This window comes from Anastrepha ludens, chromosome 6 (assembly GCF_028408465.1).
Source record: "Anastrepha ludens isolate Willacy chromosome 6, idAnaLude1.1, whole genome shotgun sequence".
NCBI lineage: Eukaryota > Metazoa > Arthropoda > Insecta > Diptera > Tephritidae > Anastrepha > Anastrepha ludens.
The window spans coordinates 29,005,795-29,149,973 of NC_071502.1; the positions used below are offsets into that span (position 1 = coordinate 29,005,795).

At 37.6% G+C, this 144,179-nt stretch overlaps 4 protein-coding genes and 1 long non-coding RNA gene across 16 annotated transcripts; 3 read left to right on the forward strand and 2 right to left on the reverse strand.

The window, feature by feature from the left end:
* Nucleotides 1–5,691: 5,691 nt before the first annotated feature.
* LOC128867548 (facilitated trehalose transporter Tret1-2 homolog) lies at nt 5,692–54,283 on the forward strand. Of its 9 annotated transcripts, none has more exons than XM_054108883.1 (8): nt 5,692–5,836; nt 32,162–32,672; nt 45,860–46,099; nt 46,219–46,354; nt 50,048–50,242; nt 52,658–52,806; nt 52,940–53,099; nt 53,184–54,283. In XM_054108883.1, the coding sequence occupies exons 3-8, from the start codon at nt 45,971–45,973 to the stop codon at nt 54,071–54,073; spliced, it is 1,659 nt and encodes a 552-aa protein (XP_053964858.1). In that variant the 5' UTR covers nt 5,692–5,836; nt 32,162–32,672; nt 45,860–45,970; the 3' UTR covers nt 54,074–54,283. The 9 variants fall into 9 exon arrangements, with proteins under 9 accessions (XP_053964858.1, XP_053964860.1, XP_053964861.1 ...); XM_054108885.1 differs by having other exon boundaries at nt 32,172–32,672; XM_054108886.1 differs by having other exon boundaries at nt 32,220–32,672.
* On the reverse strand, nt 23,714–90,529 carry LOC128867552 (uncharacterized). Its single transcript, XR_008454993.1, has 3 exons — nt 90,356–90,529; nt 23,973–24,045; nt 23,714–23,867 (listed from the first exon to the last, which is right to left on the reverse strand). It is a non-coding gene; the product is annotated as an uncharacterized LOC128867552 (long non-coding RNA).
* LOC128867550 (galactose mutarotase-like) lies at nt 77,534–86,831 on the forward strand. Of its 3 annotated transcripts, none has more exons than XM_054108897.1 (7): nt 77,534–78,109; nt 78,169–78,262; nt 78,337–78,710; nt 78,780–79,018; nt 86,289–86,382; nt 86,520–86,639; nt 86,710–86,831. In XM_054108897.1, exons 1-7 carry the CDS (start codon nt 77,999–78,001, stop codon nt 86,800–86,802), a joined length of 1,125 nt encoding a protein of 374 aa, XP_053964872.1. In that variant the 5' UTR covers nt 77,534–77,998; the 3' UTR covers nt 86,803–86,831. The 3 variants fall into 3 exon arrangements, with proteins under 3 accessions (XP_053964872.1, XP_053964873.1, XP_053964874.1); XM_054108898.1 differs by having other exon boundaries at nt 86,529–86,639; XM_054108899.1 differs by having other exon boundaries at nt 77,536–78,109; nt 86,538–86,639.
* Nucleotides 90,530–93,532: 3,003 nt separating the features above from the next.
* LOC128867551 (galactose mutarotase-like) lies at nt 93,533–98,478 on the forward strand. 2 transcript variants are annotated; one of them, XM_054108900.1, is made up of 7 exons: nt 93,533–94,057; nt 94,117–94,210; nt 94,285–94,658; nt 94,736–94,974; nt 97,818–97,911; nt 98,049–98,168; nt 98,239–98,478. In XM_054108900.1, the coding sequence occupies exons 1-7, from the start codon at nt 93,947–93,949 to the stop codon at nt 98,329–98,331; spliced, it is 1,125 nt and encodes a 374-aa protein (XP_053964875.1). In that variant the 5' UTR covers nt 93,533–93,946; the 3' UTR covers nt 98,332–98,478. The 2 variants fall into 2 exon arrangements, with proteins under 2 accessions (XP_053964875.1, XP_053964876.1); XM_054108901.1 differs by having other exon boundaries at nt 93,536–94,057; nt 98,067–98,168.
* Nucleotides 98,479–112,596: 14,118 nt separating this feature from the next.
* Nucleotides 112,597–113,920, reverse strand: LOC128867652 (uncharacterized). The gene has a single exon (XM_054109074.1). It carries the CDS (start codon nt 113,826–113,828, stop codon nt 112,686–112,688), a length of 1,143 nt encoding a protein of 380 aa, XP_053965049.1. The 5' UTR covers nt 113,829–113,920; the 3' UTR covers nt 112,597–112,685.
* Nucleotides 113,921–144,179: the final 30,259 nt, after the last annotated feature.

A 144,179-nucleotide genomic window follows, 5' to 3' on the forward strand; every position in this document is an offset into this window, starting at 1 on the left:
GTTTTAGAACTTTTATTCAAATGAGGCATATATCATACTGAAGGTAACTCTCGAAGAATACAGTTTGGTGTTTTTATTTTAAAAAATGTTATTGTTTATAGCTGATATCGCCCCTCCCTCGAAACGCCGTTTTTTAGAAGGGGCTTGCGGTGATCACGGTAGCGCATGAGCAGCTCAACTTTAATCAAAAAAATTAAATGATTATTGTAATATAATAGGACTATGAATAAGTTCGTTACGGTTTTACAACAGATGGCGTAACTTGATTATTATTCCATCGATCCACATTTCCAAACATTCATTGGAGAGCTACTGTCGTAAGGCACAAACGTCAGTATAAGTTTTTTATTTGAAGCGTAAACAACAATATTTTTACCACACTTGAAAATGTCGAATTTCGTGCCAAATAATGTGTTTTTGCGGGGAATTCTTCTTCATTATTTTAATATGAAGAAAAAAGCAGCCGAAAGTCATCGTATCTTGGTGGAAGTTTATGGTGAGCATGCTCTATCTGAGCGAACGTGCCAGAAGTGGTTTGCACGCTTTAAAAGTGGTGATTTTGGCTTGGAAGACGAAGAACGCGAGGGTGCGCCGCCAAAGTTCATGGATACCGAATTGGAGGAATTGCTCGATCAAGATCCGGCTCAAACGCAAGAAGAGGTTGCAAAAACTTTGGGAGTTGATCAATCAACCATTTCCAAACGTTTAAAAGCCATGGGAATGACCCGAAAGGTAGGCCATTGGGTGCCGTATGAATTGAAGCCAAGAGACGTTGAACGCCGTTTTATGGCATGCGAACAACTGCTTCAACGGCACAAAAGAAAGGGTTTTTTGCATCGAATTGTGACTGGCGATGAAAAGTGGGTCCATTACGACAATCCAAAACGTCGGGCAACGTATGGATACCCTGGCCATGCTTCAACATCGACGTCGGCGCAGAATATTCATGGCCTGAAGGTTATGTTGTGTATCTGGTGGGACCAGCTGGGTGTTGTGTATTATGAGCTACTGAAACCGAATGAAACGATTACGGGGGATGTCTACCGACGACAATTGATGCGTTTGAGCCGAGCACTGCGAGAAAAACGGCCGCAATACGCCGATAGACACGACAAAGTTATTTTGCAACATGACAATGCTCGGCCACATGTTGCACAAGTGGTCAAAACATACTTAGAAACGCTCAAATGGGATGTCCTACCCCACCCGCCGTATAGTCCAGACCTTGCGCCATCCGATTACTATCTCTTCCGATCGATGCAACATGGCCTGGCTGACCAGCACTTCCGTAATTACGATGAAGTCAAAAAATGGATCGATTCGTGGATTGCGGCAAAACCGACCGAATTTTTCACAAAGGGAATCCGTGAATTGCCAGAAAGATGGGAAAAAGTAGTAGTAAGCGATGGACAATATTTTGAATATTAAATTTGTAACCATTTTACGTCAATAAAGTTTCAAATTTCGAAAAAAAACCGCACGAACTTATTCATAGTCCTATTAGAAAAATATTTTTTAGTGAATCTGAACGGTTTATTTACCCAAAAAAAATTTTTCTCAATATGAAAACCGCTTTACACCAAAAAAACGATTTTTGAGAGATTGAAAGATTAATAAAAAAATTAATTCCAGCAAACTATGCAAATATTTATAAAAAGTGAACCACTCAGATTCACGAGGTTGTAACTCGGAATAATTAAAAAAAAAAGTTTATGCAATTCGGTCGAATAGTTTTTGATAAATAATGATCCCCGCGACGGTAATTTTCAAAAAACAAGACTTCGGGATAATCGCGTCTAAAGTTTTGCGTGCACTTCATTTCCAAGAAGGGTCGCGCGCTTCCACGGTCTGTAACTTTCGTTCTAGTGCTTCGATCTTTATGATGTTTTGAATTTATATTTTTAAGATGATGTACCTTTAGAATATGTCATACAAAATTTTTCGATTTTTTCGTCCAACACAAGGTATATAACCCCTTAATGGAAGACGATTCGAAAATGTCGTTATCTGACGCCGCGGCGATATTAATAGCCACCAAGATCATCAGGTTGAGCTGCCAATACAGCAAAATATCATTGGAAATTTCTTTCGTTTTTCAAATTTATCTAACAGTCGGTTTTAATGGAACCCTTTAATCAACAAAAAATCTCTTTCGTGATTCAAAAATAAGTCTTTTACGAATCAAGAGATCCGCGAATAAAAAAGGCTAATTTCTCGTACCAGAAAAATTGCTATTTTAACCTTAGTTCAGATATAAGAAACCAAGAGCCAGAAAGTGCAAAAGCACGAACGCAATTTGGTTGCACAGTTTAACTAATTAATACCTAACAAAAACGGAAAAATAACACCCCCTTCAGCCAACAACAGAAAAAGCAATCATACAAAATGTATGGATGTAGTTTAGACCAAGCTACAGTGGCAGCAAACTTAAGAAAACAAAGGAAACCAAATAAAAAAAACACCTAAAAACCAAACGACAAGAAAGCAAAAGTCTACCTGACGCCTGCCACCGGCGGGGATGCAGTTGTGGTAGGGTGAAATTGGAGGTGAAGGTGGTTTTGTGTTGTGTTTAAAAATAAAATTACAGCGCAATCGTGTTTGCGCGAAAACGGCACGACTCGCTGCACAGGGGGTGATTTGGAGTTTTTGTTTGACAGAAATGAAATTAGGTAACGACTATGCAACGTTTTTGAAATAGATTTTTTTTAGAGCGTCTTTTTCAATCGAACAATAGAAAACAAATTAGGAAGCTAAAGAGCGCTAATGGGGAAGTTAATTTGGAATAAAATAAAAATCAATAAAATAAAATTAAATCTAATTCAGTTAAATTAAATCTAACCCAGTCAAATTAAAGTAAATTAAATTCACATAAAAAAATAAAATAAAATTAAATTAAATTAAATATAATTCAGTGAAACAAAAGCAAATTGAATAAACATAAAATAAAGTAAGATAAAATAAATTTAAATTAAATCTCATTCAGTTAAATTAGATAAAACAAATTAAAGAAAATTAAATTAACATTAAAAATAAGGTAAAGTTTAATTAAATTTAATTAGTTTCCTTTATAACATATTAATGGAAAAGATGAACCTATAAAACTAAAAAAAGTATAAAATTAATTGTAAAATAAGCCTTTGAAAAAAGTCAGAATTTAGGGCTGTTTAATTGACATTTTTAACCTCCAAAAAGTAATTTATCAATGCGAAATACCTAAAATTTCAGGTTTATCCTTCCGATAGTAATGTACAGAAAGGCCTCACCAAACTTCAAACAAATCGGTCGATAACTTTTTGAGTTACAAAACGAGCAGTTTAAAAAAAAATGTTTCGAGATAATTGAGTTTAAAGTTTGAGGTACAGGTACCTAGTTAGTGGGCTGTGGAAGCTATAATATTGAGAATTTCGGCATGAAAATTTCATAGTATATTCTTAAGATACTATATTTTCAGATTATCAAAAAAAAAAAAAATTAAGAATTCTTCACAGTTAGTGAGTACAAGTGGAGTGCGAGATAGAATTGGTTTAATCGGATTTAAATGTGTTTTCTGTGTTTTTTTTCTTTTTTTTTTTTGATAAAATAAATAAATTTTGCGTATGGACCTAAAGACCCGCAGATTGCTCGCGAGTTGTGTTGCCACTACTTTATACATTTTATTTAGCAATCAAGTGATCGAACTCAGAGGTATTTTTGTGAGACAATTTAGTTGGGTAAAAACGTAACAATATAAAACATGCCTTCTGGGGCTAAATCGATATCTGCTGTTTCAGAGTACTTGGCAAAATAACATAACTTGGGAAAATCCCCGCTCCTGGACCATCAATTTTTATCTTCAACTGGACTGATAATATTTATATAATAATTATGAAAGCCCTTACAATTACATCTTTGACCGGTACCTAGGCAGCTTTCTTGCTGCATTAAAAATAATGGGCGAATGATGTCATTACTGTGTAATCCACATCCCACTGTCACTATTTGCGTATGAATTGGCTTCTCTAGAATTACGCGCGGGGTGTTCAATTCTCTCATGCGATTTGTTGATGTACAAAGCTACTAGGAGAAAAGTACGTTCTTTGGGATCATTTTTTTTTCTTTTCGGCACAGTAGTTGCTCGATTTTTTATATGGAAGCAGAAGCCTAGCATGGTCATAAAAAAAAAAAACAAAAATTGTCACTTGAAAATTGCACTTTGTTACACTAAAACGAATAGACTAAAAAACTGCATACACATAAATAATCTTAAAATTCGGTGCATTGTCTTGATAAAACAGAACTTTTTTTTTGCAAATTGGGTATTTTTCTACGTATTTTTTCCTTCCAAGGTTACAGTTATATTCTGAATTTATTATTTCACCATTTTGCAAGTAATCCACACACGAAATTCCTTTCGCATCTCAAAAAATTGATGCTAACCCCATCTTGGCCGATTTCTGGACATAATCTTGTTTCGGAGCAGAAGAACCAGGTTGACACCACTCTTTAGCCTCTTGATTTATGAACCTGGTTATGTACCCAAGTCTGCTCCAGAATGATGAATCGATGCACAAAATTCACTTTATCCTTTGGAAACTACCCAATAAGATGCTTAGGGCTTCCACAAAATCTCTTTCAGGTCACTCGACGATTTTCCAATACGATGCCCTCTATTTTTTGTATGATTTTTGATGTTGGTGCAGTTTTTGGATTTTTGGACGTCGTTTAACTGGATCGTCCTCAAGGTTTGCACGACCACGTTTAAAGTCCGCATAAATTTTCTTTGCTTTTAAACCTCCCAAAAATAAAAATTAAATCACTGTACGAGACTTAGTTTTTTCCATTGTAGAAAATGCTGTTGAATGTCCTCGATACTACCATAAATGGCTTGGAAACAAAGAATGAATTGACAGATCGAAATGAAACTTCACATACCTTTACATGAAATGGCACCCTTAGCAAAAAAAAAAAAAACAAAAATGGCTAGTAGCAACACCCTCTCTTATCGAATCGCAAAGCTTATTGTACCATTTTATAATGTAATTAACGGCTTGAAACATCAGAAAAATCATTTCCACCATTGTCCGCAATATGCTCAAGTAAGTTTCGAGTCAAATTCGCCGTTCAGTTCTAATTGCTCTAAGGACCTACTTGAGAATACATAGATATTCTATTGGCTCTTATAAATGGATTTCCGATGCGTTATCTCACTAGTGCAGAAAAATTCAATAGTGAATATGCGAAATCGCATTTATAGACTACAGTAGGCGCAGTCTGCGTGGTGAAACGATGGTCACAACTCAGAAATTCGGTAGTAATATAAATTTCAACAAATTTAAAATTTTTTACATTTAAATCTTCAATGAGGATTTGCGATCACGAGATCCATAAGAAAAATAGGAGACTGTAATTAAATAGATATAAAAATTTGTCCGTCACTATTGAAAAAGACGTTACTTGCCTAAGTAGGTAAATGTGCAGAAAGTGATTCTTGGGATTGTATTCTCACTATTTACATCTATTTGGATATGCAGCAGAGAATTTGAAAAACAAAAAAAAAATATCCTCCATAGTTATTTTTTACTACAATAAGCTGCAAATAAGCCCATCGTTTTTCGGTAAACACCAGCCAGAGGGAGACTTCGTACGTACGTACATTTGTTGCTGCCAATGTCAAGTTCACTTGGCGAGCGAATAAACGACAGCAAACAGGCGAATAGAGCGGCGAAGCGTATGTGGAGACGATACGCGGGAACTTGTTGTGTCAGTGGTGTTTGGCGTTCCTGTTTTGCAATGTCCGTGACAAATTATACTGCCGTGTTTGCTGTTTGCTATTTGCCGTTTGCTATTTGCTGCTAATGTAAGCAATAACTGTTTGTAAAATTTGTGTGTGGAAATCAGTGGAAGTTGCATATGTTCCGTACACGAACTGCACGGACTGCTTGGCAAAATCATTAATTTGCTATTTTTCATATTACACATTTCGACATATTCACTAAGTGTGTTGCTCAACAAAAAGGGAGCATGAGACTGACGCAATTTTCCAGCAATTGAGAATGCAGCGCAGCGCAGTGTAGTGAGCCGTCGTGTTGCTTATTGCCCGCATTAAGTGAGTAAAAGATTGTTCAAGCTGTTAGCCATAAAATTGCACAAATTACCAAGTTGCAATTTATGTATTAGATGAACAATCAAATACACCAACAAAGCGAATGGCTCGTCTTCTCGATGCATAGCCTCGCGCATAAGTGTGTGTGTGTATGTATACTCTCTTGTGCATTTGTAGACACACAGCTGTGTTCACAATAATAGCAGCGCGACATGCTAGAAATTTTTGGCTATTTATTTATTTTCATATAATTTTTTTATTATTATTTATTAATTTTTTTTTTTTATAAATTTTTTTTATTATTTTTTTATAAAAATACAATTCGTTCTTCAACAAAACCTTATAATTATAGATATGAACTGAGTGAATTATTGAACTAATTTTTAAAAAATGTATGTTTAATTTTATGCAAACTTTTATTTTATTTTATATTATAAAATGTCAGGAAGAAGGAACTAAAATTCCGCGGTTAGAGAACAAAAAAATGTTAAATCAAATTACGAAAATGGTAATCTGGTCACATTGATCACCAACTGGACTAGTCAGTTAGAAAACAAACAAATGTTAAATCAAGTTACGAAAATGATAATCTGGTCACATTGGTCACCAACTGGGCTAGTGTGACGTCTCAAAAATCAGCTGAAATTCGCTGAGAGCAAAGTAACGGCACCACTACAGAAAAATAACGGTACCACCTCATTATTTTCTTCATCGCAGCTTATACAATGCAATTCAAAGTTCCAAAGTTCGAACAAAATTAAAGAAATTTCATAAATTTACATTATAATTACGAACTTTTTCTTCAGAATTATCAGCAAAATTCTGGGTACGTAGTTTTGTAATCCTTTTGATTTTGGCATAATAAAGAGTGAGTTCAAAGTGGCGCAAAATTTCAGTTAATTTTTGCTTTTTTTGTTTTTTTGTTTTTTTTTGCTTTCTTGCATTTTCTTCGAAACTTCTTTTATATGCAGGAAATACACAAAGCGGAGAGTAAACAAAATTTTAGCCCATTCAAGCTTACACTTTGCTAACTAAACATCAAAGGGCTGCACACTAGAAATTTTTCCAAAATATATAATTGAAAATAATGAAATTTAAATGAAAAGTTTCGGAATTAGTTAAAATTTTGTACAAAGCTTGAAACTTTAAGTTATGTGGCTCTTGTTGTGACTCATTTATTTTTCGCTGGCGGTCTTGTCGGCAAGTTGTCTTCCTCTTAAAAAAAAAAAAAATTAATAAAAGGAAATCCATAATATCATAAACAGGAAAGAAAATTATCAGAAATCAATGCAGACTTTTAGCCACTTTGAACTGGCATTTTTTTCCAAAATTGGAGCTCGACTGAAAACGCAGCTCAACTGAAATTAAAAAAATTAAATGATTATTGTAGAAAAATGTTTTTTAGTGAATCTGAACGGTTTATTTACCCAAAAAAAGTTTTTCTCGATATGAAAAGCGCTTTGCACCAAAAAAACGATTTTTGAGGGACTGAAAAATTAAAAGCAAAAATTAATTCCAGCGAACTATGCAAATATTTATAAAAAGTGAACGGTTCAGATTCACGAGGTTGTAACTCGGAATAATTAAGAAAAAGTTTATGCAAATCGGTCGAATAGATCCCCGCGACGGTAATTTTCAAAAAACACTCAGTTTCAGTTTCACTCAGTTCTATTTAGCTTTACGTTTTTTATCATCTGGGCACATTTTCGTCGATTGCGATTTTTTGGTGCTGGTGAGTTTTCATGTGTTATTTGTACGTGTGTTAAGAGTGTGGCGAAATGAGTTTCAACTGATTGTCTCGATTTGTATCCGTCTTTGGCCTGCTTTATTTTTGTCTGACATTTGTTCGCTTTATTTACATTTTTTTCTCCTCTTCGAGCAATCAAATCAGAGAATGTTAATGGAGAATGTCCAATGGAGAATGTTCATTAATATTCTCTGATCAAATCTCTAGCTCACAACTGCATTGTTGTCTAGTTTTTGAAATAAAAAAATCACTCAATCAATCAAAATGTCCATTGAAAGAAAAAAAACCTAATTTTTTTGAATTACTTAAAGAACTTTGTATGCGTGACAAATTCCCTTTACTGTGTGGGTTTTTTAAAATAAATTTGTTATGGTTGTGTAAAATAGACTGTGTGGGAAAGCAGGGTTTTCAAAATCCATCCTTGTATTTAAGACTTATATATATATTAGACCGGGCCGATTTGTGGGGAGGCAAAAAAATCTCCCATTGCTCTGTGGAAATCATATTCTAGGGATCAAAATAAGAAACTCTGCCGAAGGAACCATACCTCTAAAACGAATTCTGATGTCCCCCAATTTGGGTCGAACTATTTAGTTTCTTTTCTTATGTAAAGGCCAAAAATGGTGATATTTTGAAATGATTGTATGGGGAGAAGATGAAGAAATTTTTCATGGCACAAATACACTCGGGGGTTTGCCATTGCCTGCCGAGGGGCGACCGCTATCAGAAAAAAACTTTTTCTTCATTTTGGTGTTTCACCGAGATTCGAACCTACGTTTTCTCTGTGAATTCCGAATGGTAGTCACTCACTAACCCATTCGGCTACGGCGGAGCCGTACTTAAGACTTATGTTAAGAAAATCACTTTAAAAGAGGGCCGAAAAACACTTGTATACTATATTTGAGGTTATGGAACAACATAGGGTCTTCTTTTTCAAAAACGTGATTATGTTTTTTTCAGTATTATATACTACTTTTCTGTTTATTTTTGTATAATTACACCTCTATGGATTTAATTCGTATCAAGTAAATAGAAAGACTTTTTGGAAGTTGAGTTGGAAGAAGAGTTGCGAGAAGTAGATCCAATATTCTTGCATAACCTTAAAAGTAGCAAAAAAAGGGATTTCCGCTTTCAAAAAATCCAATTGTAAAAGAATCAACACATTTTTAATTGCGGTAAAATCTTCTTAGACTGGTCTTTCTTAGCCTTTTTTATTTTAATTGTACAAATTGGTTTTTTGAGCCCACAATTTTGGTAGCTTCAAATTAAAAAAAGAAGCTAACATCAAACTAAAAAACTTTCATATTTTGGGTATAAAAAGGCGCTAAATTTATTGCGAAGAGCAAAGGGTTGCCAACACTACACAACTAGACTAGTATGGCGCCATGCACTCTCTTGTTTCTGCCATTCTCGGGCATAATCTACACATTTATAAGCAAATAAAAAATATTTATATAAATTAGTGAAAACCTATCGCTATGTCATGTTGCTATTATTGTGCGCACAAGTGTACAAATATTGATATGCGCGCATAATGGAAGTTAATGGTGAAGTGACTTGAAATGCGACAATTGATCGGTCAGCTGAACGCCGATAGCGTCGCGTGTGACCGGCTAATAAGAACTCACACTATTTGTCCTCTGCCATTTGTTTCATTCTTCATCGTTCAATTGTTCGAATTGAATTTTTCTACCGATATTGGCTGGCAATTCGATATGCACTCGGGCACTTGGGCTGTGGCGGTTCATCGACGTCTTGCCATTGTTCGAAAACGGCTCGAAGTACGCGGACGCTTTGCAGCAAATTTACGTAAGTCAAGACAACGCGCATATAACTGACGGTTTCTTTTAAGAACGTTTGAAGCGTGAGTCCTTAAATTTTGCTCATGTCGGTTAAAAAAATGTGCCTCAAATGAAATGAGAAACTTTGAAGAGTATTAATATCCTGCTACAAGACAAGTGTCGCGACTCAAGAACTTTGTGGCCTGCTGCCTGCATCGATAAAGTGTGGTTATATATGTCCATATGTATGTTTATGGTTGTCTATGTAGGTACATATATACATTTATGCATAGTACTGCACGAGTATGCTGGGAAATGTGAAAAGTGAAAATCATACAAAATTTCAAATATTAAAATTTGTAGAAAAAATGTGCTAAGTTTTGCGGTTGGCAACGTAGTAACCAGTTTCGGCAGTAGCAAAGTATGCAATTACCTTCTCCAGCAAACCATAAGTGGCAGGCATTAGTATTTTATATCAAGTGTGTATTGAAAAAAAAAATGTCAAAGTAATGCCAAAGGATCTATTGGCATGCAATCGCCAAAGCGGAACTCTCTGAGTTTTTCAAAAAGGTTTAATTTTAAATTTACGCACCACTAATTTCATGTTTTTGTATGATTGAAAAGCTAAAGGGGTCAGGGGTAGTCAGAGGCATGAAAAAATGATGATTTTCAATAATTTTTTTTTGCTAGTCAGTTGCTTTATTTTACAAAAATAAAAACATAGCATTAATTCATCATGTCTTGACTTGACTTAAGCAAAATTTCAAAAACAAAAAAAAAATTAATTATTGTAAAAGTTATCGCTGTTTGTGTGGAGCCCGTTTCTCCAGAAGTCCCTTGCGGTGATCATCACAAGTCCTTGGAGATTCATCTAAAAGCAATCGGGCAAAAGAAATTAGTTTTATTAATAGATAATCTTTTGCCTGATCGAAACTTTTTTTTTTAAATTAACAAAATGGCGGCCTCAGGAAATATTTTTCAGATTTTCGAAAAAAACCGACAATTAATTGTTAAAAAAAATCGAGATTTTTGAAAAAAAAAAAAATCCTTCGATCAGGTACGAGTTTTTTATGTTTTTCAAAAGCAGCATACATTTTATTGATATCTACTAAGCGGTTTTTAAGTTACAGTGATCAGCAGTTCAAAAAAGGTAGTTTTGAGAAAAACGCATTTAAAGTTTTGCTATCGATTGATGTAGAGTTATACGAATTATTTAATTACTTACACTGTATCATCTATTCCTGGACCATATAAAAGTTCTTCAGCCGTCATAGCTCTGATAGCGTTCTTATCTGCCACTTTCATATGTGCAACATCCAGTTACTTGCTCTCTAACGCTCCGGAGCGCCCGAGCGGCCTTTGTTATTTGTTGAATAACTCGAAAAGTATTTGTCGGAATCACTTTAAATTTTCACGAAATATTTTTATGATATTCTACTTTAAGAAGATGGAAAAAATACAATTTTTGCAATTTCTGATTACCCCTAGCCCCTTAAGTATAAATCGCAAGTAACCTAATTTTTGGAATTAAGTTTAATGTAATTTTTATTATTTATTTATTTATTTATAAGTCAATGGATTATTATATCCTCACAGACTTAGCTGACTATTCAGATAGATTAATATTAATAGAAATTCGCAATACTTTTTGCTTATAGGGTTTAGGTTCATTTATGTACCATAGAAAGGCATTGGGGATACACAGCGTAAGGAAGTTAAAGCAAACCGTACAAATAATTTTTTTTTTAAACATTTTATTGGCTTTTGTACAAAAATTGTGGGTGGGTAGGTGAAATGGTGAAGTACCAGTTTGGCACTCCCCAAATAGCATTAACCCCTTGTCGTGCTTTAACGAGTCTGACTCGTGATGGAAATTTTGGTCCAAACATGAATATGACGAGCCAGGCTCGTGAATATATCGTCGGGCCAAATATGAATATGACGAGCCAGACCCGTGCATAGATCGTCGGGCCAAACGTAAGCATCACGTGCCTGGGTCGTGATTGAATGATACTTTCTATCGTCTTTCTGGCGTACAACCAGAGTTAGTCACGAGTCTCATAATTGCTGTTACAAAGTAGTTTGCATTATTCTGATCTGTTTCCTACGCGTTCACGCGTAACACTTGGACTCGAGTTTCGTCGAGCTAAATGGAACGGTAAGGGGTTAAAGCGCCGTTTTAATACCATTTTGTGACTTCCAAAAGGCAGATATCTGCAGCCATACAGAGCTGTTGATGTAACAGAGAAGGTTAATGGAATTTATGTTAGAGCGCTGCCTGGCGGCTCTCGAAGAATGGAGCTCCAAGCTGCCAAACCCGGATATTTACAGAGAAAGTGGTCAATAGTATCCTTCTCTAAAAGGTCCACACAACTTCTGCAATGTCTATTAAATGGTAAACCCGCACAGCTACGAGTTTGGAAATTTAGGAGTCCAAAGGATTTTCTGAGTCCTCCATATATTATATTGGGGCCAAAGGCCTGTTTTTAAAATAACACATGAAGAATTGGAGCTGCATCTATTCTGCGCTTTCCTGAGAAATAAGTTTCGCAGTTCCACTTTAACAACAGTCAGGAGGATGTCAATGATCTGGGGGAGACCAATTCAGCCGACCTCTTCCTGGCAAGTTCATCAACAATTTCATTTCTCTATATGTTCCTATGCCCTGTCAAAAAATGTTATCTGCCAAAGCAATTTCAGCTCCTCCATACAGCAGTTGACCAGTTTGGATCTGACCACTTGCATCATCTAAAGGCTCTTCGCAGCTTGACTTTCGAAAAAAATGGTGGGAGATACTAACTCCCTTCGCTTCCGCGTTCCATAAGCATTTTGCATGCCTTGAGCCTCGCAAAGATGCCTGAAAAATACTAGCAGTATTCGGCAGTTTTAAGGAAATAGAATTTTTGGCTGATTAAGAGAAAACCAATGCTCCGACTCCCGATTGCATCTTGGAGCCTTCAGTGAAGACAGCGGCGCCAGTATCGGTACAGATTTTCTCCTCGTTTCTATCCTGCCGGCTTATAAAGATTACCCTTGTATGACCCTCAACCTCCAGTTTGTGGGTAGAGAGATATGTACGAAGTTCAGAGAAATACGGTATTAACTGCCTAAAAATGCTACCATGTCCCTTGAGAGATTTCCTCCAGAGGCCAGCCTCCTTATAAAAATAGTTGCATTAAAAAAAAAACAGTCAAAATTGATCAAAATATTAATTTAATAATTGGCGCATAAAAATTTGTGTCAAAATATATTTCCATATCACCTGATTAATAATTTTTCAACTATGGGACGAGGCAAGCACTGCACCGCTGAACAGCGCAGCCTTAGATTAGATCAGATTAGATGTGTGTGGGGGGTTGGACAAGTCCAAGCACTCAGTCAGGAGACCATTGTACTACACCCGGATAGATTTCAATAGAAATAATAGATATACACCCCTTTGGGTGTTTGACCGAGCTCATTCTCCTATTTGTGGCGTGCGTCTTGCTGTCGTTCCACAAATGGAGGGACCTTACAGTTCTAAGTCGACTCCGAGGTTTGACATCGCCTGCCGAGGGCGACTGTTATTAGAAAAAACTTTTCCTATGATTTGCTGTTTCACGCACGGAGATTCGAACCTACGCACTCCTGCAAGGTAAGCACGTACTAACCAAAACGGCTGCGGCGGTCGCCTGAAATATTGATGGCCTACAATTTTGTCGCGGGATGTATGGGGACAAATTACTGATGGAGACTTATGCGTGATTGACCAACCGAATAAAAAAAAAGGATGGCGGGGCTACTGTTGCTCAAACGTGGCTCGTTTGCGCCGTGGAATGTATAGCCTTTTGTAATGAACTGAAATCAACGAGACCAAAATTTTTCATTTATGTAAATAAGTTATTCCACTTTGCTCTTAACAAAAAAAAAAAAAATGAAAATTTGAAGTGACAAAGAAAAAATTACACTGTTTTCTAAACAAATTGATCAAAATAGTATTTTTAATGATAATTAATATAAAATTTGTGGTGCATGCAAAGGCCAATATATTAAAGAATACATTTTTAATTGATATCTTAATTATATTTCGAAAATGTTTTTCGAATTATATTCGACAACGAAAAAAAACGTATTTCTAAAAAAACGCTATTAAAGTTTTCGTTCCTATTCATCTTTCGTTCGACGCTCATCACTTAACTGATTTTATGGGGAAAGTCCCTAGACTTTCTATTAAGCTTAAAACATTGAAAAGGTATTCTTTGGATTGTAAATGAATTTCTAAAGCAAAACAGAAAAAAGGGGAAAATTTGAAAGCCCCTGGAAAGGGATTTGCTTTGTGCATACGGAGAAAGTAAGGCTATTAAGAAACTCGTTATTTCCTTTAGTTTCTAAATAAGAGCTGATCCAAAACAAAATTGGTTTCGTATTACCATAATAGACACATTTTTTGTATAACTGTGTAATATAAAAATTGTGGATTTCTCATTTTTGCTACTTTTTGTTGCTCTCGAGAAAATGGAATTAAATAATTTGTCTCGCTATCGACATTAAAAACAAAGCTCTCTAAAACAGATATACTAAAGTAGGTAAATGTTGAGGGTACTTAGTTAACAGATGTTCGTTGTAGTTGAGTGCTTCTAATGCGACGACTGATATGCGAGATTATATCGCCTAAAGTTGTTATGTTGGATGGTTCTGAACAATTATGTCTGAATGAGGTTGTTAAAAGGGACACTAATTGTACTTAAAAACATTTCCGATAGGGGTTTAAACTGCAAACGTATAAGAAAAGTATTGGGTTGTTCGGAAAGTAATTTCGTTTTTTCCCGACAGAGGATTTAATTGCATTTTTTCACAGCTAACTTTACACTTAAGTCGGATTGTCATTATATGTTTTGGCAGCTGTTATAGCAAGACTTGTGTGTGAATAAGTTCAATTGATTTTACGCAGTAGTTTTTGGTGGCCTTTGAAATATGAAGAGCAATAAGCAACAATTTTGTCATATTTTACGTCTTTACTATGGAAAAGGTAAAAATGCTGTTCAAGCCAGAAAGAAATTAACCGATGTTTATGCAGAAGATGTGCTGAAAATATGCCATGCGTGCCAGAACTGAATTGCAAAATTTCGATCCGTCAATTTTGTTGTTGAAGATGCACGACGTTCTGGAAGGCCGGTTGAAGCTATTAAAGACGCGATAAACGTATTATTTGATGCAAACCGGCGAATAACAATACGTGAGATCGGTGAGAGGTTAAATTTAGCGAATTCACCTGTTTATGACCACCTGAAAGGCCTGGGTTTAACCTCGTATCTTGATATATGGGCTCCTCATGGAGAGAAATTTGTGTCGTCGCGTTGACGTTTGTGCTTCACTCCTCAAGCGTCATCAAAGTGATCTATTTTTTAAGCGCATCATTACTGGAGAAGAAAAATGGATTGTATACCTATACGGATGTCAAACGCAAGATATCATGGGGCAGAAAAGATGAACCGGCTCAAAGCATTTCAAAAGCCGATATCCATCAAAAAAAGCTGATGTTGCCTGTTTGGTGGAACTTTAAAGGATTCACTTTTTTTGAGATTTTACCAGATAACACAACAAGCTTTTACAGCTTGGATGGGATGTACTGACACACCCACCATATTCTCCAGACCTGGCCCCTTCGGATTATTATTTGTTCCGGTTACTGCAAAATTTTTTGGACGGTAAAACCTTTACCTCAAATGAACACGTCAAAAATCTCCTGAATCAGTTTTTTCCCAGCAAAGTCAAAAAATTGTATGAGCGTGGAGTCATGCTACTACCAGAAAGATGGCAAAATTGTTGGATTAGAATGACCAATATATGATTTAATTAAATATTTATTCATTTTACGAAGATCGTCTTTCATTTTCCCCACAAAAAAACGAAATTACTTTCCGAACAACCCAATACTAAGGCTTAGGGTAGGTAGGCCATTTAACACGCAGAGGCGACTAGTGGAAGCAGAAGCGCATTAAGGAGGTCTTAGCTTTGAATAAATCTAACTTTAAACTGTTTATTGAGGTCTTTTGTTCCGCCTAGGAACTAGGGGAAAATTTTAAACATATCGATATACTAAGGCTTACGAGAGTTAGAAGAAGCCCGCAAGGTGCACGACAAAACCTTTCAGAAATCGTTTAACCAGATGTTGTCTAATCAATTCAATTGAGCTCAACTCACTTCATCACAACGGTCACTTCAAATTTTATAGACTAACGCATGGGTGAAAAGCGTCTTGGCATTGCAATTTTAGTGCGATTTTCAATAGACTCACAAGTTACTACTCTAGAAACTTATCGATAAGGGTTATCAACGATGGCTATTCACTAAGTTTATTGCAATATCTACTTACATAGTCCTGCCTTAAGTTCTATTACATGTTAAGTCCCTTATAGATATGAAACTATTATGTTGTAGTTGTTGAAGTGGTTGAATATTTCCACTTAAGGGATGAGCCTGCTTTAGAAGCTTCAAAAATCGACTTTTTCGTGGATTTTTTTGGGAAGGAAAGAAATATTCGATTGAAACGAAACTTTCAGGTTTTATTGTTATATGTTTCAGCAGTCTTCTCAGATTTTTTCATTAAAATATATGCCATATTATGCCTGGCACAAGCATTTTGCCGAGGCGCCTAGAGTGTGCATGTGTCGTGCGGCGGAAAAGATGCAGGTCGCAATTTTCATCAGAAACCAAAAACTAAAAAAAAATATATTTTAGTATAGTATAGCTTCTAGTAAAACCAAGAAAATTAAACAAAAAGTGAAAATTCAACAATTTTTCGCTAATTGTGGGAGGTTGAATTAGTTTTAAAGGTTTTTTTCGAAGATTTGGGGCTTTATTGTGAAAAAACGGTACAAAATATTTTATTCGAAGTATTGGCCATCGCTAGCTACACCTTTCGCCCACCTTTCGGGCAATTTCCGGATGCCGTTTCTCCAAAATTCTGGCCGCTGCTTGGCTATCCATGACTCAACCCATATTTTGGTAGCCTCGTACGAGGAGAACCGCTGGTCCGCCAAATCGAGACTCATATGCCGGAACAAATGATAATCGGAGGGAGCTATGTCTGGACTATACGGCGGGTGGGGTAACACTTCCCAGCCAAGCGTTCCAAGGTATTTTTTGACAGGTTGAGCAACATGCGGCCGAGCGTTTTCATGTTGCAAAATAACCTTGTCGTGCCTTTTTACCGTTTCCGGCCGTTTTTCTTTCAATGCCCGGCTTAAACGCATCAATTGCAGTCGGTAACGATCCCCCGTGATTGTTTCGCCCGGTTGGAGCAGCTCAAAATATACAACGCCGACCTGATCCCACGCCGACGTGAATATTCTGCTTGGCCGTCGACGTTGATGCATGGCCGGGCAAACCCCATGATTTTTTGCGTTTTGGGTTATCGTAGTGGATCCATTTTTCGTCGCCAGTCACCACCCGATGCAAAAAACCCTTCCGATTTTGTCGCTCGATCAGCAATTCGCACGTAAAAAATCGCCGTTCGACGTCGCGCAGCTTTAATTCGTACGGGACCCAATGCCCTTTCTTTTGGATCATTCCCATCGCTTTTAGACGCTTGCAAACGGTTGATTTATCAACGCCCAATGATTCAGCAAGCTCTTCTTGGGTTTGGCATGAGTCCTCGTTTACCAATTCCGCGTCCTCGAACTTTTTGGGCTGGCCAAGACGCTCCTTGTCTTCGGTGTGAAAATCACCACTTTTGAATCGTCGAAACCAGTACTCACATGTTGAAATCGACGGAGTATGGTCCGGGTAGGCCTCCTGCAGCAATTCACGGGCTTGGGCTGTATTTTTTTTCAAATTGAAGCAGAAAAGCAAAGCTTCCCGCAAATTGCATTTCGACGGCACGAAAGTTGACATACTCGGAGCACGAAAACACTGCGTTGTTTATACTTCAGCGAAATGACAGATACTGATAAACAAAGCCTAGGGATGAGGCTTTGTCATGAATATATATTCAGTATTGCCAACGCGATAAAGTGATAAATAGCGCCATCTGTGTGTCACCTTTAAAACTAATTCAACCTCCCAATAAAAAAAAAAATCATTTACTTCATTCACAAATTTACTTTAGATTGTTTAAAAAGTGGGGTAATCCTAACTTTCTTTCTTTTTTAGGTTCAACTAGAAGAGAATTTAATTCTGAGTACAATCAGTATCTTTCCCGCCAATTAGGAAAAATCGTAAAAATAAAAAACCGAGAAATCGCACTTCGAGCGATCCGGCCGCTCGTATACCTGCTCGACGCTTGCTCACAATTTCTTCTGTAACTCCGAAAATATTTTGAATTTGCTTCTAAAAATTTGAGGACACATTCTTCGATAGTTTGGGAAGACATTTATGCAAAAAAAGATCGATATTTTGAAGCCTCTAAAGCAGGCTCCCCCCTTAAATAATCCTAATTAGCGACCAGCACCGTTTTACTACCACTGTTCTCGTGTGATGATGTCTTGTGGTTTTTTTTTTATTTTTTATGTCAGATCCATTTTGTGAGATCCAAATATAGCAGCAAATTCTTTATCTCGATGTCTAAGATCTCATTAATTTGCTGTAAGAAAGGCTTACCGAAAGAGCGAAGTCTTGCCCTAGCTAGCCCTGGACATTCAGATAAGTAGTGGAAAAGACCTTCTTTCACCCCTTCCGCTTGACGCTTCTGCAGATGGGATTGAAAGGAAGGTTGAGTCTGGTTGCATGATCCCCTATCTTCCAATGACCTGTAAGGATTGCAAATTATTATACTGTTTTTAATGAAGTTAGTTTTTTTAATCATGCAAATATTAAAAACAAAATTTCAATTTTCATTCGAAACGATCATCATTTGCTTTTACACAAGCCTTCAAATGATTGAGCCATTTAGCTATGGCAGCACGCACGGCTTCCATGGATATTGACGGCACTAGGTAGGTGAAATGGTTGAAGATTCAGTCTGGCACTTCTCAAGTAGCACTGAAGCGTCGTTTTGATACCATTATGAGACCTCCAACAGGCAGATATCAACAGCCAGGCAGAGCTGTTGATGTAACAGAGAAAATTGATGGAATTCAGTTTGGCGCACTGCCCCAGGTTGTCAATAGTCTTCTTCTTTGAAATAGTACATGAAGAAATGGTCTCCATCTTTTCTGCGCTTTCCTGAGAAATAATTTGTCCAACAACTTTAACAACTGTCAGGGGGATGCCGATGACCGGGTAGGAGATCTCTGAGGCCAATTCGGTTCCCTTCCTGGCAAGCTCATCAGCAATTTCATTTCCCTCTATGCCCTATGTCCTGGAACCCACATCAGAGAAATGTTACCTGCACGCCCAAGAGATTTGATCTCCTTCTTCCAGGGTTTTACTAATTTCGTTCTGCACCATGGCGCCGTCAAAGCTTTGATCGCGGCTTGACTATGGGGAAAATGTTAATATCTCCCTCGCTCCCACGTTCCCAGAACGCGCATGCCTACAGAATCACAAAGGCTTCTGCCTAAAAAACACTAGCAGGATTCGGTAGTTTTAAAAGAATAGATAAATTGGCTGATTTAGAGAAAACCCCTGCTCCGACTCCCGATTCCATCTTGAAACAGTCAGTGATCCAGACAGAAGTGCGAGCTTCAGTGCAGATTTTCTACTCGATCCAATTCTGCCTATTTGGAAAGATTGCCGTAGTACGACCCTCAAACTCTAGTTAGCGGATAGAGAGATCTGTTCGAAGTTCAGAGAAATACGGTTTTAAGTGCCAAAAATGCTACCATGTCCCTTGAGAGATTGCCTCCATAGGCCAATCTTCTCTAATTACATTTCCGCGAGGCCATATTCTCCAATTCTGTAGTCCAATGGCTCCAAATCTTGACTTACCGACGGCCAATCTTCGGCGGCTAGGAACCCAGGAATATTAGTTTTTAGCGACTGCTGGGAGGTTTTGTCTTATGGACTGGAGCGGAATCTTGCTGGAGGATCCAACGCTCTCCATTGAAGATGCCTCTTCAATACGCCTTCTAAGACATTATCCTGTTACACGTTTGTCCCGTCTTAACCCCTTTTTCGCAGAAATGAAGAGATGTAACGCCTTTACAAACCATTCCCCACCAAACCAATACGTAGGAAACAACATTTGGGAAAAACGATCGATTGTGCAAATATTCTCGAAATATTAAGTTTTTTCAGCAATTCATAACTCATTCATTCATTCATTGCACTTTTACCCCACTTTTGTAATGCATTCACTTCAATGCGATTTTCTTTAGCTCCCCACTTCATTGTTAACAAGCGAAATTTGGCACGAAACTGAGTGGACAATGGACTCGGATTGACAGTAGAATGAGTTAGTAGGTGCTACTACAAGGATAAGTCGTGATTGGAGAGGATGCTACGATGCTGGCGCCGAAGAAGACTCTGAGGAAATAATTAAGGCCTGCGCCTCATTTGAAATGGTGTTTTTTGGGTGTTTTCTTAAAAGCTTGTAAAACAGAAACGAAAAGAGATTTTTTATTTTTGTTTTCAGTATTTTAGTTTCTGATCAATTGTTAAAAAATAAAAAAAAATTGTTTTGCTATACAAGGTTCGTTCAAAAAGTTTTCAAATGAATGGTCTTCACATGGATAATGAACACAGATATAGCCGGTTCTACTAGACCGATTTTGGTGAAATTTAAATAATGTAGAATTAATGTGCTTATCGTGTAAATTATGATCATTCCCAAAAAATTGTTGCATTTTTTTCGGACCTTGAAAGTAATAAAAAGGGTCAAAAAATGGGTTTCCATCTTGAGCGTTCGCTATTTTATCAACATTTTTGTTTTTTAAGTTCGTAGCTCACACGATAACGACATTCATACTGAGCAGGAACCTTTTTGTTTCTCGATTTCAGATATCTGTGGCCCTCGGAATCCATGTCGCCAGTGACATACCTTCTTTTTAAGACCAATTTTTCAAGACTGCCAACGATTTGAACGAAACTCGTATGGCTAAAAAATAATTTTTATTTTTTAAAAATAGATCAAAAAATACACAACTGAAAACAAAAACAAAAAGTCTTTTTTTCTTTCCATTTTACACGCTTTTTAGGAAATACCTAAAAAACCTCATTTCAAATGAGGCGAGGGCCTTAAGTGGTTTGGTTGTAAAAAAACCGAGTTTACTTAATTGCCAAAGCTTTTCGGCAAATTATGTATTTTAGTAGGACTCCGCTCCTCAGAATACATAAAACAATAAAAGCTTTAGTCATGTAAATATCTCGAATTAACTCACTTTCGATATGTGACGTCTCATGCTTTTTTTTTATTTTGCGTCATATACCCGTAAAACTTTTGTATGCGATCATACCCCACGTAATATTTTGCATTTTGTCAATAAATATTTTTACAAACATGCATACGAATGCAGAAACTTCGAATGATGTAACTTTTACAAACAACAACTTTTAGGTATTACTCGCTTTTGTAGTAGCTGGAAAGCAATTACACGAACCTTACGAAATGCAAACGATGAAAAATGGCAGACATGAAAAAATTGCCTTTATTATTGTTTACTTTAATGAGCAACTGATAAACAGCGATACCTACATACACACATCGGTACATAAAAATTTTACAGTTTTCAATTAAAAAACATTTTAGTTTCGCTTTCTTGTGCAGGGGAATGCCAATGGTTGTAATTTTGTGTCAAATAATTTTAACTAAGTACAGTGGCATCCGGCTATAATGGACCCCATGGGACTGAGGCGAACTGAGCTTTAGAACGGGTGTAGCTTTAATTTAATTTAATCACAAACGGAGGGGTCTACAGTTTTACACCGCCTCAGAAAAGCAGATAGTTTTTAAAGGGTGGCTAAATTCCAAGGGCCGATGTTGAATGTGAACCACACCTAAACGTCAACGACACCGTTGGACTTTTTTCTTTAAGGTTCTCAGCTAAAGGATGAAATAATTCGGCATATTAACGGCATAGAACCTCAATTATGCCTCAGCGTCATCGAAAGTTTGGACCATCGGATGGAGGTGTGCCGCCGAGGCGGCTATTTAGCCAATATTTTGCTCTTGCTCCACACGTAATTGAGTCATACCAATATTATCATAATAAAGAGAAATGATAATAATTTCCTAAAAAACTTGTATTTTGTTCAAAATCAAAACCGGCCTTTAAAACTTAACCACCCTTTATAAGGAACTTTTTTCATGCCAGAAATAAAGTCACGTCCTAGGTCTGCCATTGCCTGCCGAGGAACAACAGGTTTTAGAAAGAACTTTTTCTATTATTTCGTGAATTATGCCCGGGATTTCGGGCACTAACTAATCCCAGCTTATCTAATTTCTTAATTTAAACGTGTGAAAGCTCCTTATCCTCACCTATTCTTCTTCTTATTCTTGAATGGCGCCATAACCGCTTAAGCGATTTTGGCTGAGTTTAACAAAGCGCGCCAGTCGTTTCTTTCTCGTGCTAACCGGGACATACCAAGTGAAGTCAAGTCCTTCTCCTCTTGATCTTTTCAACGCAGATGAGGCCTTCCTCTTTCTTTGCTGCCACCAGTTGGTACGGCATCGAATACTTTCAGAGCCGAAGCATTTGTATGCATTCGGACGACATGACCCAGCCAGCGTATCCGCTGGATCTTTATACTCTGCACTATGTCCATGTCGTCGAAAAGTTCATACATCTCTTTGTTCTATCGCTGTCGCCAACGTGTAAAGGTCCAAAAGTCTTCCGCAGAATCTTTCTCTTACATACGCCAAGGGCCGCCTCATCGGATGTTGTAATCGTCCACGCTTCTGCGTTATACGTCAGGACGGACATAATGAACACCTTGCAGAGTGTTAGTTTTGTTCGTCGAGAGAGGACTTTACTACTCAGTTGCTTCCTTCGTCCAGTTAGATGAAATCGAGATTACTTTCCAGAAGCCTGAAACTACTAATGTACAAAAATATCATGAGACCTACACTAACATACGGGTGCAAAGTCTGGGTGCTGAAATCCAATGAAACCTATCAGTTGAATTGTTTGGAAGGAAAGGTTCTAATAAAAATATATAGACCTGTAAAACAAACATGATTCGTGGACGTTTACGTGCAATTCCGGAGGAAATGGGAAAAAGATTTGCAAATTCAGAACGTAATTGGACTAACCTAATACACAGATGACTCCTCCTTTTGGGCATACTTCGTTTTTGGTGTACTGCTGGTAATCGACTTCATCAACTGTCAAGCATCCAGTCAAGGTTCATGCTTGGGGCTGATTCTCCGTGAAATGATTTGGCCATTTAATTGTGTTAACCGCCTATGAATGCAGTTTTGATGAATAAAATGTCTCAAAAATCAGCATTGCCATTAGCTGCGTAGATATTTGGACTAACCAGCCAACCTTAATTTTACAAGACAAGACAGCAATACCAGGCATCGAAGCCGATAGTGTGTAGAGTGGAAACAGCAAAATGGGATTGAAATGTTGGATTGCTTCTCACAGACGCCCGATGTCAACACCATTGAAGAGGGTTGGGCAATAGTTAAGCAAAACTCAAAGGAAAACGAAAATGAGCGGTCGAATAGTTATCAAGGCGAATTCAGTTTGTTTAATTTGTGATATTTCCAGTCTCTTTTTTTAAAATACTTCATTTTTTATTTTTTTAATAAATGTATAATATGAAGCCTGTCCGGCATACGTGAAGCCACTCACCAAAAACCATCGACTGACTTGACAAGAACTTTCTTGACAATCGAACAAACGCGCATCAAAAAATAGGAATCTATTCCCAGTAATCTTTTTTCTTCTTTATAACAGGACATTTAACGAAGCGTCTTCTTCTCCTGCATCCTATTGCTCCTTGCCTTTCTTTCGTTGGTTAGGTGCTGCCAATTGTCTTATAATTATAAAAACTAAGTATAAGTTCTCACCTTTCTTCTACATTACAAATTTAATGCTCAAAATTCAAAGTAGTTGGCGCAGAATTACGGACTCGTTTATTATTATTTTTTCCACATATAAAAGCCACTGAAACCATGCCAATATTGTGATTTACTATTCGAAAAACAAACAAAAGAAGTCTGCTTTGTTGGCCTAACAAAATGTTAACCACCATTAAGTCAACACAGATGACCTAATTGACTTCGGAATAATAAATAACTAGAATTTCATGCAGAATCAATACAGTTGCATAGAAGTAAAGTGCGTACTCGGGGAACGGGGGAACATTGTTTTATAGCCATTTTGTTGAAGTATGCCGTTCAGTCTTCATTAGGTTATGCAAGTCAGTGTCAAAATAGCAGCTTCGTTGACTGAAAAAATAGAGATGCGATAGTCTTGAAAATTCCGTGATTCACTATTATCAGTATTCCTATTAGTAGGTTAAAGTAAAATTTCAAAAAGAAACAAGAGCTTACACAGCGTGTCCTGGATTCAATGAGCAGCTGAGCAGCATTAGAATGAAAAATTCGATTTAATATCCGCTGAAGTCTAGAAAGAAGTCAGATGGAAAAATGTAGTCATGTGGTGTGAACTGTTAATGTTTTTTTTATTTTTTATTTTTTAACAGATGAGTTTGAAAATATTAAAATATATTGTAGTAATTTTATTAACATATTTTACTTATGTTAGAAAAAATTTTTATTTTTTTTGACGCTAATAATTAAAAACCATCGCACGCTTTCTTGTGAAGCAGCAATCAAAAGTAAAGATGTTGCATTGAAAAATGGAACTTTAGAAAAAAAGTGCCGTTGACGTAGTTTTTTGCGGAATTCATATTTATACATACTTTAAGAACAGCTAAATTATTTCAGGTGCTTTATAACAAAAAATAAACAAAAAAAGTGGTATGACAAAAATTTACATACATTCATCTGCTTTCATCACTTAAGCAAAGCAGACATGGAAAAAGTAGCTATAAAGTACCGTTATTCGAAAATTTCAATTGATAAATTGTCGTTGCTGTTACATATTTAGATACAAACATGTGATAATTCGTATGAAAATAATAAGCGAACCGATGAATGCGCGAAGAAATTAATTTAGAAAGAACTTGATCACGGACAAGTCAGAACATAAAAAATCGTCTGGTTCCTCAGGTAGATTAACTTAAGTACCCGCAGTGTACTATTTTCTCCTTTGCCAGTTCTAAATGAGGAAAATGTAGAGAACCTAATGACGTTGCCAAAATCCAGCAGACGACAGGAGCTTTAATGGGGTGTTAGAGTATTAGTCATCCATCGGTCAACCCTAAGATTTTATTTATGTTTCCATACTAGTTTTCGGGATGAAGAGCAGGTGGCTTCTAGCAGCAGGATCTTGATTCGGCAACAAAAAACTACACACTTTAGGAATAACAGTAGTGTGATTCACTAAGTTTTAACAATTCGACAATTGTTATTTTACAGTATTTGCCGTTTGCACTAACGATTTTGCTGTTCACAAACTTATGTTAACTAACACTAAACATCTGTCTTTTTCTATTAATTCAAAGTGATAGAAAGTGGCATCATTGTCAAATTAAATATCAAAATGAGTGAATAGTTGCGTGTTGCTTCAATTATATTTCCACAAAGTACAAAGTACGGCGGCCGCCGTAGCCGAATGGGTTGGTGCGTGATTACCTTTCGGAATTCACAGAGAGAATGTTGGTTCGAATCTTAGTGAAACCAAAATTAATAAAAAAAAAAAAAAACATTTTTCTAATAGCGGTCGCCCCTCGGCAGGCAATGGCAAACATCCGAGTGTATTTCTGCCATGAAAAAGCTCCTCATAAATATATCTGCCGCTCGGCGTCGGCTTGAAACTGTAGGTTCCTCCATTTGTGGAACAACATCAAGATGCACACCACAAATAGGAGGAGGAGCTCGGCCAAACACCCAAAAAGGGTCTACGCGCCAATTATATATATATATAAGTAAAATAAAATAAGTATTTATTTAAAAAATATCATATTTACTTAATACTATTTGTACATACATTCTGTCAAAAAAGTACCGGGAATTGTTCAATCAAACGCAAAATAATTGTTCAATCATCAACATTTATTTTGTCGCCTTCAAAATAGGCTCCATGCGAAGCAATACACAAATACCAACGATTAGTCCAGTCATTTTAAGCACCTTTTAAACACGTTTGAAAAGATCTTCTCAGCTCCTTCAGCGAATTCTCCTTAATGGCCTCTACCGACTCAAAGCGGCGTCCGCGGAATGGCAATTTAAGTTTTGGGAAAAGGATAAAGTCAGAGGGGGTTAAATCCGGTGAATACGGTGGTTGTTCAATGATATTTGTCGAGTTTTTGGTCAAAAAAGTGTTCACAATATGAGCCTTGTGAGCCGGTGCGTTACTATGGTGCAAGATCCATGAGTTTTTTATCCACAAATCGGGCCGTTTCCTACGCACATTCTCTCTCAAACGTCGCATAACTCCCAAATAATATTCTTTATTTACCGTCGAACTATTTGGAATGAATTCCAAGTGTACAACACCATGGTAATCAAAGCAAACAAGTAGCATGACTTTCACTTTTGGCCGACTTTGACGTGGTTTTTTGGGTTTCGGCTCATGTGGATAGCGGCATTCAGCCGCCGGTTGATTAGTTTGCATGTCAAACTCATATACCCACTTCTATTCACCTCATCATAAATGCGTTGGGCTCGAATTCACTTGTTCAAGCATGACTTCGGCCACCTTCTTCCGCTGATTTTTTTTGAAAGAAATTCAACTCTCTTGGAACGAGTCGAGCAGCCACGCGTCTCATGCCTAATTGATGGTGTAAAATATTGCGAATTGATTCGTGAGACACGCTAAGGTCACGAGCTACCTCGCTCGAACTTATATGATGTTTTGATGGTTTTCCAGCACTATTTCCTTGACTTTGCCAACGTTTTCATCCGTTGAGGACGTTGATGGGCGACCAGATCGAGGCAAATCTTCCACCACTTCTCGGCCCTCTGCAAAAGCCTTATACCACTCGTAGATCCGTGTTTTTGATAAAGCACACTCGCCATAGGCTTTCTGCAATATTTTCCACGATTCGGCACACGAAATCCCGTTCAAAACACAACATTTCAGACAAATTCCTTATTTGGTATTTTTATCCATAGTGGAAGCCGTAGTGCCAAAAAACAAGCTAATTGACAGATCACGCTCAAACTCTGCGACATTATAGAGGACAGTTGGAAGAACATTCCAGCAAAAAAAATTTTGACATACTTGTATGTGTAACGCACGCTTTTTAAATGAACAATTCCAAATATTTTTTTGACATTGTTCAAAGAAGCCGCGCCACAGCCGAACTCAATTAAAAATTTCTTTTGGCGCTTGCCACTCCACTTCGATCATAAAAAGCATCACTGTTGCGCAAAACATAGAACGGTTGATTGCATCTTTTACAATATCTATGCTTCGGCTAACGAATGACTGGCTCAAGGATATTCCCCACTGCTCACCTACAGGTCGGCGATAACATCAAGTTGCAAAAAATCGCAGTGCAGCTAGAACCTTGTAATATAAAAGCAGAATTTAGAATTAAATTCGCTTGAAGAATTCAAGATTTACCTGTTTTTCAGTTGAAATCGCTGTTATTCTGGAACCTCTAAGATGACTGCCAACCTGAGAAATTAGGTTCTCAGTCAGGCCTGGAGTTAATCGGAATATTTATTGGAACTTCCCTGCAGCCAAGTGTAAAGGATTGTTCACAACCCAGAGCAACCGTCGATCCCCTGCTTGAGGGTTCACTAACTCCTCTCCTCTCCGATAAGTCGTAGGCCAAATACTCGCCAAATACATATTCGCGTTGTTTTAATAAGTTTTTATTAATATAATTTCATAGTTTTAATTCAAATTACTAATTCTGGCTTTCTCGTCTAATTTAATCACCAAAATTCTTGTCGTTTAGCTTGCGATAATCGACAAATTATCGTTATGAAATGGGTTACCGAATAGCAAAATCGTTAAAATTGTCGTTAAGGAAAGAAAACAATGCGAATATCGTTAAAAACTGTTAGTGAATCGCAGTACTGTTACCTCTAAGCCATATCGAACTTCTTGCGAATAAACAGAACGCGTCATTCAACCCTCCATAGCGACATTTTTTCTCGAGTGCATTACAATGTCCATTTTGAGAGTGGCTCCTCTAACCAAGACAAGCACCAATTGAGTAAGTATATAAGTAATCAGAGAAGGGAGAAAAAAAACTTGCACATTGACAAACATAACTTTCAAGAGGCATAGATACTTAGAAACACAAAAATTGAAAAAAAATGAAATAAATCCATGCTCAACTTTCATTAGTCTAACACTTCTCTTTAAATAACGATATCGATTCGCGCCGAATAAACAAACCTATCGACCAACAACGACCTACCAGCGAAGGCTCTTCTGAAACGTAATTTATATTGACTGTTTCAATAGAAACAATTGGAGAAGGTCAACTAGTTTTAGTTCAAAATAAGTGAAGGAAAAACAAATTATTTTGTGTTTGCCCAGAAACATTAGCACCCACCCTTTAAGAGTTGGTATGTTTGAATGCCTGAACTGGAGCTGAAGTAGTAATTTGCGTGTGCAAACTAAGCAAAAAATCGATACCTAATCAATGCCACCAAATACTTTTGCAACTCTACAAACCCTTTAGGGAAAACCTGAGGTAATAAAACCAGTGCCATTTCGAGGGCAGAGAAGACAAAGAGAGGCGGCAAGTACGCGTAATATTTCCTAGGAAATAAACCAGTCTATGCCAGTAGATAGCTCTACAGAATATATACAATACAGGTATGTGGGTAGCTTCCTATGGTGTAGTTTTGTATCACTCACTAAGTGTTTACTTTGTCTTTAACACCTGGTGAACTTACAAATATGCGGCAAAGCAACTGCTCACCAGAGACATACAAATATACGGCAAATCAACTGCTCACTAATGCGCTTACATGCAGGTATACAAGCGCATTCGTATGTAGCTCCTTCACAACTGCATACAGCTGCTGTCAGATAATTATAACCTGGGGGGCCGACCTGCTGCTTCCGAGCAATGTGCGGCTCTTAGGAGGATCATTTGTGGCTCTCGATAAATGTACCCGCGATCCTTTTAGATTTTCTCTTAATTTTTTTCTAAATTCATTTGAAATTAACACAATTCAAGCTGGTTTCCCCATTTCCGATATATTAGGTAGGGGAATAAATTCATAGCGTTTTTGCCGAAGACTGTTATTTAAATAAAATACAATAAGTCTTTTTTTCCTCGTTCACTCCACTCGGGTGCATAGGGCCTCGAAGAGACTCAGTCTTGCGTTGGCTTCGTTAATCTGTTTTTGATTTCTGACAGGGTAGGCAGGCTACCAGTCCTAAGTAGTGGAAATGCCCACCTATCGTTGCTTAGGAACAAGGTCTTCTTACTGCTAGTAGCGCCATCTGTGTATAATATTTTTCTGGAAGATGGTTGTGGATCAATAAGTTAATCAATTTGATATTCGCCGTTGCTGTTTACAACCTTTTCCCACTTCTCGGGCAATTTGTTGATGCCATTGCGCCACAAATCGCCTGGTCTGATGTCAAAGAAGTTGTTGAGCCAGTTTTTCGTTTTTAAGGACCTCTTTATTACCTTCATTTGGTTTGACAGGGAGCGTAAAAGATGGTAATCGGTCGGTGCAAGGTCCGGAGGATACGGCGGATGTTGAAGGACCTCCGATTTGAGCTCTTGGAGTGCGGCTTTGACGACTTGTGTAACATGTAGCCTGGCCTAGTCATGAAGGAGTATGTATGGTTTGACCATGACGATCAGATCGTTTTAGTCATGTAGTCTCATTCATGCGGTGTAGCTGAGCAATGTCGAGCTGCATGTTGACAGAGGCATTCTTTTTGATTATTTCCCAGTGCACCATGGGACTGGGAGCCACCAAATACATATCATGAACTTTTTTTGATGAGGATCGGGCTTGACTATCGGCTTTGAAGTATCTTCTGGAGCCACTTCCTATCCTCTGGGTAGCTTCCGCACATGCATTTGAGTGCGAGCTAATATGAGAGGCGAAGCAACCCAGGATATCTGGTTTTGCGCTGGGTTCGTCGCGAAAATCCCCCAACTCTCAAATGAAAGGAAAAACAAAGTTTCGGATGAGAACTGCCCACTCTAAACATCCCTCCGAATACCTGAATCACAACTGCCCGAAAACAATGTGTCTGATGAAAACTGCCTACTCCAAGCATCCCTTCGAATACCAAAATCACAACTGCGCGCAAGGTATGAGGGCAGAATGCATGCACCCAGAGATGTGAATACCCGATTCTGCAAGAATGTTACTCATTGCAGGTTCCCCTCTTGGCAGTTCATCCGCAGTTCGTTTCTTCAATGTTCTGTTGTTCCGATGTCCCGGGTCCAAGATAAAGGCAACTCAGGGTGGGATGGCTATTTCTACTTTATTCCACCAGCTTAGAGGTTATTGTAGCCAAACGCAGTGCATGGATTGCAGCATCAGTGCTTGGGATTCAGCTGGTGGTACAGTGTGATATGATTTCGTTTTATGAAACCTCCATTTTCACTAATAGCCAACAAGCCACTCCCTGCCGGTGTCTTAGCGAAATAGCTGAGACATGCTGCACGCTGCTTCTCTGGATTGTAGAAACTTACCTCATTCCGTTATTAGGAATACCTGGAATGCTGCAGGTATTCCGGTGCAAACCTGCAAACTACTTATAAATGAACATTCGTCTCATTTTCGCAACGAAGGAGGAAGCTATTTGTCAAGTGACTGTAACTTTGGCTGGCAATAAATGCTTAACCCACGAAAGCTCAAATTACTCTCCGTAAGCGGAACCGAGAAGGTTTCTGTAAGAGTTGCTGCCTTTTGGTGGAGGGGAAAACTATATAGCACTTTCTTTTTCACTGCTCGTCACTATCTAGCCGAAGTGCTCAAACAAACTTGACGATCACAGTTCCACGAATATCAATGACCTGAGCGTCACTTTGCTTCAGGGGACTGGAGACTGGGGAAATTGTAAACTTACAATACACCACCAAGGGTTACGATCGTACATGTTTTATGGAAGCGATCGCCCAATCTAATATAATATTACCTGTAAATAGGGTGATCAATTTCGAGGTATCGGATTTTAAAATGAAATAAAACAACGAAAATTCAAATTGATTGGCAATCTTTATCATCTTTATGTAGAACCAGTCATGTCATTTATTTTTCAAAGATAATCCATTTCAAATGTTGGCTGCAACTGCGCCGTAATTCGGCCATCCGTAAACACCAATTTTGAATGACTCGCTGTAGAACTTCGGTCGGTATCTCGTGAATAACTTTAGTAATATTGGCTTCCAATGCCTCAATCGAAGCTGGTTTATTCAGAAGGCATTTATGCTTTACATACCCCCACAAACAAAAGTCCATACGGTCTTGGTGACCAATCTACTGGTCCGAGACGAGAGATAAATTGTGCACCGAAACGACGTCGCAGTAAATCCATTGCTTCACGGGCTCTATGGCAAGTAGCGCCGTCTTGTTGGAACCTTGGGATGTTGTTGTGGAGATCAAGGGCTTCAACTTCCGACCCCAAAACGTCGTTTATAATAGCACGATAGCGTTCGCCATTTACTGTTACATTGGCGGCAATCTCGTCTTTGAGCAAATATGGGCCGCTGTATCCTCCAGCACATTGACCGAACCAAACGGTGGTCTTCAATAGATTTGATGGCTCTTCTTGAATGGCTTCGGGTTGCTTTACAGCCCAAATACGGCAATTTTGCTTATTGACGTAGCCATTAAGCCGAAAATGAGCCTCAGCGCTGAACAATATAAGTTGGCCTGAGCGTGCAATGAACACTTTCCACAGAGCGTCGATTTTCATAAGACGATTGTGAGATTTGTAAACGTTGTTAAGGCGTAAGTCTTTCCATGATGAAAAGTCAGTGAATACTGAAAAAAATTATGTATTTAGTTTGCCAGGAGTTACGCATGATCTGTCTGGAAGACATTTTTTGGAAAAAGTACCTCTAATCTGATCATCTGATCATCCTTTATAAGATATTTTTGCGAAAAAGTTGTGGTCAAAAATTTCTAGAACCATGTTCAACTGTTGCTACCAATTGGGGGGTTTAAAAAATGTGTTGTTTTTGTTGTAAGCGCTTTTTTCTTGTGGAAATGTCTGGATTGAAGTCTTTGATCACTTCTGAGTTTGTGTCCCTCCGGTAGCATAGACACGACTGTTTAGCATGCAACGTTGGACAATGTTGCTAATAAGCCGCCAACCAACTGTATATCCACTTCACAGAAGCTTATGATACCGGTATGTTACGAGTAGTTAAGCAACAGCTGTTTCTATCAGCTGTTAGAATTCCAATCAAAACAACTAGAGTAGCTGCAGCGCGCCGCCAATCACCAAGTTCAGGCAAAAATATCGACCTCCACTTCGACGTTCAAGTTAAAAAAGCCACACCAGTCTAATCGCCATCTAGTATTGAGCAAACTACCAAGCGTGCATGTTTCGTGTTTCCAGCTCGTAAAGCACGGATATGCCAAGACACTGACGGGCATAGTTATGTACATACATAAGTATGTATGTGCGTGTATGTGTGTAATAAAGCTACTGTTGCAATAAATAATAGTTAAATGCAGTTTTTGAAATGCACTCACATAAACATTTGCACGTATCGTGTTTCTAAGTAGACAGCAGTTAAACGGAAAGAAACGTTCAATGCAGAAACGTAAAATGTGAAAAAAGTTGAACAAAGAAGCTAAGTAATTTATCAAAGATGAGATCATATTGAACAATTTTTTTAAAGCAGTGAAAGTAATTGCAGTAACAGTGCACTAAAAGACGTTGGTTGCCGTTTGTTTTTTTTGTTTTTGGTTTTTTTGCAAAGGGGAAATAAAAACTACAAAGTTTTGTAAAAAGTGAAATATTATCTAGAAAATATATGTCGCCTACGCTCAGTTGCTGATAAATGATACTCATAAATAAAAAAAAAACTGCGAAACACTTGCCACAAATACGTATCCACAAAATAATGCATAAGTTTTGAATTTCATTTGGGAAGTCGTGGCTTGCAGTAATCGACTTCTAATCGAATACTCGTGGCAGCAAAAAAAGGCAGCTCATTCAGAACCCACCTACAGGTAAGTTATTTATGACAATTTATTATTATCATTTTTCCACTTAGGGGGAGTTTTCTAGACACCGGGTATACCATTGCTGCAACGGCAGCTTTGACGATGTATTAGGCATTTTAAACCCCTCATCCGCAAAACAAAAAAAATTACTATTTTTCAGGAAAGAGATGCGAAAAAATTACTACAAATTTAAGCAAAATTTCTACTCATTTATAGGTATATATTTTTTATATATATTTTTTTGTGTTCCGACTAGTTCATAAATATTTACAATTGACTAAAAAGTAACTTGGATTACACTGGCTACATTCAGTAGTTGGGCTGCCAGTTGCGGTCTTAGAGTCAACTCTAACAAAACGGAGTTGGTGCTATTCACCAGGCAATACAAGCCTTCACCTTTTAAGCTTCCAAGACTTAACAACCAGTGTCTTACTCTCCCTTCGGAAGTCAAGTATCTGGGTGTAATACTTGACCCCAAGCTTTACTGGAAGCTGCACATAAAAAATCGAGTTAAGAAGGCCAGTATAGCCTCTACGCCTATAAATCGATCTTCGGCAAAAAATGGGATCTCGAGCCACGTGTCGTACTGTGGATGTACAATTTAGTGGTTCTGCCAATTTTGACATATGGTTTGCCTTCTGAAGAGCTGCAACCCCACTAATCTAGAGAGAGTGCAGAGAACTGCATGTGTGGGCATCACTGGTGCTTGTATCATAGAACATGTCCCACTGCTGCGCTCAACGTTTTTCTGCACTTACTTCCCGTGGATCTGCAAGTTAAATCCATTGCTGCTAAGAGCGCTATTAAGATGAAGCAGATTGGCTTCTGGAGGCAACTTCCTTTAGGACAGAGTAGCATTTTGAAGCAGATCTCCCCTCCCTTCTCTGTACCTCGCACTGATCTCTCTATCCGCAAACTGCGTTTTGATGGTTGTGCTAGGGCTATCTTTCCGAGCAGGCAAGATTGGAAAGAGGAGAGAGTCGGCACTGACATAGGTACCTCTGTTTTCACTGATGGGTCCAAGATGGAATCTGGAGTAAGAGCGGGGGTTTTCTCTAAATCAGCCAACATTTCGATCTCCTTTGAACTGCCGGAAACGAGCAGCGTTTTTCAAGCAGAGGTCTTCGCGATTCTGCAGGCATGCAAAATGCTTCGGGATCGCTGTTGGGAGGGAGACATTAATATTATTTCCGATAGTCAAGCTGCGATCAAGCCCCTGTCGTCACCGTATTTCAGTTCTCTTCTGGTGAACTCCTGTAAGGAGGACCTCAAACGTCTCGAACGTGCAGGAAACATTTCCCTTATCTGGGTTCCTGGGCACAGGAATATTGCCGTTGAAATTGCCGATGAGCTTGCCAGCAAGGGGTCGACAGAACCGGTTTCAGTTGCCCCCTTCTCAGACATCGGTGACCCCTTGACCGTTGTTAAAGGGAAACTACACAATTTCTTTCTAAAAAAACGCAAGACAGATCTCCATTTGTCTCATCGTGTACTATTTCGAAAACGCTATGGCCTAAATAGGATATTAAGGGAACGCTTAAGGTGATTGCGTGTTCACTGGTCACTGGGTGATCGGTATTCATGCGGAGAAGCTTGGAATTCCGTACAACCCCTATTGCAGAAGCTGTGGGGATCCTGCAGAGAAAGAGACGGTGGAACACTTTCTCTGCAAATGTCCGGCTCTGGCGGCTAGGCGCTTGAGATTCCTTAGCGTGCTCTTTGGGAATGGCTTAAAGAAATTTTCCAGCCTAGATCTCTTTTCTCTCCCCCACTACATCAACAACACTGGATGACTGTAGTTGGTTTTCTCTTATCTAAATTTTTTCGCAGGTAGTCGTCCACATTATGGTATCAAAACGGCGCGTAAGTACTGCCTACCTACCTACCTATGTAATTTAAATACGACAGCATTATACAATTTTATGGATATATGAGTCTTAGTGAGTCTTAGCCTTAATCTGCCGGTTGCAAATAGATTATGGGCTTCTTCATTGATGTGCTTCCTCCACACTATGAAAATATCTTTTATATAATTTCCATAAAACAAGGACTTAGCTCATTGCTCGTTCCAACAGTGAGAGTACCAGTGAGAGCCCATAATATGGGGGCTTGTTCCCAAGAAAGTTGGTTATAACTAGACATCGGATTCTTATGCAAGTGCATATTTTTGTTTAACATCACATGAAGTTCGCACCTAGGTAGAAACTCATCATAATAAAATATTCAATTTGCATAAAAATCCGATCTCGAGTTATAACCAAAAAAGTTCATTTCGACTTCATTCATTGATTTAACAAAATTTGTATTTCTCCCGAGTAGCCGAATTGTCAATCAATTACTTGATGGCGCAAAACTAATCAACCTATCGATGGACTTATAATTTTGTAAAAGGATATTATTAAATTTTATTGGGTTTGGTAAGTTTCCGTCCTTACTTAGCCAAAGTTGCAAATTATTTAAACAACTAAACCTTTGACATTATGTGAAGTATGTGCCATTGGAAGCTACAACTTTACTCCACCTTTCAAGCAGCATACGGATTCCTCTCACGACAAATCTGAACTCTTTTAACTCGATCTAATCATTGCTCTCGTAAGAAGTGAGCCGTTCTCCAATAAGGGCTGACTGAATTTATCGGAACAGATGCTAATCCGAAGGTGCAATCTCTGGAGAATACGACGGTTGAGACAAGATTTCCCTATTCAGTCCCTCTAAATACTTCAGGATCGATTTAGCAACGTGTGGCCTGATTTTGCCATAAAGCAAAATCAGTTTCTCATATCTACCGTCCCATTGCGGCCTCTTTTCTTTGAAAGCTCGATTCAAACGCATTAGCTGCTGTATCGGTAACGATCGGCAGTGATGGTTTCAGATGGCTTATGGTTAATACATGACACCCTTTTGATCTCACCAGATGCACGACATGACCTGTGAAGCGTGAATATTTTTTTTCGCTGTCGATGGACCTGGTTCACCTGGTAGGCTCCAACATTTTCGACGCTTAGGGTTATTTCCATTGCCAGTGACGATGCAATGCACAAAACGTTTTCTTTTCTGCCGTTCAAGAAGCATCTCACACTTCACCAAACAGCTCCTGATGTCCTTCGCCTTCATTTGTGTGGCACCCAGTTACCTGCTTTCTGGACTATGCCCATCGCGTGCAAAGGCTTGCCGACAGTTGATCTGTCAACATCCAACTCTTTAGATATATCATCAAGGGTTAACCAAGTAATTGTTGCAGTTGAGTATCTTCGAATTTTTCCGGTGTTCCTTCGCGATCTTTATCACTAACGTCGAAATTGCCAGTTTGGAGGTGTAGAAAGCACTACTTACAAGTTGTATTTGATGGAGCGTGATTACTGATTTCCGTAAATATTGATCAACATATGACACATTTCAGCTGCACTTTTCTTTAAAAGGTAATAATGAAGCATGGCTTCTCGCAAATGCTGCTTTTTCGGGACGAACGTAGACATTTTTGACGTCAGATAAAAGAGGATCTTTAAGCTTCAAACCAATGGCAACTATTGTGATCGAGACCTCACATATGCATCTTCAAATCACCAGTATACTACTAGAGTGAACACAAAAATAGTATCAGCAGCGACACCTCTTTTACGAGGGCGGAAACTTATTCCCATACCCATATATATCCGGATTCGTCAACTGATGACAGCAATGAAAAAATCCTAGCAAATAATTCGACTGGACGTAAAAGAAGCCGTAACCTTGGTAAATGGGACCGAAATGCCCAAAAGCATAACAAAATAAAAGATTTAAGATTCAGAAATAGGAATGAATGTTTAATATCTGAAAAAAAACATTTGCAAGTCTGCTGTGTCGATGTCGTCAGAAGTGCATTCGAATAAATCATTTCGAATGAAAGAAAAGCTGCCAAGGAGGCATTATATCAGTTAGAGGGTCAAGTTGAGCAAAGTATTTTTTTAAAGGGTATATCAAAGTCAAAAAAATAAAAAGAAGGCGTCCGTAGAATAAGAGTAAAATTCCGAGATCACGTTCTTTCAAGTATTATTCTCGAGGAAACGGAAACGTATTTCAAAGATACCTATCAGAAATATTTATTTTCAAGTAGTTAAGATATATCACGTATATAAGCAAATCGGTCCATAGAAATGATTTTCCATAATGTCTCGACTACATCGCCACCTTCTTCTTCTTAGCGTCGCAGTCCTAGGTCCAAAAAACTAGTAAACCTTTCCAGACATACTCACGACAAGACACTACAACTTCACTACCATCGGTGTAATGACTTACGAGTCTATAAATTATAAAAATAAACAACAAATGGCAAAAATAAAAACTCAACACAATTTCACAAATCTATATGTAAATATGTATGTATTAGTAAAAACGTTCCTTTTAGAGTCAAGCTTCTATTAAAATTCCATATGAAACTATTAATTTGTGACAGGGAAATTGTGCATAGTAAAGTGCAAACAATAGCCGTATTCTTTTGTGTATGACTTGCAAAAAACACACCAGCTCGTTTAGCTCAGAGTTGGCAGCGCTGGTATAAACTGTCATTGATTTTAATGAATTGAAACTTAACAAACTGATAATTAAAAAAAATTTACAATTTTTATAATTTTGCCCCATTTGCTTTATTTTATTTTATTTTATTTTATATTTTTGCTTTCGTTGGGCGAAATATTTTGATGTTTGAATGGAGTTTTTTAAGCTCTTTCTATGATCGATCACAATTGAACTTGGCAGCACTCACACCAACCAAATCTCGACCTCACAAGTTGGATTCAACTGGGTTAATTTATGAGAGTTGTGTTGTTGCTTTACATGTAATAGCCTAGACAAACGGCGGCATTAACCGGAATTACTAGTGTAGTTAATTCTCATTAAAATTGTAGTATAGCAGACGGTGACGAGTCTTGTCGACGAAGCCTCTCTCGTACAACAAATCCAACATCGAATTTGCGCTCCTTTACCTGTCAGCTGTAGACATCGCAAGGTTCTTAGTTCTACCTGCCTTGCCTCGTCTATCGCATCTCTTGAATGGCAGCCTTTGCTCTCACGAGGAAATCAACCAGCCGGGCAGAGGCACCTTCCCCATTAAGACACCGGGTATTCCGGGTGCATGCCCTTAAATCGCTATCCTTGGTTCTTTTGCTGGGGTCCTCATCACAACAGGAAGTTCTCATCCGAGGCTTTGTTACTTTTTCATTGGGGGGGATTTTCACGTGGCCGGTCCCAAACACAGCGCACAACTAGCTATCCTGAGATGTTTCGCCTTCTCTCGTTGGCTCACTCCCGAAGGGGTGTACGGAAGCTACCCAGAGGATACTTGGGCTAATCCCGGAAGTTGTGTGTACTGCTTGAACCATATGTAGAAGAATCGTCCTGGCCACTCTGAAGTGAGTAGCGATCAGTAACTTTCGCCACTTGCGTGGACTTCTACATATGGAACCATCCTCAACTCGCATTAGTTGCGCTTAGTTCCTGAGATAATTCCGAATTAAGTAGTTGATCCCTATTAACTCCACCTTCTGTCTAGTCTATAAATCTACGTTTAAACGAGTGTTCTTTTACAACACGTGCACAAAGGAAAACAGCTGATGTAGTCTGTGTATTCAGGCGGGACACATTGGAAAATTATTAGGAGAAATATGAAGACTAATATGCCAAAACTCTTCAAACTTCGAGTCGATTTGAAAGTAGTAAAGAGGAGAAGTATCTTAACTGCAGTTACGTAACAGACAGCAGGTATTAGTCACTTTCAGTGACTTATCACCCAAAAATCATTAGGCTGGGTTGGGTAAGTTTTCTGTATTAAAAATTCTATTCTGAATATTGTACGAAGAATGAAAAAAAGTGCGTAATACCGTTAAAATAACTAATGCTAATTTCAGAAAGGGTTCAAATCGGAATTTAAACATAAATTTATCTCTCATCTTAAACCACGATCTTATATCTTTATTATCAGAGATTTGTGCATTACGACATTCAAACACTGACACATCGCATCAGCCTCGATTGCCTGCCATTAGCGCAGCGAAGCTGCAATGCAAATAATTATTTTATAAATAAAAATAAATATTACATTTTAACTTACATTGACAATAAAGGCAGGAGCTCATGCAGACCGGTTCACTTGATTAAAGGCAATAATTTTTATGGAAGAAAATGGTTATTAAAGCAAACGTATTTGATCTAGTAATAAATGGGTGAACACTGTACTTTGCTCGAAAATACACATATCCAATGATCACAAAGTACCGGGAATGTTTAATTTAAACGAACCGAATGCGTAGGGCACCATGAGTACCTTCCATTGGACCAGACAGTCAATAAAGAATATTATTTATTATCATTATATTATATAACGGCCGGGAATGTGGCAAACAATTCTTGGATTTTGCATGATGATAACGCGCCATCGCACCGAACCCAAATTGTGCTGGATTATTTGGGCAAACACCAAGTAAATTCCATCGTGCAAGCACCGTATTCACCTGATATGGCCCCGGTGCGACTTCTTATATCCCAAGTTGAAGTTACCACTTCGTGGAAGGAGATTTCAATCGATAGAGAAGATCAAAGAGAATGCGACGAAGGAGCTGAAGGCCATCCTTTCGCCGGCCTATCATTTGTCTGCGTTCATTGTCATCATGTCTCAGCCTTCGAATAATTGTTGAGGCTACGTTACAACCATAGTTCCACGTTTCTTCAGATTCTAGTTTATATTGCAATAGGCTAGCAGCTGTCTTGCTCTCGCTGATATTTGAGCGCCACATGCTTCGTGCCCCATCAAATCTAGAGCGCTCTAACGGGACATGCTCAAACATTTCATATTTTTCTTGGCAGTATAGGCAAAATGGGGAGTCTGTGTGTGCTTGTATTTGTACAAATACTGCCTGAAACAGCCATGCCCAGTAAAAAACTGTGTCAGCATAAAGCTAACGTTTCCATGTGTTTTCCGGATACATTTCTGTATGTCGGGGATCATAGTCAAAGTGATTCTTCCCTTCCCACTATCGTTCCATTTGGTCTGCCAGTTTTGCAGAGCGGTATCATCGATCCTCTGTAGGGTGTCCCTCAGGGAGGCTCTGTCACCAGATGCCCGCGCGTTTTTTGAATGCTGGTATTTTTGTTTCATACATTTTACCTTTATATACAGGGGGATTCTGCCTGTTATTACTCCTGCTGCTTCGTCAGATATGGTCCTATAGCCTCTAATGATTCTGACATTGCATAATCTGTACGCCCGTTTAGCCTGTCTCAAGTAGCTGGAATACGCCCCACACTTCCACAGCGTAAAACGGGACGAGTTGCAGACGCTTGCTAACAATGTTCTCATTTGTTGCCTTGGTCCACCCACATTGGGCATCAGTCGCGATAAAGCCGCGCAGGATTTTGCAGCCTTGGAGCTTGCTTGAGCCTTCTGTATCATTACCCTTAAATATTTTATGGTATCTGTTGGTGTCATATTGTGACCACCAACCTTTATTTGAAGGTTTTCAACTTTTCGTCTTACGAGAACTGATGAAAGCCGCTACCAAAAAAAAATTGAATAACTTTTTTTTCTTTTTAAGTTATCTGTTCCATTTTTGTTTTAATTTGCAGATTGATCTTTAAAATTTACTAAAATGGATAACTGGGACACGCAAACAAGAATTTGGATAGTCCGCCGCTATCACGCACTGGAGTCCGTAGTTTTGGTACAGAGAGAGTACAGGCGGATGTTTGGCGGCGATCCCCCGAGCAGATGGACCATAATGAGACTGGTGAATAATTTTTCTGAGCAAGGAACAGTCGCAAGAAGGCCTTACATCGAAACCCACCAGTTCGGACGGAGGAAACGATCGCTGCTGTAGCTGCAGCTATACAAAGCAATCCAAGGGTTTCAACAAGAAGCTTATCTGCTCAACTTGGTGTCAGCCGACAGTCTTTGCAAACAATAATGCACAAAGATTTAGACTTATTTCCCTACAAAATTCAAATGGTTAACAAACTGAATGCAGCAGACTTGCCGATTCGCTTGGAATTTTGCCAGAAGATCCTGCAAATGGTGGAAGAAGACCAAAACATGTTAAACTGCCTTTTCATGTCTGATGAGGCCCATTTCGATTTAAAGGGCAATGTGAACAAACAAAATTGTCGAATATGGAGTACTTCTAACCCACAGATACTCCACGAGACGGAATTGCATCCTCTTCGCGTGACAGTGTGGTGTGCGGTTTCTTCACGCTGTATTATTTTGAAGGGCCTTATTTTTTTTGAAGAAAATGGTCACACCGTTACGGTTACTGGAGACCGTTATTTGAAAATGCTGAAAGAATTTTTCTATCCAGAACTACGCCGAAAGAGAATTCCTTTCAACTCTGTGTGGTTTCAACAAGATGGGGCAACGTCTCACATAGCCCAGACTGTTATGACAGAGTTGCAACGAAAATTTCCCAATAAACTGATTTCAAGAAACTCCGAATTTCGTTGGCCCCCCAGGTCGCCTGACCTTACTGCACCTGACTTTTTCTTGTGGGGTTTATGTAAACAAGAAGTTTATAAAACAAAGCCAACAAATTTGGATGAACTAAAACAATCCATTCGGGCAACAATTGCGGCTATTCCTGTCGCAACTCTCAAAGCAGCAATGAACAACTTTTTACTAAGATGCCGCACTTGTGTCAACGAGCATGGGGGGCATTTAAATTCAATTATTTTTAAAACTAGTTAAGCTAATATACATTTAATAAAATTTAATGACCTTCAACTTGAAAAAAAATAAATGAATTCCATACACTAAAAAAAAAGTTATTTGAGTTTCTTAATGTAGCAAAATTCATCAGCCACCCTGTAGTTGGGTCTTATGGTCTACTAGTCTTAGCCCAGACGATTGTGACCATTGCTTAATTTTATTGATGGTGTCCTCTACCCTTCGTGAGACCTCTTTTAGCGTTTTACCTAAGACTACAGCTAGGTTATCTGCATACCCAACAATGCTGGCTTGTTCGTGCTGTTCAACGTGGAGTATGAATCTGCCGAATTATCTGATAAAGCTAATTACTTCATACTTTGATAACAGAACCCTATGGTATAATACAGACGTAGGCCCCAAAAGCTATAAGGTAACTGGAGGAGTTCCTCACGGTTCTGTACTAGGCCCGGCTCTGTGAAGGACTGGGTTTAACGTTGGCACATCTGTGTTACTTCAGAAGGGTCATATTTTGAAGGAGATAAAATAAATTTGCCTGAAATTTAACTCTATTTTGTTTTATTTCAATATTTTCGATACCTTCTGATCATAGGGTACATCAAAATATAATTCCAACTAACGGTACTTCGCAGCAGTAGAACTTCAGCAGTTGAAATAGTGTGCTTGATTTATTGGTTCACATGAATAGAGGCACTCTGTTTGCCCACTTTATTTATGCATTAAAGCTATGAAGGGATCTTTTTAAGCATCCATTGAGTTTGTTCGAAAACTTCTTTATTCTATTATAATAAAATGGGAAAGCAGAAAGCTTTGAGAGATCGCGAAAAAGAACCAATCGGTCTCTTGACCTCAGAGGGAGTTCGAATCGCCAAATTGCCAAAAACATTGGTCGAGGTGCAAATGTTGTGTCTCTTTTCGTGAAACAATGCGCCTTCTTTGGCAAGAATTACTAAGACAGAATTGCTTTGGTACCGAGGGAAACCCGGAAAATCCTTAGGAATGCATCACATTCCGCACTTCCACCAGCAGAAATTGAAAAAATGGCAAATGTTGCAGCCAGCAAAGCCATCAATCGAAAGGCTATTCTAAAACGCCACATCTGAAGCATAAAAAACCCATCTTTAAATAAATTTCGCAAAGAACGCCACCTCGATTTTGCAAGGGACCACGTGGCTCGGAGTTCTGTGACAAATAACGATCCCTGTGAATGGCAAAAAGTAGTATTTAGTGATGAAAAGAAGTTCAATCTGGATGTGCTGGATGGATAGAACTACTATTTTCATGACTTAAGAAAGGCGGAAAGGTACTTGAGTCGACATCACAGCCGTGAAGGTGATGTTATGGTATAGGGAGCAAGATCGTGCTGAAAATTGTCGTGTTCGAATTGAAAATTATGGGCTACAAAATGACGGGAAACAAGCTAAATATAATTAATACAAATTTTTTTATCGAAACATAACATCAATATTTTGCTTTACAATACATTAAAAATACAGAATTATGGCCTAAAATAAGTTTTATACAGAATTTTAAAATCCAGAATATTAAATTTATTTCATCTTGCCTTTACCGAATTTTGAAAATACAGAATTATGACTCAAAAAAATTCAGGCTGCTTAGAATTATTCTCATTTTTTTCCAGAACTTTTAGCTAAAAGAACATTATTATGCAGAATTTAGGACCGCCTCCATTAGCCTTGGTCAACAAGTCGAAAATGCTGAGAAAACCAATCTCGTTTTCAGGCTACGCCTTCGATTCTTTCGATTATGAACATATGAATAGGTGCAACTAGGCCGCGGTGCAACTAAACGATATTTTCGCTATCCAATATATTTTATCTTCGAAATCTAGCCCACTAAATTGGCGGGCATAAAATCGAAAAAAAAAATCGTATTGCCATTTTGATTTTTGAAAAACTGATATCAGCGATCCCAAAATTTCCGAGTAGTAATTTGTCTCAACTTAGTTAAAGACACAAATAAAACTTTATAACAAATAAAACTATGCAAATAAATTACAAATGTACACTGCATGAACTTCTGAGCAATAAATGTTTTATTATTTTATTATAATTGAAATGTTGCTACTTAATCGTTACTTTTGCGGTTATATTAATTTGCAAGTGTTTTGTAAGCCTTTACTTGCGTTATTTAGCGTTAATCAACTTATATAGGGTAGGCCATGTAAAATTTGCTTCTTGAATCGGCTATAAAAAAAAAACTAATCAATATTTTTTCAAACTTTGTTTTTTATTTTGAAGATTGAACATTGTCATTTATGAATGAAAAATAATATCGTTCAAATGACTGCCACGACTGGCTTTACAGTAGGCCATTCGATCAACCCAATTTAAAAAAAAAAATGGCCCGATGATGCCGCCAGACCAAAAACCACACCAAACAGTGGCTCGTTGTGGATGCATTTGCTTCTGTACAGTAATGTGTGGATTTTCTGAGCCCCAAATCCGACAATTTTGCTTATTGACGTAGCCACCGATGTGAAAATGAGCTTCATCAGAAAAGATGATTTTTCGGTAAAAATGCTCATCTTCGGTCAAACGATTTTCTGTCCATTGAGTGAACCGAAAACGCATTGGATAGTCATTAGGCTAGTCTTGCACCAATTGAACTTTGTAAGCCTTCATACCGAGATCTTTATGCAAAATTCTCCTCAAAGAAGTGCGAGAAATGTTGAATTCTTGAGAACGATGACGAGTTGAGGTTATTGGATGTTCATGCACATTTTCGGCTACAGCAGCAATGTTTTCGGGTGTACGCACTGTAGGAGCACGTTCACGTGTTGTTTTATTCATTAACGATCCACTTTCACGAACACGATTAACAAATTGATCCACAAACTGTCTTGTTGGCAAATCTTTTTTTTGGAATTTTTTTTTCAAATTTCCCACAGTTTGAGTAGAAGACTTCGTAAATGTCAAACCTTTAAGTAATTTATCAACACATTTGACATGTCATTTGTGTTATCATTCTCAAAAAAATATGTGGTTCAAAAAGCAATCGCTATATGGCCCACTCTGTATTAGGTGTGCAACTAATGAAAACACAACTTTATTTTGAAAAAATGGTTACAGTGGAACATTGAAAGTATTGCTCATCGCTGGCTACTACTTTTTCCCATCTTTCTGGTAGATCTCGTATACCGTCGCGGTTAAACGGTTAATCTTTTGAGGCTATCCACGGATCAAGCCATTTTTTGATGTCTTCATATGAATGGAACGGCTGGTCAGCTAGACGATGTGCTATCGATCGGAACAAGTAATAATCGAACGGCGCGTAATATCTATAGAATATGGCGAGTAGGGTAGGATTTCCCATTTCAGTGTTTCCAGGTAGGTTTTAATGAGGCCGAGCGTTTTCATGCTGTAGAATTACTTTTTCATGCCTCTCCGCGTATTGCGGCCACTTCTCACGCAGTGCTCGGCTCAATAGCATCAATTAAAGTCGATACCGATCCACAGTGATGGTTTCGCTTGGTTTTAACTTTTCATAATAAATAACACCAACTTGGTCCCACCAAATACATAGCATAACCTTCGCAGCGTAAATATTCGGCCTAGGCGACGACATAGAAGCATGAACGGGCAGTCCGCATGACTTTTTTTTCTTTGGATTGCTGTAATGAATCCATTTTTCATCACCCGTAACGATGCGATGAAGAAAACGATGCGATAAGGAACCCAAGTACCCAAGTAATCGCTTGGAAATTGATTGGCTAGTAACCCCTAATACTGAAGCAAGCTCTTCTTGCGTTTGACACGGATCCTCATTGAGCAATGCCTCCAATTCAGCGTCTTCGAAGGTTTTTGGCCTTCCTTCACGCGGACGGTCGTCAACATTAAAATCACCATCTTTGAAGCGACGGAACCAATCTCGGCACGTTGTTTCACTTAAAGCAGCTTGTCCGTAAACTTTTTGTAGCTCTCGATGCGCTTCAGCCACCGTTTTTTTTCGACTGAAAGAGGAAAATCAACACTTCCCGTAAATAACGATTATTCGGCACGAAATCAGACATTTTTACAAAACCAAAAGTGTATGATACCAAAACGAAATCACTAATGTGTCAAAGCAGTTTGTTTTCCATATGTCTAAACTTGGTTAATGACGTTTAGGTTATTTTAGAATCGACTAGCACACACTACTGGCGGCATCCATTGACAAACAGCGGAACTTAGTTGCGCACTTAATATTTAATTTCTATTTTTTGTTTTTTTTGGTATTCCTAGATCTGCACAAGGTGGCATAAAATTAATTATGGAATTTTGTTTTTAAATAACTTTTTTACTAAATTCACAAACAAGGGTAATATTTTAAGCGATGAAAATCTTTATTTCGACAACAGCTGTTCACAAGTGTCAAATATGATTGACGTACGACGCCATTTGTAAAAATTATAAACATTCCGATAGGATGACTAATTTTTCCCCACCGTGTATACATATACATACATTTACCAGTATTTAATTAATATTTTTTTGACATTTTACAGATTTCCAAACAAATCTTCACAACTGATATTAGACTTTACGCGAAGAAAGTCATAACAGTTTTATAATTTTATAAATTAACGTAGCACAAAAACAGACCTCAAAACCTCAAAATGAATAACTCGGAGCTGGAGAAGTTACAAAATGGTAATTTAGCGCACAAAGTTTTAATTGTGAAAAGACTCGATAAAACGAAACCACCGAAGCCATTGGGCGAACGCAGAAAAGCTGTATTGCGACAGGTAAGTCGAAAGAAATATTTTTTATTTTTGTTTTTGGAAATACAAATATAAATAAAATAGAAGAATATTGAGAATAATAATGAAACACAATTAATTATTCTCCAAAACCATGTGCACAGGAGCTGATGGTACTCCTCGGAAACACGTGTGTAGTAGCATCTGGCATGTCCGTAGCCTTGCCTTCCGTGTCTCTCGCTCAACTGACAAATCCAAATGATATTTACCAACTCAACACAGAGGAGAGTAGTTGGTTCGGTAAGTACAATGAATGTCACCACCGGTGATCCACATACTAGTGTCTGTTTACAAAAAACAATAAAAGTTTCAAATAAATTAATAAAAAATATGTGTAGAGCAAACATCTCCATTGCGATTTACTGCGAGTTCATACTTCGCCCAATGTGTCGCCCGACATTTACAAGGTGGAGTCCAAAATGAACAAGACTGGACTCATAAAAATGTTTTTGATGGAGTCATCTTTTTAATGAGTTAGTACGTGGGAAGTTACATCCCTGGCGGACTTCCAGTGAAAGCTTGGTGACATTCGGTGCAGTCGTGTCAGTATATTTGTGTTATCGCTACAAAAATGAGTTTTAAATAAAGAGCTAATATCAAATTTTGTTTTAAAGTCGGTAAAACGTTTAGCGAAGTATTTGAATTGATGAAAAAAGTTTATAGCGATGGTTGTCGATCTCGTGCCAGAGTTTATGAGTTGTTTATACGTTTCAGAGATGGTGGTGAGGACGCCCAAAATCAGTAATCACCGAAAACTCCATCAAAATTGGAATGGAAATAGAATCGGAGTTGAATATCTCCAAAATATCGATTTATCACATTTTAACTGATCATTTGGGCTTACGAAAGGTCTGCACACGTTTCATTCCGCAAAAGTTAACTGAGTACCAAAATTGCTCAGAATTCAACATTCGAAAGACCTGATTGAAGAGGCAAGAAAAGATGAGAACTTCCTTTACAACATTATAACCGGTGATGAAACGTGGTGTTTCCAATATGAACCTGAAACTAAACGAGCCATCATCCAAAAAATCGCATTTGAAGATGTCAAAAATGTCAAATGTTCATTTGTTTTTACGATTCCAAGGAAATTGTCGACAAGGAGTTTGAGCCAATGAGCCAAACCGTCAATGTAATTTTCTATCTTGTCGTTTTGAAGCGTTTGTTCGTTGAATTCGCCCTGAATACTGCGAAGGAAGAAGATGGCGCTTATTGCATGATAACGCACCACCTCAACGATCTACTCTTGTGACTGATTTTTTGACTAGAAATCACATTTTAACCATCAATCACTCACTGTATTCGCGTTATATGGCTCTCTGTGACTTTTACTTATTCGGAAAATTACATTTGGCCATGAAAGGAAAACGTTTTGCGTCAGTAGAAACCATCCAAAAGTCTTGTACCGACATCCTGAAGGACATTCCTGACCTGACCTGAAACACTCTTTCGAAAAGTTTTTAGATCGCGCAAAAACAGTGTTTCGACGCCAGAGGGGACTATTTTGAATAAATAAACGCGGAATTTACAGAACAAAGCTGTTGTCGTTTCTATTTTAGCTCAGTCTTGTTTATTTTGGACTTCTCCTACACAAAATAACAGCGCGGTATGAGACTGAGCACTTTAAGAGAGTAGTTAAACAGTAGTTACGTTCACGGTTACATCCTACCGGCACTGCAGAGCTTCTGCCGCTGGTGCACTATGCACTCTCTCCTACAATTACTACCACAATGCTCGCGACCATCCTATCCAAGATGGATTTTGTCATTATTGAATAAGCATAAAGCAGTTGTAGTATCCGTGAGTAAAACGTCAAACAACAGCAACAAGGTCACGTACTCATATACATTTACATTGTAAGCAGAAAGTAAAGAGAGAGTTAAGCCTTAAATGAGAGGTACGGCAAATAGCCCCACTTGAATATTTGTGTAACGAAATTTCAATTGATGATATTTGTAGCTGTGATACTTATGATATTCAAGTATCATTGAAATTTTTTTTAAGTCTGCTCTGAGAATAGTTTGAAATATTGTACAACTTATTTAATCATCCCTTGAAGTATTTTTTTCTTGAAGTATATCATTATAATGTAATACTCATTAATATGTTTACTATTATTATAACCTAATTTGTAAGAACAGCTGTGTTTTCCATCGCTTTAGTTGGCTGCCTTATTTTATGTGGATGTATAATTAAAACAATTAGTCAAAAAAAGTGTTTATTGTTAATAAAATATTGCAGCTTATTTACTAAAAAAATTACACTTTGAATGGACACGAGAAAATAATATACAATCCGGTTCATTTGACTAGAGGCAATAATTTATATGGAAGCAAATGGTTTTTCAAGCAACCGTTTTTGATTTAGTAATCCAAAGATTTCTGATTATTCAAGTGAACACTGTACTTTGTTTGACCGTTAGCATGCATCAAAATATTATTTCATCTAACGGTAACAAAGCACAGCAAGGTGTTTAGCAAAGATCTCTCTGTAGTGTATAACCTTTATCTGCCCTTCGCGCTCAATGCTCTAATGACACATAACCTCTTTGTTGAGTGCTTTCACTTGTTCTTGCTCGCTATAGCGAAGAATCTAAAACCCTTGTGGTGGAGAGATTCACTATATACTGTTGCACGTTTTTGTTTTCATTTCGAATAGAGCTTGTTTTTTTCTACAAATAAATTTCAAGGAATATGTAAGCAGAAAACCAGTTGGCATAAGGAGTCTCGGCACTTTTATTGAAATGCTTCTTAGGACACACGCGTGTAGGTAGGTAGGGTGGTTGTCATAAGACATACTTAGACTTTCCGCAGGTCCATTGTGATACCACTGGAGCTTATCCTTACTCTACGTGTTCTTTTTCAAACCGCCCGGTAGCTTTAATAAACGAGCAGAGCTTCGTTAGTTTTAGATGGGCTATATCCGCTACATCGGTTAAAAATGCCGTATCAGGAATGCGCAGCCTCCTCATAGCAAAGCTTTCACACTCACATAAAAGGTGTCTGACTGTTTCCTCTTCTCCTGTATTAATAAAGCTTCTACAGAAATCGAAGTACGGGAGTCCTAACCTTCTAGCGTGGTTGCCTATTAAACAATGACCAGTTAATATCCGTATCATTTTTCTTATAGCTTCCCTGTTAAATACTTTAACAAGATTTTCGATCGACCGCTGTTCCAATTCGGCCATGTCTGTCTGCTTAGTTCGCATGTTGTGAGGTTTTGCCAGCTTGTATTTGCCTTTTTGATGGTTTCCCTGTCTATAAGTTATTTCCAAGTAGCTATAGGCATGGGTCTCAGCGCCTTATCGAGCGTTGTACCGGTTCGAGTAAGTTCATCCGCCTTGCAGTTTCCTGCTATATTCCTGTGGTCTGGCACCCAAATAAGGTACAATTTGCAGTTTTTAGAGACGTCATTTAGAAGATTAAAACATTCTATGACTGTTTTTGATGAGTGTGTTTTAGATTCAAGCGCTTTTATTCCCGCTTGACTGTCCGAGTATATGAAGACTTCATTTACGGATAATACTCTCGTTTTTATTACCGTAAGTCCCTCTTTTATGGCAGTGACTTTCGCTTGAAATACACTGCAACGATCAGGCAGGCGAAATGATTGGCTAACTCCGAGTTTATCGGAGTAAACCCTTCCACCTACTCTGTTATCTAGTTTTGAGCCATCTGTATAAATGTTTATATAATTTTTCTTAACAATAAGCCCGTTATCCCATTCCTCTTTGGAAGGAAATACTGTGACGAAGGCGAAATCGACGAGTTTGTTATTAGTGACTGCGACTTCAAAAGTTTAATTCCATTTTCTTATTACATAATTGAGCTTTTCGTAGCAAATATTTTTTGAGGCTGATCAAGTTTTTCATTTTTTAGCAAATATATTAAACATTTTTTCCTCATGCACTTCCAACTTCTCTTTCCACTACAGCATCCATCAACAGCATGGCTTGCCCACTCGGCGGTTTGTTAGTGGGTTACTTGATGGATCGGATCGGCCGTCGGAACACAATGCTATGCACGAATTTTGTAGGCATTATCGGCTTGGTACTGCTAGCCACTGGACCCTACCAAAGCACACGTGAAGCCATTTACATACAGTTACTCATAGGACGTTTTCTTTGTGGTAAGTTGGAGTAAATCTGACATGGAAATTGAAATCGAAGAAAATTATTTTGAATATAAAATAAAAGGCTAATAGAGGCCACGGCAAATGATAGCACACCAACACTTGGACCAGTTTTGACAATTTTTTTGTTTTTTTAATATACATTTTTTTTTTCATTCTGTTACTGTTTAGTTCAGTTCTAATAAAAACTATATCTTAAAAGTCCAAATTGCAAACTATAATATATAAAAAATTTAAGAATTCCATAACAATTTGCTCGATATATTTTTGTTTTTCTATGGAAAAAATGCGCAACATCATCAGGAAAAATTAAAAAAACTTAACGGGATTTTTTAGCAACATAAAACTTGCACTTTATTCAAATAAAATTGAATAAGTTATAAAAGTTGATACCAAAAGTCTTTCTAGAAATTCGAAGTGAAAACGCCTGATGAAATTCTGTTGAAAAGTTTGTCGAATTTTTCCAATTTTTTCATAAAGGCTGGTTAAGTTTCAAGGGCCGGTGTTGATTTTGAATAAAATATAATTATTTTAGGAAATTATTGTCATTTATTTTTATTATATTTTGTATGGCTCAATTACGTATTGAACAAAATATCGTCCAAATGGCCGCCGCGGCCTTGGCGGCATACCTCCATCAGATGGTCAAAATTTTCGATGACGCTGAGGCATAATTGAGGTTCTATGCCGTTAATATGCCGAATTATCTCATCCTTTAGCTCTTGAATTGTTGCTAGCTTATCGACGTACACCTTTTCTTTCAAATAACCCCAAAAAAGAAGTCCAACGGTGTCAAATCACGTGATCTTGGCGGCCAATTGACATCGCCGCGACGTGAGATTATTCGGCCATCAAATTTTTCGCGCAAAACATCCATATCTTCCAATTCGTGCTATAAAAAGTTCGTTATCATCTTACGATAGCGAACACTATTCACAGTAACTGCCTGACCGGCCTCATTTTGGAAAATATACGGCCCAATGATGCCGCCGGCCCATAAACCGCACCAAACAGTCACTCTTTGTGGGTGCATTGGTTTTTCGGCAATCACTCTTGGATTACCATTCGCCCAAATGCTGCAATTCTGCTTATTGACGAATCCTGTGAGGTGAAAATGTGCCTCATCACTGAAGATGATTTTCTTCGATATGCATTTTGCTTTGAACGCCCGTTTTCATAATAAGCCTGAATAACTTTTTCGTGTTCCTCGATTGTGTATCTTCCCATGGTTCAAATTGAGTTAGTCTGAAATTGAAAAATGTCAAATAAAAAAAAATTGACGTTTAGGTGTGGTTCACATTCAACATCGGCCCTTGAAAGTCAACTACCCTTTATATTATATAAAATTTGATATTAAGATTTTTACAGTTTTTCTAGGACAATAAGCTATAAAATAAAATAAATAATTGGCGTGTTTACTTTTGGTAGCGGCAGGCTAATCACTCACCCTGTCAGAAATCAAATAGATTAACGTAACCAACGCAAAGCAAACGTCTTGTCGAGGCCCTATGCTCCCAAGAGAAGTGAACAAGGAAGGAAAAAAAAAATACTTTTGTTAGGTATTTGGTCGAATTCCTCCTCCTAATATATTTGTGGTGTACGTCTTGCGGCAATAAGCTATAAGTTTATAAAAAACTAGCTGTACCCGGCGCGCGTTGCTACGCCAACAACTAAAATAAATTTAAGAAAAATAACTTTAAAGAAAATTCAGTACACAAATATTCAATTCATTCTAAACCATTTTATTAATTTTGTTTATTTTGAAAAAATTGAAAAAGTCACATTACAAAGTTTAGTTTCAATTCGATGTTTATTGAAGTGCTGTGGAATACACAACATTTCTTGTTTTCCCATCTGGTGCATGGACGAATAAATCAGAAGGTTTTCCGACACGTGAGCAAGCCACATAGAGCTGTTCATGTGAGAAGCATGGATTATCCAAATTTAATCCACACGCTTTTTTGACACGTTTGGAGTACTTTTCCCATGCCAGAGTTTTCGCTGATGTTGCATGTTGATGCTTCAGTGTTTTGCAAATTCAGCGGCAGTTTCAATGCTGAATGCGCTGTTCGGCCACCATCCAAAAGAGTTGCCGCAATTCCAGATGATGCAATAGCCAGTGCAATAATATTTTGTGATCGTATGGTTGCCAAAATTAGTGAAAGAAGAAACGTCTTGCCTGTACCACCGGGCGCATCTATGAAAAACAGCCCACCGTCTATACCAATTTTTATAATAATTGGTCCAGTAGTTTTTGAGTTCATCGATGACATACAGACAAACATTCATTTTTATATATAAAGATAATTAATATGTCAAAAAAAAAAAACAACGAAAAAAAGTTGAAATTGGTCAAAATGCTGGTGTGTTACCATTTTATCTCGGTGTCTATATTCATTATCTTCTTTACAGGTCTAATGATTGGTCTGTCACTTTCACCCATTGGTTCTTACTCGGCTGAGATCAGCTTGCCGCGCTACCGAGGGCGCCTAGTTATGGGCACGTCGATTGCTATAGCTTGCGGTATACTACTGATGTATTTATTGGGCTATTTCATACGAGTGGGTGTTGCCTATGCTTTGTTTGTATTTAAATATGATATGTGCACTCACACACACACACACAATGCACCCGAATATGCCCACCTACCTGTATTTAGCTTTAAACATTTTTTCATTCATCATTTGCTTACAGAACAACTTTAAATTGATCTCCATTATATCCGTTGTTTATCAATGTTTTGCATTCTGCTGCTGCCTGCCTATGCCCGAATCACCCAGTTGGCTACTGCAGAAAGGCTATGAGGAACGTGCACGTAAATCGCTCAAATATTTTCGTGGTCTCTCGCATAAAGGTAGCACTGACATCTGCAATCTATGCAATAGAAATCTAACCAAGTAATTTTTATCAACATCCATTCTGCTTTACTCTGCTTTAGATAACAACCTTTACGAGGAGTTTGAAACAGAATTGGCATTGATAAAGAAAAATTCCGATCTCAGTCGTACAGCTGCCGCCAATGAGTCACTTTTGCAGGCCATACGCGCACCGGAAGTCTATAAGCCGTTGATCATAATGATCGGTTTCTTCTTCTTCCAGCAGTGCTCCGGCATTGTTGTAGTTATAGTATTCGCTGCTCAAATCGCAACGCGCGCTGGTGTCTCCACCGATCCGCTGCTTGTGGCTGTGTTTGTCGGTGTGGCGCGCATTGTCACCACATTTTTTATGGGCATGATTTTCGATAAGTGGGGCAGACGTCCAGCTGGCATAGTATCTGCGGCTGGCATGACCATTTGTATGATGCTGCTCGCCGCCAACGGTTGGTGGCCAGTTCTAGGTGAGCGCCTGCCATTGTTGTCCGTCATTTGTATTGTGCTGCATATAATCTTCTCCACAATGGGACTGCTAACTCTGCCATTCTTTATGATCTCGGAGGTGTTTCCGCAACGGGTGCGTGGCAGCGCCAATGGCTTTACGCTCTGCATTGGTCTTTTATTCTCGTTCAGCGTTGTGAAGCTGTATCCCACCATGGAGTCGCTGATAGGCACCGCGAATAGTTTCGCCTTCTTCGGTTCGATTTCGTTGTTGGGTGTGGCATTCATTTATTTCATGGTGCCCGAGACGAAAGGTCGTACGCTGCTTGAGATCGAGGACTACTTCCGTACAGGGCGGCGTGTGACCAATGCTGAGGTGGCGCGTCGGCAATCACAAATTGCGATGGAGGAGGCGGTGGGAATTTATCGATCGGATTTAGAATTAAATGAAGTATTTTTAAAATTAAGTAAAGTGGAAGATAAGGACAGCGATAAGGACGTACAACAAAAATAATGATAGGCAGTACTTTTGTTGATTTTAATGGCATTATTTTTGTAGAAATAATTGTACTTAAAGTAAATACGTATTAACAACTAGACTGTGATGTATGTAAGGGCTAGGACCAAAGGAAAATTTAGCCAAAAAAATCGGTATTCTGAAAAAGGTACAAAAAATATATGAAGATACGAATTTAATAAAAGTGTAAAGGATATGAAAACATAATTGCGTCTTTTATTCACTTTTATTTTATTTTTATTGTAGCAAATTGAAAGCGAGCAACTGCTCCAACAGGATTTACAACTATGAGCAAAAAAATTTTATAATTCAAATTTTCTAAGGCATAGGAAAATATCCAATGGTTGTCGGTAGCTGCGCATGTCACAGGGAATGTGAAGATCCCGATACCCCAATCGTTGACGACAGAATTGTTGTTCCTCTACCCGACCATGACGAGGTGAGAACAGCGATAACGCGGCTAAAGAACAACAAAGCCGCGGGCACCGACGGACTGCCGGCTGAGCTACTCAAACATGGCGACGAGGAGCTGGTAAGGTGCATGCATCAGCTCCTATGCAAAATATGGTCGGATGAAAGCATGCCTGCCGATTGGAATTTAAATGTGCTCTGCCCAATTCATAAGAAGGGCGATCCTGCAATCTGTGCCAATTACCGCGGGATTAGGCTTCTAAATATCGCCTATAAGGTTCTAGCGAGCGTGTTGTGTGAAAGGTTGAAGCCCACCGTCAACCAACTGATTGGACCCTATCAGTGTGGCTTTAGACCTGGAAAGTCTACCATCGACCAAATATTTATAATACGCCAAATCTTGGAAAAGACTGTTTGATACCAAACGAGGTTTTACACGTAGTGACTCGCTGTCGTGTGACTTCTTTAACCTGATGATGATATTGACATCATCGGTCTTAACAACCGCGCTGTTAGTTCTGCCTTCTCCAAACTGTATAAAGAGACAAAACGAATGGGTCTGGAGGTGGACGAGGTTAAAACGAAGTACCTCATCCAAAAAAAAATCGGCGTACTCACGTATCGGCAACCACGGCACTGTAGACATAATGATTGCGAGTTTGTAAAAGGTTAGGAACCAGCATTAACACCGATAACAAGTCAGCCTTGAAATCCAACGTAGAATCTCTCTTGCCAGCAAGTGCTACTTTGGACTAAGTAGGCAATTATGTAGTAAAGTCCGCTCTCGACGAACAAAACTAACACTCTACAAGGCTCTCATCATGCCCATCCTATTGTATGACACATGAGCGTGGACGCTGAAAACATCCGATTAGGCGTCTCTTGGCATATTTGCGAGACAGATTCTGCGGAGATTTTTGGATCTTTTCACGTTGGCGACGGCGATAGAACAAAGAGATGTATGAACTTTACGACGACATAGACATAGCGCAGCTTATAAAGATCCAGCGGCTAGGTTGGCTGGCTCATATCGTCCGAATGGATACAAACACTCCGGCTCTGAAAGTATTCTATGTGGTACCAGCTGGTGGTAGCTAAGAAAGAGGATGGCCTCTTCTGCGTTGGAAAAATCAGGTGGAGAAGGTCTTGACTTCACTTGGTGTGACCAATTAGCGTCGGTTAGCACGAGAAAGAAACGACTGACGCGCTTTGTTAAACTGGTCCAAAATCGCTTAAGCGGTTATCGCGCCAATTAAGAAGACGAAGACGTCTCGATTTCATCAGTTTTGTATGCGCGAAGTAAGATTTATTTGCAGTTTGTACCCTGTCTCGTATGGCGCTCAGCACAACTCCAAGGTATCTAATATGCTTTAAGTTGCTGTAACTTGCGAAGCATTGACTAGTCTGTGGTCATAAGTGGCATATTGGAAATTACTGCTTTTTATTTTAATGTTTTTGATATCGTTTGAGTTGTTGATGAACTGAAAACTCGCTCTTGTTGCTGTAGTAGTTTCTCAAGCCTTACTAGGTTGTCATTGGAAGATGTCAGTATTGCGAAAATCAGGACTTTTCTGAAATTTTTGAAAAGTTCGCACTAGTTTTAGTAGAGATAAGGACAAGTTCTCCACGCGGCATCACAATGCGTTCTGAGCTTGAGTGCGTCCCACAGTGGACAATCGCTTCGGCCTGACATAACCTAGGTTGTCATCGTCTCATCCGCAAAAGAAAAGGAAAGAAAAGGTGTTTTAGATGAGTAGGTTTAAGAAGGCACATGAATAGATGAGTAGTCGGGTGCGGGGTACATTAATATGACGAACATATATGTATTGAGTCTGGTCAAGGTTTTAGCCGCTACAATATCCGGAACGCAATTGTGCCAAAGTAACGCTGGAAGCAGATGAAGGCATTATCTAGTAATCGGGCGAGATGATGCGTAGGTCTTGCTGGTGCCCTATGTCCCGCTAGGGATTCAACGAAATGGATGATGATGATGAGCGCGGATAACACGCAGCAGGTGAAGCACTTCGTCTGTAATGGGTGGTAGTTGGGCCTCGAAGAGATCATTTGGAGGGCGGAAGTTCATGAAGGTGGTAAAGAACTCTCGATGAACGTCTCTTATGGCCGTCTGTATACTGGAAGACCCAGGGGATGTCTGGTGAAATCCTGAAACTCGTCAGTAGGTTAACGAGATGCCTTCTGACGTGCCTAGGAAGAGCCGCAGTCTTCAGCAAGTGCCTGCATAGGTTAATGCGGTAGCAACGCAGCTGGAATTGGACAATATAATGCACCTTACCTGGGAGCATAGTTACCTCACTGCATACGTGTTGGAGGGGTAGATCAGAAGACATCCCATAGCCATTCTGGTAGCAGTATTTTGGCAGGTCTGTAGCTTCTTCCACTGCGTGGCGACTAGATGACCACTGCAAAATTTGGAATTGGCCGGTCGATTGCCTTAATGCATTAAATGCCGCCAAACTGCTTCTTTTTTTTTTGTGCCACCGGCTAGTGACTTGCGAGCTTTGTTGCCGTCTTAGACTTTGGTGGCACTCACCCTTGTTTATACAGAGAAGGAGAGCAAACTACCACAGGTTACGCCCAGTAACTTGGAGTTATAGGCTGTCGGTACTCGTAGTTTGACCGCCTTCGTACAGGTCGCAAATAGGACTCCCCGTCAATTTATTAGGAGAAAGCTGGAGGTATTTCAGTGAAGAAGCGAGAAAGTCTGGAGAGGTAGTTGAGTTTTGGTTTACTCTATCTGAACAAATCATAAACTCAAAGCATTAGAAATATATATTTTAACAGTTGACAGCTCTCAAAAAACAAAACTAACACTTTATAAGGCTCTCATGATCCCCATCCTATGACGCAGGAGCTTGGACGATAACAACATCCGGTCAGGCATCCCATGGAGTGTTTGAGAGAAAGATTCTGCGCAAGTTTTTGGAACTTTGGACGTTAGCGACGAGGAGTACCGTAGGCGATAGAGCAATGAGCTGCAGCGAATAAGGATGCAGCGGCTTCGTTGGCTGGCTCATGTCGTCCGAATGAATACAAACGCTCCGGCCCTGAAAGTACCAGCTGGTTGTAACAGAGGAAGAAGAAGACCTCCTCAGCTTCGGAAAGATCAGGTGGAAAAGGTTTTGGCTTTACTTAGGGTGTCCAACTGGCGCTGGTTAGTACGAGAAAGAAACGATTAGCGCGCTTTGCTAAACTCGGCCAAAATTGCCTAAGCGGCCATCGCGCCAAACAAGAAGAAGAATCACTCGGTGCTTCTTGGCACGCTTTTTTCAAATTTCAATTGCAAAATTTCAACCCTTTTTGTATTTTGTTACCATTTTTTATTGTTGTCTTAACCATTTTTCGCCTAAATAATACTCCAAAAATGATCAAACTCCTTTTTTATTATTATTGATGTACTAAATAGGTTCCTAAGTAACAAAGGTTAAGCTCGTCCAATCCGGTACATCAACCTCAAAATTTACCAAATCCCGCCCCATGTGATGTGCAGCTGTTCACTTCTTTCGATCTATAAATGCAATGCTTTTAGAGGAATATCATCCACTTAATCTTGGCCTCAAAAGTCGAACAGTTTCTGTGACAAGGCATGCAAAGAGATGGCATACAGTTATAAATTCCGATGAACAAAACTTTGAATAAATGTGCCCATTGATTTCTAATTGAAACAAGACTCAATATGACTTTATTCTTTTTTTCAAATGCACTACTTGCCTTCCCAACAGGCAAATCTTTTGACAGCCACTTACCAATACAAAGTGATTGTCATCAAATAATGCGTGCCTTGTGCGTCGAGGGCCTTGCGATAAGCGTTGCGCTGAATTAGCTGAACTGAGTCATTAGTTATTAATGAGAATTCGTGGCAAGGTCTCAGCATCTAATCCATTGGCGTTGATGACGCTTGAGTGACACATTGTTGTTGTCTTGTTTATTAAAAGCTGAAGCTCTGGGGTATGCAAGGATGATGTGCACTGATAAGCGATGCGCAATGAAAGAGTTACGTCGTATGGACCTAAGCAACACTACGAATTTCTTTGAAATATGAAATCAATAAAAATCGAATAAAAAGGAGTGATATGGCTAAATAAATGGAACTGTCTACTTATACAGTGCATGCGCGATAAGAGGAACTTATAGAAATCGAGACACTTGCGTTGAGATTTTTGCAGTCGGCGAGGAATAAGTTTAATCATAACTTGAATTATGAATTCGAATTAAATCCTAAGCGAATGTTTTTATGATAATATAATGTCTGTAACCCCGTTATGTCTGTTAATCAGTGTGCTAAGACTGTGTTTATTTTGGCTTAGCAGAGATTCTGTGCGTTTAGCATTGAGAGTCGGCCGCATTTGACGGGCGATTTTGCATGTAAAGGGTGATTTTTTAAGGGCTATAGGAAAGTTAAAAAAAAAAAAACCGTAAAAAAAATCGATAGTACAGTCCATATAATTTTATGTTTGAAGATTATTTCATGTAAATGTTGACCGCGACTGCGCTTCAAATGGTCCATCCGCTTAGTCCAATTTTGGCATACTCTTTCCAATGTTTCGGCCGGTATCTCACATATAAATGCTTTAATGTTGTCTTCCAAAGCATTAATTGAAGCAGGCTTGTCATGGCTTAATAGACATGAGCTTTAACATAGCCCCACACAAAATAGTCTAAAGGCGTTATATCGCACGATCTGGGTGGCCAATTGACAGCTCCCGAACGTGCAAAAAATGTTCACCGAACTCGCCTCTCAACAATTGTCCATTGTTACGTGTGCTGTGTGACATGTGGCACCGTCTTGCTGAAACCACATGCCATGCAAGTCAAGCTCTTGCATTTTGGGCAAAAAAAAGATGGATATCATTTCACGGTAGCGCTCACCATTCAGAGTTAAGTTACGATTCGCAGCATCTTATAAGAAGTACAGCCCAATGATACCTCCAGCCCATAAGCCGCACCAAACTGTGACCTTTTCTGGATACATTGGTAGCTCTTGCAATTTTTCTGGCTGATCTTCACTCCAAAATCGACAATTCTGCTTATTTACGCACCCATTGATCCAAAAATGAGCTTCGCCGCTGAACACAATTTTTCGATAAAAAAGTGGATATTCGGCCAACCTTCCAACTTTCCAAGAGCCCTTTCACCAAAAATTCTGCGTTGCGGTAGGTCGTTCGGCTTTAATTCTTGCACCAATGTATTTTGAGAGGCTTCACCCCTAAATCCTTTCGCAAAATTTTCCACGTTGTTGAGTAACAGAGGCCCAATTGCTGCGAACGGCGACGATAATTCGATCGATAATTGATCGTCATCATTAACACTGGCCGATACAGCTGCGATATTTTCTCCAGTTCGCACTCTACGTAAGCGTGTTGGTGGTTTGATGTCCAGTAATGTAAATTTGGTTCTAAATTTAGTCACAATGGCTCGAATAACGGCTTCAGTGGGTCGATTAAACTGACCATAAAATGGAAGAAGCGCGCGCTAAACTTTCTTAACAGAACACGCATTTTTATTATAAAATTCAATGATTTGCAAGCGTTGTTCGTTTGTAAGACGATTTGTGGTTAAATTATAGACCAAACTGAAGATGTTTGACAGTGAAACAAAACACGAAACGATCGTCAGCTGCTTAAATCAACTGTTTAAAAAGATATGTAGTAGCTGCTTAAATCAACTGTTTAAAAAGATATGTAGTAGCTAAAAAATCGCCCGTTATTTAATTGTCATTTATCTGGCGCGTTGAGTTCTCTCCTTAGCAGCAAATAAAACAAACTTAACGCAACAACTCTACTGAAACAAAAGCGGAATAGGATATAACAGTATATACATCTACATACATATATGGCTAAGAGTGCGGATTAATTTTATCGACATATTAGGCGGCACCTGTTGGCAGAGAACTTAGTTTTCTTATTTCCGGCTCTTTTCCAAATTTTATGTACATTGCGACTAAAACCAGACAAACAGCATCCACAAATGGAATCTGGTTTACGACTTAGCTGAAATATTCGCAAGAATAGAAAACTTTCAACTTTTTTCGCGTTAGGCGTTAATGTGAAATGAGCTTTTTCAGAGTTCTAAAGGGAAAATCCGCTCGGCCGGTCATTTACCACAGTAATAAAATATTCACCGCAGTTGGAAGGGACTTACCATACAAGACAAGAGCTGCCCACATTAGTAAGCAATCCACCATTTCCTGTGGGAACATAAATGTAAGAGAATTTCCTTGCTTTTAGATGGTAAAATAGAGTCTTCTTGCAAGGAAAGCGGGAAAGGGGGAGGTTAAGCAAATCTTTCTTGTAACTCTCCGATAATTCGAGATGTTTTGCATATTGTTTTATTTTAGAGTTTCCCATAAATTCTATAACAGAATACTTAAATAATGCATTTCAGAGCCGTTTATTTATTTATTTTAATAATCTTCAGTACAAATTTCATTACAGACTAGACAAAATTTGAAAGTCGGATAGTTAAAATATTGGCAATCAATGTCAATCAATCAAGCAACTAAATTTAAAATTTTTTACGAAATTAAATTTAAATAAAGCGAAATCAAGCAGCCTGGAATTGGATAACAAATTATAGTCCTGAAGTGCGTGAGCTATGAATGGATTACTCGCAAATTTAGGCTGAAAGTTTCCCCCACAAAAAGGGTAAATATTGCGAAGACTTCTTTGTGGCACATTAAAGCTTATCCGGTCATGTAGAACTGGACAGCCGGCGATGCCATTAACAACAGTGAAAATAAATGAAAGTAAAAGAACTGCCCTTCTCTTTCCTACAGATTCTACAGACTGTGTCGTCACTTTCTCGTAAACGCAACCAAACAAATATGAGTGAGAAGTACGCGAAGCGACTTGAGGCGATATTTTTATGCACGCATTCGAAAGGGCCGAAATTATCTTACGCGGCGGTTGGGAAAGTAATTAAAAAATCAAACAAGTGCGTTATGGAATCAGCGGTATAAGGTGTACAAATATGTTGATGACTTTTCCGAGCGCGGCTTGAGGCGAGTGGCGACAACAAAGCAGGATAAAGAGATCGTCCAATTTTTTAAGCGGGACCCTTCTTTGCGACTAAAAGGGAATAGATGTGAGTATCAACACCATCGAACGACGACTGAAGGAGGCAAACATATGTATCTGGGCACGTCGATAAGCCAGCAACAATTCAAGAGCTAAAGGATGAGATGATTCGGCACATTAACGGCATAGAACCTCAATTATGCCTCAGCGACATCGAAAATTTGGACCATCGGATGGAGATGTGGCGCCGAGGCCGCGGGGACCATTCGGCCAATTTTTTTTTCTATACGTAATTGAGCTATATCAGTATTATCATAACAAAGAGAAATGACAAGAATTTCTTAAAACAATTGTATTTATTCAAAATCAATCCCGGGCCTTCAAACTTAACCACCCTTTACTAAGGAAGCAAAAACATGCAATAAATTTGCTCAAGAATAGAAAAGCTCCTGGCCATGACGGTATTGCAAATGAAATCCTTAAATATGGGGGCTAGTATCTTCATCAAGAGATTGCACATCGCCTTCTTACTGCTTGTAGCGCCATCTGTGTTTCACATTTTTCTGGCAGAAGGATCAAACAGATGGTTGAGGATCAATAAGTTAATCCATTAGATATTCGACGTTGCTGTTTGCCACTCCATCTCACCTTTCGACCAATTTGTTGGTGCTGTCCCGCCAAAAATCGCCTGGTCTGGTGTCTAAGAAGTTGTTGAGCCTGCTTTTAAATTCGCGGACCTCTTTGTTATCGAGAGTAACGTCCTTTATAAGGTTTGACAGGGAGCCGAAAAGATGGTAATCGGTCGGTGCAAGGTCGGGAGAATACGGCGGCTGCTAAAGAAACCCCCATTCGAGCTCTTTGAGTGCGGCTTTGACAAATTGTGCAACGCAAGGCCCGTTGTCGTGAAGGAGTATGGCTTGACCATGCCGATCAGACCTTTTGCGTCGAATAGCCTCATTCACGCGGTGTAGCTGGGCAATGTAGAGCTCTTTATTGACCATGGCGTTCTTTTCGAGCATTTCCCAGTGCAATATGACCTCCCAGTCCGACCAAACACACATCGAGATCTTCTTTGGATGAAGATCCGGCTTGACTCCTAACTTTGGCGTATCTCCTAGAGCCACCCACTTTTTTCTTTGCTTCGTATTGATGTATGAGAATCATCTCTCATCTCTTGCGACGACTCGGTACAAAAATCCGTATTTATGTCTGAGTGTTACTCGATGGCGGGCGAGATGCTGAGAAGCAATTTGAAGACGACTTTCTTTGTTGTTTTCGTTGAGCTCATGAGGCACCCAGGCTCCAAATTTTTCTGTGAATCCCCTTGAATGAAGTTGATTGATAATCGTTTTATGATCGCAGTTCATTTTTTCCGCTAATTAGCGACTGGTTTGGCATCCACTCTCCTTCAAAGGTGATTTGAGACGTTCTTCATCGAAGTCAAAGTCGCCATTTTTGAACTTTGCAAACCATTTCCGTGCTGTACAATCGCCTATGACACCTTCTCCCCGCACGTCGCAAATGTCCCGGGTTGCTCCGGCAGCTTTTTCCCCTCGACGAAAAGCAAAGACAAGCAGGTATTAAAAATGTTGATATTTGCCTTCTGGGTATTCCATTTCTAATCCTCAAAACTAATAAAAAATTAAATAACTCAAAAATACAATTAACATATATTAGTTTTGTAGAGCAGAAAGAGTTCTATCAAATGAATACTTACCCTTTGCTAAATAGCAAACAAATCATTGTCAAATAAAAGAAAATATAAAAACGCTATGAACTTATTCCCCAAACCATAATCTGAAATACTTACTGATTCACTAGAAATAATGGAAAGATGCGTGGAGCTGCTCAATCCCGGGCATGCAGTTACGCTTGGAAATGAAGTAGTTTCCCATGTAGACAGTCGTTGTCTGGGCATGACAGAAGAAGATCAGGACCCCCTAACATTAATTGGGATAGAAGAAGCGGTTAACCAAATGAAAAACTTTAAACATCCAGGAAATTCTACTCACTTATTAATATTTTTAAATCGAAGCTGCTGAATAGACCTTGCAAACTTTCGCAGTATAAATCTTGGACAATAAGTGAAAAAGACAAAAACAAACTCCAAGTATTCGAGAGAAAAATTTTGAGGCTAATCTTCGGTGCAGTCAAAGACAACGGCGAGTGGCATATTAGATGGAACCATGAACTGGACCAACTTATAAAAGAGAAAAATGCAGTGCGGTTCATCAAAGCTCAAAGACTAAGATGGCTAGGCCATACCATGAGGATGGACTCCACCAGAGCTCAATGAAAAATGACAGACGCAAAAACATTTGCGACGAAAGCAGGAGGTAGACTACGATCAAGATGGATTCACGAACTATAAGACAACATGGGGAAACTCAGGGTCAACAACTGGAAGGAATCAACCAAGGATCGAGATAAATGGAGACATTTTGTGCAGCAGGCCAAAGCTTACACAGAGCTGTAACGCCAAATGATGATGGTGACTTCCATTGCATACAAGAGTACTGACCATACATAGCATTTGATAAAGCGAACTTTTAATTCCACGGTAATTTCCTGGCTGCAGAGCATATTTTTATAGTTGAGGAATGATGACTTTGCCATTTCCATTACTGTTTTAATTTCCTCGGTGCAGTGCCATTACTCTTTAATCTAACATCCAAGATATCTGAATTTAGAAACTCTTTGCACGGCTTCACCTTGAATTGATAAAGTTAAATTATTATGTGTATTTTCTGCATACAGCCATGAATTTAGTTGTGGGGACATTAATCTTAAGGCCGAATTTATTGCTGTATTTACCAATTTTATATAATAGGCTGTGTTGATCTTCAATTTGTTTGCAAAAAACGTCTCTAATTTGATTCAAATCAAGCAACTCTTATCGCCAGCTCGAAGTTTATGAAAGCACCAGTCTAAGCCCTACTTAAGTTGCCAGGAATCTATTCAAAGTGACATTGAATATTGATTTTCGTAGGAACAATAGCTGTAATCTTAGGTTAGGTTAGATTAGCCTGGTTGGCAACAAGCCACGCATAGACCTTTTGGTCCCTAGCGATACCAGATGGAGACCGACCTCTATGAATACCTAAAGTAGACATCACGCTTTTGGTGAATCTACGCAGAGCTGCAAGATCTGTTTTTGAGACGTCCTCCAGACCTTCAAGCAATGGGACTCCCAGGCATTTTAAACGCGTTTTTAATAATATCGGAGAGACGCACAGAAGGTGTTCTTAAGTTTCTTCAACTACCTCTCTATATTTCCTGCATTTGTCCGTGCTAGCAATATGCAGCCAATGGAAGTTCTGCAGCCCTTTCTCGAGAGCGTAAGTAGGATTTGAGTCAGTTTTTTGTCGTTAATTCTATATAAATATAATTTTTACCGTCTTGCATTAGATCAAATTAGTCCACTTCGCACCGACTCACTTTTTCATGTAGTCGTCCAATTCGTTGTATGTTGTGTATCGTTCTGCTGTTTAAATGGTAGTCTAACAGCGCTCTTTGCTATCTAATCTACTATTTCGTTCCCCATAATGCCTTTGTGACCAGGCACCCAATAGATATGCAGCCTACTGTTTGCGGCTAGCCTTTCTATGGCCTCCCTGCTCCGTCGAACATTTTTGGACTTAACGCAATATGAGCTTATTGCTTTTATTGCTGCTTGACTGTCCACTAGGGCGGGCCGATTTAAAAATCGCTCATTGCTCTGTGTAAATCGTATTCTAGGGATCAAAATAAGAAATTTTGCCGAGGGAACCGTACCTCTAAAACGAATTCTGATGTCCCCCAATTTGGGTCGAACGAAAAATCCCACTTTGACCCATTTAGAGTGCTCCAATCGAGTCCAAATGTATGACCGACCCCCACTAACTTTGGACGACCGATCTACCCATGCCAGTGGCATACCCCCTGGAACTCCCCTGGGGGGTTCCCCATACAATCATTTCAAAATATCACCATTTTTGGCCTTTACATGAGAAAAGAAACTAAAAAGTTCGACCCAAATTGGGGGACATCAGAATTCGTTTTAGAGGTACGGTTCCCTCGGCAAAATTTCTTATTTTGATCCCTAGAATATGATTTTCACAGAGCAATGGGCGATTTTTTTGCCTCCCCACAAATCGACCCGGCCTACTGTCCACGTATCTATATATTAATTATTGTTCTAGTGTAGGCTAGCTCCGCGGCTTTCCCTACAGCAAAAACTTCCGCTTGGAAAATACTGCTACTACTTGATAGCCTGCCTTATCCCTAGGTTTGAGCAGTAAATACCCGCTGTGTAGATGTGAAAAGTCCTATGGCCAAGCTTCATGTGCCATCGCTCCTCTTCAATTGTAGTACGAAACCTTCTCTCCCAACTAAAGTACGGAGTCATGTAGTCTGTGCAACCGGAGCTCCACTTTCCTATTGAGCTGGGACCGAAGGTTATGTAGGTGAATGCTCCAGCAGCCACCAACCTCCTCGCGAATTTCGCTGCTAGGTTTTCCGCCATATGATCAATAGGTGGCATGCTGAGTATCCTATCCAGCGCCGCCGTTGGAGTGGTTTTTATCACTCCTGTTATGCACAGAGCAACGATTCGCTGAATCCTTTCCAGTGGCAGTAAGTATGTCAGTTTTCTTGTCGCAGTCCACCATACTACGGCCCCATACAGCAATAACGGTCTAACTACTGCCGTGTAGCACCAATTCATCAGAGAGGGTGATAGACCACAAGTAACGCCCAGCATTCTTTTACATGCGTACAACGCATTACTGGCCTTTGTCACCCTCTCCTCAATATTGTGCTTCCACAGAAATTTACTATCTAGTATTACTCCGAGGTACCTTGCAAGTAGTTCGTTGTTGCTTAGCTTCGGGAGGTTCCACGTCGGAGCCTTGTACTTCCTGGTAAAAAGTGCCATGTCCGTTTTTCCGGCGTTTATCCCTAGCCCTGCGCGAGATGTCCAGCTGTAATCATATGTATGTATAAAAAGAAAAAAATCCACGTGTCTAAAAGCCAAAGACTCCATTTTCTAAATAAATTTTTAAATTTGATTTATACATTTTTTTAATTTTTTTTACAATTTTTTAAATTTTATTCTTAGAATTATTTAATTTTTTTTTTGCAATTTTTAAATTTTATTTTTACAATTTTTTTAAATTCGTTTTAACAATTTTTTAATTTTATTTATACTATTTTTTAAATTTTATTTTTACAATTTTTCAATTTTAATTTGACAATTTTTTAATTTTATTTTTACAATTTTTTAATTTGGCTTTTATTGCAATCACCAAATTAGCGCAGAACTTACAAAAACATACTCCAGCACTAATACAAACATCAAAACAAAATGCCATAAATATTCCCTTCTGATTGCATCGCTTTGTGGCACTTGGCGCCACAATTGCAAATACTTATCGACAATTTGCTCGACCTCTTCTCAAACACCGACACTTGGCACTTCTACAGACACTCGTCCAGTGCATACACTTCTACTGTGCATCACTTTACTCCAGCTGCCAATCTGAATAGCCACACACACGCCCACACTTTGATAGAATCATGCGGCGTGCGGAGTGTTAAGGATAATTCTTCATTGTTACGTATACGCCATGGCAGTGCACTTGCAGTTAACTGCACCCACTTCTATACCTCCACTACCGTTGACAGCTACTTGAGACTTGGTTTTGCCGCCACCACTTGGCATCATAAAAACAACAAATGACATTTCAATCATACGGCAAACGTAATAAGCCACAGTGTCGTATAAAGGATGAACTGCTGCCATGAACGAGTACAAACACATTGCGGCGATTTGTGGGAATTTTTTGTTAGTTTTAAGTTTAGTGGTTTTTTGAAAGTTTATCGGTTTTATTTTAAAATTTTTTTTAATTATTAATTTTTTTTACTCCAGTTTTTGCTGTATTAAAATGCGTTTTTCTCATATCTTTTTTGCATGCGTCGCAATTTCGTTCCACGGGCGAAATATTCTTATGATAAATTTGTCGTACAGATTTATTTCTAATTGCATGTCACTCAGTGACAGTAATCCTACTTAGACTGATTTGGCTGCAATGGCAACAGTTGTTTATATTTGATGAAATTCGATGTATTTTTAATTTTTGCTATTTCTCTCTTTATCTGCTTCTTTACTCTTAGCATTAGCACCTGAAAATACAGCACGTGTTTTTTTTTTTTGCAAATCCTGTAACAAATTCTCTCTTGTTTCCATGACAACAGCTGCTCATATGCGGCGAAATGAACCAAGTGTTTGTAAGATAACTCTTTTTGAAATAAAATATTTCCCTTCGTCGGCTTTATCGCTCTTTTCGACATTTTTAGATGCTCAATTTCTTGATTTTATCGAGTACTCGCAATATGAATTCGCTTTTCTCTCAATTAATGCCAGTTTTACTCTCACATACTCGCATTTACGTTTTCTTCCTCTTACAATCCATTTTTAGATGGCCTACTGAAATCTCCGTACTCTCTTTCCTTGCTAAATGCATATATTTAGTAACGGTAAATACGCAAACTCAGTCAAATTCGCCGCGCTTTCTGTTTTTGTTGTTGTTGTTGTTTTGTTTGAGAAGCCGCTTGCTCCTGTTGCCAGTTTCTCAGTTTCTCTCTTTGTCCACTTCATTCTTTACAACTGAAATGCAGAGAAACTTATCGACTCTTTTCTATTTGTCTTTACACTCTCCGTTGTTAGCTTTATTTTTAATGCTCATTTTACCAGCTCTTTATTTATGTGAGTAATGTGTGGTTAAGGCGCCGAAAACCGGCAATTCCAAATATTTGCTAATCTAATTTTTTGATTTCTTACCATTTTAATATTTCGCTTTCTCCGCTTATTTTAGTCCGTGTGAATGGCACGTAAATATGTTTTGGTTTTTTCTATGGTTACGTCTTTTTTTAATGGCTGCACATAGTGAAATTTTTAAACTTATGAATTGAACTTCTACCCAAAGCAGAACCATTTCAAGTGATATATCGAATAATTACTTTAAAAATTTGAAGTTTTTAACTAAAAAGGACGGGAAAAATAAAAGGTGATCTTTTAGCTATTATCTTTTTAAACAGTTGGTTTAAACAGCTGGCGCACGTTTCATGTTTTGTTTCACTGTCAAACATCTTCAGTTTGGTCTATAATTTAACCATGAATCGTCTTACAAACGAACAACGCTTGCAAATCATTGAATTTTATTATAAAAATGCGTTTTCTTTTCAAAAAATTTAAGATCCACTTTTTTATCGAAAAATTGTGTTCAGCGACGAAGCTCATTTTTGGGTCAATGGGTACGTAAATAAGCAGAATTATCGATTTTGGAGTGAAGATCAGCCAGAAGAATTGCAAGAGCTACCAATGTATCCAGAAAAGGTCACAGTATGGTGCGGTTTATGGGCTGGAGGTATCATTGGGCTGTACTTCTTAAAAGATGCTGCGAATCGTAACGTAACTCTGAATGGTGAGCGCTACCGTGAAATGATATCCGACTTTTTGTTGCCCAAAAGCAAGACGGTGCCACATGCCACACAGCACGCGTAACAATGGACTTGTTGAGAGGCGAGTTCGGTGAACATTTTATTTCACGTTCGGGACCTGTCAATGGCCCACCAGATCGTGCGATAACGCCTTTAGATTATTCTTTGAGGGGCTATGTTAAATCTCATGTCTATTCAGACAAGCCTGCTTCAATTAACGCATTGGAAGACAACATTAAAGCATTTATATGTGAGATACCGGCCGAAACATTGGGAAGTGTATGCTCAAATTGGACTAAGCGGATGGACCATTTGAAGCGCAGTCGCGGTCAACATTTGCATGAAATAATCTTCCGAATTTTACATGTGTTTTTTTGAAGAACTTTCCTGTTAAAAAATCACCCTTTAGATTCTCTTTATTCGCTCCGCACTTAAAATTTCTTTCCCCTCTTTTCCAAAGTAACATATTTGTTTAAAGTCCTACCAAGTTACGTAAAACGTCAAATTGAGTAAAAATCATAACGCTAATAAATCAGAAACGATCGATCGCCTCAGACTAGTGTTGGCAGAGCCAGTAATGGCCAGGATGAACTGGAACAGGACAGCCAATTGAATAAAGTTATATTTCACAATTAAATGAAATACTTATTTCTTCTTGTAAAAAAATTATCCAAACATACTCGAACGGTATTTTTATATTACTTCTAAAAAGAAATCAGTCGATGCTCCACTGAATACTACAGTTTTCAAATATCTAAACCACCGTGTTGTTGTATTTGCAAACTGAGTTTAGGGATATGTTTTTCTTTTCTCTACTCCTAATCGGTATTGAAAAGCAACAGAAATCCAAAATTTTAAAAACCTTTTTAACGGTTGTACCACCGCTTGAATGCTTAGATAAGATTAGATTAGATTAGATTTGTGGGGGATTGAACAAGTCTAAGCACTCAGTCAGGAGACCGTAGTACATTGGTCTCGGATACATTTCAGTAGAAAGATTAGAGAGATAGGAAAGATAAAATGTGGCTGGTAAGACGAAAAAATTAGTTTGAAGTAACTCTTCTACAAATGTCTAGGATTCATTGATGAATCTTGAGAGATCCGGAAGAGGAAGTGTATGAACTTTATCCATACTCAGCATATCGCAACCCAATATCCTATGTCTGATTCTGGAAAACGCCGGACAGGTACAGAGAAAATGCTCTGCAGTGTCGTCATCCTCAACACGGGATAGGCATATCGGGCTGTCGACGATCCCCATGCTAGCCATATGCTGACCACAGGCGTTCTGCCCTGTGATAACATCCTCCAGTTCTCTCAGGTCCAGCTTGACTGTCACTACAAATTACCAATACTGCTACCCCGCCACTTTTTCTCAATTAGCCAGTATGAAACGTTCAAGATGGCATAGACTTCCGTAAGGAATACCGTCGACATCTGTCCTGTGGCATAGGAGTACTTAGTGTCTTCTTCTAAGTACCATCCAAGTCCGCTACCATCACTGGTTTTGGATCCGTCAGCACACTTTCTGCTGATTACTAGGTTCTCTATACTTAATCATGAATCTCTATCTTGGATCAAAACATCATACTTCCTACCGAAGCTAACGACAGGCACCCGATTGTCAACCGCCATCGAGAACAGTGTGCACCGCTCCGACAACTGGTGGTATATCTGACAGTGGCCAGTGCTTACTTCATTTCCCCAGACTCCATTTAACTTGAGCCTGTACGCCGCTATCATTGCTTCCTTTCGAATTTGAAGATCTAGAGGTTGCAAGTTCAGAATGATATTGAGGGCATCACCGTATGTCGTACTCATGGCACTTGTGATACCCAAACACACACTCCTCCGTAGTCTGTTTAGGTGTTTAACTTTGGAATTAACTACAATGGCTCCACCGTACTACAGAGGTGTATGTAATAATGGGTCTAATCAGGGTGATGTACAGCCAGTGTACTATCGCCGGTTTTGGACCCCATGTCTTGCTAAAGGTTCTCTTTCACTGCCAGAAGACTTTTAGTGTTCGAGAGACCTTATGCTCGACGTGCTTCTTCCAGGTAAGCTTACTATCTAGGATTACTCCTAAGTATTTAATCCCAGAAGACAGTTGCAGTGTTACACCTTTCAATGTGGGTAGTAACAGACCTTCCATATTGGGTTTCCTAGTGAATAGCGCTAAGATACTTTTTATAGGATTCACCGAAAGACCATGCAATTCGCTCAAAGGTCAATCTTATTTAGAGCCACGTGCATTTTATTGCCTATAGCTTCAAGTGATCGTCCTAAGATTAATACGCACACATCGTCCGCGTAGGCGTGGGTGTGCCCAATTTCCTGCAGATCATTAAGAAAAGAGTCCACAACAAAGCACCAAAGTAGGGGAGAGATTACATCGCCTTGTGAACAACCCTTTTTAACCTCAACCTTGACTATATCAAATTTAATGGACTATAACACTTCTAAAATAAATGTTTAACATTTTGATACTGTTTTCTTAAAGCTCGTTAAATTTTTGTGAATTTTGAAGAAAGTCCCAATTTATATTTTTTGTGTTGTAAACGAGCTATATTTTTGTAAAAAATTAACGAAAAAAAAAATTAGTTCATGCTCACAAAACTTGCGAAGATTGTTAAAAGATAAAGCAACTAATTATAAGCGCACAAGTTTATATACATTTGATGCATAGAACATACACACCTGATCACATCATCACATCATTACAACAAAATATATGAAATAACTATTTACAACTACCGCAACTGCGAGACAGCTACAAAACAAACTCCAATTTAAGAGTTTTCCTCACTAAAATGTTAATACTGTAGACTCCCCAATGCCATGTAATTACTGACAGGCACATTAATACTAAATAATAAACATACATACATACACATGTATGTACTACTATACGAATAAATGAAAATCTCCTGTTATTTGTTTGCACAAACAAGCAAAATATGGCAATTAAAATGCGATGAGCAAAAAAGGAACCAAGCAAATGCATTGCCAGCAAATCACCAACGGCTGGTTGAGAAAGCAATGTTTCAGGCAGTCGTCGCTGCCTGAGGGAGCAACAGTAACAAAAGCAGCTGCTGTTTTTGTCCAACTCTCCAAGTACTCCCGATATGGTTTGGGAGTTGGATTATTAGCGCAACAAAAGTTTATCATAGCCTGAATGAGAGCGTACGAATGTTCCACTTACATAAACTACATAATAACAAAATTTTCCGACCAAACAATGAGACCACTGCGAGCTTGGGGTGGAGAAGTGAAAGGCGGACATACTTATCTGCAGCAAATAGAATACGCACTTATATTTCGATATGGAATGCATTGAATGGAATTGCTTTTACTCTTATTATTGTTGCCCACAGCAACATCTGTGTAGAGTCAGCTTTGGAAACTCTTTTGTTAACTATAGCAATTAATGTTGTTGTAGTTTTAGTTGTATTTGTCTGCTATTTTGTTACGACTATCAGACTGCTGCACTTGGAAGTTGTTTGTGTTGCTAGTGCGTTCTTTCTGCTATTGTTTTCTCAATTATTTTGTAAATAGTTTAGTGAAAAGTTAATAACAACTGTTCCGAGTTGTGCTCTGATTGCAGTAAAGAAGTATGTATGTATGTATGTACTGGCGTTTACAAATGCGTTTGCAAATATAGGTTAATATCGAAGGGATTTGCATTTTACTTAGATAATTGCAAGATAACAATGTGCCTTCGTTTTCGCCACTAGTTTAACGAGTTAGTCTGAAGAAAATACTAATTTAACATAATTTTCTCCTTAGCACACAATTTTCTTACATGTAAGCACAGTTTTATTGTTGTAGCGTCGTTTCTCAAACTCTGTTAAGATCTGTGAAGCTCACAATTGTTGCCATTGATGCCAATCGATGGAGGACCTGGGGAAGGTGCTATTTTATGTCAATACACAAGAGTGTAGGTATGTTGAATACACCGCAGTGAAGTATGGTTAGTCTCCACCAACTACATTAATGAAATGAGAGGAGAGTTAAGGAGGGTTTGGAATGACACTCGCTGAATGATATTCAAAACCTGACGATCATCAGTCGGGTCTGAAATGTATTGTTCGTATTTTCGCAATTCGTCAATGATGATGGGCATTTGTTATTTAATATGCCTGTAAGGCTTTTGTCGAAGATGTCGAATATCGACTATTTTCAACTTCTGTCTACTAAGCTGAACTTGCTGTTACTAATTTCCACTTAGAATAATATATTTCGCAATTAATTAATTTATTTATTTCAAGAAGTCAAGAAAACATGATTTCAAATTTACTACTACAACTAAAGAGTAATGGAATGATATTCACACTAACGACTAACTAAACTAAGATATAATAGTAATCCGTCCTTTTCGAAGGTAAATTTATTAATGATGGTGACTTAATTCTTAAAACTAAATTAACAAATATGAGCTTAAAAACTAATAGTCCTGGCTCCCGGACTATTTGACCTGATATCAGCTGTAAGATCCATCAAATTCCCAAATTGGTATAAATATCCTTCTTAAAATTTTACGCTCAAAGGTAATTCTTTGTGTTGGATGCACTTAAAGTGCATGCCACAAATAGGAGGATGAGCTCGGTCAAACACCCAAAAAGCGTGCAAGCGTCAATAATTTGTTTATGTTTTTTTATTTTTTATATGTAAGAGAAGAAGAAGAAGAATAACAACATTTTTTGGGAATACTTTGAATTCAAGCATAGTCAGTCTCATGTGTTGAAAACTGCTGCGTTTTTGTATAACACCAAGAGGTACCCAAATATACCGAAATACATATAGGTATGTACATGGGCAAATACTCCTACAAACGTAGATTATTAGAAAGCTATTTGTCGAAGAACTTTTGTGTGGACTCCCTGCAAAGAGTGCGACTGCAAAGGCAAGTCCTCAGCAGGCCAAAACAAAATAGTTTTATAGTTTATGAGCAAAAAACAACTACTAAACAACGAATGGTATAAATATTTAATTTTATTACTGTAAGAGTTATGTAAATAATCATTACTTAAATCCTATGGCATTTATGGTGCTAAATCTTCTTTGTATAGATAAACTGTGCAAATACAAAACAAAAATACAGAAACACACATTGTTTGCGGTAATATACACACACACTCCTATATGTATGCCCCTTTATATAATTGGTGAGTACACCAACTACTAAGAGTTTGGCCGAGCTTTTCCTCCACTTAGTGGCGTGCGGATAGTTTTTATGAGAATTTCTTTCATGATAGAAAATCACTCGGAGATTTGCCATTCCCTGCCGATATGCGCCAGCTATTAGTGAAAAATTTTCCTGAATAATTTGACTTTTTACGTCCACTGATGGCATCGAACTCGGATACCCCAAATAGTAGTTGCACACAAATACACTCGGCTATTACGACTACGGTTTGCGGTGACTTTCAATTAAATAATTTTCCTTAGGGAATTAGCTGACTGAGCACCCAGTAGGGAAAACATGAACTAATGAAGTGCTTATACTACTACTAAATACTATTTCTTGAACTGCAAATTGTTTCACTTAAAAACGAAATTGGCCTTCTCGCACATCAAGACAGTGGTGTCATGAGTTAACTACTGCTTCTGCTCCAATTTGGTGCTGAATGCAAATTCATTAAAAGAATGTCTTCAAATGGTCAAAATCGATGAAGTAATCAAAAAGGCATTTATATATTACTCAACATTTTACTTACGAATATATCAAATTTGATAAAACTTTTCAATTCAACAAACGATTTTCGCTCTGATATTTTAAAAAGCTAGGGAGAAAAATATGCTCATGGTCGGAATGAAACTTTTAAAGCAAGGTTGGGGTGGGTCTTGACTCCCTCAATAGTGGTCACACGAGATCGCAGAACTTAGAGATATGTGCATCCATAAGCGTAGAAAATATATACTAGAGCCAGAAAATTGGGCCCGGCGATAACGGAATCCGAAAAATACAAAAAAAGCAGAAAAGAATTGAGGAAAGCCATAAGCCAAAGCAAAAAAGACAAATGGGAAGAGCTAAGAAACGATCTAAACAGTAACCCATGGGGGTTGGGCTACAAAATTGTTATGAAGAAGCTAGGAACCAAATCCCCTGTTGCTGATTTGGAAACTGAAGTGGTAAGGAAAATAGTTGACACACTCTTTCCAACATACTGTGTTGAGAGGGAAGAACTCGAATATGAAGCAACGGAACCTGTCCAATTCGCAGAAGAAGAACTAAAAGATGCTACAAAAGCAATGAAATGCAATAAAGCGACTGGACTTGATGGCACAGTTGCGGGAATATTGAAACTATTGGCAATTGAACGCCCCCTTTTGCTGCTAGACATGTACAACGCATGTCTTAAAGAAGGAATTTCTCCAGAAATATGGAAAAAACAAAAATTAGTACTAATCAGTAAGGGAAAGGGAGACCCAACATTAGCGTCCGCTTATAGACCGCTATGTATGCTGGATAGCGCAGAAAAACGATTTCAGAAATGAATAAAGCGTGGGCTTAGCGAAGCCGTAGAGAACATTGGCGGCCTGTCTGACAGACAGTATGGTTTTAGAAGTGGCAGATTTACCTTAGGAGCCATCCAAGATGTAATAGGAGGCTAACTTACATGCTCCCACAAGAGTAAGCGGCATGTTAAGTAATCTCATGGCAAACCTTGAAGGTCCAACGCAGAACAGGCGAAAACTTTTAATGGACAACACAACGAACTCGATTATCTTGTACGGATGCGAAATATGGGCAGATTCGCTAAAAGTGAAATGCCGGCGGTAAACTCTGCAATCTGTGCAACGCACCTGCGCTCTCAGAGTGGCTTCGTCATACAGAACAGTATACAAAGCAGCGGGGTTAGTTATCAGCGGAACCATCTCTATAGATATTCTATTTAGCACAAGAGCGCAACCGGAGATGGGAGGCAAAAAACACAAGAATCCCAGTACCTCGCTTCTCCGATATTAGAATCCAAACGTTCAAACTTTGGCAGCCAAGATGGAATTGTGAACGGTGCGGTAGATGCACAGCGAGACTAATACCCGATCTAAAAAAGTGGGTAGAAAGAAAGCACGGTGAGGTTAACTATTACCTCACACAGTTTTTGTCCGGACATGGGTCCTTTCGGTAGTATTTGTGGCGAATGGGAAAAGTGAGCCTACCAAACTGCATATATGGAGATACTGGAAAATGGAAATCCGTCGCAAATTTTGTGGAGGATATTATCCGAAAAAGGAAGCGTGAAATGGAAACGTATACTGAAGAGCGTTGTGCATAGGTTTCTCAAAACAGGCGACCCTGGATGCAGGGTGAGTAAGTAAGTGTTCTTCTTAGGACGCCGCCTTGGCCCTCTACCTCGAAGCAATGCGGAAGCAGTCCCGGGCTGGAGGGAAACATCCGAGAGAAGAGGAGGGATATTTTTAGTGGAATCACCACACACGTAGTAGCGACGGTTACTATATTGGCATTTTTAACCCAACCTCACTGCAAAAAAAAAAATATAGCATAAGTGGCCAGCTGTGCGCTGTTCGCCTTAACTTAGTTTTAACTTACCTCTTCTGTACACGCCTTCTAAGATTGGATCGGTTAGCACCGTGCTTTTATACTGTTCCACTCCTGATTTCAGTGAAGCTTTTGGTATGGGGAAAAGCCAAGAATGATAAAGAAATATGTATACAGTCTTTATCGTCAAAGCTCATCTACTAACTCCCTCTTTCATTACATTTAGGCATACATCTCTTTTTTTCTTATTTTTGAAAATGTTCATGAAAATAGGAAAAATGTATTAACATCTCAAATTTCTTCATTTTGCATTCAGATCTTTGTACTTCTCTGATCCAATTCCTGCATATAATGCAAGGTGCGCTTTACTGAATTTAAAATCGTTACAAAGTAGATGAACTATGCTTTCACTCTGATTTGTTTTCTATAATATCGAAACGGGACAGTTGACTCGCCTTTACTCTTTCACAAATTTACTTTCACTTTATTTCCAAATACCTCGAAATAGTCTTCGAAGTAATGATTTAGTTCTCTTAGAGCGGGCTAAAATTGTTTATGCCTTGATTAGAAAATTGAATGACTTTAACGAGATTTCAATTTTGTTGGTTTTTGTCCGCCATCTAAATATGGATAAGTTGAAATTGTCACGCAATGAATATTTTAATTGGTTATGAAATATATTGCAGAATTACGAAATATGTAAAATTACTCATTTTTACAAATAGTGTAAGTTCTAAGCAGCCTGTAAAGAACCTCGTATTTCCAAATTTACTAAATGAATGTATAAATAAATAACCACCTTTAAATAGTCACTTTATTTAGCTATTGAAATGAAAAAGATATGATAAATAGAAAAAGCGTGGACTAGTCATGGTTCCGCGCTCACTTCAACTGCATCAGTTCAGAGCTGGTAGAATTTCCTAATGGGCATTTATATTTAGAGTATAAAAACATTGTTTAATGAACACAAGTGCATATTTAGCAAGCGCTCGTATATAAAGCAACAACACTGCAAGTGGCAATTTAAAAGTGTTGTGCACGTCAGCGTATAAGTGATTGGGCGCTCAGCTAACCTTATCGCATCTCTAACATCTAACAGCGGCGTTGAATGTGAATTGAAAGACGCGCAGCGGTTGAAACACAAACAGTCAAACAGCGTTGATAAGCGCAAGCAATGTAGTTCTAGCAGCTCAGCTGAAAACTACTTTATATACTTTCAATTCAGAAAAAAATTTATTGTGTAAAAAATCAGTCAACTAAGCAGATGACAACCAACGAAAAATATCAAGTTTTCAATTAGAGCCGATTTCCAGAAAAGTATCGCCTGAAGGGCGATTATTTTCGCAAAAATAAAAAAAAATTAAAATCGTAACTGCATGCATACATACATACATGTATCTAAATAGCACAAGAAAATAAAACAAACAAAAATAGCAAAAATCCCCTGTAGCCGTGTTAAAGAAGCAAAATTTTAAGTAATTTAGTGGCAAAATGGTTTGCGTGACGGAGGATACTTTCGGCACCACAACTAATCCTCTAACTAAGAAGGAGGAGGTGATCAGACGCTTCACCATCACCAACGATCGCGGGATGTCGATGCAGGTAAGTCAGATAAAAGACAAGTTTCCAAATTCTTGCTGGTGTTAATTAGCCACTTTTAGTTGATAACCTACGGTGCTACAATCACATCACTAAAGGTGCCCGATTCGCATGGCATGGTTGACGACATCACGCAGGGCTTCGATAATATTGAAGGTGAGTTTTGGTTATCAACGGCTGCTATTTATGTATTTGTATAAACGTCCAACATGTACGCTTTTTCCATGCAGGCTACTTGACCACAAATAATCCCTACATCGGCTGTACAGTGGGACGTGTTTGTAGTCGCGTCGGCAATGGAAATTTTACGCTCGACGGCAAACGGTATGAGGTCACCAAAAATTTCTTAGGTAAGCACATGTTGCATGGTGGCACTCATGGCTTCAGCAAGGTTATATGGGAGGTGGATCAAGTGCGACCGGATGGTGTCGTTTTCAAGTTCGTTTCGCCCGATGGTCATGAGGGCTTCCCCGGTGAAGTGGTGACTACCGCCACTTACACCATCACCGATGATAATTGTATGCGTTTCTGCTTGGAAGCAACCACCAGCAAGCCGACACCGGTCAATATGACTAATCACGCATACTTTAATTTGGCGGGCCATGTGAGTAGCTAATGAATATTAATGAACTCTGATGAGGGCGAGGTTTATGTGCTCTATTTGTTTCTTAAGAATTCCGGCAAGCAAGGCATGTCGGAACATATCGTCAAAATTAAAGCTGAGTGCATCACAGATATGGATGAAGATACTGTGCCTAATGGCAAATTTATTTGCTTGGACAATCACCCATTGGACGTGCGGAAGTGGACGAATGTGGGTGAAGGGTTGAAGAAAATTGCCGGCATCGCTAAGGGATACGATCACAATTACGTGCTGAAATATACACCTGGGTGTATAGAAAAGCAAGCTAAGTAAGTACTCGTAATACCATTTAGGAGCCCAATTTTATCGCCCAATTTTATCGCCCAATTCTATGACACTTTCCTTTGATGTCGTTCATTGAATTAAATTTGTGAGCCTATCAACCAAGTCACGCTATGGGAAAGCCAGTAGCTCGTGTGTGTGCATTTCAATTGGCACTGATCAGTCCACTATATATTTGAGAACTAGTCATGTCAGAAGTGACTGATTCTACTACATGACCAAAGTGCATGGAAGAATGAAACATAAAAACGTGAAAAAATGCGGTCTAAATCGGATTAATTTCGCATTTCGGTTGTTGAGTCTATGATGAAGTGGTTGAATGTTTTTAAAACTAAAAGCACTGCCTTGAGCTAGTCCATTGGTCGTGCTTACTTTCTCATGGCCTAGTATGAGATGTCGGCGTTTTAAGAAGGACGTTATCCATCTGGTTACTCTCTCATTTATCTGCGTTTTCTTTAGTATGTCATTTAGAATGTTTATGTCAACGGAGTCGTATGCTTTTTCCACATCTATACACGCTGCCATTACTTGTTGTTTTTCGCTTTTGTGTAGGGATATCGTGTTTATCAAGTCGTTGATACATTGAGCTGTCGAGTGGTGTTTACGAAATCCGTAGGATCGACTCGGGAGTAGGTTGTGGTCTTTAATTTTGTTATCTATGTGTAGTTTTAGAATACCTTCTAGAAGTTTTGCCAATACTGGGAGTAAGCATATCGGTCTGTAGTTGAATATGTTTGTTAAGTCGCCTGTTTTTTTGGGGATTGGTATTATTCTAATGTTCCGCCAATCTTCTGGTATTGCGCCTTCTTTCCAAACGTTTTCTATTAAATTGAATAGTTTTATTTGTTCTTCGTCGTGCAGTTGTAGCAGCATACGGCATGAAATTTGGTCTGGCCCTTTTGCTGAGTTTTTGTTTCTAGTGTGTAGGAACTTTTGGAAGTTGGTTATATTCATTTCTAATAGAGTGTGGTCTGCGTTATTGATATTTGTGTTCGTCGGTGTGGAGTCTTGGTGTGTGTTTCTAGCTATGAATTCTAGATATTTTCTTTTTTCTTGGTTATTCCAGGAGTTGTTTATTTGTTTTTCGCATTGGTATTTTTTAAGGTTTTTTATTTTCGCCCACATATCTTTAATATTTGTTGGTTCGGAAATTTCGTCTATAACTTCTTTGAAGGCTTTATTTTTTTGTTCTTTTATATGTTCTCTGAGATTATTTTCAGCGTTTGTTAGGAGGTTACAGTTTTCATTAGTTTTGTACTGATTATATTTTTTCCGTGCGGCATTTCTTAGTCTGAATAATCTTTGGGATTCGTTGGTCCACCAATGTTTTGGTACATATTTATTGTTATTGTTATTGATTGTATTTTTCTCTATGGTTTTCCTTATGGCGCTGGTGAATTCTTCTAGGGTGTTTCCTATTTTCAGATTATTCATCTCTTTGAGTACGTTGTTCATTAAAATTTTAGCTGTTGTTTGATGGGGTATGAATTTATCCTTAAGTGTTATGATTATTGGGCTATGGTTGCTGTTTGTCAGTTTGCTTATCGTGTTCCATGTATAGTTGATATTTTGGTTTATGAACGTTACGTCTATAGCCGATGATGAGTTGTTGGTTGAGAATGTAGTCGATCCATCGTTGAGACAGAAAAAATCATTATCTGTAATAGCATTCTCGAGTACAATTCCTCTTGCGTTTGAGGGGGTTGTGTTCCAGTGTTCCCGACACTCTTCAATCTATACACCACACAGACCCACGCAATAATCAACGAAAACTGCAAACTGTTCCAATTCGCCGACGATTTCTTCATTGTTTGTTACAATCGTAAAAAAGAACAAACTCAGACCATCCTCAATGACAAGATAAAGGAATTCACGGACATCTGTAATAAAATAAACCTAAAAGTTAACTGCACCAAAACGAAAGTCATATACTTCAACCAAAAAAGCTCGGAAATAAATATCCATTTAAATAACAATAGACTGGAACAAGTTCACCAAATTAAATACCTGGGCAGATACATAAGCGTAAATAACTCATGCACACACCATATTAAACAAATAGTGGATAAAACCAACCAAACGTGCCGCTTCCTAAATATACTAGGCGGTTGCACTTCGGAATAAATCCACAAAGAGCCCTGCAACTGCACAAAACCTTCGCCCGAGCAAAAATGGACTACGCTGCTTCAACCTTCGCTAACATTTCCAAAGCCGATTTACAAAAACTCACGAAATGCTGCAATACAAACATGAGACGAAGTTTAGGACTAATTAGATCGACGCCAACGCACACAATTTACCATATGGCGGCAGAGATGCCACCCAAATACAGATTGGAGATGGCAACAGCAAAAGAAATAACCAAATGTATTGCATACAACCTACCGGCAAAAAGAATGATACTATCTAACAACCTTGATAAAAAATCCAGCTACTATTCAACATGCCAAAAATATAACCTAATCTTTCATAACATAGCACCTATTAACAACAAACCGGCACATACCCAAAAACTACATCTGAACGACAGATTCCTCAAAGAAACAGGTAAAAACAAAAAAGAAACAAACCAGGACATTATAAAGCAGATATATCAGGAAAAAAAGCAACAACTCGAAGACAACCAATTCGAAATAATATTCACAGATGGATCAATAAGAAACAACCAAACAGGAATAGCATTCATACATGAAAAATCGAACACAGTGGAAACATATTACTGCAATAAAACAGTAGCTTCTATGACAGCCGAACTGATTGCAATAGAAAAAGCAATAGAATTCGCCATACAGCAAAAATTCCCGAAAGTAGCCATCCTTTCAGATAGCCTCAGTAGTATCAGCACACTAAAAAACTAGGAAAGCGATAACTACATCGCTCAAAACATCATAGAAGCCATACATGCTTCAGATATCGAAAAGTTGGAAATACATCACATCCCCGCCCACAGCAACATTAAACCGAACGACAAAGTAGACTCTGCAGCAAAGAACGCACCACTAACCGGAAGCCTAATCAGAATACCCTGGACAATCAAAGATGCTATAAAAGAGATACATAAAAAAATAAAAGAAGAATGGGAACAAGATTACAAACAAAAAATCTTAAATAAAGGCAAAGCTTATGGCCAATTATTTCCAGGACTACTAAAAAAACCCTGGTTTCATAAAAAAGACCATAAAATGCAACCAACAGAACTAAAGCAGTTCAATAGAATCCTTTCAAACCACACATTTTGCAAAGATACACTATTCAAAATGAAAATATACAACAATAATAAATGCGAAACATGCAATACGACAGAAAACACAAACCACATCATATTTCACTGCAACAAGTACTCTAATTCAAGAAACAAGTACCCACCTATCAATAATAACTCATCAATAATCGAATTCTATCGAAACACCAACATAACCCATTACAATACCATCACTAACTTCCTTAAAGACATTCAAGTAAACCTATAAAACAGATGACACAAGTCAAACTATAACTGGAAACAAAAGAAAACTTACACTTGGAGTTGGCGTTTTAGCTCTTAAGCTGGCCAAATAAGTCTTCAACCTTTCCTCAGAAATTCTGAAGCAACCTAAACCCCAAAAAAAAAAACAAAAACTAAAAGCAAATTAAAGAAAAAAAAAATTCAACAACTTTTTATCAAAACTGCAAACTGTTTAATAGCAATTTCTAGAAAAATATTACGCATGCCGGTGCATAGTCCATTGAATTTTGTGATAACAAAGTGCAAGTTTGAAGTGGCTCAAAAATTGTGTTGATTAAAAAAAAAACATTTTATAGTTTTCTTTTGTTTTTTTACTGACGGTGTTGAGTTTTCTTTCACATAAAAAATTTATTGCAAAGAACAAAGGCACAAGCCGATAACAAAAAAAAAAAAAAATTATATCAACGCGATTTTTAACGCCACTTCAAGCTTGCCCTTTATTCGACCAAAATTCAATAAGCTGTGAAAATGCGTACTTGAATTGTTTTTTTATATATGATTAAAAAGTGTGAAATTTAACATTAAAAAATTATTATTTTTTTAATTTGCTCAAAGTTTTAAAATTTTATTTATGTGGTTTTTATATGAAAAGCAAAAATATTCTCATTAGAAATCAATAAAATCAAAGCGCTTTCATAACAGGTGCTGACACTAGACCAACAACAATGTTTTGCGCGTCTGATTGTCAAAACCAAGTTTTGACAAAGTTGAAAACAAGGCGAGTCTATTACAGGTGGTGTTAGTAAATCAGCTGACTTGTTTCTTTCTTTCGCCATGTTCATGTGGCTGCCAGCAAAGAATAAAACAAGGCGAATTCATTTTTTGTTTTCTGCTTCGCGAATACCTTGCCGTGACAATCAAACGTACAAAACATTGTAAAGGGTGATTTTTTAGGAGCTATAGCAAAGTTGTTCAAAGAAACAGACGCAGAATTCAGAAAAATGCATACAAATTTCATTTAAATTGAAAGTACAGTCCATATAATTTAATATTTGAAGATTATTTCATGCAAATGTTGACCGCGACTGCGCTTCAAATGGTCCACCCGCTTAGTCCAATTTTGGCATACTCTTTCCAATTAAAGCAGGCTTGTCTGCATAGACATGAGCCTTAACATAGCCCCACAAAAAATAATCAAAGGCGTTATGTCGCACGATCTGGATGGCCAATTGACAGGTCCCGAACGTGAAATAAGTTCTTCACCGAACTCGCCTCTCAACAAGTCCAGTGTTACGCGTGCTGTGTGGCATGTGGCACCGTCTTGCTGAAACCACATGTCCTGCAAGTCAAGCTCTTACATTTTGGACAAAAAAAAGTTGGATGTCACTTCACGGTAGCGCTCACCATTCAGCATCTTTGAAGAAGTGCGGTCCAATGATACCTCCAGCCCATAAACCGCACCAAACTGTGACCTTTTCTGGATACATTTTTAGCTCTTGCAATTCTTCTGGCTGATCTTCACTCCAAAATCGATAATTCTGCTTATTTACGTGCCCATTGATCCAAAAATGAGCTTCGTCGCTGAACACAATTTTTCGATTTTAAACTTTCTTAACAGAACACGCATTTTTATAATAAAATTCAATGATTTGCAAGCGTTGTTCGTTTGTAAGACGATTCATGGTTAAATTATAGACCAAACTGAAGATGTTTGACAGTGAAACAAAACACGAAACGTGCGTCAGCTGTTTAAAAAGATAATAGCTAAATAATCTCCATTTAGTTGGTCTAGTGCCAGCACCTTCAACAAATGCGCCTTGGTATAAAACAAAGAATGAATTCGCCTTGATTCATTCTGAACTGACAACCGTATGGACACGGCGAAAGAATAAAAAACAAATCAGCTGATTTGCCAATACCACCCTTGATTAAAATTAATTAAGAAAGTAAATTGTTAAAGCTTGTCAGTAATTCCCAGTGCCATTGTTATTTAATTTATTTAATGCAGAAGTTCAAAAAAAAGTTAGTATTAGTTAATGGAGCAATTTAATTTTTTTTATTTTCGATTTTTAATTTTTGTTTTGCTTTTGAGTGACCTAATGGCAAACGTCTCGTTTATATGGAGTCAATGGTGTCGAAAAATTTGAATGCGAGCGTGGAAAGCCTTTTTCTGTATAGGACAATGCATGCACACAGGAATTCTTCCACGGTTTCCTTTTCTTCAATATCTTGACTGCTTCGACAAAAGACATTATGTGGTACGCCCATCAAAAAAATTATTAAAAAATGTATATGTATTTGTATGAGTATGGAAAAGATGAAATGCGGCTGCCGCTTTAGTAACTTGGACTTTCGATTATATGTTTGTGTCTTTGTTGAAAGAAAAAAGAATCAATAAAAATAATCAAAAACAAAAAAAAAAAAAATTTAAAATAAAAACAAACAATTAAAATTAAAAAAAATAATCATAAATAAAAAAAATAAATCTAAAATTTAAAACAAATATAAATATAAAACAAAAAACAAAAAAAAATAATTAAAAATTTGTACTGATTTGGGGAAGAAGAAATGCGGCTGCCGCTTTAATAATTTGGATTTTCAAGTATTTTTCGTCTTTGTTGAATGAAAAAAAAAATCACAATAAAATTAATAAAAAATCATCCATAAATAAAAAGGAATAATGAATAAACGTAATTAAAAGAATAAATAAAAATAAAAAAGTGCATCATTAAATAAAACAAAATTAAAAAATAAATAAAAATAATTAAAAATTTTAAAAACTAAAATTTGATGAATGAAAAAAAAATAATAATAAAATTAATAAAAAATTAATAAAAAAAAAAATCGAATTAAAATAAGTAAAGAAATTCATCAATAAACAAAAACTAATAATATATAAATATAACTAAAAATAAACAAAAATTAAACTAAATAAAAAATGCATAAATAAATAATAAAAAAAAATAAAAAAATTAAAAATATTAAAAAAAGTAAAAAAAAATTCAAACTCGAACAGAAGTCGCTGAAAGTAATCCTCGGTTTCTGATAAAATAACCGCATCGTCAGCGTCGCATATTATTTCAATATTTTTGCTGCCTAATCTACACCCAGGAACCGCTTCTCGTACTTTCTTGATAATCGCATCCATAATAACATTTAGCCATTGAGCTTAGGTTGTCGCTTTGTCGAATACCCGAAGCAAAAGTTGTTAGATCGGATTTTACACCACTTCCCCGAATAATTGTGTTGTTGTGAGTATTTAAGTCCTGTGTTAGCGCTACTATATTTCAAGGTACATTTTTTCCGTACGTTTTTCTAAGTTCTATGAAACTCATATCCACCGGCTTGTTAAATTCAATTGCTTTCTCAACAATTTGGCTTAAAAAAAATTTTATTTCAATATTATTTTGAAAATATAGTTCATACTCCTCTGGAAACCGTATCAATTTAAGTTTCAAACACTGCGCAAATTAAAAAAACATCAACAAATTTTTATTGAAATTTCAAAGTTTTTAAATAGAATTTCTATGCAAATTTTTAGTATGCAGTTTAATAGCCCATTGGCTCTTGGCATAAGAAACTGCAAGTTTTAAATGACTGCAATAGGAAGTTGATTTTTGAAAACTATTTTTTGCGAGCAATATTTTCTACATATAAATCAAAATGTTTTTCATATCGCTACATAAGAATCGAATAGTTGCCCCCGATTTGCAATTTCACCGTAAACCAATTAAACAAATTATTGCACTGCTTGTATTGGTTATTACTGGCTATACCGGTTATTTAAACGCTTCCTAATTTTCTCCGTTCAGAGCCTTCCACCCTCCGAGCGGCCGCTGCATGGAAATTTCAAGCAATCAACCCTGTATGCACTTCTACACTGCGCACAACATGCCCGACTTGGAGGTTAGTATCATATTTTTATGCACGCATTTGCTACTCATCACCCCTCGCAATTCCCACTAATTCGCTAACCTACTTGCCATTTCGCTGCTTATAACTCATCAACTAACATTGCCATATTGAAATATTAAATACTAAAGAAGAAAAAGGGTAAACAGAAATCCGACCAGCCCATGATCGTCGGCAAGGGAAACAGCCTGTATGAGAAGCACGGCTCATTCTGCATGGAGACGCATTGGTTCCCGGATGCTGTGAATCATGTGAGTACATTTTATACAATTAGTATTTTATGGCAATGGGAAAATATACAAATTTGTATTATATTTTTAGGAAAACTTTCCTTCGGTTATACTGAGACCCGGCGAGACGTACCAACATGTCTGCATATTTAAGTTTGGCGTTTATGATCCCAACTGCGAGTAAAGCTCTGAACCTCAGTCACGAAACCTAATTGCAATAGACTAACTGAAGGCATAGCAAATGCAAATGTGAAACAAAAATAGTGAACGAAATAGATTGAAACAAATCAAATAAACACCAACTTTTATTTAAACAGTAAAAATGTGTTTTTTTCTTTCTTTTAACTAAATTTAGTTATTTTGTTTTCCCCATGTTCAGTTTTTTTCAAATATTATGAATAATACATACAAACACACACACATACATACAAAACAATTAATGAATTTTACTGCGATGTTCAATTTATTAAAATGAATTCCAGCCATTTTTTGGTTAACCGCAAATATTTTTGTCAATTTGGTAGCATTAAAATTTCAAATTAATAAACGAAGGTTTTATGAATTGAGGTTTGGAATTCATAGAAATATTTATTTCATTCCATATTTCAGTGATTATTAATTTATATACATTTAAATGCAAGCAATGGCACACTAGCGGCATCCTTTCAAGTGTTTAAATTTTCTTTTGCGCAAATTATGACTCTCCATAACCTAACCAAACTCTCCAGTACCTAATGGCACTAATACACAAAGATAAAAGGGGTGTACCAAAATTTTCAGAACAAACCTTCCTTAATCAACTTTGTATTAGCTATGATTTTTTAATAAGATCAAATTTGAGAGCTCACGATTTGAAAATTATTGAATTTTGACAACAACACAGCCACTTAAATATAATCGGAAATGAGCGCCCAGATGAGGTAGTCAAATTAGCTTCCAATGCCCCATTAGTTTTAGAACAAAACCTGAACGACAATGATATAAAGATTTTCCTCAAAAATCATTACTTTCAGAAAAAAGCAAACCAATTGCAACTAATGTTCCCCTTTTCAATTTGATGATGGAGAAAATTATTAGCGCCGCCAACATCAAAATCTTCGGTACTATTTTCTATAAAAGTGTCATGCTGCTCGCTGATAATATCGACATTGTTGGCAGTCAGTACAACTTTCTCTAGTCTTGAAAAAGAGTTCCATCGAATTGGTCTTGCGGTAAACGAGGGCAAGACAAAGTACCTTGTGTCAACAACCAAAAAGTCTACGCGTATTGGAGAGCAGGTTGCGATTGACAATTACGAGTTCGGCGTAGTCAAGGACTTTGGCTACTTTGGATCTAGCATTAACACCAACAACAACGTCAGCCAAGTGATCCAGCGAAGAGTAGCTCTTGCTAGCAGGTGCTACATTGGGCTGGATAGGCAATTGAAAAGCAGAACCCCCTCTCGATGCACGAAAAAAAAGCTTTATCAATCACTCATCCTTCCGATCTTACTGTATGGTGCTGGACAATGAGTCCTGGACACTGACGATCACCGATGGACGATTATTAGGAGCTTTCGAGAGACAATAACGCTCCAACCAAGAAAGTGCTCTTTTCGAAATACACTGGTGGAACTCGCAAAAAAGACGTCCTCATCTATGTTGGAAAGACCAAGTCGATGACGAACTGACGCGCGCAATGCAGAAGCGATTTGCGCAACATTTTAGTAGCGGCCAAGACCGATCATCGGTTGTAGTTGCCAGCTAATGGATGAAAAAATTTCAAGAAATTGGTTCTATCGATGATAGAAAAAGGACTGGCAGAACAAAAACTGGACATTCCGTTTAGAATATTGTTGCTCTAGAGCAAAGTGTTGTTAAACAACCTTCAACATCCACTTCATTCATTCATGAATCGACCGCTACTGTTTGGCGGATTTTGTCTATAGACGCGCTCATAGTGGACATTTAAACGATGTAATTTTTCACATATAACTGTAAAGAGCCATACCTTGAATAAAAATAGAGAAACAAGAATACAAATTTTTACATGTTTTATCTTAAAACAACATCGAGGTGCTTCTTTTCCATCAATTAGTAAGATAATATTAATTTGTTTGTGTACATTGAAAATATCCACACCAATACTCAAAATGCACTAATTGAGTCCAATAACTCATTTAGCTGAACGCTTTTGCTGTTATGGCTTTGTTCTGCTAGAAGTGGCCTATAATTTTGAATTCTCAGTTACCGTATTTATGAAGAAAAAAAGTTGCCAATTGAAATGCACAACCTTTCGCATAACTGCAATTTTTAGAGTCGTGAAAAACACGATGGTTAAATGACTAGCGAAGAAAATTTTGGAAAATTTGGAAAGAGGCATCCACTATTTTCATACAAAAATGTTCTTTCCATTATTTTAGTCATCTCTAACAAGCTTTGTGCACACATTGCGCTGACTAGTCGGAGTCCTTCAGACATTTATGGGTTTCGGAGGTGTTGGAATCGGAAGGATTAATTAGTAGGGTCTGACGGTGTATCGTAATCGTCAAAATGCTGATGTCTTTGTTCATCTAGCCCAGGGTAGAAGCCTAATAAGTGCAGTAGACTGGAGTATTACAAAATGGACACAGGCTTGGTTGCCTCCTTTGCACGTTAGTGCTTACACTGTGACCAATGCGTAGGCTAGTGTAGGGCGGCGTATTATACATAGTTAGATGAGAGGGATGGTAGGTAACTTGGTTTAGTGCAATTGGAATTAATCCAGGTGTAGTAACGGCTCTAATGAAACCACTCAACTACTACTTTGGTTTGCCTCTGCTGTTGTACGAGTCGATAAACATAATTTATACATTCTCGTATAAGATTTGATGTGATGGTAGGTGTAATGCTCATATCCGTGGCAGTATTAGCGATTGTATTGTTGATGCATGATTCTGATGTTATGGAGGTGAGAAATCAGAATATTTTTTGTGATTCGAATTATGTGATTGGAGTTATTATTATTTTTTTTAAGATATCAAAACAGGTTAAGCTGTCTGTGCTATGATGAATTTCCCCTTGGATTTTGACGAATACCGCACTGTACTACGTTATTTGACACCCCCAATGAAAGATACAACATAACCCGAAAAACTGGTCGGAAAAAAGTACTTAAGCTATGACTGTTTTCAAATAAATTCAGAAAAATAAGCTTTAAAAAATTCAGAAATATAAATTTAGAAAAATTTAGAAAAAATCAGAAAAAAATTCAGAAGAATTCAAAAAAATAAATTTAGAAAAATTCAGAAAAATAAATTTTGAAAAATTTAGAAAAATTCAAAAAATTTTCGGAAAAAGAAATTTAGAAAAATTCAAAAAAATAACGTTATCATAAATTTAGAAAAAAATCAGAAAACTAAATTTAAAACAATTTAGAAAAACTCAGAAAAATTAATTTCGAAAAATTTGGAAAAATATATTTAGAAAAATTCAGAAAAATAAATTTATAATAAATTTAGGAAATTTAAAAAAATAAACTCAGAAAAATTTAGAAAATAAATTTTCAAAAGTTTAAAAAAATTCAGAAAAATAAATTTAGAAAATATTCATAAAATTTCAGAAAAATAAATTTACAAAAAATTTAGAAAAATTCACAAAAAATTAAAGTGATGAACAATAAGTTTTAACAAAATGCGAATTAAAAGAAGGGTTGTTTTATTAAATAACTTAAAAATCAAAACAGAATTAAGTCAAGTATTTGACTTGATATTGACTTACCGAAATTTCTTATATGTGAGATAGAGTCTGCAAAACTTTTGTTGTGTTTTTGTGTAGCACCAAGTGGTACCAAAGTATACGGAAATTCATATACAAATACTTCTACCAACGTTGGTTATTAGAAAAACTATTTGAACAAGAACTTTTGTGTGGACTCACTACAGAGTTTGGGACTGCAAAAGCAAGCCCCCACCAGGTCAAAACCAAATAGTTTTATAGTTTATGAGCAAACAATAATTACTAAAAATCGAATACCATAAATATTATATTTAATTTTGTTGTTTTAAGTGTTTCCCAAATAAACATTACTTCAATTCCATGGCCTTGATAAACCATGTTTGCCTAGATAAAATGGGCAAATTAAAAAAAAAAAAAAAAAAAGAAAACGAACACTTTGTTTGCGGTGATATGCACACACTCCTATATGTATGTCCATTTGTATAATGTCTGTGCTCACCCTCTGCTAAGACTTTGGCCGAGCTTTTCCACCACTTAGTGACGTGCAAATAGTGTTTATGAAAATTTCTTTCATGATAGAAAGGCACTCGGAGATTTGTTATTTCCATCCGATAGGCATCAGCTATTAGTGAAACATTTTTCTGAATAATTTGACTTTTTACGTCCGTGGATGGCATCGAACTCAGATTCGCCAAATAGTAGTTACGCACAAATACACGCGGCTACTATGCCTGCGGTTTGCGATGGTTTTCAATTAAGGCATTTTACGTGCGAAATCAGCTGTCTGAATACCCAGCAGGGAAAACATGAACTAACGAAGTGCTTATATATCAATACAATACAACCACTACTACTAAATACTATTTCTTGTAACTGCAAATTGATTCACTTAAAAACGAAATTGCCCTCCACGCACATTAAGACAGTGGCGTTATGAGTTAACTACTGCTCCAATTTGGTGCTGACTCGAGTCTAAATAGAATGGTTGTGTTTTGCTTCAAAGTCAAGAAAATAATGCCGTTAAATGGGAGAAATAGATCAAGTAATCCAAACGGTATTTGTATATTGTTATTCGCCAATATTTCAGAATTCATAAACATTTTCAATTAAACTAAGATTTTAACTCTGAAATTTTAGTTAGTGAAAAAAATTTAGGCAAGATCGGAATAAAAATTTTAAAGTTAGGTTGGCGTTTCTCTTGACTCCCTCAAGATTGATTAAATTTACCCCCTCTCATATACTTCTTTCTTACATTAAAAATTAAGTGTAAAAATCAAGTCAAATTACGAAATATATATATTAAAAAAGGTTCTACTATTTGTTATATAAAAACTCAAAATATTATAAGGGCGCTTTCCATTTTCTAGATACAGTATGTTTTGTTACCAACCGGTTGTTGATATTAATGTACGAGTCAATATTCTAAATTTCATAAAATTTCGTAATAACTTTTAAAGTGGATTTCACCGAAGTTTACTTTCCAACCAACCAACTTTTCAATGCAATCTAATTTGAAAATGTGTTTCTCTCGTATTAAGGGTGTCATCCCGTGCGGTGTGTTTAAAAAATCAATTATTTATAAAATATATAGAATATGTTGGTAGAGCGAGTTTTCATATTCCACGTCAATAGAAAGTTCACACCTTTGTTCACACGAATTGGATTTAAAATGACTTTTTTTTTTGTCGGGACAACTAGCAAGTACAGCACTCAGACACAATAAAGTTCATTGTACTGCACCCGGATTCCCTTTTAAGCTTCTTTAAATCTACCGAACTCCAAAAAAATCTGACTAGTGGTGGTGCCAAGGAGCCAAGGTGGTCGCTTCTTAACACACCAGCGAAAAAGGTTAAAATGACTACAATTTTTTGTTTTACACGAATTGTTTTGGTTTAACACAATTTTCAGTATTGTATGAATTTCTCTTGAATCTCATAGAGCGAATATAGTGAAACCTTTCGACGGATGTACGAAGCATTTAAATTAGTCTTAGCAAAAATCTCGCCGTTTAATAATTTATTTCTTATAATATATTTAATAAATTAAAATTCGCAAGCACGAAATAAATTCTTAAGTGAACTCTAAAAAGAATTTTTTAATATTAACGAATTGTTTGGGAACTTATCTAGCGTGTAAAAAGAGAATTAGGTATCTCTTCGAACAAATATTTCTTGAAACTACTCAAACTGCCGACCTTATAGGACATCTTTAGAACATGTGGGACTATCGCTCGTATTAGGGTAATTGGAAAAAATATTTTTTTTTTTACATTCGAAACACAAATATTATAATATATATTACAAAAATGCGTAAAAACTCTATTTAAATATATATCTATAAATAATCAGGTTTTTGACCCTGTTGTTGTTGTAGCACCATAAACATTCCCCGTGCATATCGAGGAATGCTGCTGAAGTGACAGTCCTTGGCCGGATTAAATCCGGGTCGTTCCGGTTACGTAGAACCGACTGCCGTGGGAACGCTAATTTTTTGGTTTTTGACCTCAGAGATAAAAGTGATTTGTAATTTAAGATCAGTCAGATAGCCTGAATTGTGGCTTACAAAGGATAACTTTTTTATCATAAATCATTTTTCAGTATTATTTAAAAAACTTGTGTTTCAAAAGTCAGTTAATATGGGTGGAACCTGAAGCCCAAACAAGTCGTATTAGAATGGGACTCCAAGTCTAACCTCCGTAACTTTACACACACACTAACTAAATTTATGGTAGAATGTTTAAAGTTGCAAGTTAAGTTAAAAAAAAACAAAAAATACCTAAAAATGCTATAAAAACGACTTTACAAAACATCAACAAAATCATAATAAAATTATTAAAGTGGTCTTTATCGTCAAAGACCCTCTACTAATTCCTTCTTTCATTACACTTTAGCATGCATCCACTTTTTCTCACATTTCGAAATATTCATGAAAATAAGAAAATGTATTAAATGGATTTGTAGAACTCGCCAACAACCACCTTCAAGTAATTACTTAATATATATGTACAGTTCCCATGAAGCTATTGAAACGGAAAAGATAAATGGAAGAAGCGTGAACTAGTCATGGTTCCGAACTCACTAGAACTGCATTTGTTCAGAGCTGGTCTAATTTCCTGATGGGCATTTATATTTAAAGTATAAAAACATTGTTTAATGAACGCAAGTGAATATTTAGCAAGCGCTGGTATATAAAGCAACAACACTACAAGTGGCAATTCGAAAGTGTTGTGCACGTCAGCGTATAAGTGATTGGGCGCTCAGCTAACCATATCGCATCTCATTTAAGAGCGGTGTTGAATGTGAATTGAGAGAAGTGCAGCGGTTGAGACACAAACAGCGGAAAATTTATAAGCACAAGCATTGTTGATCTGGCAGTTCAGTTGAAAACTACTTCATACGCTTTCGATTTCGAAAACAAATTTATTGTATAAAAAATCAGTCAAATAAGCAAAAAAGCGAAAAAAACTCAAGACGATTTCAGGTTTTTTATGATTATTTTCGCAAAAATAAAATAAAAAAATTAATTTAGATAAATATAATATTTATATGTATGTATGTATACAGTACAAACAAATAAACAAAATATTCCGTGGCAGTGTTAATACACCAAAAGTTTAAGTAATTTAGTGACAAAATGGTTTGTGTGACGGAGGATACTTTCGGCACCGCAGTCGATCCTCTAACTAAGAAGGAGGAGGTGATCAGACGCTTCACCATCACTAACGAGCGCGGAATGTCGATGCAGGTAAGTCGCATAAGACCCAAGTTTCCAAATTCTTGCTATCATTAATTAGCCGTTTTTAGTTGATAACCTACGGGGCCACAATCACATCACTAAAGGTGCCCGATTCGCAAGGCAAGGTGGACGACATTACGCTGGGCTTCGATAATATTGAAGGTGAGTTTTGGTTGTCAACGGCTGCTATTTATGTATTCATATAAATTCCCAACTCTTCCGGGTTTCCCATGCAGGCTACTTAACCGCAAATAATCCCTACCTCGGCGCTACAGTGGGACGCGTATGTAATCGCATCGGCAATGGAAGTTTTGTGCTCGATGGCAAACGGTATGAGCTCACAAAAAATATCTCAGGAAAGCACACGTTGCATGGCGGCACTCATGGCTTCAGCAAGGTTATATGGGAAGTGGATCATGTGCTGCCCAATGGTGTCGTTTTCAAGTTCGTTTCGCCCGATGGTCATGAGGGCTTCCCCGGTGAAGTAGTGACTACCGCCACTTACACCATCACCGACGATAATTGTATGCGTTTCTGCTTCGAAGCAACGACCAACAAACCGACAGCGGTCAATATGACTAATCACGCATACTTCAATTTGGCGGGTCATGTAAGTGGCTAATGAATCCTATTGAACTCCAATGAAAGTGCACTGCATGCGCTTTATTTGTTTTTTTTTTCCTTAAGAATGCCGGCAAGCGAGGGACGTCGGAGCATAACGTTAAAATTGAGGCTGGGAGCGTTACAGATTTTGGTGAGGATACTGTGCCTAATGGCAAATTTATTTGCTTGGACGATCACCCATTGGACTTGCGGAGCCTGACAAATATGGGCGATGGCCTGAAGAAAATCGCCGGCATCGCTAATGGATACGATCACAATTACGTGTTTAAATATACACCTGGATGTGTAGAAAAGCAAGCTATGTAAGTAATTCAATGTAGTAGTCCAATTTTATGACGCTTTCCTATGATGTCGTTTATTGAATTCAATTTTCCGATACATCAACCAAGTCACGCTGTGGAAAAGCCAGTAACGCGTGTGTTTGTAGTGCATTTATATTAGCAGTGACCAGCCCCCTATTTAATTCAAAACTAGTCATGACTATGTATAGGCCTCTATTTTTCGTCGAGCGTTAGCAAGTGGCGAATAGTTGAAGCAGCTGGTATACCAAATAATAACTAAATAACTGGCAATAAATAAACATATCTTGACAGCGCTGGAATTTGGCTGCCTGAAATTACATTTGTTTGTAAAATAGTGAGTTATAGCAGTTGTATGAGGCTTAATCATACTCGCTAGCGACGAATCTGGCCCGATAACTTTGTTGTTGCTTTCACATGGAAATTTTGCGTGAAGTGAGACGAATAGAAGAGGCCATATGTTTGTTTGCAAAGCGAACGGTTTCTACCCCATCACCAGAGTAGATGGAAGTAAAAGGTATTTTTAAAGACCCTGAAAAGGAAATGGTTTTCAAAAGACGCGCCGAGGTGGTGTTAAAATAAAATTGGCTTTCGCGTTCATTAGGAAGTGGTTGGATATTTTGCAAACTTTGTTAGTGTTAAAACAACAAAAATTGTTATTGAAATTTCAAATTTTGTAATCAGAATTTCTAGAAAAGTTTCCATCACGCATTGTAATATCCCAATAAGTTCTAGCATAATAAGGTGCAAGTTTTGATTTTTTTTGTTTTTTTTTGTTCTTTTGGCAAACTTTGTCAAACGCCTTAGACACGTCCAAAAAGACAGCAGAGCACACATTTTTTTGTGGTGCCGCCCTTTCATGGGCCTCTTCAGTTTCGGGGACAATAAAAAGTCACAGGGGCCAGATCTGGGGAATACGGTGGCTGTGGCTTCATTAGGGTGTTGTTTTTGGCCAAAAGGTCGCGCACAAGCAACGATGTGTGAGCAGAGGCGTTGTCGTGATGCAAGAGTAAATTTTTGTTCTTCCATAAATCCGGGTGTTTCTGGCAGATTGCTTCTCGCACACTGCGCATAACTTGCAGGTAATATTCCTTATTGACCGTTTTACCCTGTGGCGAGATCTCATGATGCACAACGCCCCTGCAATCGAAGAAAACGGTAAGCAAAGCTTTTACATTCGACCGAACTTGGCGCGCTTTTTCAATCTCGGTTCGCGCGGCAGCTTCCATTGAGATGATTGAGCTTTGGTTTCCACGTCATAACCATAAACCCACGATTCGTCACCAGTTATGACCCTCTGGAGCAAATTAGCAAATTTGGGTCGCCGCGGACAGAGTCCAACATCTCATTAGCAATTTTCATGCGATGCTGCTTTTGGTCGAAATTGAGCAGTTTTGGTACGAATTTTGCGGCGACTCGTCTCATGCCCAAATCATTGAAAAAATCGAATGGCACGAGCTAATCGATATGTCTAGGTCCTCAGCAACTTCTGTAATGGTGATTCGACGATTGGCCAATACCATTTTCTTCACTTCATCAATTTTTTCGTCTGTTGTTGAGGGGCTCGGGCGTCCGGCACGCTTTTCGTCGTTCTCATCTTCTCGGTCTTCTGAGAACATTTTGTACCACCGATAAACGTTGCTTTGGTCCAAAGTATGATAGCTTCTCCGTATGACACAGTCAACATTCGGAATGCATTCGCGCACTTAATTTCGTTTTTCCCACAAAATTTGGTACATGTTCTTTGATCCATCTTTTTGAATAGGTAAAAATCGAAGACGAGCCGAAACACGTGCAAGCAAAGCAGCTTTCAACAATTAGCTGAACATTCAAAGTGACCGAACTCGTCGGCATGAGTACAACAATCGCCACAAAAAAATCGAAGTTCGAATATACGTAACCTGCGAAAATTAAAAATTCGCGATACTTTTTGAACACACCTCGTATTTCAGTAAACTTAGATATTGTGCATTGAGAAAGTTTTTTCAGAATTTCAGTAGTAATAAGGTCATACCCGGGCGACTTTTTTTGATTTTAGCTCATTTATTTCACCAAGCAATTCGGAATCCGTGACATTCGACATCCGTTTCGACATCAGCTTCATAGTTAAGTAGCTGCATTCTGGCTGCGCTCGATGTATCATATGGCTTAAAGATGCCTTCGAGGAACTCAGCAAAAACATTAGCTTTTTCTTTACTGCTTTTGGCCCAAGAACTGTCTTCTTTTGTGATTGGTGGCTACTATGTTATTGGCTGTGAAAAGTTTTTTGAGCATTTCCTTAGCGAGTAATCAGTGCTGCGTTCGTTTGATAAGCCCTTTAGATAAGTACTTAGAGATCTGTTTTTAAAATCTTTTATCTTCTTGGACATTTCTTTTGTAATTTTATTTAGCCGTTTTTTGTCGGATGGAAATTTTGTTTGCTGCCATCGTCTTTGCTTTTTCCTGCGACTATATCTTTAATATCTTTGGTATATTTTTGTGGTTTTGAAGGACTCAAAAATCACGTTGATTTTTCAAAATTATTTTTTACAGACGGTCTTTTGCATTTTCTCCATTTAATGAGTGCTCGAAATCTTTTTTATATCGCTGCGTAGGAATTGAATAGTGGCATTTTTGTGAGGAGCTTTTTGATGGCAGAAACTCACTTGAGGTTTGCCATTGCCTGTCGAGAGGCGAGCGCAATTACAAAAAATTGTCTCTATCATTAAGTGTTTTACGCACAGAGATTCGAACCTAGGCACTCCCGAATGGTAGTCACACACTAAGCCATTCGGCTATGGCAACTGCTTGTTTTTTATATGTTTCTTATTCCTTTCCTCTTTTTTTCTCATCTTTCTTCTATTTAGTGTCTTCCATCCACCAACTGGCCGCTGCATGGAAGTTTCAAGCAATCAGCCCTGCATGCAGTTCTATACTGCCAACTACATGCCCGATTTGGAGGTTAGTATCATATTTTTATACACACATTTGCTACACATCACCCCTCGCAATTCCCACTAATTTGCTAACCCACCTGCCATTTCGCTACTCATAACTCATCAACTAACATTGCCATATTGAAATATTAAATACTAAAGAAAAAAAAGGGTAAACAGAAATCCGACCAGCCCATGATCATTGGCAAGGGAAACAGCCTGTATGAGAAGCACGGCTCATTCTGCATGGAGACGCATTGGTTCCCGGATGCTGTGAATCATGTGAGTACATTTGATGTAATTATTATTTTATGGCAATGAAAAAATATACAAATTTGCTTTATATTTTTAGGAAAACTTCCCTTCGGTTATACTGAGACCCGGCGAGACGTACCAACATGTCTGCATATTTAAGTTTGGCGTGTATGATCCCAACTGCGAGTAAAGCCTAGGACCTAAAACAATAATTCCGGAGGCAGCCGTTGCTATAGAAAGGCCTAAACATTACATAGATGTAAGAATAAAACCCCATTGTAACTTGAACTTTACCTAAAATAAGCAGATAATAGAAAACCTTATTAACCTAAAAGTATTATATTACCAGAACTTTTTGATATAAATCTTGGCTCTAAGGAACATTGTGAATATCTAATATATATAAAATATATATTTTCCCGGAACATAGGGCCTCAACAAATAAATTACATATTACATATTATTTATTTACATATTACATATTAATTTATTTGAAGCTAGAAATTTTATTTGTCTCCAGGAATGGTCTGCTTTCTGCGCTTCTGCAGCCACTTATCACCTCTAGCTGGTCTCGCGCGTCTATGACCCTCTTTGAGAATTCCAATCCAACGCAATTCTTATGTTGTCGCCCTGGAGTTAACACAACGTATGGACGATCCAATTCCATTTGTGGCATCTTATTTAACAAACATAAACTTAATAGTAGATTAAATCTCTTTGAATACTTTACTTCAAACAACAGTAATTTTCCCCAGAATTCTCTAATAAATCTAACAATATCTTGCATTAATTATGGTCTACTAATATATGGGCACCGCACAAAAGGCACACTCGCGAGCGTGTCAGCAGTCCATCATTCAGTCCTTCGTAAAAGGCTTCGAGCTTTCCCAATCACGACGAAGCTGGACTTCCAGTAGGTTAAGTATGAACAATAACTTGAAAAATGTCATCAGAAGAACTTCAAGATTGAGGCATGCAACAGTTTAATAGACAGCGACGAAAGAAACCGCAAGACTTGACATTTCCTCAATACCTATGTTTACTTTACGATCGAGATTCCCACGCTGAGAGCTTCCTCCATCCATCTTGCACCACCAGCCTACTCACGTATCCCAAACAAAACACCTCTAAACTTGTTTACCAAATGCGATTCTTAAACATCGATAACTCTTGGGATGCCCAAGGCTGGAACTTTATTTACCTACACTGACGGCTCTGAAGAAAATGATTAAACTTGATTTGTTGTGGCATCTGTTAAGGGAAGCATATTTGGGATTGGTCTTCTATTCGCACACAATTCTATATTTTCCAGCGAGAAGATTGCTAGAAAACTCGCTATTGACTACTCCTCCTCTAATAAGGGAAAATATTTAATCTGCATAGACAGTAAATCTGCCAAACAGCAGAGAAGCTTTAATTGGTAGTGTTCAATATAAATTGTTCCAGTAAATGGCAAACATAAAAATTATGTGGGCCCCTGGACACAGCGGAACTCTTGGCACCGAAAACGCCGATACAGCAGCGAAAAGGAATTGTTAATATGCCTACATTCCCACACAGTATAATTTTATTCTAATAATTATCTGTAATTTCTTTGGATTTCAATAATTTTCGATTGAAATTTATTCTAATAATTTTTGATAGTTTCTATCGATTTCAATAATTTAGATTTCGATAATTTCTAATGATTCTTTTATTAAAACAATTTAATTTTATTTTACTAACTTTTTTAACTTTTTTCGGTAATTTCTTTTGATTTCGGCAATTTTTAATTTAATTTTATTATAATATTTTTTATAATTTCTTTCAATTTCAATAATTTCTAACTATTCTTTTGTTAAAACCGACATTTTCAGTATAGTCAATTTCGATTATTTTCGATTTAATTTTATTCTGTTAAATTTTTATAATTTTTTCCATTTCCATAATTTCGATAATTTCCAACGATTCTTTTGTTAAACCAATTTTGTTTATTGATTTCACACACAATTTAATTTAATTATACTAATTTTTTATAATTTCCTTGAATATCGATAATTTCTTCGGATTTCTATACTTTTCGATTTCATTTCATTCTAATAATTTTTGGTAGTTTCTATCGATTTCCATAATTTAGATTTCGATCATTTCTAATGATTCTTTTATTAAAACAATTTAATTTTATTTTACTAACTTTTTCCGATTTCGATAATTCCGATAATTTCGATCATTTCTAACGATTCTTTCGTTAAAACAATTTTGTTTATTGATTTCACACACAATTTAATTTAATTCTAACAATTTTTTATAATTTCTTTGGATTTCAATAAGTTTCGATTTAGTTTCATTCTAATAACTTTTTATAACTTCTTTCGATTTCGATAATTTTGTCTAATTTCGATAATTTTCCATGTAATTTTGTTCTAATAATTTTTTATAATTTATTTCGATTTCGATAATTCCGATATTTTCGATAATTTCTAACGATTATTTCGTTAAAACAATTTTGTTTGTTGATTTCACAAACAATTAAATTTAATTCTAATATTTTTTTATAATTTCTTTGGACTTCGATAATTTGTTAATTTCTTTCTATTTCGATAACTTGTTAAGATTCTTTCGTTCAAATAACTTTTTTTATTGATTTCTCACAATTCAGCTTTGTTCTAATAATTTTTATAATTTCTTTCGATTTCGATAATTTCCTCGGATTTCGATAATTTTCGATTTAATTTTATTCTAATAATTTCTTAAAATTTTGCTCGATTTCGATAAGTTTCGATTTAGTTTCATTCTAATAATTGTTTATAACTTCTTTCGATTTCGTCTGATTTCGATAATTTTCCATGTAATTTTGTTCTAGTAACTTTTTATTATTTCTTTCGATCTCGATAATTTCTTCTGGTTTGGACAGTTTTCGATTTAATTTTTTTCGCTTTCGATTTAATTTTTTTCGTTTCCGATAATTTCTTCGATTTCGATAATTTCGTCTGATTTGGATAATTTTCGATTTATTTTTATTCTAGTGATTTTTTATAATTTCTTATATGGTAAATTCTTCCTTTTTTATAAACTCTTTCGATTTCAATCATTTCTAACAATTTTCCCTTTAAAACAGACATTCTGTTACTCAACTGTTAGGGAGAAATGGATTACATACCAAAACAGCTACAAGTCCAGAGTCCAATTTCCAGAACGACTAAAAGCAATTATTCCAACAGAAGCGACCCTGAAGCAGACAAAAATCTTCACCCAACTCCTACTAGGACACACAACTCATCAGTAACCAATACCTTCTAAAAGGAGTGCCTGCCCCACTCGTGTAACTGTCCACTGTTCATTATTCACATAATGGACTACTGCACCAAGTACAACAACGGCAGACACAACATTTTCAAAGAACGTAAATCTTCCGACTTATTATTCGACTTAAGATTTTTATTAAAAGAAATTTCTCTAATAAGTATGCCAGGTATTCATTTTATATTTTTATGTTTTATGATTTTGTTTACTGATTTCAAACACAGTTCAGTTGTATTTTAATATTTTTTTATAATTAAGTAAAAAATCTATTAGTATTACTTTAGGCCAATCGTCTTAGCTGCAAGAGCATATTTTACATAACTATATTTCTATTTCCGTTTTTGATGAGGAGCGACCAGGACGCCCGGCAGACATGGATTCCGAAGAAATTATTCAAAAAGTCCACGACATAATTTTCGCTGGATCCCGGTAAATCTGCTCCAAAGAAGGCGAGGAGGAAAGGTGGTGGCGACGAATTTTTGGAATGCGAACGGCGTAATTCTCATGGATTTTTTGGAAAATGGAAAAACGATCACTGCACAATGCTACAGCGAGTTATTGGACCGCATTCACAAAAAAATTAATGAGGCACCTCTGCATTTGGCGAAAAGGAGTTTCAGTTTCGGTTGGTATATATTCGATACCAAGACCATTTGTCGAAAAAGGAATATAAACTCGTCGACTCTCCCTTCCTTCATGAAAAAGGTCTAACTTGAACAAATCTACCCTCTAGTTTCTCAATATTAAGATGTTGAAGATTTCTTAAGTGTTTTCTTTCAAAGACCTTTTGTTTGTCTTAGGAGAGGACAAATTTAAAACGCAGTCTCTGATGTGTGTTAAGAAGTTAAAACTCGGAACCACCCTAATTCTACACACCAGCATATCTACTTGAAATCGCTTCAGACTGGCTTTCAGTGATAGCTGCTTGAAGCATGAATTTGCATAAGGCAGTAGCGTTCATTAGTAAATTATTATAATTAATATATTTTTTTATAATTAAGTAAAAAATCTATTAGTATTATTTTAGGCCAATCGTCTTAGCTACAAGTGCATATTTTACATAACTATATTTCTAATAAATAAAATAAAACAGTAAATTGAAACCAAAATAAACGCCAATTTTTAATTAAACAGTAAAAATATGGTCCTATCTTTAAACAAAATTTAGTTATTTGGTTTTCCCTCATATTCAGTTTTTTCAAATATTTTGAATAAGACATACATACACACATACATTCATATATTCAAAATAATTAATGAATTTTACTGCGATGTTCAATTTATTAAAACGAATTCCAGCCATTTTTTGGTTAACCACAAATATTTTGTCAATTTGCTAGCATTAAAATTATAAATTAATTTCAAATTAATAGTGGAAAGATTTACTGATTTTGGTTCGGAATTCATTAGAAATACTTATTTCATTTCGTATTTTAGTGATTATTAGTTTCGATAAATTTAAATGCATGCAATGGCACAATAGCGGTATCCTTTCAAGTGTTTAATTGTTCTTTTGCGCTAAATATGACTCTCCATATTCGTACCTAATGACACTAATACACAAAGATGAAAAGGGTGTGCCAAAATGTTCAGAATAAACCTTCCAACTTTTTATTAGCTTTCAATTTTGATAAGATTAAATTGAAAGGTCACGATTTGAAAATTATTGAATTCTGACAAAAACGCAGCCGCTTAAACATAATCGGAAATGAGCTCGCAGATGAGGCAGTTAAATTAGCTTCCAATGCACCAGTAGTTTTAAAACAAAACCGGAACGACAATGGCAGAAAGATCTTCCTCAAAAAGCATTACTTTCAGAAACAAGCAAACCAATTCCAACTAACATTCCCCTGGTACTGAAATATAAACTGAAATAGATTGAACACCAGAAATGACCTAAAATCGTCCAAATAACAAAACTCAAAATGACAAAATTCTTCTGTATTTGATTAACACAGCTTACAGTTTCTTAAAGAACGCATATAATTTAACTTTTGCCGCTTTGGTAAAGCTCTACCAGACCTAACAATCGAACACATCCTAGTAGACACTTCGCCCCAAAGTCATCAAAGCGCCAGAGTATCAAAACTCAAAAATGACAATAAAATATTTGCCGAAAATTTTTCACAAAAAAAATGAATTTTTTTCCCAACATCTGGGCGTCCCTGTACCACACCCTTCACAAATATTTATTGATATTTTTTTAAATAAATATGTTCTCCCAAAAAATTAAAAAAAAGATATTTAAAAAGGGTTTTTCAAAAGGGACGCCCAGATGTCAGTCGTGAAATATTCTTAGACTGTATCTTTTTTAGACACTTATGACAATCGTCGACGCGTTAAAATTGTGGAATTTTATTTTCATAATATAAAATGGTCGATATTTAAGAACAACATTTCGCAAAATTCGTGATTTTTATGGTGGAAATAATCATCCGAACGAGTGAACAATTCAAGGGTTCGTGAAAAAATTTCAGAAAACGTGTACCGTTGAGGATAGAAAAAGGAGTAGCAGACCAAAAACTGGGCGTTCTGTTGAGAATATCGCTATTGTAGTGGCCAAAGTGTTGCCAAACAACCTTCAACATCGAATCTCGACGTTCTCAAGAATTGGGCATTCATGAATCGATCGCGACTGTTTGGCGGATTTTATCTGTAGACATACGCATGGTCGGGATTTAAATTATGTCCTTTTTCACATAAAATTAAAACAAAAATAGAGAAGCCAAAAGTAAGCTAATCACAATAAAAAATAATAATATTTTAAAAAATTAATTAAACAACAAACAAAGATTTTTAGTTTGGAAGGACTCAATTAAGGAAGGCCAGATATTTGAGCTTGGGTGGTGTAGTTATCCCACTTAGAATGCAAATTCTAATATTTTTGCCTCAACAATCGCTTCTCTACGCGCAAGTTTGCAGCAGACTAAAACTTCCACAGACATTTACAGCATTCAGGCGTAATTGTAAAATATTTTCTGCTCCATTTTAACAACCGTTTGTCACAATTGAATGACCACTCAGCAGCTGCACGTAATTCATTAGAAGTTGAGAACTTTGTCATTTCATTTCCCGAGTCTTCTTCAAGCGTCTGCCTCTCATTCAAATTGCTGTAGCCAAAATGCAGAGCACAAAGGGGTGGCTTTGGAATTAAAATGAAGCTGCCAAGCACAGCCTGCATATCTGCCATTTAAAAGTCACTTATCAATTTGGCCTGTAGTTCTTCGTTTTACCAACAATTCGGGGACTGACCAAGCGTGGAGGCATTGCAGTTGACATTTTACTGCAACGACAGGTTTGAGTAAATGCTAGGTGTTGCAAAGATTAAGCGCAGCAATTAAAAAACATTTTGTCTGCGCAGTGAAGGGAATGACAGATGGGTGCAGGACGATAATAAAATTCAAATTTTGGGGCAAACGAAGGGACTGATTTGCGACAGATTTTTCATTTACTACAATGAATGCATTGAGTGGAGATATTCACCTCTACATTACAGAGTAAAATTAAACCTCTACAAACATACCTACATATGTTCACTTTTAATATGCATGTGTGTATGTGTTTCTACAATATTTTCTATCAATTTTTAGTCAGTGTAAGCTAAGTCTAGGTATTGTTTCAATGGGGCAAGCAGTAGGATGCCTGCATTGCAAAGAGATTATTAGTATATTATTTGAGTAGCTCTGTACATACACACCTACATCTGTATGTATGTAGGTGTGCAAGTGCTTTCCAATTGACCACTTCATCGAAAAAGTGCAATGAAAGCAAAGATATTAAGTGGTAGGTATTGGAACGTCTTCGAGTGCTTTAAAATTGTCTATCTCATCGAAGTTTGAGTGGTGAAAGCAGGGATATTAACAGAGAGCAACTCGAGAACAGAGAAAGTGAAGTTGGAAGACACTTTGGCCAGAATTAAACTGCTTTGATTTGTGAGTAGTGAGTGTTGATCCAAGTGTCACCCTTTCTATGCATTTTCACCGCTATTTGCAGCTTTCTCATTAAGGTCAGTTCTGTTTCGAGTGCCTACATTGTGATCCAAAGTATTAAGGTGGGTCCAAGTAAAGCGGAATGAATTGCATTCCGCTTGAGGAATATTGTGAAAAATTGCATGCTTATTTGCGAAGTGAGTCGTGTAGTGATACTAAGCAGCGCAACTATCGCAGTGAATTTTTAGTAGTCTCAACTTTGCGATCACCTTCACATGAACTCTTCGACCGCTTTCGATTATTTTTCTTTATTTATTTTTTGTTGAATAATGAATTTTTTTTTGTTTAAAACTACTGTACATTATTTACTAAAAGTCATATAAATCAAGTCAAGTCTTATCGAAAATTAGAAAAATTACACAAACTTTCATTTGAAGAGATGAATATTGAACCTAAAAAACCCAGTTGATTTCTACCACTCAAAATTGTAATGAAAGTATTATTAAGTAATTTTTATTTCATTTATTTATTCATTACTTCAAGCTAGGCATCCAGCTTGTAAAGCAATTGTTTCATTTCTCGTCTCTTACATACTACGTACAAGCGTTTTTATAGGAATTTTAGTCAATGCAAGCCAATAACAATTTTTCGGTGTTTACTTATGTAATATGATTCTAGCATTCACGCGCCGCACATAAAAGAATTACGTTAGCTATGTTTGCATTTAGTTTCAAGTGTAATGAACCTTTTAAGAAATATGATACTATTTAAACGGCACAGCAAAGTGAATGCATAAGTGGACAATAAATTAAAAAACCAAAACAAAACAATAAATGTTTATGAATATTAATGTTAAGGCATATCCGACTTATAATCATACCACAAAATGCTTTTCATTGCAGTTTTTTTGCTATAAAGGAGGTCTTTCTTGCTGTTTTTTATGTTTCGTAAGAAACTAAAATGCCGAGATTGTTGGCAAGTAGTCCCGAAATTTTCGATCCTTATAGGGACCGCGATCCAGGGATTGACATCCCTACTAACAGCCACACAAGTTATTTTGGTAAAGGAAACATTTTTCATAAAATTCATCTGCATGCAAACGCGGCACAGATTTCTCCATTTGTAGGACAACATCAAGATCATATCAAGAATTTCGAGAGAAGCTCTAGCAAATTCCTAACTGAGGGCAATAAATTGCATGCGCCATTGTCCAATAGGACAGTGAAATTTTCACCACTGCTGCTTTGCAATGCGCTGCACAAATATGTAGCAAAAATCCTACAACCATTTCAAGGAAATAAAGTCAATTTATAGTGGAGCAAAGAGTTTGATGCCTTTCAATGTGAACCATGACACTTGATTCATTCCCTGTGACTCCCATTGTGTGGATTGTGGTCTTAACGACTTACAATAAATGTCAGAAACACTTACAGATGAAATATTTATGCAGTGAAACATAACCCACACAGCGTAACAGATATAATTTCTGACTTGAAGGCAATTCACAACCAAGAGGTAGCGCCAGCAGCGGAGTTGCAATTTTATTTATTTTTATATTTATTTGGTTTCTAAATTGTCAAATTTTGTTTAAGGTTATCTGAACTATGAGTCTTTGTTCAAGGATTTAGACACTGTAGGGATAATGAAATAGTAGGTGGGTAGGTAAAATGATTGAACACTTACAGAGAAAGTGCTCAACAGTCTCCTTCTCTGAAAGGTCCTCATATATTCAGCAAGGGGCCAAAGAACCCATTTCACCCTTAAATGAAATAACGCAGCCGTCTCGTTAAGAGATGTGCGGCATTTCATGGCTGCCTTGGAGGTTGTCGACTGCTTTGTGAGGGACTTTATCGCCGCCCAGCTATCAGTGAAAATGTAGATAACATTATTTTATGTTCTTCATAGAACCGCTAGATATAAGTAAGTTTGTTGTTAGTTAGTTAGTAAGTCAAATGTATGTTACGGATGTTACATACAAAACTTATTTTGTTAAATGTTATATTTAGTTTGTAAGATTGTCATTATAAATGCTACTAGCCTTCGAACAGACTTTTAATAGTCTCTGTAGGACTTACAGTTTATTGTAAATTATAATGTATTATTATACTAGTAATAAATAAATAAATTCAAATCCATATATTGCGTCATACTGTACCAGTGTTCAGTCCAGCCTGAAAGACACTGCGGTAGTCGCGCATACGAAAACTGAAGGAGATGTTCGGAATATACACCTCCGCCCACCTTGCCCTCGAGCTTTAAGCCGTCTGTGTATACATGGATGGACTCGCCTTGTTTTACATCGCCCCGTTCCCACTCTTCCCTTGAGATAAGAGGGTGGTGAACGTTGTAATGGCAAGTGTACGCGGGAGTGCATAATCCACCAACCGGGAAGCTCCAAAGTGCCAACCAAGATTTTATTGTCGCCCTAGCCACTGTTTGAGCACAAATTTAGAGTGTTCAGACTTATTGCCGCACTGCGCGCGATAAATTTTATCTGTAGGTCTACCGGCAGGAAGTTTAATGTCGCATATACAGGGTCCGGCACTCGAAGTGTAACGTACTTCAGACCGCTCGCGCAGCTGTTATTTGGCTAAATGACAGTCCAGAGTATTGTTTACAGGCGCGCGGAGCATTTTGCCGATAGTAAACGCGAAAAAAGAAAATCAGTAATCGATTTCAAGCGTAATGAAATGCATGGCTGGAAAATCACAATCAGCGATTGTTCGTGAGCTCGCGCTCAACTCAAAGTGAATAAAGTTTTTGATCATCGCACCATTACTCGTTACAATGATTCTGGTAACATCGCGAACCGTCATGGAGGTGGTCATCAAAAGACTGCAACGTCACGCGAAATGGTTCACAAAGTGAAGAAGCGACTTGAGCGAAATTCCGAAATGAAGTGCCATTCAAATGGCGAAAGAAACAGAGAAATGGCATTTCAACATGACTCTGCATCGTCTCACAAAGCTTGAGTGAACCAAGAGTGGTTAAAAAATTACATTCCGAATTCATAACGTCCACACAATGGCTCTGAAATTCACCAGACGCGAATCCGATGGATTATTCTATTTGGCCTATTTTAGAGAGCAAGGTCCTAACTAAAAGATCCACCAGTCTCGAGGCGCTGAAAAAAGCCATTGTCCGCGAGTGGGCCAAAATAGTCACATTCGCGCAGCTTACGATTCGTTTCTGGACCATCTCAAGTCCATAGTCAAGACAATAGGTGGGCATATCGAGCAAAAGTAAATTGATTCTCAATTCTGTATTATTTTCACACATTTTTTACTTTGAAATGAATAAAAGTAATTTTCCAAACTAAATGTTTTAATTGGTTACACTTCGAGTGCCGGACCCTGTAATACTTTCGATGGTGTGGCTGACATCGCACCAGTTATAACAACAGATGCTAGTCTTTGAAACTTCCACTTTGTTATATTAAAATTTAACAGGCTATGAAGCTGAGCACTAAATTCTGATTCAAAAGTTCGAGATTCTGCTGTCGAATTTTATAAATCTTGTACAATGTTTTGAAACTTTAATTTATAAGAAATTTATTGTATTATATTAATAATATGTATATATAAATAATATTAATAACATATAAATAATATTTAGTACTGAAAATTAATAAAACAACATTCGAAATTGTAAGAAAAGATATCCCTTTTATATTCACCGATTAGCCGAGCTTTTTGGTTTGCGGGGGCGCGCATCGAGTTTTTATAAACGCCCCTCAGCTGTTGTCAGGATTTAACTTGACTTTACAACGACTTGTATGTATGTACGTACAAGTAGTTGCAGTTGTATGCCTTTGATTGAGGACCACTTGAAAACGCTTTCTTTGCCCTCACTGTCAGTGGTACTCATATCGGCATGGGAATGTACATACATACATACATACTTAAGTATTCATGGATAAAATTCTGTGTATGTGCGAAGCAAAGCAGAATTCCGATCGGTTACTTAATTTTAATTGAAAGGAATATATTGAAAGGAAAGAATACGCCTTGGTGCCTTTTTGATTTTTTAATTAGAGCTGCTGAAGGAAAATTTAATAGATTTTACTGTTTCATACAAATTCAAGAGATCTTTAAAAATCGGCTCAAATACCCATAAAGAGGTGTGAAAATGGGTAGCTGAATTGATGTGGATGGTTATATTCAAAATTTGTTCTCAATTTCTTTACGACTCAGGTTATATTATATAACCCGATAATACACTACGCTAAAAAATTATAGCACAGGAATTTACTGACAAGTTTTGACAGTTTAATTGTTGCTAAGTTCATTTTAATAATTCTTTTGTCCAAATATAATTCATCCAAATTTCACATTAGAATTTTCGCAAAAATTCCAAGTATGCAGTTGAATAGCGTGGTCCTAACGGTATCGAGGTCATTTATCGCAGTCATGATTGAGATTTTAGAAAATATAAACCTCCACACTTTAGACTTTCCACGCACTCCCGCTTTCATCGGAAGTTAGGTATCTTGGAGTGATACTTGACTCCAAGCTCAGTTGGAAGCTACACATTGAAAATCGGGTGAATAAGGCCAGTATAGCCTTCTATTTACTTCTGCAAATCTATGTTATACAAAAAATTAGGGCCCAAATCACAAGTCCTTCTTTGGATGTACAACGCAGCCAATTCTGCTTCTGCGAATATTAACGTATGACTACCTGGTTTGGTGGGAAGCTCTTCGAAAGGGCTATAATGCCACTAAACTGGGGAGGATTCAAAGGACTGCTTGTATTGGTTTTACAGAAGTATATAGAACTTGCCCAAGTGCTGCCGTTGTTTTTTCACTTGCTTCCCAAAGTGCAATCAAGTTAAAGCAGATTGACTGCAGGAAACAATTTCTCAGGGGACATGGTAACATTCACTTGGACAAATCCAATTCGGAAGGGATCAACAAATTTTGGACTTAGTAGACAGCTAAGTAGTAAAGTCCTCTCTCAACGAAAACTTACACTCTACGAGGCTCTTATCATTTCCGACCGATCGCATGGCGCAGAAGCTTGGACGATGACAACACCCGAAGAGGCGTCCCTTGAAGTGTTTGAGAGGAAGATTCTGTCGTAGATTTTTAGTTCTTTGTGCGTTGGTGTGAGCTTTACGACGACATAGTAGACATAGCGCAGCGAATAAAGATCCAGCGGGTACGTTGGCTGGGTCATGTCGGCCGAATGGATACAAACGCTCCGCCCCTGCAAGTATTCGATGCGGTATCAGCTGGTGGTAGCAGAGGAAGAGAGCGACCTCCTCTGCGTTGGAAAGATCAGTTGGAGAAGGACTTGACTTCATTTGGTGCGTCCAACTGGCGGCGGTTAGCAGGAGAAAGAAACGACTGGCGCGCTTTGTTAAACTCGACCAAAATCGCGTAAGCGGTTATCGCGCCAATCAAAAAGAAGAGGAAGGGAATGGTAAAGTTAAAAATAGAATTAATTAAGCACCATTCATAAAATATGGTATCAATATCTATGGCTTACATATACCTTTTTTAAATTTCTACTATTATTTTTACTACCTTTTTCCCTTACTTCCAAATTGCATCGATAGATTAAGGGGATCTAGAAATTTTGATATTTTTTCTTATCTTTTTATAGAAGAATATACTGTGAAACTTTCATGCGGAAATTCCCTATATTATAGCTTCTACATCCCATTAACTAGGTAGAGAGCGGTCCGCGTGGTTCTGTACCACAAACTTTAAGGGGGAACACCACTGTGAACGCGTGAAAATTAAGTGATTTTCATGAATTTTTTTTATAAGTAGGGATGATTATTTGTGAATCGGACAAATTATAATTTATTTAACATATATTCAGCTATACTGACACAATTTTTTATAAAAAAATATTAGAAATTACAATTGTTATTAATGTTAATGCAATGACTTCATAAAAAACTGATGCACTTTGGTGGCCACGATACAGCGGTGAAAAATCATCTGAAAGCAAAAACCTAAAAAAAATCTTAATCTATACATGAATGGCTATCGTCGTACTTGGCTGTTTTTTTTATTTTATTTTATTTTTTTTTTTTTTTTTTGAGAAAATGGTGCAGGTTTCAAAAATCAGTTGGTGTTTTTACCTTTTTTTCGAAAGGCTTGAAAAAATATTAATTTTTGGAATTTTTAAAAATGGATATGTACGACCGTAGCCAATACATGTACAAAAATTAACAAAAAAATTAAAATCGGTTCATAAGTCTTCGAGAAATCGAGGGTACCGTGTTCAGAAAAGTCGTTTTGAGAAAAACGCGTTTAAAGCTTTCATTGGCCGTTGTAACTCACTACCTGCAGTTATTGTATTGGGTATAACTTCGTCAATTTTCAAAATTTTAAGTTAAAATTTCTTTTACATATTTTTAAATATATCTACAATACTTTAAGAAAATGCAAAAATCACAGTGGTATTCCCCCTTAACCTCATTTAACTCGAAACGACTGTTTTCGGCCTGGTGCTTAAAAAAAACTACTCCATCGAATCGTCTGAAATTTTAATACGTTGGTCTCAACATCAATGGCTATTACTCGTACTATACTCATATTATTATTTCAATTATTTCGTTTTTTTTTCTTAAAAAACTGAAAGAACCTGATTTTTAGAGTGTAAAATTCAAAACCGCGCCATTTTGTCAATTATTTTTTTTTTTGTTTTTTAATTCTAGTACTGGGACATAGCTACAGTCATATTGATTAATAATTTTTTTGGTTTTTGTGCTTCAGATAAATAGAAGAGCCAAAATTGACAACACCGCCCAGGTTCAATTTTTCGGGTGGGCCAACTTCAGCGCCATTTTTAAAATTATTAAAATTAAAAAAAAGAATTTCATTTCATTTTTCTATGTAAAAAAAAGTTAAATAAAAAGCCTAATAAATTTAAATATCGCTTTTCATTCTTTTTATTGTAAAAGAAAAAATTCCTGAAAATAACCTAAATTTTAGAGTTCTAGACTGTTGGGAGGCTTTAACTCCCATACGCATACGAAATCACTTGTCAAACTTTACACAACCTTTCATTATTGAATTAAGACTAAAATAAACCAACTTTTAGAAGAATTGATGCCAATCTCCAAAATACTTTGATCATTTGACACGGATTCGCTTAATTGTTCAAGGCTCCAGAGTCTCTTTGAGGCACGGCGGCAATGCGTGCGAGTCCACCTACCATCATAGATGAATTAATTTTGTTCCTTTACATACTTTCATAAGATATTTTATAACATTTAGCACACTTGTCGGTACTTTATTGTACTAATTTTCAAAAAACAACAACAAATTTCAAAGGCGTGTAAGGAATGCCACAAAAAACGCAAGCAACTCGACATATCAATAGGTTTTACATTTCAACCGATTTACAATATCACAAATGACATACTCTCCGGTATCAGTACCACCAAACTCTTTTGTTTTGATATCCCGACAAGTCATTGTGTTCATTAATTCCTCATAGAGACCATTAGCACAATCCGTTTCGCCCAAGTACCTCAACAAATCGATGCTAGAGCGCACAATTCCATAAGGACTGAGTATCAGCGAATCGGTGATGGATAGTCGTGTCTGCAATGGCTTAAAGACGGCGTGATGATCGCCACGTTCAGTCGAGCTAAACAGACTTGCACCACCGCAAACTGCACTAGCAATGGAGGCAACAAAGGTGCCATACCGATCGGAGGTGCAAATTACATCGAAGCAGCGGGGTTTCATCACTATATTACGCACCAGATCATGTATGGGCATTAACTCGAATTCGAATTGTGGCTTGAGTTGTTCATACATTTTCAAGGCAGTCCGATTGTACATGCCATCGCTGAGAGGGAACTCACTCGCCTGATGACCAAAAGTTACCTTTTGATGACGATTTTCCATAGCATAATGAAATACGAAATTAAAATAGCGCTCTATGTACTTCTTCTGCGTTATTTTCAATGTCTCCACCATGCCCGGCACCGGACCATATTCCAATTTCGAGAAATTTTCAGCATTATTTTGCATTATCACCGTAATATTCACATTTGGATGCCTGCATCTGTAGCCTTCAATGGAGTTCACCTGTATGATGCCCACATATAAATCCAAGTCAATGTTGAGCAGTAGTTGTTTGTGCTTCTCATCGGGATCGTGTTGTAAATCGATAAAAAGCGCGTGACGGTTGCGTCGCACTGACTGCAAGTATTCATTCGGGTAAGTGGTCTGATCGGGTCCTATGGAAATCCTTTCGAACGCCACTGGCACTTTGGCTACCTCGAAGAGATGTCTGATGAAATTTGCTCCCTGCTGACCGATGATTGAGGAGCCAGTGAGTAAAGTAACCAGATATTCGCCTCCATATTTCGAGGGTGGCAATAATTTTACATATTTTGGGGGAAAACTTTCCTTTTGATAGTCGTGACCTTGTACCTCGATGTTCGCGGTGGAGTAGCAGTTTATGCGTTTCAATAAATTCGCTGGACATTTTCTGAGAAATAGCATTATTAACTCGAAGTGCGGAATTATATTTTATGAATTACAAATAAAAAAATTGTTATTTTATATTATAAATTGTGTTTGCTTTTTAATTTCTAAAATGCGCACAAAATTTTTGATTGAGTTTTGTTTATTTCTTTTCGATTGACAACAATTAAGCAGGTGTCTGCCGTTTTTCTTTTTGCCACTTTTCTCCATGGCCATAGTCGTTTCAAAATACTATTAAATTATCTCACTGTTGATACCAAGGCGAATCTATATATTAAAGGTTGTATCCATGGTGAGAAGATTTTGAAAGGTGTACTACTTAACATACCGTTATTCGGCTCTAATCGAATTTGACGGATATTCCGAAGTCATTCGTTTCGTGTTTCACTAAGCTAAACCTAAATTTTGTGAAACACAAAACGAATAACGAAGAAACCAAAAATCCCCTCAAAATGTTTCACCATTCCCAAGGCGCATTTATTAAAGGTGATGGCACGAGACCAACAAAAATGTTTGTACGTTTGATTGTCACGGCAAGGTATTGGCGAAGTAGGAAACAAAAAATGAATTCGCCTTGTTTTATTCTGGGCTGACAGTCACATGGGCACAGGGAAAGAAAAAAAAAAACAAATCAGCTGATTTATATTACCTTGACCATACTTAACGAGCAAACCTGGTATCTATCTTCCTTGCGTGCAAATCAGCTGATTCACCTTGACCATACCTAACGAGCAAACCTGGTATCTATCATCCTTGCGTGCTATTGGTAAATCAGCTGATTTGTTTTTTTCTTTCGCCGTATTCATGTGGCTGTCAGCTCAGAAAGAAATAAAGCGAATTCATTGTTTGTTCTTTATTGGCTTGGGGAATAAGTTCATTGCGTTTTTATACGTTTTTATATTTCCTTTCATTTTACAACGATTTGTTTGCTGTTTGGCAAAGAGGAAGTATTCATTCGATAAATTTTGTATTAGTTTTGAGGCTTAGTAATAGAATACCCAGGTGGCAAAAATCAACATTTTCGATAGCTGCTCTTCTTTGCTTTTCACTGATTAAATTCATTGATTGATTGAAAAGCTGCCGAAGCAGCCCGGGACATATGCCACGTGTATGGAGAAGGTGTCATGAACGAGTATACAGCACGGAATGGTTTTCAAAGTTCATAAATGGCGACTTTGAAGTCGATGACACGTGCCGCAGCAGAATTCCTTCTGAATTCGATGAAGAACATTTCCAAACACTCTTGAAGGCGAAGGGTCGCCAAACTAATGAACAAATTTGAAATTGACGATCATAAAATGGTTCTCAATCACCTTCATTCAATGAGATTTACCAAAAAATTGGGAGCCTTAGGGTCTCAAAACAAAAAAAAATAAAGAAAGTCGCATTCAAATTATTTCTCAGCATCTCGCCCACCATCGAGCAACACATGATCATACAGGTAAACTTCCCTTTTGGTGAAGAACCGCCACAGAAGATGATAAATGGTGCCTATGCATCAATGTGAAGCAAAGAAAGGAGTGAGTGGCTTCAGGAGATACGCCAAAGAGTCCGAGAGTCAAGGCGGATCTTCATCCAAAGAAGACCATGATCTGGCTTTAGGGAGAGCAAGGTGCTCTGGGAAATGCTCGAAAACAATGCCATGTTCAACAAGGAGCTCTACATTGCTCAGTTACACCGCGTGAATGAGGTTTTCGACTGAAATGACCTGATCGACATGGTCAAACCATACTCCTTCACGACAACGCCTGGTCCCATGTTGCTGAAGTAGTCAAAGTCACTCCAAGAGCTCGAATGGAGGTTCTTGAGCATCCGCCGTATTCTTCCATCTTTTCCGCTCGCTAGAGGTCCTTAACAACTGGTTCAACAACTTCTTTGACACCAGACCAGGCGATTTTTGGCTGAACGGCATCAATAAATTGGTCGAGAGGTGAGAAGAGTTTGATATAATTATTGTTTTTTATTTAAATAAAAGTCTTCGGTAAAGACCCTACGAACTTACTCCCCAACCAATACTTTGCTTTGACAATCAAACGTACAAAACATTGTTGTTGGTTTAGTGCAACCACTTTTAACGAATGCGCCTTGGTTGATACTAATTCGATTTGTAGATTCATCAAATGCCGGTAGAATTGCACTCACTCTCTCTCTATTGAAGGAAGTGATATTGTCCTGAAGAAGAAAAAATATTGAAAAACTTAAAAATAAAACGTGAGTAAGCCATCTAAATTTATTTTCCTTCCTTTCACGATAAGATTGAAATCTTATTGTATACTTATCGTGTTGTCAAGCGTCATCTGACATTTCCACTGCAAAGTGTGACATCTTTTACCATGAACGCACTCAGAACGTTTTGATGTGTGAGCCATTTTAATGTCGTTTAAGATGGCTTTTAAAGTTCTTCTCGGCCAAAAAGTGGAATTATACCATGCATATTTTCGTGCGATTATTTCATTTCACAATTTTCGACGTGGATTAACAAGACAATAACGCATCGATGAGAGAAAGTCAGTATGCGGCGAGCAAGCGCCAACCTTTCGCTGAGCGGTCACCGACGAATTCCGGGAAGGTCGATAAAAATTATTTTTTGTGCCAGAAAATATAGATTCTGTGTGCGAAATGAAATGATTGAGTAGGATCGTCATGTCACATATCGTGAGATTCAGGCACCCTTGGACAGTAGTATGACCACCGTCAATAAGATTTTCCATGATCACCTCGCGTTAAGAAAAGGTGTGTTCGCGTTGAATCTTGGCAGTCATGTTGTATGCTCGTTAAAGACGCGGTATTAAACCGAATTCTGTTATTATATAGGGTAATCTCTGTGATAAATTTCATTCATTTTGCTTAAGAAGCTTTTGAGGTACAACCATTAGCCATTTGTTAAAAAAAAACAAAAACATGGCAGCACCGTATTTATGCGAGGGCCGTTTGAAAAACTATTTAATTGTTTGTGGTAAGCCTTTTTTATTTTTCGACATAGCTTCCTTCTAGGCTTACGGACTTCGTTCAAAGCTGTTCTAATTTGTTGATGCCAACCGAATAATAGGTTTTGTTCAAGTCTGAAAAATAGCCATTAGTTTCGGCAATCACCTCCTCGGTTGAATAAAAGCTTTATCCCGCGTGCCATTTATTCAAATTGGGGAACAAATAGTAGTCCGAAGGAGCCAATTTTTACATGAAACGCTGCGAAAGTAACGGCCAGCTGCCTCAAATGAGGGACAGCAACCTGTGCGCATCAAGCTCTCGTCGGGCATTTACATTTTCTACCATAACTTTGTATCTATGGAGAATTTTTACAATCGACTTCCACGAAAATACGCCTAAAACTATAAAGAATAATAATCTGTAAAACAAATCGATTGTTTGAAAATTCTGGACGTATGTAACCCCTTAGTGTAAATGTGTTCCAGATGCTGTTTTAAATATTGTATTTTTTCGCGAAAACACAGTGAATCAAAATCCACTTGTTTCGATTTTCTTTTTTTCAATTTAATTGGTCCAAATATTAATCCTGAACGCAGTTATGCAAATTATTCACACTTTGCTCACAAACCAATACATTTTAACTTCTCGCCACCAACCATTTTCATCATTGTAATGCCATGAGGATTAAGATGCCATTCAAGTGCAAAGAAAAAGGAAAGAAAAGCATGTCGGCAGAATGGGAATGTACTTAGGATGAAATAAAACCCGAGTTCGAATTGAATTTCCGAATAACTAGAAAACAGAATAAATGAAAAAATGCAGACTTTCTCATATTGACTCCTTCTACGGCAATCTTTGGCATTGAGCGCCACACTGCGGCAGCAAAGCAGTATTAGAGCAGCGGAACAATTCAATTCGGCATCTCAGCGTCTCAGCATCTCTAAGCGGATTGAGATGGTTTGTTAACCGCGAGTATTTAAGCCATATTACACAGTTACACTGGCGTTTACATTTTCTGCGCAAAATTGCATTGTTGATGGCGCTACTGATTGCTGATCTGCTTTACTTTTTTGCTAGTAGAGATTTTGTCAGTTAGAAGGATTTTGCATTTTACAATTTGCATTTGCATTGAAATTCAGTCTACGTGCGTTACATTTTTTTTATTACGAATGTTAAATTTTTCAGGGAATATTTTATTATCATTTTTCTTAAGTATTTTGTAAATTATATTGTATTTTTTTTTCGTATTAATGTAAAGGGTAGATTAATTCACAACGATTCCCTGAAAATCATATTGGAGCAGGATAAAAGGAATTTACGAAATTTGAAAGCGGAAGAAATTGACATCGATAATGATAGCAGTACCAAAAAAAAAAAATAGATGAACACATATTTAAATCAATTCTACCACGAAAACCAAAACCTTTTACAACAAAAGATAGAAATTCTGGGTTAACACTAAAATAGCAGTAGTCAAATGAGTAAAGCATTCTGAGTAAGTTTATAGAAAATTCAAGAAAACTGCATTGACAATGTTTTCAGACACAGAGTTGTAACTAATATTTAGTTAGGTTTCCCGAATTTTTTATTATGGCACCACAACGGCAGAACATTGAGTCCACCAACTGCTCATCCATCACTACTTCGGAATTTTGGGACCACGCTTCTTTTACTACATATTTCCCAAAGCTATTGATTGTTACTCGGTTTGGCATTGTGTACAGCTCTTTTTAAGAGCCCTTACAGATTTTCTTTAGGATTGAGTTCGGCGGACTGAGCTGGCATTTTCATAACCTCCATTTTATTTCCGCGACTTATGGCGTACAGCTGTGGGGCTGTGTCAAACAAAGTAATCTTGAGAAAATTCAATGATTTCAAAACAGGTTTATAAAAAGCGTCGTAAGCGAACATGGTATGTGAAGAATTCTGATTTACATCGAGACCTCAAGATGTCATCAATATCAGAAGTTGCCAAACATTTCGTTGCAGCTCGTACTGAAAGGCTCAAAAAACATACCAACCCGGAGGCGTAGGAACTTGCCAATCCAGATGAGCAGTGCCACAGACTTAAACGAAAAAGCCAAATGATCTTGTCCCTAATGGCTGGCAAATAGTTGTAAATTTCTATCAGCTGTCTTCCAGTTATGCTTTTATTGGTATGGGCATAAGTTTCCGTCCTTTCTTAGCCAAAGTTACGAATTATTATTGATATTATGTGAAGTATGTGTCATTAGAAGCTACAACTTTACTCCATCTTTCAGGCATCATACGGATTCCTCTGATGAAAAATTTAAGTTCTTTTGACTTGATCCATTCACTAAGCCAGTTGGCGATGCTCTCATAAGAAGCGCTCTCTAATAAGGGTTGACTGCATTGATCGGAATAGATGGTAATCCGGAGGTACAATATCTGGGTAATACGACAGTTGGGACAAGATTTCCCAATTCAGTACATCTAAATATTTCTGGACCGATTTAGCAACGTGTGATCTTTTTTCGCAAAATTAATTAATTCATTTATTAGAATTTTTTTCTCAAAAACTATATTAAGAAATTGATATCGAATTTTTTAAAAACTAAAATAGCACTATGTTGTTGTGTAATAGAAATAAAAAATAAAATTTTTGAAAATAAATAAATTACAAGGTGAAGTCTAAAATAAACAAGACTTAGCTAAAATAGAAACGACAGGAGCTTTGTTCTGATAACTTCGAGTTTATTTATTCAAAATAGTCTCCCCTGGCCTCGACACACTGTTTTGCGTGATCTAAAAGCTTCTCGAAAGAGTGTTTCAGGTGATTGACCGGAATGTCCTTCAGGATGTCGATACAAGCCTTTTGGATGGCCTCTACCGACGCAAAACGTTGCCCTTTCATGGCCAAATGCAATTTTCCGAATAGTCAAAAGTCACAGGGTGAGTGATTGATGGTTCGAATGCGATTTCTAGTCAAAAAATCAGTCTCAAAAGTGGATCGATGAGATGGTGCATTTTCATGCAATAAGCGCCAGCTTCCTCCTTTGCGATATTCAGGGCAAATTCGACGAATGAGATGCAACAAACGCTTCAAAACGCTAAGATAGAAATTTGCATTGACGGTTTGGTCCGTTGCACAGTGCGGCCGATTCCCAAAAAGCTGGCCAAAAGTCGAAAAAAGAAGTTTCTAGATAGAGTTTTTTTGTCTTTGGGTTGGCTACAGTAATGCCTTGAATAGTGAAAACCGTTCATAGCAACGTCCTGTACCCTAAGTATCCTCTGTATTTTCAGTCGCAACGTGGCCTTCGTTTGAGCATCGTATTACGGTCGATGAATAGTGAAAGTTGTACACATTTGAAAGATTTTGTAATGGAGTAAATTGAACAAAACCAAATGGAATCATCTTCGGAAGGTTAGTAAACTACGAGAAATCTTTAGTACATATCAATACCTCGACACAAAATTTTTAGCTGCAGCAATACGTAGATACATTTTTTGCAATTTTTTTTATAAAATTTGAGTTTTCAAACTGTATAGTAATACAACGCCGTCATACGCTGCTTTGAAACCTATTAAAGGTTACTCAAAAAAGTAATGGTTACTGAATAAAACAAGATTCAGCTGATACCACTTGCTACCTTGCGACCCCGAAAACATATAAATTTACATGCATCTTGAATATGTTCTTGAATATACGCTATTTCACGTGAGGGGGTGGCCAATAGGGGTGGAAGGGGGTGGATTTTCAAAATTTTAAGATCAAATTCGTAATTAGCGACCCCGACAACCCCCGAGTAAGAAATTTTGAATCAATTACTTAATTTTTTGAGTTTTGGCCAGCTTTTCGGGAATCGGCTGCACTGTGCATTGGCACAAACTCCTTGTGGACAATTCCCTTGGAATCGTAAAAACAAATGAGCATCGAATTGAATTTGACTTCCCCAATCGCGATTTTCGGGCGGTGGCTCGACTGGAGCCTTCCATTCGGCACTTTAACGCTTAATTTCAGGTTCATGTTGGAATCACCACGTTTAATCTCCAGTTACAATGTTGTAAAGGAAATTCTCGCCTTTTCTCGCCTCTTTAATGAGGACTTTCGAATGTTAAATTTTGAGCAGTTTTTGGTCCTCAGCTAACTTGAGCGGAATGCAACGTGCACAGACCTTTCGTAAGCCCAAATGATCAGTTAAAATGCAATAAATCGACTCCGATTCCATGAATTTCAACGATGATTTCGGTTCATTTTTGATAAATTTACGAACCACTTCGATGGGGGTTTCGGTGATTACTGATTTTGGGCGGCCGTATGCTCATTGTCATTTATGTCCCCACAACCATCTATGAAACGTGTAAACCACTCATGAACTGTGACACGAGATAGACAATCATCGCCATGAACTAACTGTTTCATCAATTCAAATGTTTTGGTAAACGTTTTATCGATGTTAAAACGAAATTTCATATTACCTTTTTGTTGGACACTCATTTTTGTGCTGTTGACACAAACATACTGACACTTTAGACGCAATAACCTCGCTTCCACTGAACCCAATGTCACCAAGCTTTCACTGGAAGTCAGCTGGAAATGTTACTTCCAACGCACTTACTCATTAAAAAGATGGCGCCATCAAAACACTTTTATGACGCCAGTCTTGTTTCACCTTGTATACCTTCATATCTACACTGTGGCAATACTTTTTTCGGTGCGTGTATGTACGTGAAAACAAAACGGAATTCTAGTAAACGGAAATTACCTTCTGCTGCTGTTTGTGAAATGTTGCAGTTACTTCCGTGTAACAAATGCTTAATTTTGTCTAGGGCACTTCCCTATTCCGCTTTGTGCTTTTCGCCTTTGGTCTTCTGTATACTAAACTTTTATTTTCTTGTGTACTTTTGTAGTTTAACAAATGGTGCAAGCCATTTTAAAAGCCAGCGTTCAGTTTTTCAATTTTATATCACATATGTATGTATGTATGTATGAATGTATGTATATATGTATAAATGCCATTATATAAATCACCAACATGCAGAACTTTTTAACCATTGCTTCATTTCCCTTCACTTTGGCGCATAATCGTAGTCTAAAATCAGCTGGTCTACATTTTTTAAACAGAGTTTGAAAAAAAGCCATTCAGAAAAGCCATAATTTATTTCAAACATAGTTGAATTAGAACCTAGTTTTTATACTAAAGTTGACTAACCAAAGTTGGTTATAAAGGGCTTAAAATCAAATGAAATTTGCGAACGTTTGTGCACCCAACACCACCAAGCATAAAAGAAATTAAGGATGCAGTTACCAAGCGAAAAGTAAATAAAGCAGCGGCTGAAGTTGGAATCCCACTGAAGCTTATGCCAGCAAACCCGCAAACAGTGGCTGAAATACTACATCCCCACATTTTGGCAGTTTGGATTAACGAGCAGCTGCTTCCTTCGTGGACTAAGGGCATCATCGTCAAATTTCCAAAGAAAGGCGACCTACGCGACTGCGGTAACTGGGGAGGCACAACGCCGCTCAACACCGTATACAAAATACCTGCAAAAATTCTTCAACGAAGGCTGAGTCGCGTCGAAAGCTGTTTAAGAGATTTAAGAGATGATTCCGCCCGCAAAGCAGCTGCGTCGACCCAGCAAACACGCTAAGCGTCATAGTCAAGCAATCGGTCGAATGGCGCTCGCCCCTATACTGGCTGTTGATTGACTTCAAGAAGGCATTCGATACCGTTAAATGTAGTGCAATTTGGCTAGCGTTGAGTAGACGAGGAATTCCACGGAAAATAATTCGCCTGATCTAAGCGCTGTATGAGGGTACTGAACTGGCGGCACTGCAGAATGGTACCATGAACAACGCATTCTCGCATTGCTCTTCTTCGCCGTCGTTCGAGATGAGGTCATGTGCCAACTCACCACGCACATCAGAGGAATTACATGGATTCTTACCAGGCAACTGGAAGATTTGGACTATGCGGACGATATTTGTTTATGTAATGAGAATCAACCACATCAATCAAGCCTACCAACCAATCCACGTACTGATAGAATGCAAAGAAGTGGAGTTCTTTGATAGCTCCTGCTACTTGAGCTGCACTACAACAGCTGACGATGGACCAGAAGAAAGCGTCAACAACGGATTGGATAAGGCAATGACTGTATTTGGGTGCTTATGGGAAATTTGGGCAAACTCATGTGTCAAGTCGACGTTGCTATTTGGAAGTGAAACGAATACGATTACACAGAAGGTTCAATGCCTCTCCAACAAATGGATGATATATAGAATATTCTGGCCCAACATAATAAGTAACGCCGAGCTCTGGAGACAAACAAACAAGGAGCCCATCTTACGCCAGCTAATACGCAAGAATTGGAGTTGGATAGGTCAAGCTTTTAGAAAACCGCGCCACAGCATCACAAGAATGATCTTAGATTGGCATCCCCAGGGAAGCAGAAGCCGCGGTCGGCTAAATAATACCAGGAGAAGGTCCATGACATGCAGAATCTTCCATAAACATAAACTAGGACAATGCTAAGACGATAGCATCTAATCGCCTACGTTGAAGAAGCCTTCTAGAGGCCCTATGCTCCTGAAAAGAGTAATCAAGAGAAAAAAAAAAGTGTTGACCAAAGAAAAATTATTAATTTTCAAGAAAGAGGTTTTGATATAATAAACGATGAACGATTGTTAAGACACCTCAATCCACTTCAGTTAGATGGAAATATAGTTCATACTACAACAAAAATAACTTATAGCCGTATAACTTAAAACCACAAATATATATGGTTTCATAGGCCATTGAATTTTGTTACAAAACAAAGTGCCAGCAATTGTGGCAGTCTTATGCATTTTCTCCATATTAAAGAAGTTTCAAGCCGAACATATGAAAGAAAATCCATAACACCATCAGAAGAAAAATATCAAAAATCAGCGCAAATTGTGAGCCTCTTTAAGCTGGCGCAATGATTGGGATGAGCCATATTTTAATAGGCTATTTAGCACTAGAATTCCAGCTAGACGTGAGTGCATCTGCAGTAAACCTGGTCGGAAAAACTGCTTACGGTTCTTTACTGACGGCTAGAAGCATTCGGCAGAAGAAGAAGGAAAATTACCAGAAAGGGGGGAGCGAAAATTCGCAATTATTTCATGACTTCAAAATCAAAATGAAATGTTTTCTAATCAAATATTTAATACTTTAATATAATCAAAATAACTTCGATCTGTGAGCTTGGAAATCAAATAATTACATGCATCCATGTACATCGTTTTAATCCTCTTGTACGCAAAACTAACTGACCATTTTAAAAATAACTGAGCATTTTAAACACCTCAGGCTCTTCATTTCAAATATTTAGTTATGTACTCGTGTAAGCAAAAAGGCAATAAAATGATTGTGAGACTACTTGTTTACCCGTAGCTAAAATTCCAGTATAAGGATTCGATTGTGCACACATACGCAAACACGCATACACATATACATACATACATATATGTAGAGAGGTATATGTGTTGAAATTGGAGTGTGAATGACAAGCTCTAGTTGGTTCGATTATTTTGTTATTGTTGCTTGTGTCCAGTCTTTTCTCAAGGTTTTAGCTTTTTAAAGCTCAGCAATTAAAGTTTATTTTCCATTTGGGAGTTGGAGCCAGATTGAGCGTTTTGTGAATTGTTTGGAAATGTGTTTTCTGGCCTGCTGTTGTGAAGTTGCAAGACAGCTGGAAAATTGGCTAAAACATTGCAATGGATTTCCTGACAATAAAACAAAGGAACTGTAATTTGTGTTAAACAAGCGAAATATTCCCTCTTTCAACTAGTGAATGAATGCTATAGGAATATACGTATGTATGTATGCGTGCATGTACACTTGTTCTCACTGTGCTCGCGAGTTTTGATTTATTTATTTTCTTATAAAAATATAGGTAATAATAATAATAATAATAATAATAATAATCACCTAACCTGCCAGAAACCAAAAAACAAAGATTAACGAAACCAACGCAAGACTGAGTCTTGTCGAGGTCCTATGTGTCCCGAGTGGAGAGAACAAGGAAAAAAAAAAATAATAATAATTGCCCGCAAGGGCATCGCTCACAGAGAGATAGTGGGTGTGACAAACCCGCGGACCCTAGTCAAAAACCCGCAATTAAGTCCATAACAAGGAAACTATGGATGTGACGAACCCATGGAACCTGAGTCTGAGCGATGGGAAAAATTCCTCTAACCGCCCAACATATTGGCTAGTATCATAAATATATGTCTGAAGAAAAATGTGAACAAAAATGTGCAGAGAAAGCCAATATGATTCGGGTGAGACAATCCCGCTCTCCTAAGTTGAGCATTGGTATGGTCAAACAAATAAGACTGGATACCGTGAAGATTTGCATAGATTGTTCATTGAAATATACCGTCAATGTGCAAACAATAACACAACGCAGTGGCCATATAGAACTTGAAAATAATAACCAAAATGATAATAATACCCCAATTCTACAAACAACTTTAACAAACCTAAATCCAAATAACCCCTCATACATATATAAAGTGCAATAAAAATAATAAATAACAGCGAAGAAAATATAGCAGTAAATGAATATGAAAAAGAATTACAAGAACAATTAATTAAGGGGATACCTGTAAAATTTCGAAAAAAAATGTTTTTTCATACTTCAGGCGCGAAACTTATTTCCTTCACACTAATTCGGATTTCGTAGAAAGCATTCAACAATAGAACAGGTACATAGAGTAACAAATAAAATATTGCCAGAAATTGATAAAAGAAATACATGCATTGCTGTGTATCTTGATGTAGTGAAAGCTTTCGACAGCGTGTGGCACATGGGTTTAATATTTAAACTTAAACAGTATCTTCCATTTGACTACTATTTGTTAATGAAAAGCTATTTAGCAAACAGATACTTTTATGCGAAATATAGAGGCAAATACTCTAGCATTCAACTCATGGAAGCCGGTGTACGTCACGCCAGTGTGCTAGGGCCTGTACTACACTGAAGAGCAAAACTGTAACAAAATGTAATACTTTCTATTTCAACACATTTTTTTAGACATGTTTTAACAAATCAAATATTTTTTTTGCATAACTTTATTGGCATGTATGTACTCTCTCTCTCAAACCGGTTTGGTGTCAATGCAACAACAACAACACTAGTAGCAAGCAATAATGCAAATAAAGACAAATGTTACAGTTTTGCACTCAACCCATTTTTTATTTTTTACAATAAATAAAATAAATATTAATAAGATGTCCAATACAATTTGGATTTTTTCAGCTCGTGGATACGATTGGGCATACTTCGTGTATACCTCAAGACAAAGTCAGTCGGAATAGCATCCCATACATCGCGTGTTCGCTCCCACAGCTCATTAACTCCACTGGGCGGACTTGAATATTCGGCAAGCTTCGATTTTACATGACTCCATAAATTTTCGATTGGGTTCATGTCCGGTGATTGTGGAGGCCACTTCAAGTTACGAAATTTTTGGCGTTGCATCCAATTTCGTACAACGTGTGCGGTGTGCTTAGGGTCATTGTCTTGCTGAAAAATAACTTTTTCAGCAGCAAGACCCATACTTTCCACTACACCCGGCAGATTTTGTTGCAATATGGCCAGGTATTCCTCTTTCCGCATTATACCGTCTATTCGTACTAAAGGACCCACACCATTTTTGGAAATGCAGCCCCACACCATAATGGAGCCACCACCATGTTTTACTGTCTGCTTGATGTGATGTGGCTGGACTGCATTTGGGTCTTTAACCCAATACCAGGCCCGACCATCTGACTGAAATCGATTGATTTTGGTTTCATCAGACCAAATAACCTGCAATCGTTTTGAAATTTTATGAAAAAAGGTCTTTTATAATCCATTTATAAAGACGTACCTGATCCCAATCTTCAACTGTCCAGCTTTGGTGAGCCGCAACAAAATCCCGCCTCAACCGCACATGCCTTTTTGTCAGCATTGTCTTGGTTTTCTTCTCCGCTGCCTTACGCCCCAGTTTTGACAGGCTGCGCCTGGCTGTCCACTGACTGGCATCAATATCCAGCATCTTTAGTGCTTCTTTGGGAGTGACCGCCTTGCTGCTTGTTACCAAATTTGCCAGATGGCGGGCATCGCGGTCGCTTATCTTCCTTGGCCGGCCTCCTTTGTTACTGGGAACAGCGTCTGGTACATTTTTCCGCAGCCTTTGCACAGCCATGTGGCTCACTTCGAATTTTTTAGCTATTTTTCTTATAGACTCGCCCTTCTTCAGCAAATCAATTATTTGGCGTTGTACTTCCCGATTTAACATTTTGTCTTATTCACGGTCACGTTTATAATAATTAAAAATCCACCAAATATATAATTACGAGAAAAATAACGGAAAATTTGAAAATTAAGAGTGAGTGCAAAACTGTAACATTTGTCTTTATTTGCATTATTGCTTGCTACTAGTGTTGTTGTTGTTGCATTGACACCAAACCGGTTTGAGAGAGAGAGTACATACATGCCAATAAAGTTATGCAAAAAAAATATTTGATTTGTTAAAACATGTCTAAAAAAAAATGTGTTGAAATAGAGAGTATTACATTTTGTTACAGTTTTGCTATTCAGTGTATATGTGCTGTACACAGCTGATATTCCCTTGCCTGCAAGTATCATGCTATCATGTATAGCAACTTTTGCAGACGAGAAAAAAAGTATAATCCTTTAAGAATGTGTCAAAAAATTTTTAGAACGTAAATTTAAGTATTTCTTTATTATAGATCGTCAACCGTGACGACTCTATTCTTTGCGTTCGAGCGTTGGGAGAGGAATTTTCATGCATTCAAACTTTAGACGCGTTTTTCTCAAAACTACAATATATTTTTCGAATTGGCGTACTCGATAACTCGAAAAGTCATTGACCGATCTCCCGGAAATTTTACACAAATCTTTTTTATGATATTAATGTGAGTTTACAATTTTTCAAAAAAATAATTTTTTCGAAGCAAAAATAGTAGGAAAATTCGCCCCAAAATTCATTTTGTTTATTGAAGCATTTTATTCCGCGATTTTTTTTCTTTTTTTTTTTTTGTAATTCATATAGAAATTAAGACATTAATAAAAAAAAATTTTTTTGGGGTTTTTATATTCAGGTCACTGACGCCGATGCTACAATGCCCGCCGATTGAGAAGCCCCGCTGTGACCTTCCTGGTAGAATTGAGTGTACATCCGCCATTTTAAATGATTAAAATAAAAAAAAAATGTTATATTATTTTAATGTATAAATAAATTTATGCCAATTTTGGAGAAAAACATACTGACTTCTTCATTTTAAATAATTTTAACGAAAATTAGGGAAAATATGGCCGTTTACAGGTATCTGTCCCCTTAAATAACACGCAGTATGGTTTCCAAATAAAACATAATAAGCAAACACTGACCAAAATAAATCATTTACTTTCCATGGATGACATACAAATTTACGGATAATTTCAACGAAGAACTTCGTACGGCAGTTGGTTTTTTATGACTTTGAAGGGTTTTCATGGCAGATTTACACTCGGAGTTTTGCCATTGGCTGCGAGAGTTGACCGCTACTAGAAAAAAACTGCAGCTCTATGCAGCTGCACGGAGATTCGAATCTACGCTCCCCCGAATGGTAGTCACGCACCAACCTATTCGCCTACGGCGGCCGCGGCTCTTAAAATCTGCTCTTATTTGTGATTGCAGCTGTTTTTTCCTCACAATTAGAGGATCTAACGGCTTTACTTCGATTTCCATTTTAAAGTAGATTCCATAAAAAATTATTTTCATGGCAAAAAATTAACTTGAATGATTACCAAAAAACTTTACATTATTTTGATTTTCATCTTAGAGAAAATGTAGAATTGAAAACAAAAATTTCTAACCAACTGCAAATGTTTGATGAATCGTCCCAATGAGCATCCAAAGCATTTTAATACATAGTACATCTGTGTTCCCAATAATAGCAGCGCAACGTATAGCAGAGGTTTGACTTTTTTTATAAAATATATGTATTTAGTTTAAGCTACAATAAAAATATTAAAATTTCGAACTTTTATTCGCCACTATTATTGTGAACACAGGTGTATATTTGCTAAGCAATCCCTGGATGAAGTGCTGTACTTAAGGGAAATCGTATATTTGTGCGATGCAATGTGCATTATTGGCTGCTCGAGGTCTTTACATTTGTAAAACTTTAAATATCTGTAACATTTATGAAAATTAACAAAAAAATATGCCTAGGACTGGACTTTTCAACAGCTACTTACTATAACTTTTGCAAAGCCCAATCGGCGAAATTGTGGCACATCAAATAACCAGAAGACTTCACTTTTAAATGTAAATTTCATCTTATAAGGCCGAAGGCCAAGATATTTATATACAAATTATTGCAATGTGAACTGTAAGATGACTAATTTTTTCACACGGAGTGAAATTGACTGAAATGGCTGATTTTGAACTGAAGCAGCTCAGGTGCTTCGACGGTGCGTTGTCTCGCTTACACAGGAATATTCTGCAGTGGATCTGTTCACCACAATATGTCGGGCGGGACGAGTACAACAGCTATAAACGACTGGAACGTCTTTTTCCCCGTATGTAAGTATGGGGAATGTTTATGCTGCTACAACAACAACCGTTTCCACGACAGTCGGTTCTACGTTACCGAAACGACCCGGATTTATATCCGGCCAAGGACTGTCACTCCAGCAGCATTCCCCGTATGTAAGTATGGGGAATGTTTATGCTGCTACAACAACAACCGTTTCCACGACAGTCGGTTCTACGTTACCGAAACGACCCGGATTTATATCCGGCCAAGGACTGTCACTCCAGCAGCATTCCCCGTATGTAAGTATGGGGAATGTTTATGCTGCTACAACAACAACCGTTTCCACGACAGTCGGTTCTACGTTACCGAAACGACCCGGATTTATATCCGGCCAAGGACTGTCACTCCAGCAGCATTCCCCGTATGTAAGTATGGGGAATGTTTATGCTGCTACAACAACAACAACTGGAACGTCTTAAGGGGGGGGTAGGGTTAATTCCACTAAAAATATGCACTTATTTAAGAATTTTTTTTGGAAAGATGATTCATGTAAATTTATTTATCCAATTAGTATACTGTAAACTCATATTTCAAAAATATTTTCAAAAAGTTTCACAAGAAAATATACAAAATTGCGCCGTTGACAGCAGATCTACGCAGACGTCTCGAAAAAAAGGCAATTTGCCGTGGACAGTTTTTCTCAGCATTGGATCATCTGAAATCAAAAAATCAAAGAGTTTTCATTAGGTAATTAATTGTCCGAGGTAACCCTGTCGAGTTTTTATTAAAAAAATTTTTTTTTCAATTTTTTTTAACATTTGAAGTACAAGTTCGATTTTTAGACGATAAATCGCATAATATTGTTTATTGTAAAATAAATAAAAATTGAAAAAAAACCTCCCAGGGTTACCTCGGTAATTATGTAGAGAAAGTGTGTACAAAATTTCAGGAAGATCGGCAGAGTAGATTCAGAGAAAAAGTGTCCACCGACTTGAAGAACGTCGTTTTCCAGAAAATCGATTTAAAGTTCGACCATAGCAGGTAGCCGAGTCGGAGCGGCCAGCGGTTATAATGCTCTAACTTTGTGAGTTTTGCACCGATTGACTTAAAATTTGGACACAACATTCTTGAGATTATGTACATTCATTTTCTTAAATAAACCAAAATCGATTTTTTTTTTTACCCTAAAAACCCTACCCCCCCCTTAAAGTTACAACCACTGGCTTATAAATACTCGACCGGCTTGTGAGAAAAAACTCAAAATGCGTTTGTATTTAAATTCAAAATGCTTATGCTCTACGCCCTGTTACATGAAGCTTTTGTATACTTTTTCAAAAAATCTGACCCCAGAAAATGCGATATTTATGAGATCCCCTTAACCCTTTACTGCATGAACTAGTAAAGCGTTGAAAAAAAAAAATATTTCTCGGTGAAATTTTTTTTTTTAATTATTAATAAGACATATTAAAAAATAATAATAAAAAAGTTGTATACTTTGGGCTTTTTTTTGGACGCAAGTATGTATCAAAACTAGTTATAAAGTATAGATGAGTATCATGATTCAATAATAAAAGGTTTGCTCAGTAAGCAGCTTTCTCATTCCTCCTGACAAATCGGCTCCCATAGCAAGACACTGGGTTGTTAACTCTAGAAATTTTTAGCAAAAGTGGAAGAAAATTGAAATTTGTAGTAAAAAACATTTTGCTTTGAAAAGAGTTTTTAAGCACAAGAACTTGGTCGGTATGTCCATAACCAAAACGATATGGAAAATATCCTGACCTTCCGCTTGAATCAGCATAAGATAGCGCATCTTTTTGGGGCGATGAACGTGAAAGATGAACGTTTTGACAATTTGAGCCCGATGCCTTTCAAATATAGGTTGGGAAAGTACTTACTAGGTTAATTTAAAAATACATAAGTTACCAACAACAGTTCATTTAGCAATATGTAACTAATCATAGCCTCCTGATGGCAGATGGCTTTTCATGAGGAGTTTTTTCAAGGCAGAAATACACTCGGAGGTGTGCCATTGCCTGTCGAGAAGCCTCTACTATTACAAACAACATTTTCTATCATTTGGTGTTTCATGCGCATGGTAGTTTGGCGAGTAGTTAGGAATGAATAATCGCGACATAGGGGTCAAAACTCCAAACTTACGTGGGCATAGCATAGTAAAGCAAGGCTCAAGGGATTCATTAGGGCCATACTGCTTAGGTAATATAATAGCTTCATATTGGTAAAACTTCCCAACTTCATGATCAGTTTTCAATTTAAAAATTAATTCACTAAATATCAATCTGGGCTTAACTTAATAACATTTTTTTTACCAGTTATAATTTAAGTAAAAAGAAAACGTTTTTTGCTACCACTACTGCAAGAAGGTATTTAATTTTTCCACTTTCTACACCCTTCTTAAATGCGACCTTTTGTAAGGGATTGTCAAAATTCTAATGTCACAAGTGAGCAAACCTTTAATAATTGAATCATTGAATTTTTTTTTCAAATTGTCGCCATTTAAGATACATCCGAACTTCGAGCTCCTGCGCTTAAAAGCAGCTTTAAGCAATTCAATTCAATGCTTTACAGGTATTTAAAGCACTCGACCTGCCTGCAATACCCAACCCACACTTACTCGTACTGCTGTGCGTTGGGATGCAAGCGATTGTGTTTGGTGCTTTTGCTGGCGGGGTGGTTATCTGATTTCGACAGATTTGATATGCCAAAGGGCTAACGACAACTGTGCGAAGGCAACACTGTCCGTCAAATAAGGTACACTATTTCATATTTTTATGTATCTGTGTTTAACTGTGATTTCAATCAACGTCAATACGGATCTTCGGGCAATTAGGCACTGAAGTAGTAAATTCATCACTTCTTTTATGACCGTTTTAATGCCAATAAGTTAAGTGGCGTCGGGACTTTGGCTTTGATGTTGAAATGTGTGAGGTGAATAAATGTGTGTGATTTTGATTACATATATGAATGCATTTGATTGAACACTCGTACTGATTCCACACATGCAGTATTATGGGCTGAACGGCTTCCCGAATTCCCTCTCTGTTATTCACAAAACACAACCATAACTTAGACCAGCACTAAGCTGAAACCAATGGAAATAATGGAATGCAATTTGACACAGTCGCCAATTCCACTTCACCTGCTGCCTACTCTAAAATAACATTTTTCAAAATCTGCTTATACGGGTGACCCTTCGAAGCTTAAATTTGAAAGTAAATTTTATCGTAATAGCGCGCAACTTGAAATTTGTTTAAGGATTTAAAAGGATTATTGAAGTGAATGGCTCTACACAGAGATGCTGAATATTGCCCACTCAATTTGAATTTTCGTTGTTTTATTTCAATTTAAAATTCGAAATTCATCAGGTATTAGAATCGATCTTCGACCTTGCATGAGCTCGCCTTGATTTGCGTAGTATTTTCAGTTTTAAAATATTTGTAGGCTTACGTATGTATGTATGTGCAGTAAAATCAATTAAGAGTATTAAGTTTGCTAAGAGCAAAATCTCACTTAGCCTGATAAGCAATACCACACCACGCACTGCATAATTTTAGGCGCTATTCCAGTCAGAATAGACAATGTAGCAATCCTAACTAACGGATATACAAAACAATCGCACAGGGTGTAGAAAAGGCATGAGAATTAACAAAGTTGCTATAAACAATTTTTAATAAAATTCTATTGAAAGAGGGCGACTTAGTTATATGATTCCAGATATCGTCGCTTAGTAAAAAATTGGCTACCAAAATTATTTAATAAAATGGACAAAAATGAAAGAATTCATTCGAACTCATATTAAAGTGAGCAGGATATGAATAATGAAGACTTTAAATACATGGCGGCACCAAATTAATCATCCAATTTTGTTTTTGAATAACTTTTTTACGAAATATGTAAAAAAAGTGAATCTGAGAGATGGATATGTTTATTTTGTCCATTACGCGCTCCATTTCTTGTATGTTTGTAAATAGCAGCTTAGTTTACAAGTGCCAAATATGATTGAAGTGCGAGACCATTTGCAAAAAGTATAAATTTTCCTATCGGGTGACTGATTTTGCGCCACTTCATGTGGCTAATTTGCTCACGTCAAAAGCAAAGATCCAAAAATCTTCCGCAGAATCTTTCTCTCAAACACTCCAAGCGACGCTTTATTGGATATTGTCATCGTTGATATCCTCTGAAGCGATATCCTATGGGTAGCTTTGGTAAACCCGTTCGGGAGTGAGTCAACGTGAGCAGGCAAATCATTCCAAGATAGATGGTTATGCGCTGGGTTTGGGACCCCCACTTTGAAGATCAAATTGCGGACAAAAGACAGCCGTATCTGTTACATCCGCCATTTCGGCCACATCTGTAAAGAAATTGAGGAATGGTATGCGGACTTTGGATCTTTCTGCCATCCATTTTGCTCCATAACAGCGCTAGGCTTTCTGACGAATTTAAGTCCTGGAATTACAAAGTCTGACCGTCCGCTTGAATCCAAAATGTTGTCTCTGTGGAAATTGTCCTGTGCATCTTTAGTCTCAGTGCACATCTTTTGGCTCAGTTTTTTACTATTAGTTTGATTGGATGCCAGCTAAGAATTCTTTGTATTGCCGCTATTGGAGTTGTGCTAATAGCGCCGGCTACAAATATTCCTGCAATCCTTTGCACGCTTTCCAACCGCTTACGCGATTTTCTCCGAGTTTAACAAAGCGCGCCAGTCATTTCTTTCTCGTGCTAACCGGCGCCAGTTGGACACACCAAGTGGAGCCGAGTCCTTCTCCACCTGATCTTTTCAATGCAAAGGAGGCCTTCCTCTTCCTCTGCTACCACCCCTGGTACCGCATCAAATACTTTCAGAGCCGGAGCGTTTGCCAACGTGCAAAGGTTCAAAAATCTTACGCAGAATCTTTCTCTCAAATACTCCAAGCCTCACTTCATCGGATGTTGTCATCGTCCACGCTTTTGAGCCATACAATAGGACTGGCATGATGAGAGTCTTGTAGAGTGTTAGTTTTGTTCGTCGAGAGAGGACTTTACTGCTCAGTTACCTACTTAGTCCAAAGTAGCACTTGTGGGCAAGGGGGATTCTACGTTGGATTTCCATGCTGACATTGTTATCAGTGTTAATGCTGGTTCCTAAGTATACGAAGTCCTTTACAACCTCAAAATTATAACTGTCAACAGTGGCGTGGGTGCCGATACGCGAGTGCGCCGACTGTTTGTTTGATGACAGGAGGTACTTCGTTTTGTCCTCGTTCACCACCAAACCCATTCGCTTTGCCTCTTTATTCAGTTTAGAGAAGCAGAACTAACTAACTAAATAGCCGTACCGTCTTGAGGATAAGCCACAAATTACCTTAATCTGGGACCCGGGACATCGAAACATTGAAGTGAGCGAAAAGCTTTCGAACTGGCAAGAGGGGGATCTGTCATGAATTACATTATTGCAGAATCGGTACTCACACCACAGGGTGCTATAAAGAATGCAACTGCCTCAAAATATATACTAATCGTGGATTGTAGATGGAGAGACCAGACGAAATGTAAAATTAGCAGAACGTTATGGCCCACATACAACCACAAACAACGACATGGACAAATATGAAATAAGGGGATTCGCGCGCAAACTCACGGCAGTGATAACTGGCTTCTAATCCATAGGAGAGCAGGCAGCAAAAATGGATACCCCTTAGAGCTCAAACTGTCATCGTTGGTTGTAATCAACCGGAGAAAAAGGAAACTATCTTCCACTTCCTCTGTGAATGTTCTACCCTATGGAAGGCGAGGATGTTAACGCCTAGCAAACGGACTTTTGAAAACCTCAAAGAGCTGACCGGCATAGACGTAAAGAACCTTATAAGGTTTCTCAATCGCACAGACTGGATATAGTCGCAAAGGAATAACCGTATAATTTGTTGGTAACGAAGATGAGGCAATATAATGGTGCGGAAACTTTAATTGGATTTTTGGTGAATCACCACTTCAACCAACCAACTCTGCTGTCATCTTGTAAGGAAATGGCTTAGTTCATACCCCCGATTGTGTAGCGCTAACACGAATGCAGCATATTGGTGGACCGCAAATCAGCAGAATACGTCTCAAAACGTTCAGCATACATCAGTTCAGTACGCAGAACAGGTGCTTCGCCGAAGCGCATGCTGTATACAGATCGGTCTCAAGAAACGCAATAGGCGTTATCGCGGGCAAACTACCAGCCGGCATTCAAGCAAAGGAATTGAACCGTCTCTTTGGGAGGCGGGGAACTAAGCCGTTATTAGGAGAAATAGCGGCAGAGCGACTGCATTCGATAGAAGAATGGCAAATCAGATGGGACTCGTCAACTAACGGATGCTGAATTGATAGGCCCATCTCAAATATGATGACCAGTGCAGGACCAAGAAACACAGAGACGTTTACTACTTTAGTAGACAAATACTGAGGGGTCACGCTTGTTTTTTGAAGTACCTCTTCGGGTTTAATCTGGAAGATATCTCATTCTACCCAAACTGCGATTGAAAGTGTGGACACGCATTCTTCTACTGCGATCGTCTCAGAGAACAGCGCCTAACGCCTGAAGCACTTTTAGGTGGACAGCTGTGCCCGGATAATCTAATCTCCAAAATAATCTCATCAAATACTTGCTGGAATACAGTCAGAAATTTTGCATGATAGTGATATACCTTCAACGCACAGAGTGGCAACGCAACATGCAGCGAAAAAATCAACAGCAGCTTTCGACTGGAGGTGGACTGCCTACGAAATGACGACAAATCACAGACGCCTGAGCCAAATGCTCGCGACGATATCAGACCACGACATGTCGATATTAACTACGAGATCTTTTCCGGTGTTCTATTTGCTGCAGAACCAACCACTTACGAACACAGTGGAAGTAATGAATGTTATTGATAGCGTATAGCCGCCACACACTCATGTGAGAAGAACCTGGACGCAGGTACCTGTTGTGTCAATAGACATAAACGCCGCTCCACTTTGATGAAATGTTCTCCGGGTTCCAGTATGGAATTCAGCCGAGCGATAGCCCCTTTGATGTTTCCGACATTTTGATTTTAAACGTCCTGCCAATTCAAAACGTGGCGGCACCATTATTTTGGCGCTACTTGTATTCCCGACGAAATTAAATTCTTGAAATTTTACAATTCTCAAATTACTTCAATGTGACCGAAAACCTATAAACTGCACGATGAGGCTCCATTCTCTAGAATTACCTCGCCTGTAAGCCACACATAAAAGTGATATTAAAATGCTTTTTATTTTATTTCAATTAGTACATTTACACTTAAATTTGGGCCACAATTTGGCGATGGTGGCGACACTAAAATTTTTTATTAATCACGCACACACTTGAAACAGCTCCTTTTTTTGTGTGTTGAGGGGCAAGAATTTTTAGTTTCATTTCACGCTTTTGAAAATAATTTACACTAAGCCAACTCTTAACTGGATCAGTAAGCCATCTTGATAGCGAAGTGCAGTTACCGGGAGAGATCATAATAAAAGCGAAAATTAAATGTGCACCCACAAGTAAGAGTAAGATTCTACCGAAAAGAAAAGCTTAGCGAAAGAACCAAACCACAAAAAATGAAACACACACAGACAAAAAGGAAAACAAAACCGAAAGAGAATGAAAAACAACAATCGCACCAGAATCGTCGTCACCTCAACGAAAAGTGGGTCAATTTTCGCAAACGCATCTCGTGCATTTCCAACAAGTGGATTATGACAGAAATTCCCTTTTAATGGGATGCGCATGGAAGGCTGCTTGTCGCATGTCGCCAAGAGTTACATTCGCAACACATCACTCAACTTATTTTATGATAAGTGTTTTGAACTTAATCGAGCGTCAAGCGAGCAACCTGCTGATTTTTGCATTGATTGCAATACAATAGAGCAACAAAAACAAGAACGTTCACCAACATTTGTACCCAGTGCATAGCTGGACGAAGGTATTATTTATACATTTCTAAATTAGCAGCCGAACTGATATGGAGTGTGAGAAGCAGATTTTTTATTCCTGGTTTACATGTTTGCAAGGGTATACCTACATATATGATTTTCTATGCACTCATCAGTCAATTTGGTACCGATTTTTGCTAGCTCATCCCCTCAGAAGGAGATCCCCAGATGCTCGGAATATACACCTCCACCCACCCTGCCATCGAGCTTTGAGCCATCTGTGTAACGTACGTTGCCTGCAGATCTACCGGAAAGAGGTTTAGTGTCGCATATAATGCTTTCGATGGTGTGGTTTACATGGCACCGGTTATCAGAACAGATGCTAGTCTTTGAACCTTGTCAAGTTTCTTGATATTCACACCCTTCTGAAGGGCATCCCACCATATTAGTAGTAGTAGAGAATTGGCCTGACCACTGCTGTGTAGAGCCAATGTATCATTCTGGGTTCCAATCCCCATTTCTTCCCAATAAGCCTTCCGCAGGAGTACATTGCGGTCATAGCTTTTCGTGCTCTGTCTGCGACTGTGAGACCCCAATTTAGCTTCCTATCTAGTATAAGTCCTAGATATTTTGCCCTTTCTATTACTCTAAGTGGTTTCCCTCCTAGGAGTATTTGTTGAAGAGCAGGTGTTTTATGTTTTCTGCTAAACAGTATCAGTTCCGTTTTTTCTGGATTTATTCTAGTTCTCGACTTTTGCACCAAAGTGATAGTCTTTTGAGAGCTCTTTGTTCACGATCACACAGTGTTGGAAGGTGTTTGCACGAGATTGCTATTACAATATCATCGGCATATGAAATTATCCTACCTCCCATTTTTCCCAGTTCCTGAAGAAGATTATTGACGGTCAGGTTCCACAGAAGTGGAGAGATTACCCCACCCTGTGGTGTCTCCCTGATCGGAAATTTCTTAATGGATGTTTCACCCAAATGTTCGCGTATCGTCCGCCCGATTAGCACTCTTCTATGAGCGAGACGAGCGCTCTGTTTACTCCCATTTCCGTTAGCGATTTGATAATTGCTTCCGGATGTATGTCATTGAAAGCACCCTCGATGTCCAGAAAAATAGCAAAAATGTATTCCTTATAGTGAAGTGAATTCTCAATCGTAGCGACCAGCGAGTGAAGCGCTATCTCTACTGATTTGTCTTTGCTGTATGCATGTTGAGAAGGTGATAGTTTGTTGCTAATATTTTCTTTGATGTGCCCATCTAGCAATCGGTCTAACGTTTTTAATAGGAAGGATGATAGGCTAATCAGCCTGTAGTCCTTCGTTTTCGTATTTGTGGAGAATGAGAATGAAGACCACTTTTACTTCAGCCCATTTCCTGGGGATATAATTAAGTCGTACTGCTGCCTCAAAAACTTAGGCGAGTCTAGGTGCAATCATACCTATTGTAATATATGTTGCAGGTCAGCGGGGATAATTCCATCTGGTCCCGGTGATTTTTAAGGTTTGAAACTGCCGATGGCAAATTTTATGTTGTCCTCCGTTATAAAATCTATTGGGGACCTCCATTGTGAACTATAGGATGAGTTCTACCCTCTTTATTGCATAGACAACCTGGAAATAATTATAGTGTTTCTTCACTATTAGTTGTCCAATTTCCGTCCTCTTTCATAAGGTAACAAGGGCTATTGGGCTCGGAAGTGTTTTCTATCTTTTGACAGAAATCTCTCCAAGACGCTGTTTTTGCTGCCTTAATAGCATACTTAAATCTGCGTTGCCAGTCTTTGTATCAGTCCCATGAGTATATTCTCCTCGCTTCATTATACTTAGTTCTGCATTCCCTTCTTAGGTTTGCTATGTCAGTGGACCACTATGGAGGTTTCGGTTTTTCTCTTTTCGTCCTCGGAGGACAGGCTGCGAAAGCTGAAGTCAGTTCATCAACAGTAGACCCGTACACACTAAATGTTCTATTATTATTACGAGGCGATTTAGAAACTGCTACATATAAGAGATACATATATCCTCGTCCCAGACACACTGCACTCGTTGTGATATGTACACATGTAGCTATTTTGTTATTATATATATGGAGAGCTTTGATCTTCCTCAAATTAGTCATTTCATTTTTATTATCTTCAGATGGATTTCATGCCATTTGAGTTTTATATGCTCCTTCCGTCGAAGCTTAGCATCGAACGTTATGCCAAGGTATTTCGCAGTGTTTGCATGTGGTATTGCGGCACTTAGCAGTAATATTGGATACCGATTCACTGGTTGTTGTTTGTTGGTAAAGTTTAGATGAACAGACTTGGCATTGTTCAATTTCATGCGCCAAGTTTTCGTCCATTCTTCAAAAAAGTTGTTGCAATTTGTAGTTTGGCTGCAGCTTCTTCAGCATTTTTCCCAATTATTAGGATGGCAGTGTCGTCGGCGAAAGTGGCGATCCAACTATTCGGGGGTATCGGCAAGTCTCTGGTATATAAAAGGTATAAGAGTGGACCAAGAATGCTTTCTCCAGCATTTATTTCTTCATGGCTAGAGTATTCGTTTCCTTGTTTAGCGCTATGGTAGCGTTCTCTCAGATATGACTTTAGGAGGGCGGAAAAATCATTTGGAAGGCAGGTATTTAGTTTATTATTTAAACAGTCATGCGAAACCTTGTGGAAAGCGTGTGCGACGTCGAAGAATACTGCTGAACTCAATTTATTCTGTTCAGAAGAGTTTTCGATTTCAGTTATGATTCTGTGCACCTGATTGGTGGTTGAGTGCTTAGTGTGAAAGCCAAATTGATGCCGCAGATAACACACTTTTAGAGCCAACTGAGGAAGAGCTATTCAAATAGCTTACCAATTTGATGCAGCAACGGGATTGGTCGGTATAAGGAAACAATATGTAGATCTTTACCCGGTACTGGAATCATTATCATTTCTGCAACTTTCCAATTTTGTGCTCTGATGGCGTCAAGTAGTGTTTTTCCTTTGGTGTTTGCTAACCTTTAAGCACACAATACATTTTTTGCGTTATTATCTCCTCTTGCTTGCCTTATGAATCTACTTCCGAGCGTTTTAAGGTAGTTTGCGTATTTTGTTAGTTTGTTGTTGTGCTTCGGAGGGCAGTAAGCTGCTGATCAGCGGACCTTCAGTGCGATTTACTTGAAACGTCGTTGCTTGAAGATGGTCCATTTGATATTCCTCCATTTTGCTAAACTTAATATTTCGTCTCAATATACTAGCTCTTCCGCCGAGTGCTCTGTTGTCAGGGTGATTGATACTTATTATTTTATACCCGGGAATATCAACGTTAGACAGATTCCGTTACGTCATTGCACCTGAGTTGCCTTTTACTATTCATTACTGACAACTAAGCGCGAAAAATTAAGTTTCTACCTGCCGCAACACCTTTCAATATATGCGTTGGGTGTAGAAATGCCACAATACCCAAAATCTAGAATTTCTTTTTGTTAAAAATAATCTTTACAAAAAGCAGCATTACATTACAACAAAATCCTCAAAAGAAGTATAAACCTTTGAAATATTTTATTATTTAATTTTTTTGTTTTTATTCTTTATGAATCTGAAATTCTTGAAAAGAGTCGCAAGTGCCGCATTATGTGGTTAGTCATGCGAGACGGTGCACTACAACTATTTGCAAAGGTGGCATTGAATGCATGGCGCGGTGAGCACCGTATAGCAGAAGCAAATAAAGCAACAACAATAAAACAAATAATAGATTACGCCACCCGTTGGACAAATGGAATACATTTTAAAGGCGGAAAAATTGGCATGCTAACTAACTGCTGGATTAAAATATTGGTAGCAATTAGTTCTCTAATATATTATAGTTATATACATATATTATATATTTATATATATCCATGTAGCCGCAATATACTTACTAACAAGACATGCTTGCTGCACTTATCTCTCCCTTTAACACAAAGCACCTTCTAATGAGAGCAAGCAATTACAATAATGCAAGGCATTCAGATATGAGCTTACTTATGTACGTATGTATGTATATGTGTATATGTATGTACCACGCGGTATGTGTCATCACACCATTGAACATTTCAAGGATATGACCTCCAAAAATTAATTTTATTTCTTCCAATGTAGAAAAATTGCAATTGAATTTAAATTTGTGTGTAATTAATCAGCAGCAAAAAATAAAAATAAAAGCTGCAAATACAAAAGCACTCAGCGAGCATTCGGATATAATAGAACTTGTGAAGTTTATCAACGCAAACGCAACGAAAATCTGAAGAGTTGTCCTATGAAATTTTTTATTTATTATAAAGGGTGGTTAAATTTCAAGGGCCGGTGTTGATTTTGAATAAAATACAATTGTTTTAGGAAATTGATGAATATGATAATATTGGTATGGCTCAATTGCGTGTGGAATAAATTATCGGCCAAATGGCCACCGCGACCTCGGCGGCACACCTCCATCCGATGGTATAAATTTTCGATCACGCTGAGGCATAATTGAGGTTCTATGTGCTGAATTATCTCATGAATTGTTGCTGGCTTATCGACGTACACCTTTCCTTTCAAATAACCCCAAAGAAAGAAGTCCAACGGTGTCAAATCACATGATATTGGCGGCCAATTGACATCGCTGCGACGTTAGATTATTCGGCCATAAAATTTTTCGCAAAAGAGCCATTGTTTCGTTAGCTGTGTGACAAGTGGCGCCCTCCTGTTGAAACCACATATCGTCCACATCCATATCTTCCAATTCGAGCCATAAAAAGTTCGTTATCATCTCACGATAGCGAACACTATTCACAGTAACTGCCTGACCGGCCTCATTTTGGAAAAAATACGGCCCAATGATGCCGCCGGCCCATAAACCGCACCAAACAGTCACTCTTTGTGGGTGCATTGGTTTTTCGGCAATCACTCTTGGATTACCATTCGCCCAAATGCGACAATTCTGCTTATTGACGAATCCACTGAGGTGAAAATGTGCCTATTCACTGAAGATGATTTTCTTCACGAAGTGCGCGATATGCATTTTGATTTGAACGCCCGTTTTCATAATAAGCCTGAAAAACTTTAACGCGTTGCTCGATTGTGTATCATTCGATGGTTCAAATTGAGTTAGTCTGAAATTGAAAAATGTCAAATGAAATGCAGGAAAAAGCTTGACGTTTAGGTGTGGTTCACATTCAACATCGGCCTTTGAAATTTAACCACCCTTTACTTATTTATTAATTGTTTTTCATTGCAAATTCAGTTCAAAAGACATGACAGCAGCTGATTATGACTCCTAAAAAATATAAATATCGTCCAAGAATATAGAATTTAAACTCTTGGATACTTGATTTCTTTTTCAAATTATCGCCTCTGTCTTTATGTTGGCTGACCCTATATATTTTTAACCTTTCCGACCGGTAGTTTACTTTTCTAACACACTTTTTAAGGCCCTCGCCTCATTTGAAATGGTGTCTTTTGGGTGTTCCTTTAAAAGCGGATAAAACGGAAACTAAAAACGATTTTTTTTGAGTATTTTTATTTTTTGATCTATTGTTAAAAAACAAAATTTTTTTTTTAAATTCGAGGTTCATTCAAAAAATGGTCTTCACTTGGATAATAAAAACAGATATTGCCGGTTCTATTGAACCGATTTTGATGAAATAAAATTTAAATGACGCAGAATTGATGTCATTATTGTGGGAGCTACGATCATTGGGAAAATAAATTTTAGTATTTTTTTCGGACCTTGAAAGTCACATAAAAGGGTGACGGTTTTTCATTTTTGAACGTCCGCGATTTTGTCAAATTGTATTTTTTTTAAGATCGTAGTTCACAAGATGACGGCATTAATACTGAACAAGAACCTTTTGTCTTTTTGATTTCAGACACCTGTGAGTCGCGGAACCCGTGTCGCCAGCGAAATACCTTTTTACCTACCTGTTTGGTCAAATACTCATTTTTTATAGATATTTTTTAGGAATTTTTTTTTTAAGAAAATAAAAAACGATCGTTTCAATTTTATAGTATGTTATTACTGACATCAAATAGTATACACAAACTTTTTTTTGGCATATTTTTTTGTAGTAGTGTGCCAACATAGTAAGCGTCTTAAGCGGCTTGTCAACAGGATTTTGACTCTTTACTTTCGTTTCTTTTCAGCCCTAACTTTCCATACTACACTCTGATTTCCACCCGAAAAACATGCCCTTTTTTCAAAAGTCCGCTATTTTGATATTTTTAAAAACAAGTTTCCCATTGTAGCACCTGCCAGAATGACAAGCCTACAGAATAATAATCAGTTTAACTTTTTCGTTTCAGATGTCCTGAATAGCCAATAGCCTGTTGACAATCCACCTATCTTTTTTTTAAGACGCCTACTACCTATGTCATCGACTGCCAAAGGGCGCCGTTATTAGAAAAACTTAAGATGATACAATTTTCAGAACCTTCAGCAAGGACAATATTTTGTATCAACCGCACAGCTTAAAACTTGTCCTTATTATTGGCAGTCAAGCCGTGAACAAAACCTCAACTAGGGAACGGCCGAACATTTTTGTTTAAGGCCGAACCGTACCGGATTTCGGCCGATTTCAGTCGAAGCTGAACTAAACATTTTAAGGGGATCCAGAGACCATAAACAACAAATGATTTTTAAAAAATTTTGTATTTTTTTTTCTCTGATTTTAGTCACTCGGTGAATAGGATCAAAAGAGATCTGACTTTAAACGGCCGATGCCTCAAAATTCTGTGATCAAGTGGGAGGTGGCGTGCACTCAGAAACTGACCATTCTAGCGTATTCCAAGCAGAAATCTTGGCAATCTTAGAAAGATTTTTAACGCTAAATAAATAGAGAAAATCTTCATTTGCCAACAGTCAGACAGCTCTGAAATCTCTTCTACCATGTAAATACTCGTCTAGGGCAGTAAAGGGTATCACAAATTATTAAGAATACTTATACAGTATTTTTCTATAAATCTACACAGGGTGCCAGGACACAGAACCAATGACTATATAGATA

Coding starts and splice junctions, on each gene's coding strand:
- LOC128867548 (XM_054108883.1), top strand. CDS start 45,971: ATGAATAACTCGGAGCTGGAGAAGTTACAAAATGGTAATTTAGCGCAC. Junction 46,100..46,218: donor GAAAAGCTGTATTGCGACAG/GTAAGTCGAAAG, acceptor CCATGTGCACAG/GAGCTGATGGTACTCCTCGG. Junction 53,100..53,183: donor TCGTGGTCTCTCGCATAAAG/GTAGCACTGACA, acceptor ACTCTGCTTTAG/ATAACAACCTTTACGAGGAG.
- LOC128867550 (XM_054108897.1), top strand. CDS start 77,999: ATGGTTTGCGTGACGGAGGATACTTTCGGCACCACAACTAATCCTCTA. Junction 78,711..78,779: donor ACTTTAATTTGGCGGGCCAT/GTGAGTAGCTAA, acceptor TTGTTTCTTAAG/AATTCCGGCAAGCAAGGCAT. Junction 79,019..86,288: donor TGTATAGAAAAGCAAGCTAA/GTAAGTACTCGT, acceptor TTCTCCGTTCAG/AGCCTTCCACCCTCCGAGCG.
- LOC128867551 (XM_054108900.1), top strand. CDS start 93,947: ATGGTTTGTGTGACGGAGGATACTTTCGGCACCGCAGTCGATCCTCTA. Junction 94,659..94,735: donor ACTTCAATTTGGCGGGTCAT/GTAAGTGGCTAA, acceptor TTTTTCCTTAAG/AATGCCGGCAAGCGAGGGAC. Junction 97,912..98,048: donor ACTACATGCCCGATTTGGAG/GTTAGTATCATA, acceptor TAAATACTAAAG/AAAAAAAAGGGTAAACAGAA.
- LOC128867652 (XM_054109074.1), bottom strand. CDS start 113,828: ATGCTATTTCTCAGAAAATGTCCAGCGAATTTATTGAAACGCATAAAC.